General features: G+C 44.1%; 13 protein-coding genes, 2 long non-coding RNA genes, 1 other non-coding gene and 2 pseudogenes across 24 annotated transcripts; 10 read left to right on the forward strand and 8 right to left on the reverse strand.

Annotated features, from left to right (window-relative positions):
• The first annotated feature begins 815 nt into the window (after positions 1-815).
• LOC133929473 (peroxisomal membrane protein PEX14-like) lies at positions 816-7,032 on the forward strand. 3 transcript variants are annotated; one of them, XM_062376237.1, is made up of 9 exons: positions 817-987; positions 4,503-4,774; positions 4,906-4,951; positions 5,167-5,198; positions 5,313-5,346; positions 5,433-5,500; positions 6,208-6,252; positions 6,345-6,413; positions 6,612-7,032. In XM_062376237.1, the coding sequence occupies exons 1-9, from the start codon at positions 924-926 to the stop codon at positions 6,819-6,821; spliced, it is 840 nt and encodes a 279-aa protein (XP_062232221.1). In that variant the 5' UTR covers positions 817-923; the 3' UTR covers positions 6,822-7,032. The 3 variants fall into 3 exon arrangements, with proteins under 3 accessions (XP_062232223.1, XP_062232221.1, XP_062232222.1); XM_062376238.1 differs by having other exon boundaries at positions 820-987; positions 4,533-4,774; XM_062376239.1 differs by lacking the exons at positions 4,906-4,951; positions 5,167-5,198 and having other exon boundaries at positions 816-987.
• A 2,473-nt stretch (positions 7,033-9,505) lies between these two features.
• LOC133929475 (uncharacterized) lies at positions 9,506-10,842 on the reverse strand. Its single transcript, XM_062376240.1, has one exon. It carries the CDS (start codon positions 10,702-10,704, stop codon positions 9,868-9,870), a length of 837 nt encoding a protein of 278 aa, XP_062232224.1. The 5' UTR covers positions 10,705-10,842; the 3' UTR covers positions 9,506-9,867.
• A 7,732-nt stretch (positions 10,843-18,574) lies between these two features.
• On the reverse strand, positions 18,575-19,743 carry LOC133927924 (GATA transcription factor 15-like). The gene is made up of 2 exons (XM_062374252.1): positions 19,224-19,743; positions 18,575-18,877 (listed from the first exon to the last, which is right to left on the reverse strand). Exons 1-2 carry the CDS (start codon positions 19,671-19,673, stop codon positions 18,575-18,577), a joined length of 753 nt encoding a protein of 250 aa, XP_062230236.1. The 5' UTR covers positions 19,674-19,743.
• Positions 19,744-28,121: 8,378 nt separating this feature from the next.
• Positions 28,122-33,428, reverse strand: LOC133929476 (sugar transporter ERD6-like 4). Of its 2 annotated transcripts, none has more exons than XM_062376241.1 (18): positions 33,229-33,428; positions 32,729-33,091; positions 32,530-32,619; positions 32,247-32,306; positions 32,073-32,138; positions 31,174-31,239; positions 30,996-31,071; positions 30,795-30,859; positions 30,630-30,722; positions 30,346-30,426; positions 30,185-30,269; positions 29,861-29,907; positions 29,699-29,761; positions 29,556-29,615; positions 29,350-29,415; positions 29,203-29,262; positions 28,714-28,828; positions 28,122-28,623 (listed from the first exon to the last, which is right to left on the reverse strand). In XM_062376241.1, exons 2-18 carry the CDS (start codon positions 33,038-33,040, stop codon positions 28,511-28,513), a joined length of 1,518 nt encoding a protein of 505 aa, XP_062232225.1. In that variant the 5' UTR covers positions 33,041-33,091; positions 33,229-33,428; the 3' UTR covers positions 28,122-28,510. The 2 variants fall into 2 exon arrangements, with proteins under 2 accessions (XP_062232225.1, XP_062232226.1); XM_062376242.1 differs by having other exon boundaries at positions 32,729-33,114.
• A 2,287-nt stretch (positions 33,429-35,715) lies between these two features.
• Positions 35,716-38,343, forward strand: LOC133929477 (DNA-3-methyladenine glycosylase 1-like). Of its 3 annotated transcripts, XR_009911600.1 has the most exons (3): positions 35,716-36,724; positions 37,249-37,401; positions 37,898-38,343. XR_009911600.1 is itself a non-coding variant. In XM_062376244.1 (2 exons), the coding sequence occupies exon 1, from the start codon at positions 35,775-35,777 to the stop codon at positions 36,717-36,719; it is 945 nt and encodes a 314-aa protein (XP_062232228.1). In that variant the 5' UTR covers positions 35,716-35,774; the 3' UTR covers positions 36,720-36,724; positions 37,898-38,343. The 3 variants fall into 3 exon arrangements, 2 of the variants coding, with proteins under 2 accessions (XP_062232228.1, XP_062232229.1); XM_062376244.1 differs by lacking the exon at positions 37,249-37,401; XM_062376245.1 differs by lacking the exon at positions 37,249-37,401 and having other exon boundaries at positions 37,952-38,343.
• An 874-nt stretch (positions 38,344-39,217) lies between these two features.
• LOC133928204 (uncharacterized) lies at positions 39,218-41,065 on the forward strand (annotated as a pseudogene).
• A 3,663-nt stretch (positions 41,066-44,728) lies between these two features.
• LOC133929478 (zinc-finger homeodomain protein 6-like) lies at positions 44,729-48,310 on the forward strand. Its single transcript, XM_062376246.1, has 3 exons — positions 44,729-45,871; positions 46,535-46,942; positions 48,091-48,310. Exon 1 carries the CDS (start codon positions 45,005-45,007, stop codon positions 45,764-45,766), a length of 762 nt encoding a protein of 253 aa, XP_062232230.1. The 5' UTR covers positions 44,729-45,004; the 3' UTR covers positions 45,767-45,871; positions 46,535-46,942; positions 48,091-48,310.
• Positions 47,328-48,227, reverse strand: LOC133929480 (uncharacterized). Its single transcript, XR_009911603.1, has 3 exons — positions 48,089-48,227; positions 47,917-47,977; positions 47,328-47,833 (listed from the first exon to the last, which is right to left on the reverse strand). It is a non-coding gene; the product is annotated as an uncharacterized LOC133929480 (long non-coding RNA).
• Positions 48,311-50,871: 2,561 nt separating the features above from the next.
• LOC133929479 (uncharacterized) lies at positions 50,872-57,276 on the reverse strand. Of its 2 annotated transcripts, XR_009911602.1 has the most exons (5): positions 56,749-57,276; positions 56,455-56,670; positions 56,206-56,322; positions 54,574-54,714; positions 50,872-53,514 (listed from the first exon to the last, which is right to left on the reverse strand). It is a non-coding gene; the product is annotated as an uncharacterized LOC133929479 (long non-coding RNA). The 2 variants fall into 2 exon arrangements; XR_009911601.1 differs by lacking the exon at positions 54,574-54,714.
• Positions 57,277-57,633: 357 nt separating this feature from the next.
• Positions 57,634-58,474, reverse strand: LOC133929481 (protein RADIALIS-like 3). Its single transcript, XM_062376247.1, has 2 exons — positions 58,070-58,474; positions 57,634-57,950 (listed from the first exon to the last, which is right to left on the reverse strand). Exons 1-2 carry the CDS (start codon positions 58,360-58,362, stop codon positions 57,929-57,931), a joined length of 315 nt encoding a protein of 104 aa, XP_062232231.1. The 5' UTR covers positions 58,363-58,474; the 3' UTR covers positions 57,634-57,928.
• Positions 58,475-62,261: 3,787 nt separating this feature from the next.
• On the reverse strand, positions 62,262-63,216 carry LOC133929920 (protein RADIALIS-like 3; annotated as a pseudogene).
• An 8,082-nt stretch (positions 63,217-71,298) lies between these two features.
• On the forward strand, positions 71,299-73,738 carry LOC133929482 (anaphase-promoting complex subunit 10-like). Its single transcript, XM_062376248.1, has 6 exons — positions 71,299-71,576; positions 71,673-71,733; positions 71,820-71,912; positions 72,406-72,476; positions 73,076-73,180; positions 73,399-73,738. The coding sequence occupies exons 1-6, from the start codon at positions 71,371-71,373 to the stop codon at positions 73,466-73,468; spliced, it is 606 nt and encodes a 201-aa protein (XP_062232232.1). The 5' UTR covers positions 71,299-71,370; the 3' UTR covers positions 73,469-73,738.
• Positions 73,739-78,593: 4,855 nt separating this feature from the next.
• LOC133929483 (uncharacterized) lies at positions 78,594-86,589 on the forward strand. Of its 2 annotated transcripts, none has more exons than XM_062376250.1 (8): positions 78,594-79,488; positions 81,625-84,994; positions 85,118-85,193; positions 85,330-85,403; positions 85,492-85,557; positions 85,640-85,729; positions 85,827-86,003; positions 86,347-86,589. In XM_062376250.1, the coding sequence occupies exons 1-8, from the start codon at positions 79,055-79,057 to the stop codon at positions 86,380-86,382; spliced, it is 4,323 nt and encodes a 1,440-aa protein (XP_062232234.1). In that variant the 5' UTR covers positions 78,594-79,054; the 3' UTR covers positions 86,383-86,589. The 2 variants fall into 2 exon arrangements, with proteins under 2 accessions (XP_062232234.1, XP_062232235.1); XM_062376251.1 differs by having other exon boundaries at positions 78,595-79,488; positions 85,333-85,403.
• Positions 86,590-97,119: 10,530 nt separating this feature from the next.
• Positions 97,120-104,693, forward strand: LOC133929922 (sister chromatid cohesion 1 protein 1-like). 2 transcript variants are annotated; one of them, XM_062376676.1, is made up of 20 exons: positions 97,120-97,251; positions 97,448-97,516; positions 97,609-97,667; positions 97,754-97,798; positions 97,894-97,913; positions 98,030-98,106; positions 100,200-100,296; positions 100,458-100,539; positions 100,621-100,699; positions 100,822-100,985; positions 101,682-101,719; positions 101,833-101,985; positions 102,080-102,248; positions 102,357-102,424; positions 102,532-102,679; positions 102,746-102,842; positions 103,131-103,261; positions 103,364-103,448; positions 103,560-103,672; positions 104,168-104,693. In XM_062376676.1, exons 1-20 carry the CDS (start codon positions 97,199-97,201, stop codon positions 104,248-104,250), a joined length of 1,830 nt encoding a protein of 609 aa, XP_062232660.1. In that variant the 5' UTR covers positions 97,120-97,198; the 3' UTR covers positions 104,251-104,693. The 2 variants fall into 2 exon arrangements, with proteins under 2 accessions (XP_062232660.1, XP_062232661.1); XM_062376677.1 differs by having other exon boundaries at positions 102,749-102,842.
• Positions 104,694-110,002: 5,309 nt separating this feature from the next.
• Positions 110,003-113,168, forward strand: LOC133929484 (putative pentatricopeptide repeat-containing protein At3g47840). Its single transcript, XM_062376252.1, has 2 exons — positions 110,003-112,619; positions 112,710-113,168. Exon 1 carries the CDS (start codon positions 110,209-110,211, stop codon positions 112,369-112,371), a length of 2,163 nt encoding a protein of 720 aa, XP_062232236.1. The 5' UTR covers positions 110,003-110,208; the 3' UTR covers positions 112,372-112,619; positions 112,710-113,168.
• A 1,452-nt stretch (positions 113,169-114,620) lies between these two features.
• On the forward strand, positions 114,621-114,693 carry TRNAR-CCU (transfer RNA arginine (anticodon CCU)). The gene has a single exon. It is a non-coding gene; the product is annotated as a tRNA-Arg (tRNA).
• Positions 114,694-121,243: 6,550 nt separating this feature from the next.
• On the forward strand, positions 121,244-122,356 carry LOC133929485 (uncharacterized). Its single transcript, XM_062376253.1, has one exon. The coding sequence runs from the start codon at positions 121,400-121,402 to the stop codon at positions 122,204-122,206; it is 807 nt and encodes a 268-aa protein (XP_062232237.1). The 5' UTR covers positions 121,244-121,399; the 3' UTR covers positions 122,207-122,356.
• A 7,852-nt stretch (positions 122,357-130,208) lies between these two features.
• Positions 130,209-133,767, reverse strand: LOC133929486 (nucleotide pyrophosphatase/phosphodiesterase-like). Its single transcript, XM_062376254.1, has 10 exons — positions 133,471-133,767; positions 133,196-133,287; positions 133,045-133,111; positions 132,827-132,946; positions 132,622-132,714; positions 131,997-132,132; positions 131,814-131,895; positions 131,553-131,685; positions 131,235-131,440; positions 130,209-131,130 (listed from the first exon to the last, which is right to left on the reverse strand). The coding sequence occupies exons 1-10, from the start codon at positions 133,657-133,659 to the stop codon at positions 130,389-130,391; spliced, it is 1,860 nt and encodes a 619-aa protein (XP_062232238.1). The 5' UTR covers positions 133,660-133,767; the 3' UTR covers positions 130,209-130,388.
• Between the last annotated feature and the right edge of the window lie 5,963 nt (positions 133,768-139,730).

The raw sequence follows: 139,730 nt of genomic DNA on the forward strand, positions 1-139,730 counted from the left end.
CACCACGCTGGATTTTCGGATATGCCACTGATCTAGCTTCAGGGTGGGCGTAACAGTAATATACTGCAACCCGAGGGTCATCCTGTAAAACATTGTAACCGATTCGGCCGCTTCGATCCATTTTCGAGTTATCAGCTCATCCCCAAACATCTTAACCCGAGGGTAATTTTAACTTGGACCCACTACGATAGAAAAGCTAGGTCTTCATTACACTTAATAGATCGGATATTATAATTATGTTGTTTATATTTTAAAATAGGTTAAGTCTAGATGTTTAAATGTGATACATATTTTATCATGTATAGTATCCCATTAAAAATATTGTGTTCAACCTTTCATTTTTTGTTAACTTTTAGATATCTAAAATATCGTACAAACATCTAACGTCTATTGTACCGTAAATAAAATCCGAACACAATAAGATGTCTCATATTCATTAGATGAAACTTGCTGCCGCCTTATGATTAAGCGAGATGAGACATCACGTAATCACCGGAAGAGAGCAATGTGCTACTTATGAATAGATGACACATTCGATACCATGTCAGCAACTAGATGTGCTGGCCTGCCACGTTAAGGTGTCGTCTGTTTATAGGATAAGATCTTGCTCTCATCCAATAAACGGACGATAGACTATTTTTACTTAATTTTAAAATGGACATATAGTTTTACAAATATTAAAAATATAAAAAATCCAAAAAATGTAACTTGGGCCCACTGTGATAGAAAAGCTGGGGCCAGGAGAACTCGGGTTGCCTTTGGGCTAACACGGCCCATCAGGCTAACGATTGCTCGCTTTACGGAAGGAACTTGGAGCCCACGCGTCAGTAGCACCGGCACGCGTTCGTCCTCCTCCGGCCCCCGATCTTATCCCCCCACTCGCCGCCCGCCCGCCCGGGAGCTGGAGGTCGCCGACGACAGCAATGGCGGATGTGTCGACGTCTTCGGACGCAGAGGTAGCTGAAGAAGCGAGGCAGCAGGAAGCAGGTTCGATTTCGAAAAGATTTCTTCCCTCGTTTTTAGCTTGGTTGCTACTTGCCTGCTATTGATGTTATTGTTAGCGTTGAGAGCTAGTAATTGCTGTGGGTGGAAACTCACCTGACCCTTCCCGTGCCGTCACACAAGCTCTCTAATGTAGAACCATCTCCCTCCCTCAAGAATCAAAACCCACCATCTGCCCTTTCACCGTGGCCGGCTAAGGGCAGGGGTTCCCCGTCTCTTGTTAGTGTTACACAGAGTGCTTCAGCCAGGTAGTCGTAGACGGACTAGAACCAGGGGATAAGACGCACTCGATGAATACGTTACCAGCGCATAAACACGCTGAAGACATAGGAGTCTTTTGTTATACAGTGGTTGTATTACTTCTGTGTATTTGGGGTGGACACTCCATGCAATGAGAAACATAAACTTTTCCCCTTTCTAGTCTTCTTCCTGCTGAAGCTATCTAAGTGAGAGTGTCGAGTTCCTCACGTCCCGGTCTTCACCGCTGGCGGCTACGGGTGTGACAGCTGGTATCAGAGCCATGTTCGATCGCTGGATTCCATCGGCTTGGAGCTGTAAAATTTCGGAGGGTGGTTGGTTGAGATTGAGTTCGTCCGACTCATTCGTTGCAAACTCGATATCCTGGAAATCCCAATTTCAGTTGGCTCAGCTTGTGGTGTGGTCACGACATTGCCCTCGAAACCTTCGGCTCATACCCAGTTTGTCTTGGACGCGATGGAGGAGGAGGAAAAAAGAAGATGAACAGTGGAGTAGGGTGTTTGAGTCACTGGATTTGTTGTTCGCGCGTGTGGGTACAATTGACGTCACAAAACAACAACTCTTGGCACAGGTCGATCTCGAGTCGCGTGCGGTGGATCAAGTAACATGCGAGCAACTGCTGTTGGCCAGACAAATGGAGGTGACAAGGCACGCGGTAGCCAAGTTAACATCGGCGCAACCTGCGGGGGAGATGGAGCAAGGTGACGGACGATCTGCTGAGAACGTCTGTTGCCTACTGAAGCTTCATCACTGCAGCAACAGTTGGGGTCTGGACTAGCGAGTGGCATCCTACCTGTACCGGGTGACAGGCATGCATGGTGTTCAACGGATGATCCCAATCAGGAAGATGGTGATCTTTTAGGTGCGCATCGTCACACACTACCAAAGCTGTCCTTTCCAAAGTTTGGTGGGGACAATCCTAGGATTTGGAAGGATAAATGCTTAGATTTCTTTAGATTGTACAATATCAGTGGGGCTATGTGGGTTACAGCAGCTTCCTTGCATATGGAAGGGAACGCTGCACGATGGCTGCAACTTTACAAGATTCAAGATGGATTGGGCACATGGAATCAATTCATGGCAGCAGTTGAGCAGAAATTTGGAGCTTACGACTATCGCAAAGCCATGAATGTGCTGCTGAGTCTCCAGCAGAAAGGATCGGTGGAGGACTATGCAAAGTCTTTTGAAGAAATGAGGTATCAAATCGCTATGCACAATACATGATTGGATGAACTGTTCTTTGTATCTCATTTTGTAAAAGGGCTCAAGGATGAAGTCAGGGGTGCCGTACAATCTCAAATACCTGAATCAGTTGACCGAGCGGTCTTGCTAGCCCAAGTGCAGCAAGAGGTGCTAGAGAAGAGTAAAGTTCGTTGGGCCAAGGGATTTACCAGCACCAAATTTCTAAATTCAGTCAGTAAATCTGACAGCAAATCATCCCTTCCAGTGGGCGATCTGTGGAAAGAACGACAATTAAGGGATTATCGTTGTTTACATGGGTTGTGTTTTCATTGCGGAGACAAATATGACCCATCCCACCCAGATAAATGTCCCAAACGAGCCAAACAGCAAGTGTATGCTCTCACATCACAAGACTTAGACATGGAACTACCAGACAAGGTGTTGGACCAGGTACAAAAGGAGGACGCTATTAGAGCTGAGCTATGCCAATTATCTCTGAATGCTATCGCTAGGATTCAAGAAGGTGACACAATACAGGTGAGAGCTTTGGTGCAGAACAAAGTGATGTTGATTCTCATTGATTCAGGGAGTTCCCGTTTTTTCAATGGTGCTTTTCTGTCGAAAGTTGGAATTACACCACAACCCACAAAACCAGTTCTGGTGAAGGTAGCAAATGGAGAATCCTTGATCAGTGACAAGTCTGTTTCAGAGTTGGAATGGTGGGCACAGGGGTCTACTTTCAGAACTGCCATGAGAGTATTAGATTTAGGCGCTTATGATGCCATCCTTGGTATGGATTGGCTCAAACCACGCAGTCCTATGGTGTGTCATTGAGAAAACAAGACAATTCAGTTTGAGGAAGGAGGAAAGACAGTAAAACTTCAAGGTGTCTTACCAGGTCAAATAGTGGTAACAGAAATGCCAGCTCAACAATTGATCAAATGGGATCATGGTATTGACATTTGGGCGTTAGCAGTGGTAGAATGTCCAGCTGCACCTGTTACAAGCAACATGCCACAAACAGTAATAGATTTATTAGCTGAATTTTCTGATGTCTTTGGAGAACCACACCATTTGCCACCAGCTAGAGAATATGACCATACAATACCTCTGATCCCAGGGGCTATTCCAGTAAATTCTGGACCATATTGATATTCACCATTGCATAAAGATGAAATCAAGCACCAAGTCAAGGAGTTACTGGCAGCAGAACTTATCATTCCTAGTTCCAGCCCCTTTGCATCACCGGTTTTACTAGTCCAAAAAAAGGATGGCTCATGGCGTTTTTGCGTTGATTTTCGCAAATTGAACGACCTGACTATCAAGAACCGTTTTCCGATGCCATTCATCGATGAAATTCTGGATGAATTGGCAGGCACCAAGTTCTTCACCAAATTCGACATACGTGCAGGGTACTCGTGATGGACACTATGCAATGAGAAACATAAACTTTTCCCCTTTCTAGTCTTCTTCCTGCTGAAGCTATCTAGTGAGAGCGTCGAGTTCCTCACGTCCCGGTCTTCACCGCCGGTGGCCACGGGGTGTGACAGTTAGCTTGTTGCTATAGGCTAGATTCCAGTGGTATTAAGCTAGACGCTAGACCTATGTCTGGGTTTCTTCCAGTTTCTCTTTGGTGGCGCCTTTCTCGTCCTCTGCTGCCAGCTGATGGCCACACAATGGAGTCACTGCCACTGTCGAAGGCAAGTATCCAAGCAAAACGTGGAATTCCCCTCATCCTTCACTTCATTTAGGCTATTGACGAGGCTAAACTCCTCCAGATCAGCTAGCCTGGCCGTCGAAGTGTGTACTGTTTGTGTGAATCTCTATCATGCCTTGTCCTGCATGTGCTTTGGGAATCTCAAGATCAACTTTTGTATTGTCATATTGTGATGAATGAAACCCTTTAGGATCCAGATGCTTTCAGGAAAAAAATAGTAATTTGATAGCTTGTACTATAATACACCACTCGAGTCTCAAGCTTGGATCATAGAATTGCCCAATCACCCACTATTTTTCGTTCTTCCTAAAATAGTATGCCTGTTTCGTGATTGTTTGTATAGAAGTCAAACTTTGTGCTGAACTGCATATAGGCCAAGGAAGCTCTGAAGGTATCCATACTACTACTTTGCAAGACACAAAGGAGCAGGAAATAAGGAAAGGAAAGGCGGCTCTTGCATCCTTCGAACTGATGAGGGAGGAACTGGTTCAGAGTGCTGTTGGTTTTCTGAAACACCCTAAAGTTGTAGCCTCTTCTGATGTCCAGAGGCTATCTTTCCTTGAAAATAAAGGACTCACTGTTGATGAAATCAATGAAGCATTTCGACGTTTACAAGTATGCTCTGTTTCCTCACTTTTACTTGACTCTGATTTTCTTTCTCGTAAGTTATACTACCACAGAGTAGTTCCCTGACTATTCTGACTTCTTTGATTTCTTTAACTCTCCTTTTTTGGGGGGAATTCAAGAGCCCATCGTCGAATTCTGTGAGCTCAAATATGTGCACATCTCTAGGTATGTAAGTAGATTCCACTTACTGATGATTTTGAGCTGGTCTTCAAGCTTAATGCTAGTTTGATATCGTCGTGGATCCTATCATGATGATTGATTCTTTTTGTTTGTTTCTCTGTAAGCAATGATCGTTCAAGATGAACTTACCTGTCAGTCCTAAATGGCTTGATCTTGATACATCTGACTTCATTGCCTTACCTTTTGTCTGCATTTATTAGGGGTATCTGATCGTTCTTGCAGAATTACTCAGGTCGGCTATGAACTACAAATAATAGTTATTTAAATCCCCAATGAAGTCTTGGTCGGGCATGACTGGTATTTATGCTGCAAATTTTAAACTACTGCATTTTCTTTACCGCGGCAGGAAACTAAAGTTGTCCCAAAGTGTATGGATGGAGGTTTGCCAATGCTGCCCTTCTTCTAAATCAAGTTTTGACGATCTTCCTTGATTTATTTTTTCTAACATTCCCAATTTCTTTCATAGAGAAGCTTGAACCTGAAACTGAACCTGTGGCCCCTGTGGTGCCCCATCATCCAAAATCATATATGGAGGTCAGCTACCTTTCTAGCATAAGCATAAAATGGCTGCAAGTTAATCCTTGCTCCGCTGTTTAATACTGCATACATGATATCTAAAGCTGTCTGTGATGTGTTCCTTTCCTGAATAGCTTCAATACAATTAAATTGAACTTCAGAAAATAAAGTTGTTCCTAACTGCTGAGTATTGCACAATCCATGATTTCACCATCCTTCTGTTTAGCATAATATTGGTCATTCAAGATTACCTTACCTTACCTTACCTGAAACTGGGCTACCTGAAACTGGGCTTGGATATTAGTAATAGATCTAAAAAAAAAGAATAATCTTGTGTTCAGTTTAATTGCTAAATCTGAAAGAAGTGAAAACAGCTAGTTGCAGCTTCAAGGCCTTTTGAACATGCATCAGTTAGAGGTTTCGTCCTTCGTCTAATGTTGTACTGTATGTTAGGACATGGGATGGTGGGAGGTTTATTCAATATTTGCTGCACATTCAAACATGCTTGTTTGGGTTAGCTATTGCATCATGGGAGTTATGCTACCTAGTTCGTTCATCTTATTATGTACTTCCCTTATTAAGCTAACAGCAACTTAATTCAGTCTGGAAATTTTGGTACTTGTGAATTTCATGTTCCGAATACGAGGGAAACATTAAGCTAATTAGAGTTCTTATATTGAACCAGAATTTGGCTTTTAAATGTCGTACTGTATTTGACTTGGCAGATCATGGAAATGATACAAAGGGGAGAGCGGCCAGATGATATCCAGGTATGGATTTCATTTTGTCTTCAAGTATTGCTGCAGCAAGAGAACTCTGTAGTTTACTTTTGAACCCTTTATTTTTATGTTGTGTGATATAGGATATTAATGATAACCCTCCAAACCCTGATCAACCAATCTCGGAACCCCGTATGGCACCCAAGCCCAAGGTTTGCACTTGAAACATGACTGGCTAACGGAATCTTTCACAACATAGATTTGCTTCTTGCATAGTTATGACTCATTATCGCTGGGAAAGTAGCATACATATGCAGGAGCTGCAAGCAGCATAATTAGAGTATTTTCATTATATCAGTTAGACTTGTTTAACAGATGTTGGCTCACATTTAGTTCCGTGGTAAAAACAGCCATGGGAAAAGCAAGATCAAGAAAATTCCACCTGGGATTTGAAATCTCTATTAAGTGACTCCAGCGAATTGAGACCAGAAGTTGGAAACGATAGCACTCACCCGGCTACGGAGTCAGCCAACGGCTCCAACCAAGGGGACTCACTGCTGCAAACAATAGTAGTTGTGGGCTCTGAATCTCCCACAACTGATGCTGCCTCATCGAAGTAGTAACTGCAAAAAAAACACATGATACAAAAAAAAATTTCTCTGCCTAAAGATGCTCCAGATCCCAGTACCACTTCACTGTTCTGCTTTCTGAGACCTTCTGCAATTCTCAGACGCAATTTGAGTTGATTTTACTAAGCAGTGTATTTGTGATTGGATAAACGTTCTTGTTGCTGGAATCAAATGAGCAAGTACAAAACTTCTCCCACTTTCAGTTTGATTGGATGGTTGGTTGGTACAAGCTGTACTTGGCTGCCGTTCAAATGTACAATCTGTGCTTGGCTTATGACCTGCAGATCATCATCTGAAACGTGACGAAGACCAAAAGCTTGATCCAATGCAGTGGTGCGTGCCAGTTTAGTAAACCTGTTACACAGACAACGTGAAATTCCTTCTGAAAACCTCAGGCCGATCTGTGATCCTGCAACACAAGTTCAGTCCATGTCTGAACCAACATCTCACATCTTTGCTTGGTCGAAGCTCGCAAGCAAAAAAAAAAAAGAAGTTTGCTTGGCCAGATGAACTCGTACGCAGTGTAAATGCATCAGCTTTTGAAGGCATGGAATATGCTCCGTGCGTGTCGTTAGCAGCGCGCAGTAGCTGAAGGAACGCATTGCGTTTCGGCAGGCATGTGGTGATGATGGCAGCTCAAGAGTCTGTAGCCTTCAGACCTTCAGTCCCTTTCACCTTTTCTTCAGTTTCTAATGCCAACCACCTCGAGCAATAACCAACCTAACCTACACCATACAAGAGACAATCTAGACCAACGCAGCAGGCCTAACCGGTCGAAAATACGACCACTCTTTCTTGCTCGGCTTGTTTGCCAAATTCACGAAATGTTTGGAGCTTTTTTGGTCGGCATTGACTTGACTAGTTTTGTTTCAGACTTCAGTGTTGCGTTTGACTCGCATCATGCTTTCTTTCTTCTTTTTTTAACACGGGGAAACCCCATTTCTGTTACATAGTAGCGGAATTAAGTCTGATACAGCCAAGTCTTACAACAAAACAGAACTGATAAACGACGAACCGAAAGTAGCAGAACAAAAGGGTACTACCGAGGAGAGAGTTTTTAGATCCCTACACGCGAGAACGAAAACAAACACCAACATCACCATGACACGGCAAGATGCCATTTTGCAATCGCAGCAATGATTCAGATGTTCTAGTATTAGCATCCAGTGGATCATGCACGGCAAAATTACGATATGGCTGTCTGGTTAGGTGCAACAGTTACAAGCCAACGACATCATGGAATTCCAGAAGAGAGGAGTGTAGAATACCAACACTTCAACGCGCACCAAGATCGTAGAGCTTCAAAATGGTAGCCTAATGTTTGGTATTAGGCAGGCTCAAATCGGCACGATGTCAACGACTTGACACCACGAGAAATCAGAAATTCTAACATACATATATCTCTGAATGACAACACATGCATGGATCCTAGTTTCTCCGCTGAATTATAATCAAGGATGGCATTTTATTGTTATCCCCCCCCCCCCCCCCCCCATTATCCCATCATATGTGTAGCCATGGCTGATGCAGATGGCACCGGTGTGGGCTATCTGACGAGCCAATCCACAGAGCAAGCTGGTGGCAACTGATCAGCGAGCGGTGGCGCCCTTTCGCCGGCGCCGGATTCCCCTGTCAGGTGCTCGGCCAAGTGCTCAGATACGCATGCAGCGTCTCTTTTACCGCTTTGAATAGGAGTATAAGATGGACTGCGACACGCCCATTTCATCTCGTTTAATTTCTGAAAAGAACAGCACAAGGAACTTGCAGGGAGAATGCGACGCAAAAGGCTTGAGTCCGATCGTGGATTGGGCATGTTCCACAAGCAAAATGCTCACCTTTTTCACTGATTCCAGCTATGACCTGAAAGCAGCTTACAGTGAAAAGGCCCAAAGAAAATCTGAACTGGAAGGGGCACAGTAAAAAATACTTGCGAGTACGTAGAAAATAAACATGCGTTTCGTTTTTTTTTTAGAAAAAAAGCATGCACCACAAGGAAAATAACGCTACTGCCTTCAAAGAAATAACATGGAGGGGAAGATCGATCACGGGATCTACCCCTACCAGGTTGCAGAGAAAGCGAGGAGTTGATGGCTGACCTGCACTAATCCATCGGCACTATACATCTTACCCAAAAAAAAAATATCGGAACACTTGCAAATCTCGTGAAGTAGCTAGAAATCATGGACGCCATATTTGCAGACAAGATTGAAATCACCAGGCTAAAAACGAACAGCAAAGCAAAGCCTACGGACGGCATCGTGATGTCCAGCTGATGAGCTAATCAAACCAGCGTCGGAGATACAGTGACCGAGCAGTCTCGTAACTAAAAGAGAGCTCAGCTCAGGTGACCGAACAGCTAAGCAAAGCCTATGTTTCGTCCAAGTGAAGAAGATGCAGCTGATGCACCGCCCTGCGCACGAGCCCGACCACATGGCGTCGCCGTCGCCGGCCGCGGTGGCGGCGCACGCACGGCACCTGGGACGCCCCGGGAGGCTCACCGCCATCGGACGCGTCGCGCTTGGTTCCTCGTAAAGCAGGAGGTGCACGTTGGTCGCCGGTATGATTCATGTGTGCCGGATCGGGTTGATCTGTCCAGATTGAGATGCAGTGACCGAACAATCTCGTAACTTAAAGAGCTCAGCTCAGGTGTGTGGTACACAAACAAAAGCAGTTGATTGCACGAAAACCACTTCTGGATGATATTTTTTTGCGAAAAGAGAGTGCTTTATTGATTACCCAGAAATATGAGTACGTTTATTTTTGAGTAACTCTAAAACACAAATAGATGCTTTGCGCTCGCCACGTAGCACAATATACTGTACACTTAGCTAGCTGAACAAGGTCATGAAGAAGGCCACGCCGCATCTCCCAGCTCCACACTGTCCTACTCATTCTGCATCGCGAGCTTAATCAATCACTAAGCTCGTCATTACCCTACCCAATGAAGCGCTAACCACACACGAGTAGAATTTGATCGCAAATGCAAGCATCAAATTTCAAATTAGGATAGCTGATTAATTTGCACGCGCCTCGGGAGTCAGAACGGGTGGTGGTGGCTCCGGCTGATGCCGTTCACGTTGGCGAAGAAGCCCACGAGCTCCTCCCGGTACGGCAAGAACGTGCGCCGCGGCGTGCCGCCGCCGCCGCCCTTCGCGATGTATGCGATCCGGCGGGCGGCGGTCACCGTGTCGACCTCTGAGGCCGCGGAGGAGGAAGCCTTCCTGCCGCACGCTGGCTTCGGCTTGTTCTTGGGCCTGGGCGCCTCGTGGGGCGGCGTGGGGAGGAACAGGAACTTCTCCTTGCCGTCGCTGTGGCTGCGGCCGACGACGAGCTCGCTAATTCGGCGCCACCGCGCCATGGACCCCGTGGAGCCGCTCTTCCTGGGCGGCCGTGGGGAGGACGACGCCGACGCCGGCGCGGAGGAGACGGAGCCGGGCGTCCACAGGCAGTAGCTCTCCGGCGGCGCCCCCTCCAGGCCGTCCTCGCCATCTTCCGACGCCGTGGACGTCGACGAGCTGCGCGCGCGCGACTCCTCGAGGAAGAGCCGTCCCAGTTGTCCCCTTATCCGCGGCGCCCCCGGAGCGGACTCTCCCGTGCCGTCGCGGCCATGGACAGCGCCGCGTCTGAACACCGGGTAGAACGGCCTGATGCGCCCATCGGCGAACAGCTCGTCGGCCGGGGCGGCGGTGCCCGCTGGGGAGTCCCTGCTGACGAACGGGAACTCGAACTCGAACTCGAGCTCCCCCTCGTCGGTCTCGTCCCCCGAGTAAAGCGCGGGGGCGTCGTCGGAGAAGGGCACTTGCGGCGGCGAGGGCGCCTCTATGGAGGTGGTGGGGCCTTCCTGTTGGTTGGTTTGGAGGGTTCTCTCCTCCATGGTTACGAGTTCTTTTTGTGGCGCGGGGAGAATCGATCGGCAGCGGCGGGGGATAAGAAGCCGGCCGGCGTTTATAAAGGTGGCGCGGGTGCTTGAATGGTCGTCATGGCGCGGTGGGGCAGGGCTTCCAGAAGGTTTAGTCTTTGTTTTGTCTTTGACTCAAGGCAGGTGGATTATCTTGCGGAAATTTGATTATATGTAACTTAATAATATATCTAAGGTTGATCATTCTTCTATCAAATATCTTCTTTTCATGTTGCGTCACTCTCTATATCTTCAAGTACTTCACTCGATAATATATGAACCCGACTATGGAGTCAATAAGAGATGTTAATATCATGTCACAGACCTCACGTTAAAGATCACTGTTGAATCACAATTCTTCCATACTGTTAAAGATCACGCCTTTCCAAATTTCCTCCTTCTCACTGTTGATTTACCGTATCTTGGGCTATGCATCCCTCGGCAGCCGCCGTGTCCACACCTGCCTCAAGCACCGATCGGAGACTGCGAGTCTACGGTGGCGTGACCACCATTAGCAACCAGTACACGCAGAAACGGATTAATCAACGACTCGCATGATTTTGCGCGCCCCACTGCAAGACTTTGGCTCTATTTGTTATAGTTTGTGTTTTGGCATAATTCGTTTTTTAAAGAATTCTATAAAAAATAGATTTTACTTTTTTAATTATGCAGTTCATTTTTAAAATTCGTTTCCTGGTAGTTTACTGTAGAATTCTCAGAATCTAAAAATAGAAGTTGTGTCAAACAGAATCTTTGTATATATAGAATTTCCTTATACTCGAAAGGTATGTTTAGTTGCACGTATGAATTTTTATAGAGCTGTAGTGTATATCCTAAACAAGTAAAATTGGATTAAGTAGATATAATAACTCAAAAAAAAGAGTGTTTGATTATCTACATTGGTTAATGTAATGACCCTGCACTTATGGATACAGTGAATATATGAATGTGTTTGGTTGTTTGAATGAGCAGATATAGTGGTCCTGCATTTAAGACTAACGAGTGAAGCCGCTGTAACACTGTAGCAGATTCAATATATCTATTGAGTTATGCTTTATAGAAAAATCGATTCGGACGTATCCACGAGTCAAACTCGAACTATATAATTACAACTATGAATATAGAGAAGAACCATATATATAGACAACCAAATGATATTTATTATAAAAATATAAATACGAACTCAACCAAAATATCTCTGACGCGGACAACCAAATACGTCCCAAATCTCTCCCTTTATGCTGCTGGAAAAAGGAGAATAGGCTGCTAATAGTTTTGCCAATATAACGCAAAATGCTTGCAGAGCCTGCATATTCTACGACGGATGGTGATGTACTACTGGTCTACCAGTAGAGTGTATACTGTTTGAAAAGGCTCGATCTCGTGCGGTCGCCATCTCCCCTGCATTCCCACGCCCACAGCATCGCCTTGGCTGCGGCGGTGCGCTCCCTGGAACGGCCAACGTTGCACGCGTTACGCGCGCGTTCCCACGCAGGACGGCAGCGGAGGTCGAGCTGAGCGCTCTCGGACGCAACGAACAAGACGACGGACACCACACACGATGCTTACACCTTTCTCGTCAGCTGATCTGGGTCTCTCTCGGTTAGAGATGTGCATGGATCGGTGTATGCGTTTATTCATTTTAGTTCAACTTAGCTAGCCAAGTGATAATTTTTTAGCTCATACTCCTATCGTTTAGTTAGTTGATTGTGTTGAATTAGGTGTGATCCATGCCCATCTCTAGTTCTGCCCGATTATGCAGCGCAACACTGTAGTGTTCTCTTCTGCTGCCGATTAACTCCGTTCATTCCACTGTTGCTTGGTTGGTCGAATGTTAGCCGTGCAACTGCGTGTCTGCTCAGCTGTCCGTGTGTCGGCGGTGCGTTGGGCAGGGTGGAAATGGCCGTGGTGCAATTGGGTTCCAGCCCTCAGGTCAGGTCAGGTGGGGTTTTATTATTATTATTTGAGACGGTATAAAGAACGCACACTAAGTACATATATTATATGCGTACGTGTTCACACAATTGAAAGATTTGAGATCGCTAATATATAAGAACACGTAGTACCATTAAATATGTACTTATATATATACTAATCTTAATCATATGTAATTGTTTCTCATGGTACAGAATCCGTTTACGAGAAGATTTTTTCTCTTTAACATTACAACGGTTTTTATTTACGGTTTTCGTTACAGTAATTTCAAAGTTCACTCTTTTTAGTATCAGATTCTCTTTTTTCTTCACAAATTACTTCGAAAGTAAGCTGTTAAAGATTAGAGAAAAAAATATATAAATGAGGAGAAGAATCGGAAATAAAATAAATATAGTGAGAGATGGTCGGCGAGCCCCGTGCCATGTCGGGAGTTGTGGCGCACCGGCGAGCGAACCATCGCGATAAGAGCGCGTTCGCGTCAGGTCAGGTGGGTGGATCGGTGGACGCGAGCAGTGAGCGAATTTCTTCAGGCCGAGGCGATGCGGCTCCAGTTGGGCTGTTGGCCTCAGCAAGTTTCCGGCCCAGGAGATACGGCCATACGGGCTCGGTGCAGCTGCCCCGGGGAGGGACTGAGACCTGACGCTCGCATATATCTGGGCCGATCACCAAATCTGGGCTGTACAGACTGGGCTGGTGCAGTTACTACACTGTAGTGTAGGTTGCACTCATGAACCGAACCACTGCCCCATGATTCTTCCCCATTTCCATGTCCAGGAATTTCTTTAGACCGAACTCTGAAAGCGTCGACGACTGAAGCTCTGAAGAAGCGGTTTCTATTACTGAAACTAGATACTCAAGTACGACTGCATCAAGAAGCTTCAGGTCAACCTCTGATAAGAAAGGGGCACCTGATCTGCAAAAATAATAATAATAATAACGTTGGAATACTTCCGTCAGACAAATCTGTTTCCCCTAATTCCACGGCTTGATCTGGTCGGTAATCTAGTCCACAAAACCTTTCCGATAAAGCGGGTCCCAGCAGTTCCCACAGAAAATTCAGAATACGGGGGCCGCCGCTGCGCATGCAGAAATGGGTGGAAGCCGGCCGGCCGGTCGAGTCGAGCCGAACACGTACCCGTGCGAATGGAGCCGAGCGGACGCAGCAATCATCCTGGCCCTGAATCTCGAAAAAAAAATGTTTGGTCCGTATTCACTGTGTTGGCCTGAAGCAAATATATAGCCTTATTATGGCTCAGGAACGATCGAGTTTCATTTTATAGGCTGATTCCACAGATACAGTACAGGTTATGTATCTGTTTCATGTAGATAGACTAATTTGTCAATATTATAAAATTATCTTTACACAAATAATTAATTATAATCTTAGACTCTTGTATCTGTTTATACGATATCAAATTCAATCAACTAAATATAAACTTAGCTAGATCCATCCAAATAAATATAACTAATAAAATATTTTTCTTCAATCAACAAATATAACTACATTAAATCATCCTACCTACGACCTGCTTATACTATACGAATCTATGAAACCCGTTGTTACAACCAAACACACCCCAATTATCGCGTTTCGGTTCAAAAAAGCCGATGTGTGCCAAGGAAGTGGCAACCACAACCTTTGCAGGCCACACCATTATAAAATAGGAAATTTTGCTACATGACACACTTGAAGTATGGTCTTTGCTGTAAGACATGATTTTTTTTATTTAGCTGGTGGATATCATTCCTCTGTGTTAATTTGCTGCAAGATACTACACCTATTATAATAGTATTATTGGGCCTGAGAGGAGATAGAATCCTTATGAAAAGACGAGAATGTCCTTATTTGCTGGCTCAATCAGTCGGATCGTTCACAGTTCGATTCCACCTAATACTTTCTAGCCACATCATTGTCATCCCCTCTCCCATACCTCCCCACCTCGACCAGCGACGACGAGAGTGGAAGATGGTGATGAGTAGACAAAGGTTGTGCCTGATCAGCTTGGCTCTGTTGTGTGGGTAACACCAATGTTAGCTATGAGCTTGTAATTTCCTCATTGCTACCGACATCCACAATGTTGGTTTCATCCATACAAGAGCTAACAATGGTAGAGGCTTGTGTAACTGAACCTTCACTCACAAGAATATATAATAGGAGCTTCATAATTTCTTAGTACCGCTCAAATGCATCAAGTAAGATATTGCCAGATTTTATCTCGACATACATATTATTTCGTTTGCCCAAGAATGTAACAGCTAGGTCTTGATTGCCACCATGTTTGACCTCCTTATCAAGTTCATTCATCAGATCTATAAAGCAAACCATATCTTTGTCTAAAACCTAATTAATGTTGCTTGTCACATGATAATCCTGTTGACCATCACTCATATACTCTACATAAATTACGATTCTAAGAGCAACTTTGCATGCAAAGTTCGAATTCATCCTAATAAATATGCATTATATCATAGAAAAGAAAGGTAAAAAAAAATAGATTCTACATATTACACTTCCGAATCTAAAGAAGGAGGAAGATGAGGAGGAGGGATTTGCAGACCCGATAGGCACCTATTTGAGGCTCAACAGCTTGGAAGGCAAGTCCATACTCTGCAATCGACGAGGACCGAGCGGGACCATCCTCCTTGCACGTTCTCACTGAGACATCCTGATAGTTGCGGGGGAAGAAGACGTCTTTTTTGGTTACAATGGCGAGGAGAGAGCAGCTGTGAGTCTGATTTGGGGGTTAGGGATTCAAGACCAAGATAATAAAGTCAGTTCAGCCTGCTTGCTATCCGACTTGGTCAGACATGGATCTAACTCGAACTTAGTTAAGAAACACCGAGTGTCAATTTCACAACAATTCTCTCTCATCTCAGCCAACAATACTATTATAATAAATACGATGTCATGTAGCAAATTACCATACAAGAACAATATCCATTAGCTAAATAAAAAATTATATCCTACAACAAAGATCACACTTCAAGCGTCGACTGGCTCCTCCGGCACGGCTACAACGTCCGCCTCACCCTCGAGAGGCAAGGTTGGTCTCTTGAGAAATTGAGGCTTTAACAAATGGTGGATTGTTGGATGCAATTCTCTCTCATTTCATGCTGGAACGTCGGCGGGACTTGGTTGCAGTCCCTACTTCTGGATTTTTTTTTGATTGATTGGAAATCTGAACTGCTCCTTCCTGCCTGCAATGCAGGTCTCTTACTATTCAGATGTGATATGAATAGGCTAAATTTTAGTACGATTCCCTTTCCCAGCAAAAGAGGTTCAGTGATTCTGTTAAATTTCGTAGTTTACAAGTTTTAATTTCGGGTGGGAAGTACCAAGTACAAAGATTTGGTTGGATAGTAAGGGTTAGTTTAGAACGTGGCGTGTGTTTGACTTTCGTTTGTTTTGTCCTAATCCTAGGTTTTTTTTTAAAAAAAAAATCGCATATTGTTGTAGGCTTGTAGCTGGGCCATCGTTGTCATTTTGTTCATCTCCTATTTTCTTTCGCACGGTTCCTATATTTCAATCAACTGAAAATGAAAATACTAGATACCGACTCTACTTATAGGGTTTGCCATTACAATTATGTAGTATTGGTTGAATGTTGCATCACAGTTGGTCCCCAGTATATGACCACATCACTGTAGTTGATAATTTGATATTTCACCTACGAAGATTTCTTTGGACCACTGCAAAGTTTGCATTGCCCTTATGATCAAACCGAACAGTTCACTCTCTTTGGAAGGCAAGAGTCTTCCAAGTCATGCATAAGGTATGTCCCACTTTTCTCTCCAACCATTTCATACCTTTCCCCTGATCGGTTGCTTGAAAAGCATACGTTGTTATACCTCTCATCCATTTGTGCGGCATATAGCCAGCGAATGAAGCACAAACAAACAGCAATATCCACGTCATCACCATGTTTCTTTAGGCTGCAATAGATTTATTTGTTCCCAGTGGTATATAACTATATACCAGTCAACTTTACTCAAGCCTGTATCAGGCACATCAGTTAACGATTTATTGGTCTACTATTGTAGGCTCCCATAAACCAAATTATCTTCCCAAATTTTGTTCACTTGCAATAAAGTTACATACAATTCTGCAATCTCCTTTTTGGCAAATACGTACAACCTTTTCTTGGGAAAATTGGGGAGTATAGGAATTTTTTTGGAGATGGAATTTTGCATTGCTGATAAGGTTGTCTTCTATTTTAGTAGTGTACTGATAGGTTTACCTCATCTTACCACCTCACTGAAGCGACCATTAAGGCAATTAATTTGATACCAAAAGATAGCTGATACATCATGTCTTGTTCCTTAGCACCTTGTCATTTCTAAAAGCATGTTGTTTCCCAATTAGGTTGAATGCAAACCATGGAATAAGTTATATACAACTATTAGGAATAGCAACTTATATTCGCTAGAGGCTCTGTGCCGGTATATAGAGTCCAACTGACACCACACGGCTCAGATATGAGCATAGAACATATCAATTGTGGCATCACCTTGTTGAAGAGATTGTTTCTGACGAATAATAGATAGATAGAGAGTATCAGTAGATGGCTCATAGATCTGACGAAGATGAATTCATATCTGAAAGACAATAAAAAAATCAACAATCTTATAAGTCCACAATATAATACTATGCATGAGGAGTAGCCTACTAGAATCAATGCATCTCTCCGATAACTTTCAATACTATGCATTAGTATTGGGAGACAGACTCTGTAAAACAACACAGTAAAGTCAGTATGAATTTGATTAAACTAAGCACTATAGCTCACAGTCTGAACACTGAACTAGTATTAATGAAATGCAAATACTAGAGGGCTAAAATGAACATAGAAGTTGAATTTAATGAAGAGGAGCATGGATCATGGATAGACAGATGCATGCCAGTCAATTGGAGACTCGAGCTTACTGTCTCAAATCTGAATTATGTCTCAAGTCACGATCTAGCTCACTGTCTCAAGACTGAATTCTTAAATCTGAACTACTATCTACTGAATCGATGGCTGAAATGCACGAAGAACTTGAATGGAAGGGAGCGATCAATGTTATTGAGATCGGTGTGGTATCATTATTCATTTTTCTGAAATTGAAACGTGCCTGGCATGCAAGAAGATGTGCATATTGGATCACCCCAATTGATCTACGGTACTTGTTACTACCAGCTAGAGCTCGTTTCTGTTGTTACTGACTTGGTGTGATTCAGGCGGCTCGTTCACAACCTTGCAAGTACTCGCTAAGCAAATTTGCGCAAGTTATTTATTTTCAGTGGAAACCAAATTTGCACGAGTTTTGCAGCTACATGGAAGTTTAGCTCAAGTGATACGGCCGGCATTGAATCCAATCTAGGGGCCTGTTTGATTCTGGCCTTAAGAAGCCAAGCCAAATAAGCCATGTAAAAACAAAGGTTATGTCAAGTAGTGTTTTGTTTGAGATCAAACTAAAATTTTAGCCCGTTAAAATTAGTCACACAATTATACATTAACTAAATAAAAAAATTCGATATAATTACATCGAATCAGTATTAGAAAAAAATAAACAACTCTGTAACACCGTTTAAACAATTCTTTGAACAGCAAAGATTTTCAGCCGTTCAATAAGGGCATGCACCATTGCCACAACAACCTAAATCAAAACCAAACAGCCTCTAGAAGGGGGCCAAGGGCCAAATCAACGGCTTTTCGCATCGCACCAAATCGCAACTTGAAATTTGAATCTCCACTTGATACCAGAGATTAGTGGAATCATGGAGTACGGCATGTTAATTCGATCAGCTAAGTTTTGTGATGTTTCAAAATACATACCACTGTGCTACACAAGCCTAGTTTGGACGCGTGCAACCGTACAACAAAATCCCCCAAAAAAACGTTGCACCACCGAAGCAGCCCCTACCACCAAGCTAGTGGAAGTGGAACAAGCTCGTCCGCTCCGGCCAAACCGCGAACGCCGGCGCCGGTGCCGGCGCAACGACGTTCAGCCGCCATGCATGGAACGCATCGCCGTCCGCGTCGCCGTTGCCGCACGGGAACGCCCCCTCGACGTACGACACGGCGCCGTGCGAAGCCTTCGCGGCTGACAGCCCGTACCGCGCCCGCTGCGCGCTGTAGCCGCACCCGGCGGTGGCGCCGCTCTCCATCGCTGCCGTCGCCGCCGCGCGCCGCTCCTCCTTCTTGAACCTGATGCCGCAGGCGTTGCACAGGGACTGCAAGCACGGACGCACACGGGCAGAGCCACGCATGAGACGACCAGAGTGTACTACTGGTATATTTGGTCAATATGGAAGACTGAACTAGTTGACGTAAAAAAATGTCAGCGATAGACACGACGCTATAGCATGTCGTTCTCACGTGACAAGTGACGTTGCGATGCGATTGAGTATGTCACGTTGACACTGACCTGTTCTCCCTTACCTTTGGCAGGCAACGTGCTAATCAAAATCTATGACAGCTACTAGTGTTTAAGCGGGAATATCTAAAACATTATAGCAAAGCTTCAATGCAAGAACACGATCAAGCAAGGAACAACTGACTGGTAGTGCGGATTCATACCTTGGGCCCGCGAGGGCCGTTCCTCCAGAGCGGCGTCGACGTGGTGCCGCAGTTGGCGCAGCGGCGGTCCATGAACAGCGGGTCGTGCCCGGCGGCCTTGGCCGCACCGGTGGCGGGCTTGCTGCCCTGGCAGTAGGAGGAATGATCAGCAGCGTCTGCAGCGACGCCCCACGGCACGGACGGATACGCCTGCGGCGCGCCGTGCTTGGTCAGCTTCGCCGGCTCAGCGGCGCGGCGCGATGACGGCGTCCCGAGCGAGAGTGTGCAGTCGACCGAGCCCGTGGACGAGGAGGAGGGGGAGGAGGGGGAGGTGGTGATGGAGCTGTTGTCGTCGCAGGCGGCCTCAGGCCACTGGCCCTTGGGCAGCGGGAAGAACAGGGATAAGGTGGACGCCATGGTTGGGGCAGCGGCGATGCTCTGCTGCCTTCCGCTGCTGCAACGGTGAAGCATGGTGTGCGCAGCGAGGCCACAGTACGTGTATTAAAAGCGAGGCGTCGAGGAGGATCTGTCCATCTGAACTGCTATGCTACGGGCACAGCTAAGCGAGCCGGGGCAGGGCTAAGGATTTATAGTATCAGATTCACTGTGCAAAGGTTGATTTCATTTGCCTGAGAGATTATTTGGGCCAGTGCCAATGCCAATGCCAATGCCAATGCCGGGAAACGGAGAGCCTTGTTTGCTTTCAATACTCGTGCCTCGGTTTGGATGCACTAGCTTAGCTAGGTGAAAGAAGCAAACGGCACAGGGGAAGTGCCCAATGAGTGCGCGGCGGAACCGAATCGCGGTGGATGCGGTGATGCGACCAGTGGTCAGGCTCGACGGATGGACTGGTCGAAGCAGACCGCTAGCAGCTGCTGCAATCGATCTGCCACCTATCGCACTTATCCCGGAGCACGCGCTCACCTCTCTCTTCTCTCTCTCTCTCTCCAAATCTAGTGCTAGGACGTCGTGGTAGGAAAGGAATCCGTAGGGAGAATCAAGAGAGGCAGGCTAGGCAGCAATGAGATGAGCAAGAAAGCACAGGACGATACCGGGGTCCTTCAGTCCTTGGAACTGGCAACGATAACGATCGAGCGAACCAGACCCTGGCGAGCGACTGTCCCTGCCTTTTACATCACAAAAACAAGACCGGGGATCGAGCGGAAGAGCTGGCGCCGCTCCAGGCGTGGCAGAGCTCAAGCTGTGCAGGGCAGGCGCGTCTCTGAACCAAGGCATGCCTCGTACGGCCCTTGACGCCATTGCCACCCATCCCCGGCGTCGCCCCCATCACCGCCGCGGCCACGAATGCTACTCCTGCGTCGCGTCGGACAGCAGGCGGGATGACGGGACGGTCAAAAGCCGGGGCGGGCATGTGACCGTGGAACAGTCTCCCAGGCGGGCGCGCGCGGGCACGCATGACGCATCGACGCGCCGGCCAGCGGCAGGGCGGCGCGGATCACGAGGGCGCAGCGGTAGTGGATGCGTTGTTGGCATGCCACCGGAATACGTACCCCGCGCCAGCGCTGGTCTGGTCGCATCGAGGGGCGTGTAGGTTGCTGATGCGTGCTGCCGCGCCGCACCGTGGTCGTACGCCGGCGGCTCGCGGGCACGGGGCCAAGCGCTGCGGCTGATCCGGTGATGTAACGTCATGGACGCGTACGTGCTTGCGGCGTCGTGTCGTGCGGCCGTGCGGGTGAGAGGCAGCGAGGTTTGTTAGCCCCGGCACAGGGCCCCCGGTGACTGCACATCGTTGGCAGCCAGCCAGCCAGCCGGCGATCGACCGATCAATGCTCGGCGTCCGGATCGTGCACCCGAGGAACGTACACCCATGACAAGTCGCAATGGACTCACGTACATGGTACGAGTTGTGAATTGTGATTCACCAAGACGATGCTGTACTGAACGCGCACGAATGCCGATGCGCATGCTGCATTCCGTATGTGCAGGGATGGCAACGGTACATTATCCACTGTATATATCCCTAAGCTAATTTAAATCCGCGTCCACATCTCACCATAGATAAAAACTGAAACAAACACCTATCACTCGCTGACATCATATATCCATAGGCACGTCCGTATACCAACCAATAAAAAATTTCAACTCAGCACTATGACAACATCACCAACCTTTTTCTATTTTCTACCATCAGTGGTCCTGATAGGCTAATACACCCACATCTAATGTTTTCCATTTTGCAAATTATCTTGCCATAATCACAAATGTTTCTCTTGAAATTGCTGCCAGCTTGGTTTTGCCTCTGGTTAGGTACTTAGGGCCATGCCAAATAGAACAACAGAAGCTAAAAAAGTTCAAATATAAAGAATTTGCCCTTGCAATCTAAGCAATAGCACTTTCGAGACCAGTTTTCGGTGAGTAATTAAAAAAAACACTTTCAGGACCGCTATAAATCTGCCCTGTGAATATATGATTTGAGATCACTCCACATCCTAATTAAGGGTGAGTTTGTGACTTAATTCAATTTGCTTTGATCATAGTTATGTGAGATGCAGCATCTCACCGGGACTAAAGTAATGATAACGAAAATAGTCACTCCGCCACATTGTTTACAATTATCTTTTAACTAGCGCATCAACTTGTGCGACTGCACATGCTAGAAATTTAACTTATAATTAAATTGTAGATATTTATGTTAATAATGGTTGTATGCTAAGATACATCAACTATTTATATTTAAATATTAAGAATGTAAAATATAAATATAATTTTTGTCCATAATATTGGAATCATGTTTATTATTTGTGAATTGATCTAATTTATAATTTTCATTTTATGTGTTATGCAAATTGATTTTTATTTGTTTCTTGATTTTTTGAAATTATTATTATTATTAATGTCGTCACGGTATCTCATATTATTTTTTTAAATACATTATAAACTCTTTGATATTATTTTTGTGTCATAATCTGTAATATATTTGCGTTCTGTTGTTTTAATTTTGTAATATTTGATTATAATTAATTTGGAAAAATGTGTTGATTGCTAACGTAACTAAGTTGGAGTTTGCTAACGTAAACTTGTTGGACAAATGGTATCTACAACAAAAAAAGGAAGGAAAGACAAGGCAAGAAGTAGTCTTGAGGTTGGACTCTATGATTTATTTTTTAATCTTCTATGTTGTTTCGTCCGGTTATAGATCTATTGTTACAGTTAGTCAATCAATTAATTCGACGATAGGATGTTTTGCTTTTTTATAAGAATTTCTAAGATTTTCTTAGGATTAACATGGATGCATCAAAAGAAACCTCCAATTAGTAAATATAAGATAAGATAGTACATTAATGTTGTGCATCTAGACTCCAATTGCCTTGTGTAGAGCGGGTACACGGACGAAAAGCAGGCACAAATACATCAATTTCAAACAAATCTTTTTATACCCGTCTTTCATACCTGTTGGGTTCAACTTTAAACCCATATTTATACTTATAGTAAAAATTGAAACTCAAACTCATATCCAGTAGGGTTTTTTACCCAAACACGTCGATAAAATATGCCCATTGACGTTCTTATATATGTGGTACTGCCAGCACAGCTGCCAGTCCGAGTCCGGTGTACTCCGATGAAAGCCATCAGGGATTAGTCACGGCCCAACTACCTCTATTTTCCAGTCTTTACACTAGAGCACAGTTCTTTCCCCATTCCAAGCACCTCTATTGCCCATTGCAACCTGTTAGGAGGCTCTAAGATTGTACTCCTACTATGATTAAAAGCCAAAGGTAGCAAGGGAATAAATCAAAGGAGCAATGCCAAAGCAGCACGGGCGAAAGGATGGATGAAGAGATCGGAAACAGAATTGCTAAATAGGGAAATACGAATCCACATATACTTATGGATATATGACTTATCTCAATCATCCATCTATATTATCTGATATTTATTCACTTATTAATTCTTCTTACTCACGCTTTAAAAATTTGTTACCTGATTTTTCGACACAAATCTAAATATAAATAAACGATTATAATAAGTCATGTGTATTTAGGAACTAGTGAAAATTTTCCTAAAGCACATCGGTCGGCCTAAGTTCCCTTCTCTGTTTTACATGGTAACGGATCGATCAGTTTTTTCTTTTGGTACGTAAGCACGGATCTCAGCGTCCCAAATCGATCGTAAATCATGCACGCACGCATGCATGCGTCCCACGTAGCGACGGATATGAATCGACCGATGCTTCCTTCTTCCGATCGATCTCCTCGAGTCAAAGAAGAGAAAGAGAGCACAGTTCAGATTCACGAGGAAAAGGGCTGTCGCTTAGCCTGGGACGATGCATACACCCACTGCATGGGAACACTCGCAAACTTTTTCATGGCCTTGGAGCTCTTCTGAAACTTGCAGAGATTTCCAAATTTCCTCAAGCAGAGATTAATCAACTCGATGATATTCCCTCGTAATTTCCACACTGCATGCCGAGTCAGGAGTCACTCAAATTTGCAGAGATTTCCAAATTTCATTTCAAAACAGTTTTGTCGCTGTGATCAGTGGACCCAGTAACTACTGGAGTAGTTTAGTGAACTCTAGCTTGACAACCACAAGGGTTTGCACGTGTGATGGCCAAAACATTCAGCTAATCAACGGATTGATTATAGAGACAGATGAATACAAGTACACATTGTTTATTCCTACCTGTTGCAGCGCAGGCAGCATCAGAGAGAACAATGAACTATTGCTTCGCCCAAGGAGATTATACTAGCAACGTTGAAAAGGCTGTCGCCTAAAAAGGCCTCGAGATTGCTTTAAGAATGCTTTCGCTCGCTAAGCACGAGAGATTTATGGAGAGCATCTTTTGAGATGGTTTCAGCAACATGCAGTCGCAGTATCCCCTTTGTACCCTAGCTGGGTAACCTCCCGAGTCCGGAGGGCAACATGCATCTCGCCGAAATGTAGCAACATACTCCATCCAGTACGAGCTAAAGAATGGCCTTGATGAGAACAGTTTGATACGACAAACGTACGTACCATATCACATTTCTCCTCATTTTTCAGTTTGCAGCAATGTGCATATCAGTGCTTGAGTAGAGTAGTTGAAAACTGTTGTTATGCTTTCTTTTTTCCGAAGGTTCTGCAACTTGAGGCTGAATTCATACGAAACTTACGAAGGAATGGGGAAATCATTCCTTGGCAGTGATTACGAGTAGTTCTGAACTTTGGCATTCAGAATCCAGTGATTAGTGGTAGCATTACAATTTACAAAGCTGTAGGCAGAGTCAGAAGATCCGGCTGGGCGGGGTCTGCAAGTCACCTTGAGAACTGAGTCATGCTGATTCTCCCTTTCCTTGACCATGGTGTCTGTCGGCACCACCCTCCAATACACTGATGCGCAGGGCTGCTGCATCCCTAGGTATGAAAATATATGTGTCCCGTCTATGACACTGTATGAAGTTATTATCTGTAAAGGTTGTTTTATCTTAGAATTCTTTTGATAAAACTTTGAGCACTTTTTTCATACATGGGTATTTTAATTTTTTTTTCATGCATCATATGTTCAGATATAAGACTATACCTAATGGATTCCCGTTATGAGCGAAAATCTTATTGTGAAAGGATTTTCGTTCCCTTCAACGCTTCAATGATTTTTCTTCGTGGTTCCCGTCACGAAGGGATTCCCAGGCTCATTCCCTTCAGGACGGGATTATCTCTCCTTTCTATTCATGATTCCCATCGAAGGGAAGCTGTTGTATATGAGAGAAAATAAAGGAAATGGAACGGGAAAGAGAACGAAATGAAGGGAATATGGTTGGAAATAGTCTAAGTATATATCCTAAAGGATCTATGGTAGGATCAGGTATCTCACTAGATATCTAGGTATCGATAATCTATGTGGTTATTTCAATTCCTTCTTTATCTAACCAAACTAAAATATGCACATGAGGTAGTCCTCGTTTTTGAAACTCTATGTAGTATTGCTTGCATAGGACCAAAGATTACTCCTAATCTTATATCATTCAATAATTCTTGTAGTTTCATATGAAATACACGCACTATAATATCGGCTCTATCGTTAGGTTATTGACCTTCTAAGACTGTTAGTGTTATTTTAGGCTATTTTGGATTATAAGTGAATGTTATGAAAAGATCAAGTGGTCCGTAGACATGGTATATCACTATTCCATCATGATAATTTTGAAGCATGTAGTGTCTACATCTAGTGTGGCTAGAAGGAAGGAGTACTCTTTTTTCTATTTGATTTCATTCAGTTAATCCTTTTTCTATTGCATAAAAAATCCTTGAATATATTCAACTCTTCATTTCACATTGCACGTGCATCTACGATTGCCTGTTTTGATAGTCGGCCATAGCACAAATAAGGATTTGGCTAATTCTTCCTATAGTGCATATGGTATTTGAAAAAAAATCATGAACTGTTTGTTACCTTTGTTCTTTTATTGTATCTGTATTGTTTTTATTTTTTTTCATGGTAATGTATGCCAAGTTGATATCCTCTTTCTCCATATGGAAATAATAAAGAGTATTGCAATGCCATGTATGCATGATGAAATATTGATATTCGTTGTAGCTATTTGTTATGAGCGGTAACGACAATATCTCTCTTGTAGTTCTCTGATGAGATGTCACCAATAATTAAAATTGCTAATTCTTCTTTGTTTGGCATTTCATATTGTATAGGATCACCTTTGTTACCACCAACTATTCAAATACTGATATCAATGCCCTTATGTTGTTCAAATAGGTCACATGTATGTCGAAATGGTTTTACTAATGGGTTGTATTGATCAAGCATTCTCTTAGACCTTCAGCTATGGTAAAATCAATATTGGTTTCTTTGGGTCTTCTTTGTTTAATGCTCGTATTCTATTTTCAATTTCATTTTGAGTGTCAAAGTTATACAGTTCAACAAATTTTGGAATTGTGCTAGTTTGGGTAATAGTGAACCTATACGGTTATGTATTTGACCATTTACACAGAAAACATAAGGGCCTTTACCTTTATTTATTGATTTATCGATATTACCTCCCATGGATGTAAAAGCAAATATGTTGTTGTATTGTCGTATCTTTCGTAGAAAATATTTGGAACGACTATCTCCATTATAGTCCAGTAATTTAGCTAGGAATTCCGGTGGTTCTTGGAACGGAGGTATACGTATCTTACCATATTTGCAGCAATTAGAATATAGTATATCTTTATTACCTCGTTTGCTCTCCCATTTATTACGTTCTTCAAACCAAAATATAGCATCACAATATTTACATATATAGTCTAGTGTACCGAAGTATGATCTTGTGATGTATGTTTCTTTCAGGTATTGAATGTACTCAGATGGGAAATGTATCATTCTACAAGATAAGGATAGATATGCAAGTTTTTTTTTCTAAGTCTAAGCACTGTTGTTTCAAAGATATTTGAAGGTTGCCGATATCGTGAGGATCTAATTACTCGTGTTTCTTTTCAATTGATATTTTCTGATGTTTTAGTCTATTTTATTTCAATATACTGATATTGTACTTATTATTTAAAATAACATTATCTACTACTTGTATAGACCTTCGTTTTCTTTGTACATTTGATTTGTGGTTTTTTGTTTGGTTGTCTTTTTTCTGTACTATTACTATTGTCATCTTGCACCTGATTAGCTCGATATTTTCTTTTGGTCATTTTTGGTGCTATTTCTTTACATTTGTATATAAGTATATGCAAACCAAAAGATTGTACAATCAGCTTAAAGAGATAATAAGCAAACAAATAATGTATATTCAAAGAATTTTCAACCAACGTGAAAAGTTGGCGAACTCAGATAGAAAAGGACCAGTATTTGTGCATATCAACATAGTTGTCACTACATATTAGTTTTTTACTAAAATTTAGAGCATCAGTTGCTATCATTTGGAGCATTTGTACTGTCTCCAATGCTATATGTTTTTTTTACAACATGGTTGCTACTTGTATTTCTCCATAGGAAGATGATTTTTTCTAGAGGGATAGTAATCAACCTAAGGATATATTAACAGGCTATCGTTTTCCATATATTTAGTTAGGAATGATGCAAATTCTATTCCATTTGATTTCAATATTCTTTGCAGCAGATCAGTGATTAATTAATACTATGATAGTTGAATAAATAGTGACAACAATGTAATCCAATACGTCATTCATGCATACTTTTTATTTCCAAGAGTTTGTTGCTTCTTCCTTTTCTTTATCTGTAATAAAAAAATCAGAAATTAATGAAATAAGTGTACAAGAGTAGAAGATATATTACTGCTATCTCAATAGAGATGATAACATTTTAGACTAATTGTAATAAGTGTACAAGAGTACAAGACATCATCCAAATCTTTTGTAGATGGATTCACGCGTTTATTGAAAGTGATACCAAAGAAAAAATAAAGTAATACATAAGCCATTATATAAAGACACATAATAGAACCATGATTATTCTTTATGGATGAAAAATGTACCACCACACAGGAATAGCAGATAAATAGAACTATCAATACTATACAGTCCATACTATCATTATCATACTAGTACAGAGTGTACACTAACACATAAGATAGAATCATAATTTATAGAACTATGATCAGTATTAATTCTTCATAACTTGTAAATTTGAAGACTAGGTAAATAGTTTCATGAGGATAAGAACCATAAATAAAATAGAAACAAATATAATGTAGCTTAGAGGGGCTAGACAAAATCCTATAGAGCGCTCCACCGCTCTGCTGCCCTCAACCGAGCTCTGCAAGCCCACGTGCTCTCAGCCCACGCGTCCTAGTCCTGGCCGCCCAAGGGCCTCACGCACACCAGACAGCCACAACCGCCAGCACAGCTCCTTTGCTGTCATACGCTCCAAGATCCGTACTGTATATGATCTAACGGCTCTAGTCAAGCAGGCGACGTGGCCCATCATGGTTTGAGTTTTGGGTTCAGGATTCGGTATTAGAGATTTGCTAAAATTTTATTATTCCGAATGCATCAACATTATCCCACTGTTCACCGGACATAGCTGTTCAATGCAATCAACAAATTGCTCTCCCGGGCACTACCACTCAAGGGTTCAGTGCCTTTTGCTACTATTACACCATATCGTACATACATAACCACACTTGCCTATAGCTACAACATCATATGGTACATATATAAACATAGCATGATACATACAAAAAAAATATGGCTGCAAGATTACAGCGGAATTCATGGATTTAACGTCCCAGAGGTGCGACTCGATAGCACATGGAACAATCTGTTGCCGTTGGAGCTCAAACGAGCGTCGAAATGGTTCCCAGAATTTGATCCTGATGCCTACCGTTTGACCTGAACCTGTGGCCTCAGCGGAAGGAAAATGCGATTTCCTCGAGGGTTCTTCCCTTGGTCTCCGGCACCCACAAGCACACAAAAATGAGGGTCATGGTACTCACCGCAGCATAGAATGCGAAGGTTCCTGATCAAAAGAAGATATTATGATTTATGAGATACAACGTTGCAAGAAAAAAAAGGGCATGCTTTGGAGGGGAGGGAGAAATAGAGCGACCTCCATTGCTCCAGTTCAGCATCAAGCTCGCGGTCATAGTAACGATCCATGCTGTCAACCAGTTTGCGAGGGTTGCAACACTTCCAGCAAGGCTCTTAATATTAACAGGAAGAATCTGAAGGAACAAAAGGTAAATACATACCGGTAAAGTAAATGAGGTAATTGCAGTAATTAGAGTTAGGTATAGTTATGAATAGAGTCATCAGGCTAGAATGAATAATGCAGCTTCCTGTGCAATTTAAAGCACAACTAGTTGACGAATAACAAGGGTGATTGCATTATTTTAATTAATTTTGAAAAGAAACGGCGTCTGGAAGAGGTTGTTGACTTGGGGTTGCAGAATCTTTGATAAACAGAAAGGATGTAAGAAATTCACAACCGGTAACAGTAGTGTCAAGTGACAGTCATAACAATTGATAAGATAAAACAGAGGCAACAATTGAATTAAAGCGCTGTTTAATATTAGAAGTGAGGAAGAGCAAACTATACCTCAGACATTATGATCCAGGGAATGGCTCCCAAGCCAAGAGAAAATGAAATCACAAATGCCTGGAGAGCAAAAGATAATGCCTTAAACAAGCTTCTCTCAAAAGTCAACAAGATGAAAAAGAAATACATATATATACTGCAACTAACCACAAGTCCAGCCAGCGAAAGCATACTCATTACAGAGTATAAATGAGAACCATTAGTTACGTTGTCCTGATTCAGAATTGAAGCAAAAATATTTCAGAAAGGAATGATAACATCATAGAAACTAAGTAATACTGATTGATTAATTAGATATTAGAGTGCACAACAAGCCATAGCATGCTACTATTAGGCTTTTTAAGTGATATTACCTTCACAAAAAATGACACAGAAACAACAGCAAGAGTAATGGTCATCCCTGTAGTAGAGATCTGAAAAGAACAGCTCGGTTAACCATTAACGTAACTGGGTAAGCATGCCCATTAAAAATTGTGATGAAAATTTGGAAACTAACAATGAGAAGAAGCCGTCGACCAGCTTTGTCTGTTAACCAGGTTGTAACTCCAGTAGCAACTACCTAAAATTATTAGATTCCATTAAATATGCAATAACAAGCCCACATCTGCTCAAAGTTTATCTGAGCAACATGGATGTAACTTAGATAAGATAAAGGTACCTGAACAACCCCCAAACCAAATGTTGCTAGATTACTGTTTGTGATACCTGTTCAGGTAGAGAAATGTGTAAAATATCAGACTTGATGAGGTCTACGTTCTAGTGAATTGTTATTGTTTTTTAGGTAGTAAATGCAGTCTTGAGATAGGTCTCCATACAAACATAAATCACACAGAAACAAGGTAGTTTTTCATTTTCTGACCGAGTTTCAAAATATGCAAAGCAACAATATAGATGAGCATGCGTAAATTGAAGACGAATTTAGCATCGGAGTTCTGAAATGCAAACTAGTAACACAAAGATTGATCATGTCCTGCGAATATACCAGCAGCTTTGAAGATACTTCCAGCGTAAAATAGAATACCATTGACACCACTTAGTTGCTGCAGTACGAGTAGACCGATTCCTATCTAAAAAATCAAGCCAATAAGCAAAACATTGAACATTAATTTGTAGACACAAAGTAGTTAACAGCAAGCTACTAACCATAAGAGGAACACTATATCTCTTATGCTTGATATCTGCGAACCGTATTGTTGTCCTCCTCCTTGATGATGCTACTGATCTCTGCGTAAACAAGGTGGAGAATTATGTATTCAGATCTCCTATTGCTACACTATGCTGCAAAATAAGTGAAAATCCCCAGGAGCCCATACTACTTGGGAGCAATCCATTGACAACTTGACCAGTGTGACATAAAGCACAAAATTAACAACAACACAAATGTAGATCTTGATTGCAATAAAACTGAAGAATGCGCTATTGATTACCTTAATTTCATTTACTTCTGCTGTGATGTCAGTCTGAAATCCTCGCAGGACTTGCAGTGAATATTCAAAATCTTCTGTCTTCCCCATTTTTGCCTGAAATAATAATCTATTTTATTTAGGTCCTGCTATTAACTTCAAGAAAAGATACTACCATGGAACACTTACCAGCCACCTTGGAGATTCGGGGACAAAAAATAATCCAGGTATCAGGATTGAACAAGGTAATATGCCTAAAGATGTCGAATTAACGGAAATAGTTAGGAATATTATTTTATCAACTGATCATGAAATTTGACCAATTGATTGGTTCCATGTAGCATATTATTGTTTCAAACTAAACCAGTGGACCAGAATTGCCTGTCATACCGAAAACAGCGAGAACTCTCCAGGGAACAAACATGCCAAACAAGTATGCCAGCAATATACCAATTGTTACAGAGAGCTGCAAAAGAAATTATGGATTGGTTTGAACTTGGCAAAAACATTGACAGACCAGAAGACATCCTATGTATATATAATGTTATTGTTCACTATTGAAAGCTACCTGATTGACAGCACCAAGAGCTCCCCTCATGTCCTGCGGAGCAATTTCTGCTATATAAACAGGTACCTGAGACCATGAAACAAAATTTTCAATCAGATAAATAGCATTGGACACAGAAACACCAAAGCATATGCAAATGCAACGAAGCTAGTAACATGTGGCATTTTAAAAAAAAGTAGTATTGAATGCCCTATCTAAAAAAACTTGCACCTGCAACTCTGCAAGTGGTATGCACGAATTGAAATTCTACCTGTCTATGTTATTGTTATGCAAGGAAAAAACACCGAAGTTCAATATCATTCAGGTTAAATGAAGGTCTGAACTTCACTATCCAACATGTGAGAAAAATATACATAAAAAATCAGCTCAGCAGCCACAAGTAGTTATAGAATTTCAGTTATTTGTATAGGCTAGTTTAGTCACTTTTAACATTGAATAAGCATGTTATATTTATTCCGAACAAGGAGTCAGAGCTTGTTTCCCTTGTCTATCTCATAAACAGTGTTGAATTATGTAGCCTAAGGAAATATCTTAATTTCACGAGTAAATCTTCACCGATTTATATATTTTAAGTTTGACTTGTTATTAAGTTTTGTTTCGTCATATCAGGTTATGTGGCTCAGTGTGTTCCCAATACAGTAGAATGCTTTATATCCAATTAGTTGGAGCTTGTGATTGTCCTGTGTATGAATTTCTAAATATTATTTCTTTATGAAAAACAGGCTTTTCCCATTTGAAAAAATATCAATGCACCTTAATATTTTACATTGTTTTCTCCCTAGGTACCAATTTTGCATTTCATTAATGACAAGTCGGAAGATGGCAGAACATCAAGAATGCCACTATTTATGTATAGAGTAAATTTGTTTAGTAAGAGGGAGGAGAAAAAGGCTGCATACTGTGTAGGATATTACACCAACTCCAAATCCTTCAAGCAACCGGCCCATAAACAAAAAGGAGGAGTCCTGGATAAACCAATTCAGAAGTAAATAAAGCATTTAATGTTACTACCACATTGGAAAAAGTAAACCAAATGCAAGAGCATGAAAAAAAGCATGGTAACTAAACCTTACTTTTGCAAATGATATCGCTAGCCACCCAATAATGTTTGGAACTGCGGCAATCATGAGAGACTACAAGAGAACCAAAGAAAGAACATCGATTAGTGCAGTAGTGAATCTCACTTCAGCAGAAAATGATCACAAGCAAAACCGTCCAGGTTCTTAGGAGCGAAGCTGTCACCTTTTCACTCTCCTACAGGCCTATGGGCAATCAAAAACATGACTAGTTTTCTCTTGCATTACATACGCACAACTGTAGTGATCTAGAATAGAAGAAGCGGGAGGAAAGTCTCACCCCCTTGCGGCCGATGTACTCCGCGATCTGGCCGCTGGCGATGGCGCCCACCATGGCCCCGACATTCGACAAAGACCCAAACAAGGAGAACTGCAGCCACGCGAGATGAGAAACCCAAACACAAGTTAAGCTAAGCATTGCAGAGGCATCAACGAGGACTGAGAAACGGTGAGATAATTAATTGAAGGGGACACTTCACCTCGGAGAGGGATAGCCCGAGGTCGGAGATGATGGCATCTTGGGTGGGCGAAGAATAGCCACAGGTGAAGCCGAATTGGATGGGGCCGAGCGCCACGATGAGCGTGCAGAGCACGGCGGAAACCGAGGCGTCGCGGAGCGAGTAAGCGGAGGAGCCTAGCCGCTCCATCAGACTAGATTGCCGCGAGCCCATGCCCCCCGCCACTGGCATCCGGTACCAGCTACCGGTGTTGATGAGCGGCTTCCGCAAATCCGACGCCGAGGACGACCGTGCCCCATCCTCCCCGCCGCTCTCCTGATCCCGGAAGCTCATCCTAAACCGGAAATGCTTTTGGAACGCACCTTAATTGGGTACCAAGAAGTCCTGTGGTCAAGGAGAAGAAGAACCTAATCAAACCAAGGATGAATGGATTCGGATTAGTAGAGCGCTACCATGCAGCACACAAATCCACGGCAAACTGAATGGAGGCAAGGGAATCCATCCAAGGAACATAGCATTACTTCGACAAAAGAATCGATCAATCCACGGATTGAGGAGCGGCGGGAGAGATCCCGCGGGGGGAGAGAGACCGGGTTGATTGGAGGGGGAAGGAAGACGGACGGGGGAAGACCGCAGGGGAGGAGAGGGGTATTTTCTTCGTCGTGTCTTGTTTTGCTCGGCTTTCTCTTGGCCGTCTTGTGTGCGGTGAGCTGGCCACGCTACCACTTTTGGTGCTACTCTCCCTCTCTCTCTCTAGGATTATTCATTCAAACACGTGAATGAAAGATCTTGTTTCTCATACAGTAGAATTATAGGTTGGTCCAACAGAGCTATAGGCTGCCATGGGCCCTGATAGATCAGTTCAACAGGATATGTTTGGGCAGAGGATGAGGTTAGATAGAATAATTTCATCTCTATTTTTTAATAGAATAATCTAATATTTTTGTTTGATTTGAATGAATGAGGTGATAAGTTTTTGTTTGGTTTGTAGGATTATAGCGGATAGGATGAGACGATTTTCTGTTTGGTTGGATAGATGTATTGAATAAGCTAAGTTGGTTATGATAATCTTTTGATGATCTTACCTTTTATTGTGCATCATTTGAATAAATTTATGCATATTTAAATTTATTTGAATTCAAATTTAATTAAAAAAGAATATCATATAAAATGAAACAAATGCATATAATAGAGTATTATAAAGAAACTATTTTTTTTCACCAAATAACTTAGGGTTAGAAACATTTTAAAAAAATAGTACATCACCTGAGAAGAATATTAGTGAATTTTCCATGATTTTTAAAAATTTATTTGAGGCATTAAAAATCGCTACAAGTTATAAAAGTAGATTTATTTGAAAAAAATTAATAAAATATTGGCTTAGATTTTTTGATCAAACCAAATAAAATAGGTTGCTAGAGACCTCTAAGTTACTCATAAAAAATTTAAGAAATTTTAGATCACTTATGTACTTTTAAATAAAATCAAGAGTTAAATTAAAAAACACGAATGCACTTACAACAAGCACCAAATGACCACCAACATGACGGCTCGGTCTGGCCGATTTTTCCAAATCTCCCCATCCAGCCTCCTCACGGTATATTTCTTTTTCTTGCCCACCACATCCGCCCATCCCACCAAACAAATATCTAAAAACTGAGATAACCCTCTTCTATTCACCCTCGTACATTCAATTAAACACATCTAGAAGGCCTCAAACCCAAATGGCCTATATTCATCCGTAATAATTTTGTAACTCACAACAAACACCTCTATATGTTCTAGGTGTTGGCAAACTTACTGACAAATTTATTCCAATCATTGCTTCTTTATAATTACACATCACCTTAAACGACATGACAGATCTTGTGAGTACGCACTATAATTACATTTTTAAAATCTCCATATAAAAAATACACGAAAAAGCTTAGCACCTATTACACATGTGGTAACTCTTAGCCGCACCTTCCTGTCATCATTAACACCACCTTATATACAACTAAGAAACATCATAACGAATTGTCTGTATATACTACATACTATAGATACATGTTTAAAGTCTTCGTGTCCAACTCATATCAAAAGAAACTTAGCACCTATTACACGCAAGTATAGCCTGTATTGACACCTTTCCACTGTGGAGTGCACACCATCTCAGATCCAATTAAGAAACAACGCAACAAACCATAAAACTTGCATACTAAAAATGCGTACCAAAAATAATATTGCCTCCCTCGTAAATAAAGGATATATCATATACAATCACCTTTTATTTCTTACTACACTTATAGCTACATGAGCGGAGAGTCTACAAAGTGCCAAAGACATCTCAATTTTCATCGGGTTACTCTTGTAGTGTAGTCCGGATAAGCCAACAAGTTAAGAGGCCACCTTCCCACCTCTGTGGGTGAGCAATACCGTTTCTATATCTTTGTCGCTCCTATAGCGTCATCCACATCTGCCGCCACAATTGCCATCATTATGTTCCGATTTCACGGCACCTTGATTCGAGCTAAGAAAAGTCATCTTCCAATTCTGATCTTTCATAAACAATGTATGATACGTAAACTCTTCTATTATACATTATACTAAGACATATATTTGATTTACCCGCTTTTATCACTTATCAACAGACTCAAATCCAGCTAGATAAAACTATAACTAACAATAATGGATAGTTGTTCACAATCTTGTCTACATCCAACTAGGAGCGGATCCACGTTGGAGCTCGGGGTGCACAGGATATCAAGTAAATTTTTATTTTCTAATGATCAGCTATATATACCATGTTTATTAGATATTTTTTTAACCCAACAAGTAAGGCATGTAAATCTTTAGTCTAATAAAAAAATATTAAATATTTTTTTTCTTGAATTCGTCGCTACATGCCCCTATGGAGAAGCAAAACAAATCACTCGAAGCATAGCGGCAATGTCAACCCGTCCCTCTCCAGTTGGCCTAACCGCACCACCACCACCTCACTCCCAGACCCAGCTCCAAAATACCACAAACACCCCCACCCCCCATCGGAAGTCAAGAGGCCATCTCCTCCTCCTCCTCCTCCCCCATGGGAGAGCAATCCCTCTCCCAGCTCAAGCCCCAGCCTCCCTCCCCATCGCCGCCCGCCCCCGCCGCCGCATCGCGTACCAAGAAGGCCCACCTCTCCTCCGACCCCTCCGCCTCCAACCCGCCCAAGAAGCCCCGCCCGGCGCTGTCGCTCCCGGGCCGCCCCCTGTCCGCCGACGGCGAGGTGGCCGCGGCCATCCGCCACCTGCGCGCGGCCGACCCCACCCTCGCCGCCGTCATCGACGCCCACGAGCCCCCGGCGTTCCACTGCCCGCACCGCCCGTTCCACTCCCTCGCCCGATCCATCCTCTACCAGCAGCTCGCCTTCAAGGCCGCCGCCTCCGTCTACTCCCGATTCCTCGCGCTCCTCGGCGGCGAGGCCAGCGTGGTCCCCGACGCCGTCCTCGCGCTCACCCCGCACCAGCTCCGCCAGATCGGGGTCTCCCCGCGCAAGGCGTCCTACCTCCACGACCTCGCCCGCAAGTATGTCTCCGGGATCCTGTCCGATGCCTCCATCGTCAACATGGACGATCGGTCCCTCGCCGCCATGCTCACCATGGTCAAGGGCATCGGCGCCTGGAGCGTCCACATGTTCATGATCTTTTCCCTTGCGCGCCCCGATGTGCTCCCCTCCGCCGACCTCGGTGTGCGCAAGGGCGTGCAGATGCTCTACAGACTCGAGGACGTGCCCCGGCCGTCGCAGATGGAGAAGCTGTGCGAAAGGTGGCGCCCGTTCCGCTCCGTGGGGGCATGGTACATGTGGCGGCTCATTGAGTCCAAGGCCCCGCAGCCGGCGCCGGCCTTCCCTGTCGGACCTATTGCACTCCCGGCGCCTAATGGGCAGCTTATGCTACAGCAGCATCAGCATCAACAGCAGCAACAGCAACAGCAACAGACTGGCCTCCAAATGATCGACCCCCTTCAGATGCTTCCAGGGATGGGGTGAATCTGGTATCACTTCTGCTTACTTACTTGGTCTTAGATGGATGGTTACACCGTGAATCCGTTGTTGCTTTGCACATTATTGTTCTGTATCTGCGAAGAAGACAGAAGTGTAGCATTGTAAATGAGTTCCTTGGTGGGAACTATCTAAGTTATCAATTTGGTTTGTGTTGTTTATCTGCCTTAAGAGTTTGTGAAGATCGTGGCTAGCCGTTCTTTACATTGTATTTCGTTGGTAGGATTTAAGAACCCCCCTGGATTTGCGCCATCCTTGTAGTTTACCTATAATAAATTTGTTAAGAGCATGCTAAACACAAGAATCTGTCTTCTAATGGCTAACGCAGATAAAAATGCTCTGTTCAGCTGTAGTTTACCTGTAATAAATGTGTTAAGAGCATGCTAAACACAAGAATCCAGTCTTCTAAGGGCGTTCACTGGCATTCTGGTGTTCATTACTTAGTGAGAAAAAATTGTTCTCACTGCATGCGTATACGTGATTTGCCTGTTGAAGCATTTTCAGAATTGTTTTGCAGTTGAAATGAACTAGCAACGTATGGTGTGGTTGAATCTTTAAACTTGGAAGATATGGAGTATGTTTCTATTTGGAAACCATAATATCCCAGTGGGATTTGTTCTTGAGAGCTTTAATAAGAGATACTATTGCAATCCACCAATTGAAGTTGCAGGTTAGGAACACGACCACACTTGCTCTGAGTTAACTACTTGAGTAAATTTCACAAAACTACAACTATTTGCACCTAACTATCACAAAACTATAACAACGAGTTTCACAAAACTACATTTTGTATGATCAGCCGGAAGAACATGACATCTTTGTTCCGAAAGAGAGTGCATTATGAGAATTGAAATATTTGTTTTTATTTGGGGGGTGGGGGTCTCTTCTCGACTTTTTCTTTGCCGAGTGCATCCTGATAAGATCTGAGGTGGAAGGTAGCGAAAGAGTCCATGATATAATGAGTCAGAGGGAAAAAAAAAGCATAGTAGTATTGACTGTCGAATACCACATTTTATTCAGTGAACCCTTGTCGTGGTCAAGATTATTGATGTTGTAATCTCTATTGCATGACATTTTGTGAGAGTAAGCTATATGTGTTGTGCTATCAAGATAGAATCATAAAATATTATGCCTGTTAATGATTAGGACAATGTTTGTTTCTACAGTACATGGAGTAGAAAGAACAACATTTCCATGCACTGTGTGATGCAGCATGACAGGTGACAATGGTGAATATGTGCCAGGAAATGTTCAATTTCTTTTATCTGCGTCGACAAATAACATACGACAACTGACCTTTTGTCTGACGTTTGTTCTGGATCATAGTTTGCAAGTAAAGTGGAGTATGTATTGCCCGAAGTTCCTGAATCCTGATTGAGCCCTTCAGTATTCTTGTGCCCTGTTGTTGAACTCCAGCTCAGTGACAGCGGTTCTGGTACATCAGAGATCCAAGTACGGGCTGTATCAGCTGGAATTAGTTATTTTGTTGGAAACATGAAAATTTTGGATCTGGGCTACTCTGTGATTTTTACATGTAGAGATTCAAGCGTACTGTAAAAGCACTCGTCAATGTTTCTGCAGTGCTCACTTGCAGCAAGTTTGTTTTGTGTTACATCTCTCGTGCGGCTTGGCATGGTCTGCTGGTGCTCGTTGGGGTCAGAATTCTGAATTCCTGTGTGCAGATTCACCGAAATGCAGAAATTTCCCAGCTCAAATTTCCATGGCATCGCCTGGATCTTTGTGGTTGTCTTCTCCTTGCTGGGCTCCTTATCCGCCATTGCTGCCGTTGTAGTAATCTTCTTTTAGGTGGTCGTTGTAGTAATAATCAGTTAATCCGTAATGCCATTGCAAGCCAACGCAGCACGGCGGCGTCGACATCTCAGGTGGCCCTGGACGGCCGGAACCTACCGGCTGCGCCAACAACGGATAAACACCAGCAGCAGGCCAGGACACGCTGTACCTGGTCATTTTATTATTTATATTAATACTTGTGCCTAACTCTAAAACGTCATCTATTAAAAAACGGAGAGAGTGTTTTTGACATGAGCATAGATTGACATGCATAACTTAAACTGGCAGGGGGTATGCTCTCAGATATTCATCACTGATTGGTTACGCCCAAGGAGAAAAGAACAAGCACATTTTGCCTCATCCAATCTGCATGCATGTCGGCAATCTGCACTTTGCATTCATCCACGTCACCAACATGTATATAGTTTGCAGAAAACTAGTCATGAATAATGCAATGTCGCGATGCTAACTTGTCAGACTGGGATTGCACGAATTGCATTGTTATTTTTTAGATGGAAGGGAGGCAACTTCCATTGTCATTGTTTTAATTTGAAGGAAAGGAGACAAACACAGCATTGCCATTTTTTTAAGGAAGGGAGACAAATTTTATTGCCATCGATCACCTCTCCTCCGATATAAATAGAGGAATACTCCATGTCGCACAGGCGTCATCTCATGCGCAGCGCCTCCATTCCATGCACTACCTAGCTCGGGAGGAAGACGAGCAACGCGGCCATGTGCAGCGAGAATTAATTACGACCCCGTGCTACCCCGACCAGCCGGTGGTGGACCGGTACCTCGCCGTATGGCCAAGCTTCCAGCGTTCGCCGCCAAACCAGCCTTCATCTGGGCCGACGACAACGAGGCCGCCGGTGGTGAGACGTCATTGCAAGCACGCACTGACATACTCCCAGCTCGACTCCGCCGTCGAATGCATGGCGCGCAACCTCCTTGGCACCCTCCGCAGTGGCGACACCATCCTCGTGCTCGCCTCACCGGGCCTCCACCCCGTCAAGCTCATCTTTGCGTGTCAGCGCGCGGGGCTCATGGCGGTGCCCGTCATACCGCGTCACCCGGCCAGGTTCGGCCCCGCGCACCTACTGCGCGCCGTGTCGCAGACGAGGCCGGCGGCAGCCTTCGCCGACGCCCTCTTCATAGACTCCGTCATGAAGCCGGCTGCTTCCGTTGCCGAAGCGCCCGGCCGGCTGGCTACCATGTTGAGGAGCATGCACTGGCTGGCCGTCGACGACCTGGAGCGGGAAGGCGGTGATGGGACGGGAGCCGCGGTGGGGTACGTGGGCCGTGGGCCGGAGGACATCTACCTGATCCAGTACACCTCCGGCGCGACGGGCGTCTCGAAGCCCATAATGGTCACGCGGGCTCGGTGGTCCATAACGTGCGGACAGCTAGGAAGGCCGAAGGCCTACGACTTGCCCCCCGGCAGCGTCGTCGTGTCGTGTCTGCCGCAGTACCACGACTGCGGCCTCATGTTCCTGCTCCTCACCGTCGTCGCCGGCGCCACGTGCGTGCTCACCGCCCCCTACGCCTTTGTCCGGAAGCCACCCTCTGGATCGAGCTCATCATTGAGTTTAGGGCGACATGCACGCCCGTACCGTCGTTCGCGCTGCCGCTGGTGCTCAGGCGAGGCCGCTCGGCGCACGGACGGCGGCTGCAGTCACTTCAGCTCGGGAGCCTGCGAAACCTGATCCTGATCAATGAACCGATCTACAAGTCGTGCGCCGACGAGTTTGTGGATGCCTTCCGTTGCGATGGGCTCGCGCGCCACGTCCATTTCGCCGTCCTACGGCCTCGCGGAGAACTGCACCTTCGTGTCCACCGCGTGGCGGAGCACGTGCTCTGACCTCCCGTCTTACAAGAAGCTTCTGCCGTCGGCGAGGCTTTTTCCACCGTCATCTGCGGTAAACGAGGGGACGGAGATCGAGATCGCCGTCGTGGATGAGGAGACCGGCGAGCCGGTGGAGGACGGTGTGGAGGGGGAGATATGGGTGTCCTCGCCGAGCAACGCGTCGGGGTACCTCGGCCACCCGTCGGTGAGCCGCGAGGTGTTCTGCGCGAGGCTGCCTGGGAGAGCCGGCGCGTGCTTCGTGAGCACGGGCGACCGTGGCGTGGTCAAGGTGCCAGAGCGGTACCTGTGCGTCGTCAGCCGGAGCACCGACGTCATCGCGCTCGACGGCGGGCAGCGCTGCGTTCACGCGCACTACGTCGAGACGGCGGCCTACGGCAGCGAACCGAGCCGATTGAGGGGGGCGTCGCTGCTTTCACAACGTCGACGCCGTCGTCACCTTTGCACGTACGCCGACGTGGCCGTAATCGCAGAGCGACAGAAGGGAAGTGAAGGCGGTCACAAGGGTCTCTGCGACGGCATAAGAGCTGCAGTGTGGCAAGTAGAAGGTGTCAGGGTATTGGTCGCCCTGGTCGACGGCGGCGCGGTGCCGAAGACAACTTCGGGGAAGCTGCGCCGAGAGGGGGGGGGGGGGGGGGGAGGGGGAGGGAGATGCTTCTCGCCGGAAAGCTTCGAGTGATCTTCGAAGCACGGTACGACGGCGCCGCTGACAGCTTGGCGCCTGAGACAGGAGACGAAGAGAAGGGGATGGTGGAGGAGTCTGCGGCGAGCTGGATGGCTGGAGAGAGCGGGGAGACTGCTGGCATGGCTCCCGCCTTCGGGAGCGCAAGCCGCCGTCTTCGCTTGAGGTCATTTCTTTGAGAAAAGTTTGGTTGTTGCATGGCATCACAGACGTGGCAAAGCAAAGCCATCGATTGTCATATTATTAAGTATGAATTTTTAATAACAGTAGAGAGTGGAAAGGAGGTTCAATTTTGATTTCTCATTGATTGAGATGTATTTATATACATAATGATATATGATGAAAGGGTGTCCGTTCATGAGCTCGAATGAACGTCTGTTGCTTAACGGATAAGAACAATCGTTGGATAGTTGCTCAATGAGCAACTGTCGGACGGTTGTTGGCTTAGATTACTTCTATTTCTAACATTTATTATTCACAAATGTGAAACTTACACAATGTTACATAGTTAATCCAATGTGATCTTTTTCACTTGTACAAGTAGCCATTTGTACCATCCATACCGTGGAATTAGCTTTAAAATTTGTGCTAGAGTAAGCAAGCCCTAAGAGCAAGGGCGATTTATCTTGTCCAAATCGATATTAGCAGTGGAACCCAGAATCAGATGATGATAGTTATGATAGATAATATAATATTTGTATATACAGTATTACGAGTGTGATCTAGAGTCAGATGATAATAGCATTGCAGAGATAATATATTTTATTAGCTTACTACTTATAGCAGCTGAAGCTTTTGTTAAGATATGCTTCCACAATGATTGCTAGCAGGTAGGAAGATTTTTTATCACACTGTGATTGCTCTCATGATCTGTTGCTAAGCAATGTAAACACGTGTCCTTGGATCTCCCCCCTTTATGATTCCTTCCAACCTCTATCCAATCATAAGAGTTTTGGGTGAACGGCCAATTTGGTCCACAAGGTTTTTGCAAACTTTCAAGACGTGTGCGCTTCAACCGTAGGATGTTCATCCATTCCCCGCAAAGAAAAAAAAAATCAGGTGATTGACTTGTAAACACCAGTATTCCTACTTTTTTTCTGCGAGGAAAAAATCAGGTGTTTGACTTAATTCAATCAGAGCTTCCAATCAGAGCTTAGCTTGATTGAAAATGGAAATTTGTAACCTGTGACTCTAGCACCTCTATGTTCCAAGAACATTACTAAACTAACTAGCTCGTGCACAGAAAGTTGTTACCGCGTAAACTTGTATAAAACATCCCCAGCTAGCCCTTGACTACCTTGGGTAATAATTGGTTAGAGGATAAGATAGGATGGAAATATTTCATCCATGTAATAATGATAATATGATTTAAAATGTTTGTTCGAAACGAGCCTATTATAGTACTTTAGACATACTATTATTCTCACATCTCGAGTAAAGATAGCTACATTCAGAAAATTTTATAAGAACTTTTCATATAAGTATCTAAAGAAATATTTATTTATAGGAATCATCATATCCCTCGTCCTCTAACTAAATATATATATATAAAATCTTATCTAAAAACATCCCACTACCCAAACACGTATCCACTCCATGCTGAGGTCGCTCTAGACAAATATGAGCAGCTGACGTAGCTGGAACTATGATGTGTTGTACTCCGCACGAGCTAGCAAATACATCTGGTATTGTAAGTACCTGTCCATCTCATTGCAGACCTTATCTCTACTATATAAAATATGAATTAGTTCTCAGATTACCTCTTCTTTTTACTATTCTCTTATCTAATAGAAATATCTAAATTCAAATAATTTATTCACATTTGCTATCTACTCTCTTTCTCTAGCTTTCCCGTCTCATTACCGGCTACAAATGTAGAACTCGTTTTACTAATAAAAATAAATAATAAATTAGGAGAGAAATTAGTATATAATATACTCCTCATTTTTTTAGATCCCATATAAAATCAAACTATAGCATGACTCCTGACGTATTCGTTCAGCAACGCTGTCATAGCGTATCCACATTTTTATATATTAAAGATGTGTTTAATGTTACCATGTTTAATATTTTTGTTACAACATACAAATACTTTGCTAGTGTCACATAATAATGGAGATGAAGGGATGTAACAATAATTTTTCACATACTATTCCAAATCAGCAATGAGCATACGCGGCCTAGTCGTTGTTCCCTGCCTGGTCAGCTGACGTCAGCCAAGGTTCACAAATGCGAGGTCAAGTCAAAATGCGAGGGTGGTCGCACGGGCAAATATCACGAATATCTAGAAACACGACTTAAAATTCAAAAAATTTGAACGAATTCATGCAATTAAACTTGATTGACCGAGGCAAAATCCACTCGAATCGAGCTCACAAAACGTGATCGGTTTCATCAATAATTTGACCGGTATACTTGATATTCGACCGAAATATTCTAAATGCGATGAAACTGAAAACTGACTTTGTAGAATCGAAATGTGACCAAATTTGGTGAAAACCCGCTTGGTAAAACCGGAATGCAAGGAATTTTGAAAATAAGGAAAGATATGGGAGATATGTGAAAAAAAAAATCAGAAAAAAGGCATGACCTTTGCTATATTTTAGACATTGATAAGAAAAAAAGATATTAATAGTAATATGACTGTCATCTACTATTATCTCATCAAATATGTCCATATATTATATTATTGGCACCATACACTATCAAATATGTTAAATTATTCATACATAACATAAAACACAATCATGACACACAAGCTCACTTTATACTAGCATACTCCCATCCACACATAGATTACCACATATGTTGAATTATACGCTCAGGAATTGAGTTTCTATACAATTATAAGCACCTATGTATTCAGATGCACCACCACTGTTTACGAAACACAACATATGTTATATGAGCAAACATGACCATTAGCTCAAAAAGAGTATTTGCATCAAGTGAGATAGACTTCTGTCGTGAGGAATATCGACCGCAATGGAATGAATATCGACTGCATTCCTCAGCTAATTGACAGGGTTCATCCATAAATCGAGTGCTTACCTTGATATTCGGTTGCTACACTGAACCTGACGGTGCCCACTCTACACGCTTGATATTCGATATGATTTGATTGAATATCGATCTATTTGCCCAGTTTTTGTGTCGACGATGATGAATCCACTGGCCAACACTTCGTCGCTGCTCGGGGAGGAGAGGAAAGGGGTCTCCACTGTGCTGAGAGCGTGCTTAGAGCCTCAAATGCAGCTTTGCCTTATCCACTCTAGCTAGGCCGAAATGGTCTCAATGTACTGTGCATTCGGCCCATTTCAACACTTCTTCTTCTTCTTCTTATTTTTTAATTTTCAAACCTCTCGCCCACAAATTTTAATGCAGATGGTATTTTTCTAAATTTTTTATAGAAGGTCTTAGAATTGTCATTAGTGTTTTAAGATTTTTTTATATTTTCTATTCCGATTTGAAAATTTTAAATTCAAATTTCAAAATTTGCTCGGTTTAAGATTTCAATGCGGCCCGAAATGGTCGCATTTCGACCGGTATTCCTCGCATACGTAAACCCTGACGTCAGCCCGTGCAGCGCTGATCCAGTCTCGCCGAGTGAACAATTAAAGCTGGGTCCGGGCTGCAGAGCATCGTGGGAGGGCTGTGTCGGTCGCTCTCGCTCCCTCCACTGACCTGCCCTGCCCTGCCCCGTCCCGCCGGTGGGAAACAAAAGCGCCATTCCGAACCGATGGAGGCGTTCCCCCAGAGCCCGCCCACTCGCTGGTGCTACTCAGAGAGTCAGAGTCCTCGCCTCCTCAGCCGTCCCCCACCACCACGGCCGGGGCCGGGGCCGGCCACCATCACAAAAGCACAAAAGCCAACCACACCCACACCCACACCCACACTCACGGACTCGGCCGTCCGGTTCCCGGCAGGCATGTGCTGATGGAATTTAGGGGTCAGGAACCCGTCCACGAGACGGGCACCAGCTCCACGCCGCCGCTCGCGCACGCCGCCCTGCCCGGGGCCTCCTCGGGGAACCACGCCCCGGCGGCGGTACCCGAGGTGAGGTACCACGAGTGCCTGCGCAACCACGCGGCAGCGCTGGGCGGGCACGTCGTGGACGGATGCGGGGAGTTCATGCCCGGCGCCGGCGCCGGGGACGACGCGCTCAAGTGCGCGGCCTGCGGCTGCCACCGCAGCTTCCACCGCAAGGACGACGGGCAGCGCCGCCAGCTCATGCTCCCGGCCCCCGCGCCTCCGCCGCCGGCGACCCCGCGCGTCCCGCTGCTCCTGCCGCCGCCGCCCCACCCCTACGCCGCCGCTGGCCACTACGCGCCGCCGTTCCCGTACCACGCCACGCCCAGCGGCAGCGGCGGCACGACGACCGAGTCGTCCAGCGAGGAGCGGGGGCCACCGGCCGCGCACGGCGCGGCAGCGCAGGGGCACTTGCGGCGCAAGCGGTTCCGGACTAAGTTCACGCCGGAGCAGAAGGAGCAGATGCTGGCGTTCGCGGAGCGGGTGGGGTGGCGGATGCAGAAGCAGGACGAGGCGCTCGTGGAGCAGTTCTGCGCGCAGGTCGGCGTGCGGCGGCAGGTGTTCAAGGTGTGGATGCACAACAACAAGCACAGCGGCAGCGGCAGCGGCAGCAGGAGGCAGCCGCAGCTGCCGCCGCAGGAGCAACAATCCCAGCAGCAGCAGCAGTAGCCATGGTGGGAGACAAGGCTCAACACCACGAGCATTTGCTTAATCCCCACCTCAATATTTTTATGCGTCCGACAGAGGTGGGATTAAACAAGGAAGGGAAATGAGGTCTCTCTCCAATCTTTCAATCTTTATCCTTTCTTCTTTCCTTCCATTTTTGCTTTCACCTTATCCTTCATTTTTTGTGGTCACTTCATCTTCTTTGCTTCATGATTCTTGCTTGCTTATCTTTTATTTCTTCTTCTGTTCCTAGTTGGGGGATCAATTGAGAGGAGCATGTACTGTGCATGCTTCGTAGCTACATTTTATCTTATCATTTGACCTCTCGCGCAACCAGATTAACCACTCCAATTTTTCTCAACTTTGCTGAAGATTGTATTTTGATCTTCACTTAATCACTAGCGAATTAGCTGATGGCCTCTCCTTCCTTCTAATGCAGCATTTTCGTATAGTTCGAGTTTAAAACCCAGCATAAATTAATGGCCTAATGACACGAAAATGTTGAGCTTTCTTTAGGTGATTGCTAATTAGCTAGAGAGAAGCAAGCAATATTAATGGCTAGAATATTCTGGAGAAGAAAGACTGGATTAACTTTTAATGGCCAGAATATACTGCAAAAGAATGCTTGCATGCAAGTTTAATTATCTGTGATACTACCAGTAAACAAACTCGAGGTTGCATCAAAAGTTCATCCTTTTGTGTTTGTTTGCCATTCAATTGGAGGTGTACTTGCCTGTTGTGGCTTCTAAGCTAAGTTGTACTTGGCTCTAGATGCATCTAATTGCTGCCATGCATGGAGTTAGGAGTCTTCTTCCAAACCTGATCCCTTTGCTGGAGTACTGGTGCTTCAAGTCTAGAGTCTTTGGTTATGGCTGGTCACACTGTCCCATCTCCAATCCAGAAGTGAGAGACTACGAGGATTTCGTGTCATGAAATTGTGAGGCCCATGCTGCGAGAGATGAGACTATGAGACGCAGATAAGGATGTATTGAATTCCCTCCAAGAAAATTGCAGAACACAAAAGAAGGTGGGGATAATGAGAAACTTTGCATCACAAGTTTTTTTGGTGCAGCAAATTTGGTTTCTTTTGGTGCAGTTCTCTTCGACGGTAAACTGCTAAATTTGGAGAGTTTTGTCAAACCAGATGAAAAGGACATGAGGAACACGCGTCACCTCTAGGTATATATCGTATATCGAGATGTTCTAAAGATATTGAGTACTTGCAATTTTCTTCACGAGCTAATCAGGACAGTACCTATACAGCGGCTTCGTAGCCTTAAATCCATGTGCAGTTTTTTTTAATTGACGTACAATTGTTACAACCAAATACTAGGAGCAAGCAACCGCCAACCAGTAACAACTCTAGCATAGAAAGTTCATGCAGTGAACAGTAGAAGAGAATTAACTATCTGTGACTTGTGAGCAGTGTGACTTACCAGCTGCAATGTTGGAAAGCAGGTCAAGACGCTCCCTTGGCCCTTGGGCGACCCCGACTGACGCACGATAGAAACTGAGGTCAAGTATTTGTACTGAAAATAGTTGCAATAAACAACCACGCAGCAACAAGTGAACCCTCATGTTTTTTGTTCATTTGTTCCCCTTCAATTCTACTACATACATATCAATTCTCGCGATAACAACGCGATTAGCGAGATGGCTTTGACCGGGGCTTCATTTCTACTACGTAGGAGTACCATAAAGAAAAATCCACCACATGTGACTGATACAGCCAGATGATAAAAAATCCTCACAAGAAGGATTTGCAACATGACTAAGCTAGATTTACGACTAATGTGCCAATCGGAGTAACTAACCTCCTTTTTCACATGCCAATTATGCTTGAAGGCATGCATTTGTTGACTTGATTTGGACGGCTTTGGCCACGTTTAGAGCATGTCAGGCAGCCTCCCAGCTGTGCAATAAACGTGTTATTATCGCAAAAATCTAGGGTCATGACTTCGTAAGCATTGGTTTAGGATATGTTTGTCTTAATCTTCCTGAAGAATATCAACAACATGATTTGAGAGCGGCCAAGATATCTCGTTGGCCTCTCCCTCCCCCACCGGGCCCCTGACAGTAATACAAGTCACAACAGACAAGACGGTGCATTTATAAATATAAAAAAACATGAAAGTGCAACGTCCAAAAATTACCATAATTACGTAAAAAACAGGTTTGGCTTGCATGTTACACCAATTCAGCTCAATTTGCCACCTACGGTTTCAGTTGCACAAATTTAGTTTCCATCAGAAAAATATAGAAATTAATTAAAAGATCATCCTTTCTGTCATAGATGAGAAGTTAAAATCTTTTGACTTCACTTACAGAATCAGGTGCAGCTGAGATAATTCCTCCCCAGAGAAAACCAGTTCAGGTGAATGACACAGCAATGAGTGATCCTGGACTTCTGCAACAATTGTTAGAACTTTAGCCCATCATGGTGCTACTGAATGGTCAGTCTTATCAGTTCTGATCGTTTTGTCTTTTCATATGCATTTCTGACATGTCTTATTAATAATCCAAGAGACGGAACTATTCAAGAATCAAGACTGCTGCCGTGGTCTGTGCTTGCGTGTCTAAACCTAATACAGAACTGTTAGTGGCGAATCCAGAAATAAAATAATCAGTATCCTATATATATATATATATATATATATATATGTATATTTGATTCGTCCAGATATCCTATTTATTTATACGGTAGATATCATTTAGGTCTAATGTATATAATATATGTCTGAAAAATAAAAGTTATCCGGTGTCCTGTACACCTATACCTCCATGTGATCCGCCCCTGAGTACTGAGATGTTTCACAGCTGTTTGTTTTGCTGCCTAGGCGGGTAAGTCAGGTTCTCTTCCATCAGTTTAAGGTAACCTTGCTTTTTAAGGGATGTAGCTAAGGCCCATTTAATTAGATATTTTAAAAATTTATTTTTTATAATATTATTATAATATTATCTAATACTATTATATTTTTTTATTTTTTTATCTTCAGTAGCTATAATATTTTGTGCCTTTTATTACTCTCCTCTTTTCTTAAGATCTATAGTCATGCACTATGAATAGTGATATGAGAGCTCTATTCATTCATAAATAGAGCTCCAGAAATAGGCTCTGCTAGAGGGGCAATATGGCCAGCAGAGGTGGCATCCGCATCGGCATAATGATACGACTGGCGTTTGCTGTCTCTGTTAGAGCTGGTCTAAGGTCATCTCTAATAGATACTTTAATTTTTTTATAATATTATTATAGTATCTTTTAACACTATTACAGAATGTAGGATCGAGAGCGACGATTAGAGGAGGGTGAATAGACACCTCAACAAATTTCTTACGAAATTGATGGTCTTTTCTTAATTGATCACCCAACGCACCTCTAAAAGAAAATCACAACAGAACGCAATACAAACATATAACAGAAAAACTGTACCTACCTAGAAAGTCCGAAGACTCTGGAGATGAGATCGGGGAGTCTGGAGTTTCCAAGAAAAACCAAAAACCAAACTTGAAACACTAGGTTCTATAGCAACCCAATTCATGACTCATCTCTACACAAAAATTGAATCTTAAGAAAAGATCACTCAAGGATCACAAGATGAACACCGGATGAAGAAGATCTTCAAGATGATAATTTAAAAGCAAGAGAATTTAAGACCATATCATATATGCATGTGTATGTGAATTTTATATCTTTAACATAAAAAAATTCCCAATGTGTTAAAATTTCAGTTAAAAAGAAAAACAAAAATCAGCACAAAAGAAAAAATTTATACACAAGGCAAGAGAACCAAGAGAGAAACTAGAAATAGAGGAATTCAAGCATATGTAACAAAATAAACTTTATTACTGAAAGAAATCAACCCTATTATAAACGGATTGCAAATATTTTACTCTAAAAACTCTCACCTATGATATAGACTAAGCACTCATCCTGCTCTCTTTTAAAATCCTAGCATAATACTCTCATATGTGTAGAATAAGGGGCTCAAATAGTTGTTTTATCCTCTCTCATAGCTATATCCCGTTATTTATAGGCTAGAAAACTTTACTCCTGAGTTTTCTAGCCTTTTCTTAAAATACATCAATCTTGTAGTATACTTCTATTTATCATTGAGGGTATTTTGGTTCATTTTCTTCTCTATTCATCGGATGGTCTCAACACCTTCACGACTTGATTTCGCCTCGACGTAAGTTTTACGATGGTACTACGTACTCCTCTAGTTCTCCCACGATTTTGAGACCAAACCGCGAAATCCTAGCATGTTTCTCAAAACGTGACTAGCCACCACTTGCTTTCACTTGAAGCAAGCGCTCTGATAATGACACGTGTCCTCTGACTTGCGATCTTGATCGTCAGTAAGTCTCTCCCACTCTCGATCCATCGAGCCATCTTGTCACTTGTACCGGCATCCCCTTCGCTTGACTTTATCAATACGCCGTGTTCAGCATCCGTTTCATACTTTGCAGAAAATGTGAACCCGGATGTTCCGGTGTGTTCAACTCCTGAACACCGGACCATCCGGTGAGTGTAGCACTATCTGTTTCAGAAATTTTTTGCTCTCTATAAAAAAAGGTCTGGTAGAATCTTTGGGTGATCTCATGTTCATCACATGATAATCCGACGTGTGCCAATCCACCGAACCACCTTCTGTAACCTCTCTGCAACAAAAGATCCGGTACATTCTCCGGTGTTCACAAACTCTACACCGAACCATCTGGCGTACATATTCAAACTTGACGTCAAAAATCTTCTCTCTACATAAAATATTCTGGTGCTCTCTGAGTCCATTGCCGAACCATCCGGTGTTTGCTTCTATTTCTGCTTCAGCACTGAAAATACTTCGATGATTACTTCCCGGTAACACTGGACTATCCGGTATAGTCAAAAACCTACACACCGAATGTTTCGATGAGATATAATTTTGTAGACTCTAAAACAGTTCGCTCTAATTAAAACTTTGGTTAGTCATAAATAAGATCACATACCAACAAACTTATACCAACCAAAATTATTTCAAATCTAATGTTATCAATGACTTATCACATACAAATAAAAATAAGACACATTTCAACTTTCTCACGATACTCTCTATTTTTATCTCTAATAGCTAACACATTTACTTACATTTTATTACTTTCTTTGTTCCTTTAAACCCACGATCATCATCTATTAACAGTATTGTAGAAGCTACATTCCTTCCGCAAATTTGGCGTTTCTCCCTATGTCGTGATTCGAGCCTGCATCACTTCAGTGGAAGCCGACTCTGCTCGAGCGTTTTTGCGAGCGCACGGAGTCACGGAGACCGTATCAGTTACCGCAGCACTCGAAAACGACTCCGCTCTAGATGGCGTAAGAGGCTGACGACGATAATGCAGACCGAATCGACTATTCGACTGGCACCATGAAGCCAAAGAGGTACTGTTAAACGTGTAGCCAAATATCTAGCAGCACACCCTGTTGATTCCAAGCTAATACCTCTCATTATACTCCTAATAAAAGCAACATTAGAAGTTGAGTCACTTCCACTCACACTCTTCTACTAATTCGAAAACAAAATAATTTCGCTTAAGAAAGAAAACAGGACAGAGATTTTTGCTAGTTATCTTTTCAGGGGAAAGGCACTAGAACAACCAATAGCAGCAAAAGAAAAATGGAGTACCTTGGAGATCCTTGTGTAGATATGATCTGAATAATTTGTCGAAACAAAAGATAAGATCTAGATAATAATTTTTTTTGAAAGGTTTAACAATGAAGAAACCCCTACCGTGAATAATAAATTAAAAAAGATAAAACTGTACAAAGCCAACAGCTCAAAAAGTAGAAAAGATCCCAAGCTATACAAGGAAGCAAAAACTAAAAAAAGAAAAGAAAGAAGATAGAGAGAGCAGAAAAGCTAGCTAAAAGATCTAGACAATATTCCCAGCAGTAATTAAAGACCAAAGATCGGCTATCAGCTCGAATCAAGTTAGTTGGCATTAGACAAGACTGATAAAACCATGCCCACCAATCCTTGTGGCTCCAAGTAATCAAACCCAGCTTCAAATACTTTTAGTAGTTGCTGATCTCATCCTTTCCAAACTTAAACTAATACTATCTGACTACATTTGACAACACTAACCCATGCTTCTTTGCTTAAACAAATCGTAATCTCTATGGGTAAAAGATAATAATTTAGTTGGGATTTAGCGAGTTTGGGAAGGGGAGACGAATTAAAGAATTCACACCCGTGCACCCGAATCGTGCATGATGAGCAGCACAAGCAACTAACCGCTCAACAAACCAAGTTTAAACAACTAATAAATGGATCAAAGCATTCTGGTACCAGGCTTTTGATGAGAGTACTTAACAAATCGTTAAGCCAATCGTGGGACATTTGCTTCCCTGAGCACCAACACTAAGGGCATGAATTGCCCAGAAAAGCTTTCGTACTACAGTGGCAGACCATGTGGTTAAACCCTAGCCAAAAACAGCAGCTTTGTTAATTGCAACCAGTGATGTACTGCACTTACATATTTATGGTTCGATTTGCTGTAGCTGGTGTCGAATGCGTAAGTCTGGATGATTAAATTTTCGTGAACAGGAGATCGTGTATGTCCCGTTTCAGAATGGAACATGGCTGACAGGTTCTGGTGATGTTTGCATTCATATTTGCGCCTCTCAACAGGTCATGTCAGAGAGGAAGTTGGACCGGGGCCGACATGTTGGCTATATTGTGCAGGTTTGTGCATTGATTACTCTTTAGTCTCTACCTTAGTCTCAATGAAACTCTTTACCTCCAAAGATATATAACTTCCGCGCTAGGAGGATGTTCATGACAAAGCTCTCAAGTCTCTACTCTAGCTCCTAAGGAGCGGAATTACCACAATCTTGTTCTCCCCTATTAGTTATGCTACATGGGCCCTTTCAAATACTATTATAATGGTGTCATGTGATGGCCGTTTGTTAGAGAATTCATAACTACGTATAACCTTAAAAAGGAATCGCTGATTAGGGTAAGTGAGTTATGCACATGGAAGTCCATCGTAAACTCAAGTTCATATGACAAAAACAAGAAAACAAAAAGAAAACGCCCAACATCCAAAGAAAATGACGACAACATGACATATTAACGATCATATTTGACTGGAAAAAAGGTGCAGACTACAAAGACAGTGCCTCTTTTCTACTTCAACGGAGAACCGAGTGATAACGCATAGCCTCTAGCCGAGGGGGCACCCATCCGGACTCAAACCCGGGTGCTCATAAGTCATGTAGGTACCTTACTAAGAATTGTTTTCAGTGAGTTTTTTGCCAACCAGTAACCCTATCTTTAGAACAAAGCCAGGGTGCGTCTCTCCCTGTGGTCGATTTTTCTTTTCTACTTCAACGCAATCGTTAATCACTAGTCAATCTTCGGTTTGATAAAGATATCTGGATAAACAAGGTAGGTTCAAGCAGCTTGCTTTATATCTAGAAGTAATTATCTTCAATAGTCCAAGCATAAGTATTTTTTTGAACCAAAAGTATAGTGAACTGCCTGGAAAGGTTTATATAGTACATATTCCATACATCAAGCAGAAAGTAATATTCATGCCTTTTTCTTTTCAGAAGAAACTGCTGCAACATAGATCTAAAGCAATTCTAATACACTGAAATGCCTAAGAAACTGAAATGCCTGCACATCATGGAGAAAGATACTCATCTGAGAGATTAAATAGAAGCATTTAATGATCTGCGTCGAATGACAGCACCCTTGCCCAAACTCCGACATCTGCATGGTTAAAACCAGACCTTTTTTTAAGCAAGAAAAAAATGGATATTTGAGAGCTTCATTACATTACAGGTCTTCTGATAAAAAATGATGCATGACAGCTTCTTACACATAAATAAAAATAACTAAGAACATGTAGGTCAAAGGCGCATAAGATGATGTAAAGCTGTACGACTATCATCCTCACAACCAATGCCATATAAGTTCGTCCTTAAACACTTTTTTCACGAAAATGCGAAAGCTTTGCATGTCTTTGTGTTAAAGAGATAACAAGAACAGTTTGAGGTATAACCAAAGCTCAGAAAACCATCGAGAATTCAAGACGGTTGAATCAAATACAGAGAGAAGGAGAAAAATGAAGGAAGAAAAAAACTGCAAGTAATCATTCTTTAACACTGTACTGTTAAGTATGGGTATGAACTTGTGGAAGAAATTATATATACCAGTTCTGTTAGAGCTATGAGATCTTAAGGCGTAGCCTAGGCCCGGAGGAGCTTGAGGACAAACCGGCCGTTGGCGGATAGGCGCCATCACTAGCGCAGATGGCAGGAAGGAGAGCGAGAGAGGTAAGAGAAGACTAACTTTAGTTTATTGCTTTCCTTCTCTCGTACAAGAATAGGCTTGCTTATATAGCAACCTCTGATTACAAGTCTATAATGGATTCTACTTATAATTCAATCTGGACTTTTCTAAAATAACTGAACTTGACTTATTCTTAGACTTCTAATTTGATACGGATTCAATTCCCTGTTGCTGACTTAACCTTCCTTCTCTGATAAGTAATACCGTACATAACAAGTTCAGTATTTAACTTAACGATATTCAAGGGTTTCTTCTTACATGCACCTAAACACCAGCATACAATGAATTCATAAGCACAACTAATATATGCATTAGACCATAGTCACCAGAAACAGGGTCGATCTCGCGTTCCGTGACCCCGGGACACCGTCCCGAATCGAGGGTCAGGGATGGATGGGGTCGACGTCCCCATTCCAACAGGGTCATTGCCCCTTTACGGTATTGTTTTGTCACAGGATGAGAAGCAGATTACTTAACTAATGATTTCCGTCGGTGGAGATGTAGATGGCGGACCATGCCGGCGGAGCATGGATGGCGTGGACATCGTAGACGGCGGACCTTGTCGGCGGAGCGCAGATGGTGAACCTCGCCGGCGGACGGGCCCCTTCTGCTACAGATCTGCATCAACGGATAGTGGTGAACGACAACTCCACCCTCCATCCGTGCTTGTGTAGCTGTGGCAACGCCGCATATCTTCCCGCTCGTGAAAGCCATTGGCACAGCCATGCGTGGAGCTCGAGACGAGGAGCAACGGGGGTTGAGGCTCAGAGCTGGTAGCGAGTCGCTTGGCGCAGTGGTTCCGGCGTCGAGACGTTAGCGGCGCGCCCACTGCCTCCTGCTCAGGGCTGGTGGTGAGCCCTAGGGCGGTGTGGCGAGCGCGGGGCCAATTTGGAGTCCTGGGCGGCGTGCTCTTCTCTCACTCTGTTGTGTACCAATATGTTATTGCGTTGTAGGCTTCATGTAAGTAAAAGAAGCCCTAGTGGGATGGTCAGCTTTAATAGTGGGCTGGATAGACTGGGCTACGGGACCTTTAGATGGAATGTTTGACGATGGGCTGTAAGGTTGCATTGTTGGATAATGCTGATAATAGGCTTTAGTTGAAACATGACTACAATATTCAGTAAAAACATGTCATCAACCCGGCTGTTGACCCGGGGTCTCATCCCACGTCCCAGATAAACGTCCCGAAGAGGTATACCCCGTCGCACTGCAATTTTATCAGGGTCCGTCCCGCGTCCCTCGACCCGTTCCTCGATCCGATCGTCCCGAGTATTGCTGACTATGCATTAGACGGTTTAATGTTCATCATCCAAACATAATTGCATTGTACCTTTTGTCGCGCATAATTTTACTAAGATTAGTGTGAGCCAGATCAAAAACCAACATAAGTGAGACAGATCATAAACCACTATAAGTAATTAATTAAGGAAGAGTGTGTTATCAACCTACGGCTACGTCTACATACCCAAATATCTTAGCCTCTTTTTAGAAGGTTAATGTGTTTTTATCCATGGGTTAATATCTCTTTTCATGTAATATCTTAGCCTCTTTCATAACGCCCTGATTGTCTCGACCATCAAGGCAGTAGTCGTGTATAAAACCATTGCTTTTTTCCCTCTTAATCGAAACAGCAGAACTCGGTTCTGCAAATAATGAAATGGCAGAACACCTGCCCACGGTTTCCTCAAAAAAAAAAAAAAAAACATACCCAAATAATCCTATCCGTGGAGCAGCCAAACTGAAACCTGCTCGTCGATTACACGATAATAATTGATTTATGGGTTTGCCTTTTAAAGAAATTTAGAGGACAACTGGGAGTATTAATATATCTAACTATTAGAATATTAGGTGTCTCCCAAGACAATAAATTTGCTAGGATATTTCTAGATCAAATGAGAAAGCATTTCTAAAGACGACAATGCTGCATGATTGTGAACTTCTGATGCAAATCATATAAGCAGACACTGCACTAGGCTTCTCTATTCCCTAGGTCCTAGGCATGCTGAAGCACGTTATAAGAAATACAATGCTGGCCAAAACAATATGCAGCACACCACTTAACTCTGCAATAATTAGTACAATATTGTCCTTGTTGCAAGTTTGGCTCACCTCAAACTCTTCATCTGATTCACGCTCGGTGCAGACTGCAGTCCAATTGTCGTGGACGGGATTTCACATAGCAATGCCTGATAATCTAGGATGTCTTGATCTGCTTACCACACCATCCTGCAAAACCAACCGTGCGGTCATGCTCCCAATCCTAATTGATTAACGCTTACAGCAAACAAGCCAATCAGTACCCCTGAGTACCATTAAGAAACCAGATGCTGCAAGTCACCAACCCATAACTTAACTCACCTAATTCGGTAGACAGGGGCAATCTGCAAACTAAGGTACCCCCTAAACCGAACACAGGGAATATTGCAGCAGAATTATGACGGATCATGTGAAATCAACCCATGAACTAGGCAACCACCACGATCAGCAGGAAGAGAAATTCTCCGAGCATCAGGCATGCTTCCGTAATCAACAGATTGAACAAATCAACCACACCTCGCATAACGATGCGATGACCTTGCGTGCCGAAACAAATCAATTAATCAAAGGCAGGCTACAGTTTACTGACGACGACGGCGCGGATGCCGAATTCACCTGGTTAGCCGCGGAGAAGAGGCCGCCCACCGACGAGGCGGTTCCCTTGCTTCGACCGGAGATCGCGTCTCCTACTCCGAGCGCCGGCCCGATTTGACCAAATCAGATCACCGAGAGGACCTCGGGATGGGGCGTGTCAGGTCGGGGTTGGTTGCGGCGACGGCGACGTGAAAGCTCGTCGTAGACTCATGTGTGGGAGCAGAGAACGAGGACCGAGGCGGCGAGCGCGACCCCAGTGGGGACGGGGCGACGTTAGAGGGTTGGCCGGCCGACGAGTCGGAGGATGCAGAGCGCGAGGGGAACTGCGAGAGCAAGGCTGGGTTGCCGCGCGAGTTGCCGGCGTCGGTCTCTGACCCCGACTCGACCGGTGGTTGCGTTTCCTCGCGCGATTGGGCCGTAGGTCTTACGGCCTGGCAATGTTTCCAAAGAGACCTTGTACACATACGGGCCACGCCGTTGTAGGCCCAGTTTATCAGAGAGCTCCAAGCATTCTTACAGCAAAGTATTTATAGCTCTAGAAATTCTTAAAGCTCAAGCTGAGCGTATATTAATAGTGTTTATATGAGTTTTCTTACTTACACTTTAAATAAAATTTTATACTTAAATTATTTTACATTCACCTACAAACATTAGATATAAGATGAATCTGTGAGCTAAAACTCTACCTAACAGGATCGTAATTTACTTGCTTTAATAGAGTTCTAGCTTTTAGCTTCACGTCAGATTTTGAGATTGCAGGCTAAAATAAAATAGTTTAATTTTCAGTTTTTAGTCTAAAATAAGAACAAGATGGCTTACACAAATACACTTAATATATCCACAATCTAGCTTCATGAATTTCTAGAATTAGAAATGCCTAGCTTAAAAATTATTGGAGCTAAAGCATCCCAAACAAAGAGAACAAGGTAGAAATGCAGGCAGGCATTAGATAATATCCAGTTCGTTTTCTTGATTGCTATGGTACACGGGTGCAGCTAGGATATAATACATACGAGTACGAGGGACGCATGCAAGGGAGATCGATCGATCTGGCGTAATAAGCTATACTAACTACTTATTAACATGCGTGCATCTGATTCTTGCTTCCATTCCATCCTTGATTAGCATGGACCGTGCATGCCATCCCACGGTATATCCACGTGCGCAGCTTCTTCTCGGCCATCCTCTGTTCACCAACTGGCTAGATCTTCAAATGCTTCAGCCTGCATACAGATATTTTTCACTGATCAGTTAGTTCATCAGGAAAAATCAACTCCAAGCAGCTGGTGTATGAAATGGTACAGATCGAACTCGATGGATGCTAGCTGTTGCTGTCACGAACCTGTCGGACTCGTAACCGAGGGAGCCAGCAGCGGTCCGGGCGCCGGCGCCGGCGCTGGGGCAGCGGTAGGCGGGGAAGGGCACCTTGCCGGACTCGATGTGCTTGATGTCCTCCACCAGGAGCTCGTAGTAGCGCCTGACCTCCTCGGCCGACTTGCCGCCGACGGCGCGGGCGATGTTGTGCCACCGGTCCGGCGTGTCCTTGTCGTACACCGCCAGCGCCTGCTCGAACAGCTTGTTCTGCTTCGGCGTCCACTGCGCCCGCGCCGAGTTCGTCATCGACAGCGACGCCATTTCTTCGATCAGCTACTGACTCTTTGAGCTAGCTGAGCTCCCGGTGAGACTGATCAAGATCACTCGAGAGGAAGCTGCTAGAGAAGAGCTATGAGCTGATGAGAGGAGTGGCTGTGCGAAGGGGTGCTACTTATAGGAGTCATACGCGGAGGTGGAGCTGGGATTCTGAGCACCGGGTGGGGTCAAAACGGAGGGACCTGAGGAAAATCCAGGAGGAATAAGGGCGCTGCGACTGAGGAGGAGGAGCAAGGAGCCAAGGAGCCAAGATTTCTGTCCCCGGGAAGTGGGGATCTAGCTTTCTATCTCCTCCCTCTCCGGTCACGTCGCGATTCGACTTGGCATCTGTTCTCTCTTCTCCTCTTGATCAAAGATTCAGAGCTCCACCCGTGTGGTAAATTCGTGCTCTCCCATGATCCGAGCTAAATCATAGTAGTAGCTTGCATCGTCTGTTCTTATTTCCACTATGGGTGCCGACAGTTTAGCCATTTCAGTTTTTTTCAGACCAAAGGCTTTACAAAGCAAAGTTAAGACATTTTTCCAATTTCACTCAGTCACTTACTGTTCGATTGTTTTTACACACTGGTTTAATTTCTCCATGCATGTTTGCGCTACTGAATATTCAGATGGAGAGCCTGAACCTGAAGAAATAATGATCAGATGATCTGTATATGACCTACAACCATACGTTTGGAACATACATACGGATTTCTTGTAAAAGCAGCTATATAGCTACACAATTATTTGGTCCAGAACATTCAGTCGCTGTCTCCAAATAGCTAGTTGCATGCAAAGATTGGATTCCATCACTAAAAAGAAGGTGTGGTAATAATATCGATGAGCATATATATCTTGCTTTTCCGGGGGAGAATAATATCGAGAAATCTAGCTCCAACCTTTTAGTGCATCACTCTGTCCACGATACTACTTTTTGATTTCAGCAATTTATTTTGAAACCATTGAAAACAAGAACCGCTTTCCGTGGTCCAGTGAAAGGCGATTCCCCCTGTGTGTGCTGCGGCTGATTCGGACCTGTTCCTCCCTTTAGGCGATTCAGGAACGTTTGAAGGTAACGAGAACACCTTTTCACAAGTTATATATTCAAGTGAGTATATACTATCTGCTGCGTAAATTAAACTTATTTCATTCTTCTTGCGAACTTGCTGCATATGAAGTTCTGAAACCTGACATCTTGTTTTCTAAAATACTACCTCCATTTTTATTTACTTGTCATCAGTTTTTTATTATAGCAATTTTAATGTTGCGTTTTTCTACGAAAAGTTTATAGATATCTTAAACTTTTGTATCATTAGATTCTTAGGATTGTATACTTTTAAGTATTTATAAATTTTAAAGTATGCTTCGTTAGTACTGTATACTTTTAAGTATTTGTAAATTTTATATAGCAAAAAATGTAAGATCAAAATTGCTACAGTAAAAAATAAATGAAAATAGAGGTAGTAATGACATTTCAGGTTTCAGAAGAGGAGCAAGTCCAACTTTTGACTCTAAACTTTTCCTAGCTTCAAGTTTCACCTATAACTCGAAACATGCTTGTTTTTCATCACGAACTTACAATACCGGGCTACTTCCAGTGCCGGTCCTAGGGAGGAGGTAATATACTAATACGGGCATCGGGCACTTTTGCAAAGTATGGATCTGGCAGTAATCAGATTACATGCAACCTGTTAGCAAAGTAGCATCATGCACTTTTGTAGTAATGACTTGATCGACTGTACAATTAACACAATAGCACGTCAGCACGTGATGACTTGATCATTGCACTTTTGTAGTAATCAGATTATCATGTCTAATTGTTAAGATTTGCACTTTTATAGTAAGTTGTAACCTATCAATTGACGGTATGGGTTGGGATTTTGGGATACAAATTCTTGGGAGTTTCACGTCACCACGTGTTAATTGGTAAGATTTCTTTAAGTTGATTGGGTGTCTTTATAACTTTGCACTAGTTTTGAACCCTTAATGTATTTTCTTTCAATTTTTAGCACGTTCTTGATATTTCTAGAAAGCATGACGTTTGAGGTGGGCATTGTTTTTTATATACTTTAAGTGATTATCGAAAATATTTTTAATGCAACGAATATTATCTTTACAATTTATATATTAATTATTTTTTGATGTTTCAATTCAATAGCTCTGTTTTTAGTTTCGTCGTGAGCCATCAAAATCTTAGGACCGGCTCTGGCTACTTGACACCCCACTGGTGGTTTTGGCATATGTGTACAGTAGTTTGAATGTTTCTTTTTTTCTTCTTTACTTTTTATTATTTATTAGAAAATTCTCTTTTTGTTACTTTTCATGTGGAAGGAATTTCAATTTCAAATTTGACATCCAACTAATTAATTTCATAAGTATGTGTGCAATATTTTGGATTCTTTTATACTAATTAATAAACTAAAAAATTATGTGCGAGTTAGTTATGCTTAATAGATGGTTATTTATAAATTTCCTAATCTGGGTTTGTATATAAAATTAGTGCAAAAAAGTTAAAAAAAACTTGTCAGTTTTTTATACTGATTTTACATACACACTCAAAGTTGTGCAAATTTTTTTTGAGTTTGAGGGTCAAAAGCAGACTCGTTATTTTAATAAAATTTTAGAGTAAAAGAGGTTGCATGTTTCAGGATATAGAATGAAATAAACTGTTGGCTGTAATTTTTTGTTCACCTTGGATAAAACTTGAGAAATTTATATGTTTAAAACTATCAGACATATTCTCTGAATTGCATGTATGCTCATTTGAAACTCAAACATGTTGATCCGATGATTGCCTAGTGGATAGTGGTAGAGAGAGCGAGTGGCTGAAATCAAAATTCAGGTCCGACTCCTTCAAATCAAAGATATGTAGTAGTTCCTCCTATGTATCCTCGATCAATGCCGACACATGGACCGGAATACGCACCAAGCCAAAACGAAAATTTAGCATACCGAACTTCTTGTTCACACTTGTTGTAGAAAGCCTCGATCTTGGGGCCATGTGACGATCGATGTGGTAAGTCTGATTCGATTCCCCTTCCTTTTTCTTGAAGAAAAGATTCTATTCTTTGGCAAGTTGTAGTGAATCTTTCACTAGGAGATGCATTCGATTTCTAAAAGTAAACGATGTGTGTATAATGTAGTTACGAGCCCGGCAGTAAATATATACGGTGGCCCTAGGATCGCACATTGGATATACAGAGTATGTTTGTTAGAGTTTTAGCTCATGAATTTTTAAAGTCGGAGCTGAAGTACATCAATAATATTTGAGTGAGACATATCTTATTTTTATTTAAAATTAAAAGTGGATATTTAAACTATTTTATTTTAATTTATAAATTTAAGATATGATGTAGAGCTCGGAGCTAGAGCCTGATCAAACGTGAGCATAGTCTACGTCCCATGCATTGAAGTTCCATTAGGGTTCAGGGCAAATATATTTGCCCATCTCACATCAACATCGCGAAGCTGATCAGGCAGCACACCACGTTGATTAGCTGCTAAACATTAATTTCATCAAAGAACACGACACTGATTGTAATATAACGAATATGTAGTACACGATCACTTTAGCAGCTAGCACTGATCTATCGATCAACATCAGTTGCAAAACTCCATAACACGCAGAAGAGAAATCTAATACTTTCTCTGATTGTAAATGTAGGTTATTTTAGCCTCCTTAAATATTCTCTAAATATAAGTTATTTTCAAACTTCTATGCATTTTTTTCTCTTTTGTTCCATTCTTACTTTTGTTTAATAAATGCTATCACTCTTACAAATAAATGAGTTATCTTTTCTAATGCATAATAAATAAGGGGTAACAAGATCATTTGATCTACTTTTTTAATCCTTGTGCATAAGTCTAAAACGACTTATATTTGCAACCGGAGAGAGTATTAGCTAGCTAATTAATTTACAGCATGATTAAGGTGAAGACGAGTCTTCTTCGCTCCTTTTTTTACCCCTTGATCATCCTTATTTGGAGCCGCGCCATTGCACAGTAATAATACCCCAATCAGTTCTAATACTTCGACATATAGCTACGGAGTGGAGTACATATATATTTACTTGCATACATACATACATATAGGCATATAGCCATTGCCGCATTGCGTATAATAATGACATCATCATCCGAGTCATGTAACTACGGAGTATCATCATGGCATCATCGGAGAACTCGGTCGGGACGTGATGTCGCGCGCCGTCATTTGTCTTGATCACTGAAACTTCAGATACTTGGATCTGCATCCAACAGAACACGTAAGAGATGCATGCATGGTGCTCATGCATGTGTGTCAGATAGCAGAGATGCATGATCGGTAGTCGGCAATGCAATCATATCCTAGCTAGCTTGTGGAACGTGTGTACATACATACATACATATATCTTGCCAATAATAAGGATTATCACTGCCATGCATCCCTCTTATAGCAGGAACTATGCTGTATCATCAGTGGTCGGTAATACCACGAGTTGATGCGTAAGATATAAAGTTGATATTACCTGGCGTCGTCGAGGCTGGCGGCTCCGCGCGCGGTGCTAGGCGGCGAGCTGTAGCGGGGAAAGGGGACACCAGCGGCCTCGATCTGCGCGACGTCCTCGACGAGCTGCTCGAAGTGGCGGCGCACCTCCTCGGCGGACTTGCTGCCGCCCATGTAGCAGGCGATGTTGTGCCACCGGGTCCGGTGTCTCCCTGTCGTACACCGCCAGCGCGCACTCGAGCTGCTTGTTCTGCCGCTGCGTCCACGCCGACCCGCGGGACGAGCCCTTCGACGCGCCGGAAGCCATTGTAGCTGGATCGCCGGGTAGTTTACACCTTACAGTCAAGGCAGATCTAGCTAGCAAATGCCGAAACCCAAATAGGAGTAAGTGCATGAGAGAAACTGGCTGGCGGGAGAAGGGTATATAGGGTGTTTGGTTAGGCTGCTCCCATCGGCCTGCATTGGCGGAGCCGTATACGATACAAAAGTCGACTCTTTGGATGCCTGTATGAGCACCTAGCGCACGCACCCGTGAGTGCAACTGCACAAGCGCGTGCAGGATGAGAGGGATACGCGGGATTCGACCGTAGGTGCGATGCAGGTTTGGCGGATGCAGCCGGTTCTGTGTTGAACTCACTTGTCAGCGATAGCAAGTCTCCTTATGCAATCTTAGATTCAGCCTATCAGACACAAACTTAAAATTAGAGGTGGGACTTGGACCGGGTCGGGCCGGCCCGACCCGTCCCCTTCAAGCCTTGTGCCTTCCGGGCCGTGCTAGGATAGCCCGAGGAACTAATCGGGTCAGGTCGGGCTGTCCCAAACCACCTTCAGCTAGGTCTAGACCCGGTACGGATGCACGATGGGCCGGGCTGGCATGAGACCAGCACCGCCACACTCCACCGCACTGGAGGGCACGTGAGGGCGCGGACCCATTTTTTTACCGGGTCGGACTGCCCATTGGGCCCCATATCAAGGTCCAGTCCAACCTATAAATTGGGCCAGATCAGCCTAGCCCATTAGTGCTCGTGTCGGGTCGGGCTTAAGCTGGACCGGGCCGTGCTGGGCTTAGGCCGGCCCAAAAAACACGATCCAAAGTCCCAGCTCTATTTAAAATTAATCTGCATCCACTCATCCAACCAACCAAATATTTTTTTTTTCTAAATTACAACTCCTCCATTCTATTTCCCCTCGTCCAAGATATAAATGCAGCTATACGAGAAACCTCGCACGCAAACAAACACATATAGCGCGGGCGTGCACGAGGATGCTGGCAGCGAGCGCATGCATGCACTGCACGTACGGAGAAAAAAAATACAGAGCTGCTGACAACTAGATGACGTGCGCTCAGGAGATTAGCATTTTCCATCTTGTCGCTGGATTGGTGCCGACAGCTCGTCATTGTGTAAATAGCATGCATGCTGTACTCTGTCAGAAATGTTCAGAGATCTCGATCTTGCGTGCTTGGCATTAGGTACCCTCTCATAGTCTCATCCTCTGGGCTATATTGGCGTATCAAGTTTGAATTGGACTTAATTTTCAGTTGATTATGTGTATGGATTTTCTCGTGGCATCGTATTACCTGCTCAGTTATCGTTTCAATCAGTTTTTCTGTAACAAGACGTGTAAATAATTTATGAACAGTTTCTCATCTGTTCTGTGTAAATTTTTTTTGAGGGGAAGTTTCTGTGTAAGTTTATGCAAGTTACCAGTCTTTGGTAATGAAAAGGAATCTTAACCTCTTGTAAATTATCAAACAATACCTTCAGTGAAGCATATCGACATTATTCTCTATTTTCTTTTGCGAGGAAAAGAGAGCTTTATAAATTTATTCAGAAACATAATTACATTCCCAGGCAATTATCTGCTCAACACACACCGAGCATACCGACATTATTCAGCTGAAAACAGCCTACAGAAAGGAGATGGCACTGTTCTTTTTATCTCTATGAAGAAGAAGGTAGAATATTACCGACTAATCGATATTATTAGTTTTTTCGTGTATTATTTGGGGAGCACCTTGCAAGATACTCTGAAAACCACTTGAGAACAAAGACCACATATATACGGTGATGCTCCCTAGGCGTGTGGAATTCTAAGATCCATCTACTCCACTGAGAGGGAATGATATGAATATGATACGTTGCCCCTCTCGAATCAAATTATCACACAACTTGGGCGCCTCCCCAGGGTGCCAGATTCTGACAACTGCGGTCAGGAATATATACCAAGCTAGCAACCTGCATACAGTTACGCGCGCGGATTCTTTGGCTGCAAATGGAACCCTTATCATTTCTGTAACGGCAACAGCGATGGATCGACCAACTTCCCTTTACTGTGCAGTAGCATGTTGTTCCTCTCTCGGCCAAGGAACCATGGGTGAAGCTATTTGGAACAGAGGGGGTGTGGATGCATGCACACAAAAATAGAAAATCAGTGCTAACCTCTAGATTTTTACCCCTAACACACCCTCATTGTCCGAACTCCTGCACTCACCCTCTTGGCCCAATGTAGTGGCCTAGCTTGCCACGACATTCATCCAAGGAAACCACAGTCGCCAGGCCACCATCCTCTTCGTTTCGCACACGTGAGAGAGAGAGTAATTGACGAGAGGGAGGGAGAAGGGCCATCTGGGAGGGGCCATCCACGTCGGATACCGCCGTCGCCACCCGCGCCTCGCTGCTAGGAGCGTGGCTGCTGCTGGCTTGCTGCTCCCCGCGACGTACACCCGTTACTGTCATCCCTCGGCTGCCTTGGTCTTCCTCAGTGTGTCGGCCGTGGCTTGCTTCCACCGCCAGGTGTTCCTCATCGTGGCGTGTGCTTCGGGACGCTGTTGTACACTACTGTGGACCTACCGTCGCCACCGGCTCGATCTCTCCGCCATTGGACAGAGAGCCACTTGGTAATTGTCATTCTTCCAGGATAATTCCTAAATTGCAGTTTCAATTCAATTGGGTTGTTTGATTTTTCCTAGTGAATATGATTGATGTCTTTTCTATTATGCAATTGATAGGTAATCGATTGAATGATTTTAAAAATGGAAAGCACCAGAGCTAGATAGTACCAACAATGCAAGAAATTCAAGTCTAGATGATATCAATTGGGAAGAGGATATTAAATATAGAGGACTTTTACAGTACATCTAAATGAGTGCATACCGTCTATTTTTCTCATCCGGTGGTTTAGATTGGCCCAATGATACTCTATCGTCCATCAGTATCATGGGTATCATAAGGGTAGGATTGGAAAAAAAACCATGATAAACTTGTAAATTATATGTTTAATTAGGAAAGGTCGAAATATTAGTTTATTCTTCGGATAAGTTTTCACTTATTCTGTTCATTTCATTTATTAGAGTTTCCATCCTCCGTCGATCGGTCGATGATGGGTGGTGAAGGTCCGAAGTCCGGTCAGTCAATGACGTAATTACCCATAAGGGTATCAAGATAATTACAATAATACCTACTAAAATGGACGGTTGGATCACAACAATAATAATCTCCACCATCTAGTATCATGGTGTACTATAAAGGTTCTCTAAATATAATCCAGGCTTGAGAAAATTAATTGATAATTACCATCCTAATCAAAGAGAGTGGGTGAGAAGAAAGTATTTGGAGAATGTGCCATCCCAACCTCGTGCATGCAATTTTTCATTCTCACATATAGGAGAAAACCTAAGAAGATTTATTCAAGAATGGTTCGATGAGTTTGGAAGTTGGCTTGAATACAGTGAATTCAAAGATAAGGCATATTATTTTTGTTGCTTCTTATTTAGAGATAAGAAGGATGCTGGATATGAAGCATTTGTTGTTAATGGTTGGAATGGTTATCGTAGGAAAGAAAGGTTAAAATTGCATGTAGGTGGTGCTGGTAGCCTACAGAATAAAGCAATGATGAAATGTAATGATCCGTTACAACGAAAATAACATATTGATGTTGCATTCCAAATTCAAAGTGAAGCTGGTAAGAAAGCCTATTTAATTCGGCTAAATGGGTCCATTGATGTTGCTAATATATTGTTAAAGCAAGGATTGCCTTTTCGAGGCCATGATGAATCGGATGAGTCCCACAACAAAAAGGAACTTTAGGGAATTTTGTGATTACTTAGCGGAGCAAAATCTTACTTTAGGCAAGGAAACATGTAAAAATGCATCAACTAACAATCTTTTGGTAGCTCCTGAAATCCAAAGGAACATTGTTAAATGTTTTGCAAAGGAAGTGCTACGTTCTATTATAGAAGAAATCAGGCATGCTGTTTTTTGCTTGCTAGTTGATGAGTCTAGAGATATTTCTTGCAAAGAATAAATGGCTATGGTTTTAAGATATGTTGATAAATGTGGAATTATGAAAGAGAGATTTGTCGAAATTGTTCATATAAGAGAAATAACTTCTACCTACCTCAAGTCTTCCATTGATGCTCTATTTGCATAGCTTAAGCTAAGTTTAAAGCAAGTTAGGGACCAAGGCTATGATAGTGCTAGTAATATGAGAGGCAAGTTTAATGGATTGCAATCATTGATCATGAGAGAAAGTCCTACAACTTATTATGTTCATTGTTTTGCTCACCAGTGTCAATTAGTCCTTGTGGCCGTTGTGAGAAAGCATAAAGGTATTAGCGATTTCTTTACTAGGATTTCTAACTTGTTGACTGTTGTAGGTGGATCATCTAAGAGAAGTGACTTGATTGGAGATATCAATCATGAACATGTGAGTAAGGCTATAGGATTTGGGCAACTTGAAATTGGGATAGGATCAAATAAAAAATGGTCTTCAAAGATCTGGATATACTTGTTGGAGTTCCCATTATAAAACTCTCAAAAGTTTAGTTGACATGTTTCCTACAATAGTCAAAGTGCTGGAAATTGTAGAAAATGATGATAAGGATTGGAAACATAGAGATCAAGCATCAAATCTTCTAGAGTACTTCCAATCTTTTGACTTTGTCTTTTATTTGCATCTCATCTTGACTATATTAACAATCACAAACACCTTGTCACTAGCATTGCAACGGAAGGAACAAGACATTGTGAATGTCATTAAATGTGTGAGATCAACTAGATGCCATTTAGATGAAATTAGAAGAAATGGGTGGAAAAAAGTATTAGATGATGCATTTGACTTCTGTGACAAGCATGATATTATCAAGTTGGAAATAGAAGTTGTATATATTAATCTCAAAAAGTGTAGAAAAAACACTGGCATTACAAATAAGCATCACTACGAAGTGGATTGCTTTAATGATGTTCTTGACTGGATACTTCAAGAACCTGATAGCTACTTCAATGAGACTAGCTCTCAATTGCTTGTTTGCTCAGTCGCTTTCAATCCAAGAGACTCATTTCATGATTTCAATGCAGAGAATTTGATGAGCTTAGCAAAATTGTATCCTAATGATTTTAATTATGAGGATTTGAGGGCTTAGCCACCAACTTTGCCTCTACATCGTTGATATACAAGTAGATGACAGATTCTCTAACATACAACAAGAACATTATTTTAGCTTACAAGTGTGTAGGTGTTGTGCCTGCCAAGAAATTTCTTTCTTTGAAGAATTTCGAGATGAGACGAGGAGCTGCTAGCCACACGTCACGCAGGGCCCTGGCTTTGCAGAGCGCCTACTGTCGATGTGCGGGGGCTATAAGCATCTACCGAGTTAGTCGAGATGTCTCCCCGACGATAAGATATCACCAGTCGACTTTTCGAGATACCAGATGATAAAAACAACAGAGGATATCACCATATCAGGGCACATTATCTGCGAAAAAGCTATTCTTACATGCCCTTTGTCTGTTGCCTTTTTTCACTCTTATTTATTAATAACATCTCCCCTCTATTTGGCAATTTGGCACCTCGATGAGTGACGGAAAGGGCAAATTGGGTCTGAAAATATGGAGTTTAGCTGATAACTATAGATACAAGTCATCCTAGAATAGTGTTGCATGTAGCAAGGGTACTATGTGTGGCAGACTTGCAGTGTTCCCATAGTGTGCGAATTAGATTTTTTTCCTCGATTATAAAATCTTTATTAACTCTCATCATCATATCAAGAAAATACAACTAAATAAGAGTTTATACTCGGTCTCTGCATGGCTAGAATGCGCGTAGCCCAAATTCACAAAAATATCAACATGTACAAGCAAACACAATATCAACTGAAAAGAGGAAAATGCAAAAATACTAAGCTGATGGAGCTTGAATCCGCAGCCTAAAATCTCATCCATGACAGGTATAAAAAGCCATGGCCGCTCGCTCTAGTTGCGCGCACACTACCTGCACCATATCTCAAGACTCCACCCACTGAAGTACGGAGCCAACGCATATATGTATAAATAACAAGCATTAAAGAGTAGATATTTCTCTCATTAAAGACCGTATCATTTCTACAGCCATAACGTCCAGCAAAACGTTGCCGCCCCAACTAATATTTTGGCTTTTAATTGTTTACTAAAACCACTAAACCAATTTCCCAACATATGTGGTACACTACAAGACGAGTAAAGATTCGAAACCACCTGGATTATGAACCATGCAGACCGAGCAAGATAGCAATAAAAAAAGAGGTGCTTAATCATTTTATTTTTGTGACAAAAGCAACACTTTTGACTATCTTACCACTTTGTTTTGATGAGATTATCTTTGGTTAGAAGTTCCCTGCACAAAGATACCATAAGAAGATTTTGATTTTTAGAGGCACTTCTATTTTCCACAAACGTCTATTTGTGTTTAGTGCATTATTATACTTAAGAGTAAATTATAAAGAGTTCACTGAGAATTTTCCATTTTGGTTTAAATTCTAATGGATTTTGTCCCACTTTTGTGCTAAATTGATATCGATAAGGCGAGAAAGCAAAGCATTCTACTCTATCAACTTCGGTCCTACCAAAGTTCGTCTAAAAGATACATTCGGTGGGAAAGGCTGTAATACTTCGGTCACAATATTTTGTTTATGTCGCACCACATTGTACATATGTGGATATTGGTCTCGTAAAGGTGATTGACCCAGCCAGCTATCCTCCCAAAACTTGATTTGTGAGTCGTCCTTGATGGTAAAGGTGCCAAAGCGGAACAGATGCTGCTTTCCCCCATCAAATCGGCCTAGAAATATGAATCTCTAGGTTTCCATTGGACTTGGTATAGTGGTTTGGACCTAGATATTTATTCTATAATAATTCTTGCCATGCTCCTTCTTCAATTATTAATTTAAATAGCCATTTGCAGAGTAGAGAGATGTTTTGAACCTTGACATCTCTTATCCTAAGTCTCCTTGCACTTTAGGTTGGCAGAGGACACTCCATTTCACTAAGTAATACTTCTTTTTCTGATAGTCACTTTGCCAGTAAAACCTAGGGTGAAAGTAATCCAGTCTCCGAAGTACCCCTTGCGAAATTCAAAAGAAAGATATCATGTATAAGGGTAGGCTGCTAAGGACTAATTTTAGAAGGACCACTCTGCCTCCCACTATTGGATGCTTGCCCTTTTACCTACTTAGTCTTTTTTTTTCCAAATCTCTCCACTATTCCTTTCCAATCCGCATTCCTCAACTTTCAAAAATGAATTGAGATGCCCAAATATCTTAAGGGGGAGTTCACTCATCGCACACCCAAACAACTGGACATATTGTTCAAAATCCTCTGGGCCGAATCGAAATAGAATATTTCACTCTTATGGAAGTTATTCGTGAGACTAGAAAGCTGCTTGAAGATATATAGTAAGAGTTTTATATTTCTACCTTGTCAAGATTATGATCTATTGTCCGCATACTGAAGAATGAATAATTCATCCTCAATTAAATATGGAACAACACTATTGATTTGCCCGTCTTTTTTTAGCTCTCTCAATAAAAAAAACTGCTAACATATTAACAACTACGCTAAATAGAATCAGAGAGGCGATCTCCTGACGTAATCCTCTTTTGTTTGGAAATATGAACCGGTGTCATGATTGACTTTGATCGCAAGGCCACCTCCCGAAATGAAGTTCTCCAACCAGGAAGGTGTGCAAATTAGATACTGAAAGTGAGATGAGTTTTAGTAATTTAGATGACTTTCAGGTTGCCTAAGATGCCATATTAATCCGAGACACGTAGTACTGTGCATTCAACTCTCAAAGCAACAACAGTCTGAGGATCCGAGTCTGAGCCAGTATGCAATTCGTGGCCATAAAACAAACATTCCTGACAGGCAGATAAGAGTGATGAACACTGCGACATGCTTCTTCATCGATGCTTCCCTAGGTTACCATTGTTTGCGGAGAGGATGAAAGAACAAAACCAAAATAATTGGTAACAAAACCGATCCATTTCATTTCCAACTGAAAATTTTCTGCACATTGTGTTGGTCTGTTTATTTTCAGTGCTCTTTTAAGCAAAGGAACCGGGAATTTCTGGATATGGGCCCGGCCTAGAAAAAACCGGGCTAAGTTGGGCCGGTCCGCTTTGCTTTATTTTCCCCTTTCCCTCTTTGCTTCCCCGCACAAACCGTCAAAAATCCAAACCCTTCCCCAACTTCTTCCCCACTCTCACCGCGCCGATGGAATCCGACGGCGAGGAGGAGGCCGTGGTGACCCCGGCGGCGGGGGCGGCGCCGGCCGCGGGGCGGCTGAAGGGCAGCCCGGAGCTGTCGGTGGACGCGGACATGCGGGAGATGGCGAAGACGGCCGCCTGGAGTGTCAGCTCCTGCAAAGCCGGCAACGGCGTCGCGGCCCTCCGCGACGACAACCTCGACACCTACTGGCAGTCAGTGGCAGTCACCCACCAGTCGAAAATTATAATTTTTTTTTCGTGGGAGTAGTCGGTACTAGAAGCTGATTCGGGTTTGGCGATTTTGGTCAGGTCGGACGGGGCGCAGCCGCACCTGGTGAACATCCAGTTCCAGAAGAAGGTGCAGCTGCAGGTGCTTGCTTGAGTAGGAGAATGCTATTCCCTTTGGCTTGTTTGATTCGCGGATTCGAGATTGATCTGTTCTATGTTGCGCGGCAGCTTGTTGTGCTCTACGTGGATTTCAAGCTCGATGAGAGCTACACGCCAAGCAAGATCTCCATTCGGGCCGGCGATGGCTTCCACAATCTCAAGGTACTCTCTTCGCCACGAGAAATTGTTCCAAGAATGTTCAGAAGCTTGTCGCCTATGGTAGATTTTACATGTTGATTGGTTGGTCGGGCATCGAGCTGATTGTCTGAGAACACATAAATCTGGTGTCTGGAGTAAAGCTGTATCTGTTCTTGATGGTGAGATCACTTCCGAAAGGTTGTTTCTTTTAATTATCTAGTCTGCGGAATTCTCAATGTAAAGATCAACATGTGAAGGTGACTGCTTTGAAAAGCCTGGGTGAGAATCATTTTGTCTTACTTCGCTTTGTGGTTCATCTCATGTTAAACTGAAATTGATGTTCGATTGTAAATAAATTGCTTTTGTATTTGTTACCATATTTAGGGGCTAGGCTGATATGACCTGAAGTTTTCAGGGAAACCTGATCCATTTTTTAACGCTTTTGCATTTTCAGTTCACTGAGTGACAATATTTCCTTGATCTAAATAATGTACCATAATTTTTCTCATGATTCCAGGAAATTAAAACTGTGGAGCTTGCCAAGCCAGTTGGATGGGTGCATATATCATTGTCTGGTGCTGATCCACGGTATGTGTTTTTACTTAAGCTAAATGCTAGTATTCAAAATTGTCTATGTGCAATGCAAGAGTATATTGTGAGTTCTAAGATGGCCTTTGGTCAATCCTGGTAACCCAAATATAACCAACATTACCATATGCTCTCATGCTTAAGCATTTAGGTTATAGAATCTCCATACTGATATAATCCATTTAGAGTTTTAGACATGTGGGAGGACTCAAATTTGTTACGATAGCATCCGTGCAGGATGAAACAGGCATTTCAAGGTTCATTAATATGGTGCTAATGTTCTTGTTCGTATATCTGGATCTTTCTGTTGACCTTGAAAATAATTAGATACTGTGTCAGGTTTATCTGATACTGCAGTTATCAAAACACTTGGTCTGATAATACTACTGTGCTTTGTAGGCATATGATTTGGCTGCGGGTACTCTAATGAAAATATTTTACCTAGTGAAATGTGTATTTTGTCATTTTAATATATCAGGAATTGAAATTATTTCAACAAATTACTGGAAGTAATTAATCTTTTCAAACCCTATACTACTTAATTTTACGACTGTATTGTAGACTGTTACATAACTATCTTTCTTGGCATGTCTGTGCAGAGAAACATTCATTCATACATTCATGCTCCAAATTGCGGTTTTATCTAATCACCTGAATGGGAGGGACACTCATATCCGACAGATAAAGATATATGGTCCACGCCCGTAAGTTGGATACCATACAAGCATCCATCAGTCTATCTATTAATTTCTTTAGTATAGTACATGTTTGACAAGCTCTGGTATTGGCTGGGCGGAAAAGGTAAAAGCCAGACATTGTATAATGTAGCATTCCAATGATGATCCATAGCTTAGAATATGACCTTGATCGAATTTGCTATTACTCTTGAACTCTTCGTTCTTATGATGTCTCTTGTTTTCAGGAACCCTGTTCCCCGCCAACCATTTCATTTTACTTCCAGGGAATTCATAACATACTCCACTGTTAGGTGACAGTCGATGGACATACTCCACTGACTCTCAAGACTGAAGAAAGCTTATGGTTCAGAGTTTAGGTTCCAAGTGGGAGCCCTGATTGTGCTTCATTTCTCCCATAATGGCCACGCAGAATTCAACATTGAAGATTTGAAATATAAACCTGAGTATTGGTGTCGGATTCATCTGTCTGTGCGAGTATACAATTTGTACCCACCCATGTAATGTAACATTATCCACCTTCATGTGCGACATTGTAAAAGAAAAGGTCAATTGGTTTTCATTTCATTTCGTGCTCTATCGACTGTACACTGTCATGCGACTGCATGAGAAGTTTACGCTGTGGGAAATTTGGACTACACTTGGAATACGCTAAGTGGCATCAGTAACTGCAATCAAGTAGGGATGATAATGGGTCAGGTCGGGGCTGGGTGAAGCAAAACCACTTCTGACCTGAAACCTGCGAGATCTAACCAGGCTTGACTCGAAAAAGCCGAACAGGTGGAAAATGAAATCCGAATCTGCACCTATCAGGTGCACGTTAGGTTTCGGGTGCTTGTCGAGTTGGGGTGCCTCACTGACTGGGTGGCGGTGGGAGGTCAGGCGAGGGCGTGAAAGGGGTGACGGGGCCGCTAGGTGGGGCGATGGTGGGGTTGTCGGGCGTCGGGGAAGGGCCGAGGAGGAGCGGTTGTGGCGTGGCCACGCGGAGAGGCGGACTGTTGGAGGGGCGGTGTCGGAGCGGAGAGGGAGGCGACAATGCGAAGCCGTGGAAGGGCAGCGACGGGGAGGTGGCAGGGTCGAGCGGGGAGGCGTGACGGTTGGACGGGGAGTCTGGGGTGAGGAGGTGGACATGCAGGGAGTTCGAGATGGGGAGGAGGATCTGACCCCGATAAATCTGTGAATGAAAAATAAAATATAAATTCGGACTCATCAGATACAAAATCTGCAGGTACCAAACTCACAGATCTAATTGCCATGCCTACAATCAATAGCACGTTTGTGCCAGGCTCCCTTGTCCCCTTCACGCATTGCAACCGGGAGGGACGCAACAGCTGGGTGCTGAGAATTGCATTTGCGGTGGAGGATAAAGGAATTGGAAATGGTCCGATCCTTGTGCCAACCAAAACCGTCTGTCCAGCCGCTCAACATAAATGGAGTCAACTGCCACTGCCAGCAAGTGTCTGTTTGTTGCTTCTGTCTGCTGCTAAGATTCCACTCTATTGCTACAGCAGAGCAGTGGAGGTGGTCAGGTCAATTCCTGAAGGGATTTTTCCATGTTGTTTCCTCCTTGCACTTGCACACTACCGGTATGAATTATGATGATACATCAGCAATCACCACTCACCACTCGCTCTATGTGAAATTGAAATTCTGAAGCACTAGTTTGAGAGGATACGCGTGCTACTTGGCTCAGTTCGTGCCAACTGCCAAGAGTTTCATAAACAGAAGGTCTGTCAGTCGTCAGGCCGTGCATGCAGCCAAGCCATCATCTGACCCATGAATCAACCAAATTCTTGGCGGCAGACAAATTAAAACGTGCACAAGCATGCATGATCAGGAGGATGTCTTGCTTTCTTTCAACGTAATCGTAGTTTATTAACCAAGCAAGTCGTAAACAAATACTACTCCACATGACAGCAGTACAGGGTAGAAAGAATTATACTCCTAGGTCAGCAGGCGACCGGAGATGCTACTAGAATATTGCAGGCATGCATGTAGGACCGGCCTTCAATGATCACAAGAGCTGGTGGCTGGCTCCTTAACCACCTGCAAAATTGTTTTACTGGGCCCCAACACAAAGATCATGTATATCTTAACTAGCATTTGATATCCGTGACATTCTAAAGCATGTTCTGTTACCTAGCATGCTGTAGATTAAACCTTCTTTCAAAAAAGAAATTTGTAAATTAAATCACACTGGTTTTTATTTAGCGATGCGAAGAAAAATAGTTTTTATTGCACTTTCTTTTTTCCTCCAGAGGAATGTTTTTTATTGAACCTATGATGTGTAGTACGGCATGCAAACGTGAAAGCCCAGAATTGTGGTCGTGCCATCGAAAGAACATAGCCGGCTGATGCAAAGGAAGTTGGACAAAAGTGGCCTGAACAGTTTAGAATTCAAAAGTTCAGAATCGCAGCAAAGAAGGGTGCGTTCCAAAGAGCAAAAGAAGAGCAGGCAACATATATGTATCCATTGATTTCACTCAGATTTGTGCCCAGATGATGAATCCCTTTACGTCCTAATTCTCCTTTCTTTCCGCATTCTTTGTATCTAAGGCATAGATTGATTAGATTCCTCTAAAGCAAAGCGATGTATTAAGGGGTTGATGCGCGTCAAGAACCTTAAGCTCTCGATCAAATCCGCGTCTTTACACAATAACTGACAGCATGCAGAAACTGGGGCTGGAGATTTCCAGTATGCATACATACTACTTTATCAGCTCAGCTGTCTAGTTAATTTGGCCAGGACAAAAGGGGATTCAGGTGTGTTCAAGTGGTCGTTTTATTAATGCTTCCTTTTGCACATCTCAGACATGTTTATGCAATTTTTTTCTTTTCAACCGATCATGTTTATGCAAAATATAGATGAACTCGCTGTCAATTGAAAAATATTTGGAGGACTCTAATAGAGACCAGCCGCAAAGATCTTTCAGCATGCCAACCCAACCTTACACAAATGGCGAAGTAACTTCCTTGACTCTGTGTGTTGGTAGCTCCACAAAATAAAGGGTTCTCTTCATGCCTCTCTGTCCCAATATATTAACAACTTTATATAGCTTTACTTCCCTTTCATCTCTCTGAGACTCGCCTATCCCTAGGCCATAGCACAATTTGTGTTGTGCCTTCTCTGAATTTTAATAAAGTTTCGACCACATAATTGTCTTGATGAAGCATCTGTAACTACCGCATACTTTTGGCAATTATTTAGTACCTAAGCCTTTTCTCGTGTCATTTCTTGTCACTTGATTGAAGGATGGACCTAAATGGCACGTAGGAGCACAGATACGCCGACATGGACTATATTATTCACACATGCAGACAAGTTTATGCTAGATCTTCGTGATACAACAGTGACATATGCTCACTGCATAGTAGAGACAAAGGCTATGGTTGTAAGCTGTAGCCCCACAGACATAGAAATGGCAAGAGCCAAGAAGATCTGGCTCCATTTGATCTGTTTGTTACCTCGAGAGAAGATGGAATTGGTTGGTCCAACAGACCCATCGCGCCAATAATTAGACTACCCCCACGTAGCTAGGCACGTCCAAGCTAACTCAAAACAAGAACAAAAACAATTGCGGAATAGGTGCCAACCAACCACAACTGAAGCCAAATTCCTGGTAAGATACTTTCTATTCTGAAGACTGAATCCATGTAAAATATTGATCCAACCAACCACAGCAGTACTGCATGACAAAACTATTGGAGGCTTAGAGCTCCTAGATGACCCAAATTGGCAACCGCACCACACGCAATGACACAAGTGACACCAGCCATGCAGATGCTAAAGTAATAGTCGACCAGACCAAGGTGTTAACGTCATGGTGACTGCATGACATTGCTGTCTAGTTCATAAGTCCTTCGATTGCGATTGTTTGGGGCCATTGATTTGAAGAAAGGGTTGGATGAGGATCGGATTGGATGGGCACCAACTGTTAACAAACACATACTACGAGCTAGTAGAAGTAGCTAGTCCATGTAGGAAAGTCCAGTCCTTTGGTTTGTCTTGATGAAGACGAGCTGGTTAGTTTTTCTTATCCTGGAGGGACAAGAATGATGGGGAAGGGACGCCGGAAAGAGGGCAATGATCCGTGCCGAGGGATGGGAACACCCAATGAGATCGCCCACTCGCCGTGTTTGGGCATAATCCATGCCATGCAAAAGGGTTCATTATGCAAGGGCGCCATGGGGATGATTCACTTCTTTTCCAGGCGAGTAGAAAGCAAGAGCACCGAAAGCAAGATCCCAGGGGTTTCTTCCGGTGACGATCTGGCCGGCAAGGCCTGAACTCGAGCTGTGCCTGCCTGTGCTTTTTCTACAGAAAGGAGGCAGACGGCGCATTGACACATTCTGCCACGCGTGCAAAAGTTCGTCTCTCGCACGCTCGCCCTGGCCGTTCAGCTCTCCCAAGCTGTCAGTCTGTGACAGCTCGCACGCGCAGGGTTTAGCGTGCAAGTAATCCTGTTCAAATATTACTAGAGGAGCACTGTGCTGAATTAGCAGCCATGAAGTAGACATTTCAGGGCCATGAACCAGACATCACCGGTGGAAAAATTTAGAACTCTGTTTGGGCGGCTGCAGGAGACAAGGTTGTTGCTCTCAGCACGTGGAGGCCGATGAACATGGCATCGGTCTATTCGTATGGAATCACCACGGCAACTGCAAGATCATTGGACCAGCTCACGAGCGGCTGTTTTCTGAATTTAGTTTCCACGACGGATCCTCCCCACCCAATGGAGTGGAACCGTGTCTGTTCGGCTGTCCCCTAATTCCATCTCCCCCTCATCGCCCACATCGTTTTCGCCATGAATCGGCCGGAGCGGTCGTGCTCGGGAGGGACACGGTGCCGTCGCATCGCCGGCCGTGTCAACCGGGGCGCGCGCACGGCGGAGGAGATCGTCCATGAGCGGAGATATTGCATGGTCGATCACCGTTTGACTCCCCGACGGCAGCGCCGTGCTGCTGGCGACGTGCTGAGACTTGAGGCTTTGATTCGGTTGGTCCCAGCAATCGTCGGCGTAACGTTCGGCAGATGGGTAGGCCTCACCACACACACAAAATTAGACGGTTGAGGCGTCTGTCTGCATGACGTGGACGATATTGCCATACACGTATACCACAGTCATATACATAGTGTCTAGCATACAATATACTTTACAGCAAAATCAAACACAAGATAATACCGTATAATACTTTATTAAGCTCGTTAGATTGGCTCTTGTACACCTAATAATTCCACCGATAATAGTTAACTTCTTTTAGGACGAAAAATACTAGCATACTTGAATTACCGAGAACACGAATGATTGCTCCTACACAAAATGTAGGATAGACGCATGCCGAGATAATTGATCCCACCACCGCAAACCAAAGCGGTTCACTCGGACGGCACGGTGAAAAATAGCCGTCTTCCCGGTTCTCTCGACGCCCGGAGGCCGCAGCTGGAGCTGGCAGGGCAGGAAGCGACAAGCGCCGAGCGGTTCCGTCCACCCCCTGAGGCCGCTGAGGCAGGGGACAACCCCCCACTCGCCCGCCCGCTTTCCTCCCCCGGGCGGCCGGCCCGCCCGCAAGACTTCACCCCCGCCCACTCGACCCGCGGCCCCACGGCGGCCATTGCCCCACCCGCACAGGCGCAGCGCCCCAAAAAGTCGCCATTTTTTAGTGCCAGACACCGTCCAAAACACCGCGAGTACCGAGTAAAGCCTGCCTGCACCTCCCCCTCCTCGTTCGCCTCCCACTCCCCGACCTCCTCTCGTGACCTCCCTTCGTCGCCTCCCTCTCTTCGTCCCCAAACGCAAACCTCTAGTACGCGCAGAGAGGGTGGGTGGGGTGGGGGGGGGGGGGTAGAGGGGGCGCTGAAACCCTAGCGCGCGCGTGGCGGCCATGGACGCTGCGCGGAGGGAGAGGAGGCACCACCGGAAGGCCGCGGCGGCGGTTGCAGCGGGCGGTGTGGCCGGGGGTGGGGTCGGTGGCGGGAGTGCAGCGGCGGCTGCGCGGGCTGCGTACGGGGACGTGTTCGGCGGGCCGCCGCGCTTCGCGGCGCCGTTCGGAGGGGCGCCGCTGGACTACGCCGAGGTGTTCGGGGGCGTCGCGGCCACCTGCTCCATCCCGTTCCTCGACCTGCCGCCCGCGGCTGCCGTCGGGGGCGATGACGGCTTCTTCTCCTGCGGCAGGAAGGGGGACTACGGGGAGATCTTCGGCCGGTTCGACTTCGCCGACTTCGCGGTGCCCTACGAGGAGCTGTTCGGCGAGCCCGAGCCCGAGCGGGAGAGGGAGCCGGAGACGGAGGAGATCGCCTCGTCGAGCTGGAGTTCGAGGTTTGTACATTCGCTTCCTCCCTTACACTGGTTTTCCGTTTAGGCGAGCAGTGGCTTTTGCTTCTGTTTCGACGGTTTTCGTTCGGATGCATGGGATTTGAAAGATGGAGATTACTGGGATTTAGGATTTCCTTTCTCTATTTGGAAATGTGACTGTGTCATGTCATAGTCGGTGGTAGACGGGCGGAAGGTTTATCTACTTTAGCATTGCATCTTTCGTTCTCGTAAAGTTGGCTCTTTCAATCCTCCTTTTTAAGCTGTACTCTTAGCTTGCTCGCATTCTAGAGTTTTAGGGTTGGAGAAGCTGGTATGCAACAGCATTAAGCATTTCTGGGATAATTTTGGAATCTTTGATTCATAAAGGTGGCTTCTTTGAGGGGAAAGTAGCTCCTTTTATACTCATTATTCGGGTTAGCGTGAAATGGTGCCATCAGGGATCGCCATTTTCCCTTTTTCTTTTTGTGCTCCTAGGGTATTTGGGGTCTCTGTTAAGGATACGCTGTTCGTGAGCTTTTGTTTTTTTGTTTTTGTAGATACAATATGTTAGAATTAAGTTATCTGTGTTAGTTGGGATATCCATGATATCGGTCATGCTAGGTTATAATCTCCTGGTGGAGTAGCATTATTTCTTTGCATGGACTAAAAAATTGAACTTCGAAGAAGAGTGGGATGAATTGAAGAGAAATGTTGCACAGTCGCTGAAGATGAAATTCATAGGATCGGAAGGACTCTCGTGGAGCAAGCTTGGTACAGATAAATAATATTTGATGCTTCTTAAATTAAGAGTAAGCTTTACTTTGGCGACGGTCAACACTAAGTTAAGGTGCAAGGTATCACCCGATTAGGTGTTGGATGTGCAGATATCCATACACAATGTTATAAGTTCTTCTATGGTTAGTCAGATGGTAGTATACAGAAATGGACATTCCTTGATTTGTGTTTCTAGCTCATGTGCGCAGTTTCCCTGTTTCATTCTGTTGTAATTGATCTTTCCTGATAGATAGATAGCACAGAACTGTTGGCTGAGACCAGTTGTGGGCCCCACCACACCTTATAGCGCAAAAGGAGTTGGCTTTCCTCTCTATTATTTTGTGAAAGAGCTGCCAGCGATTGTTCGCAGCCAGGAGTCCCTGCTGCCTCCTGAGGAAGGAGGCACTGCCATGCGAAAATAGGAACCTGTGGAACTCAGCGATGTAGTTGAAGAGGATGTTGTAGTGGTGAAAATCAGCCAGGTCGGTGCAATAGGCAGTGGCACCACACTTTAGTACAACTGGTTGATGTTTCACACTGCCAGAGCATAGAAGCGTTAACGATGGGTGCACTATGACCTTGCTGACCAACAAGCTAGAGGCGAGAAGTTGGTTAGGCCAGCTGGCCAGGGTCATTGCAAGATGAATGAATAGCACCCTGAGGGTAAGATTGGAGATGGGAATCAGGCTGATTTTCCTCTGCATTTGGCAAGGAGACTGCCTTTTTTCTATTATTTCCTTTTTGCCTTTTTTGAGGTCTCACTAATAATGAACAAACACGCTATTTTGGGAGGGAGAGGATTGACTTAGGGTTATTTCTGTTTTGTGGGAAGGATGTGTGGTGAGGCTACATCTGAAATCTCAACTGGCAGAATGTCGCATGATAGGAATCAACGGGGATGGTCGCATTGGGTGGAAAGGGAAACCGTGTCCTACAGTCCTTAGCTTACTTAAGTGACGCTATGCTGTAAGATTGTAGTAATTTGTAACGTATGAACATCTTGTTGTGTTGCAATTATTCTGCAAGTCGGAAACATTGTGTTACCACGTACTGACTGAAGTCGGTGTCTATGTGCTGCAGCACCAATTTTGACAGGATGCTGATAAGGCTAGTGAGTGACGTCAGTATGCTATAGCTGTATTTGTAATATCTACTTCCTGTAGTTACCATCAAATCTATGCATTTATTGTCTTGTGAGGTGCATCTCAGCGAAAATAATATGCATTACATGTGATTCCAACAGAAATTCAGCACCATGTTTGGCGTACCATGATTATGTTTTAGTTTGTTCATGTTTGCTCCTCTGGAATTTGCTTTGGTAGTTAATGTGAGTGTGTGCTTCGTATCTATCACGTAATTTACCATCAATAGTTTCATATTTAACAGATCATCGATCAAAAAAGAATCCAGCCAGTTGGAGGATGAGCCTCCTATACTTCCTCAACATTATCAAAATCTGGATCATCGTCAACACTTCAAAGAGCATAAGTTTTCTCCAATATCCTTCCCTCCAGACACAGATAGTCAGCAGTTTGTCATGTCATATAACAAGATTACTGAGAGGAGACCTGATGATCTAGTTGAGATGACAACCTGCTCAATCGAACCTTCGATGGACTTTGTCATTGATTCTCCCAATTTGTCACATGACCCAGCAACCAATCATCTTTCAAGAATTGACAATGGCATAATGGCCAATGGCGATAATGAGAAGAACCCAAGCTCTGCTAGTGTGAGCATGAGGAGTCCTGAGAGTGATTTTGTCGTTGATCAGAAGCATCAAAGTCCATCATGGCCACATATTTCTGGAAGTGTTTCTGCAAATGAAAACCTCAAGAACTCTGATAGTAATTCAACACGCACTAGTGGAACATTTCCTGATTATGCATTTCTTCGGGTACCTAATGTTGATGCACAAACACAGCCAATCAAAGTACAGCCACCATTGAGGCAGCAACCGAAACTGCTTAACAGGCATGAGAGTGCAGAAAAAGGATATATCAATCTTGTAAATCACAGTGGCACTCCAACTTCTCTTGCACATTCCACTTTAAGTAGCAACATGCCTCAGGTTGACAGGAAAGCTGATGCAGCTCTGTCTAATGCTGATGCCAATCCCACTTCTGCTTCAGCAGCTATGAAGGAGGCAATGGATTTTGCTGAAGCTAGGTTAAAGGCTGCAAAAGAACTGTTAGAGAGAAAAGGTGACAGTTTTAAACTTCGGAAGAAGCCAAGTCATCATAGAAGCACAAGATCCACAGAATTCAAGACTCCTGTACCTGTTGAGGTAGATACTTCCGTTCAAAAGCTATCGCTGAAAAAGCCATCAAAAGAAGAAAAGAACCCTGAAGAGCTGCCACCGTTTCTAGGACCGACCTCGAACAAGCATGAAAAATTAAGTGCAGTCAGATTAGATCATTTTGATGACATTGGAAAAAGGGTACTTCCACTGGAGAAGCCTCAGCAGATGATGCAACACTGCACTGAGTCCTGTCAAACTTCCAGTAAACTAGAGAAATTAGACAATTGGAGGTCAGGTGATGAATTTTATGAGCTGACTGGAGATGATCAGAAATGCAAAACTGATAAAGCCACAGGGGAAGATGATAAATGTGAGCAAACGAATCCCATCACTAGTCTCAGCAATGATAAAAAAAGTGAAACTGAATTTAGCGCAGCAGACACTGACCTGGAAAGGTATGAAAAACTTTGGGAAGTAAATGATGGCAGGGACCTGGGAGTGAAACATGTAAATCTGAGGGAGGACAACACAGCTTCAGTGGACAAAGATAGGGTGTCTGTGACTTTAGAAGCTTCTACAGAAAATACGGCACAGCAAGAAATTCGTAATTCAAATCTTGAGGGATTTGTAACACCAGAAAATGCTAAGGAAAGCCATGATGATGATGATGAGTGTGTTGAGCTTCCTTCTATGAGCGATACCTCCACAAAGCTGGACTTCATCAAGGATATGTCAGGTTCTTTATCAGGGGCCTGCTCATCTGGAAACCGTGCCAGTGATATTAGAGACCTTGGAAATAGTAGCCCAAAGGTAAGTCCAGTAGCAGGAACATCACAAGAGCACACAAACAATAAAGTTGTACTTGAGGTACCATGTGATGGTGAGATGCAACACACTTCTGGGAGTAGTGAAAAATTGCAAGAACCCCCAGAAGTATGTAACGCTGATATTTTCCAGGGAAATAACATTAAATCATTGATTTTAGAAAAACTTGAAGGATCTTATGTATGTGATGCTTTCCCAAGGGGGCAAAGTAGAGTCGAGCAGGAAGATGAAACTTATGGGAGAGAAAAATTCAGTTTTATTGGTGAATCGCTCCGGCATAATGAAGACGCTAAAATAAAGGGAGTACTCTCTGAGGAAGTAAAGGAAGTTGAAATTGAGGAGAAAGTTGATCCATGTCCACATCCTGAAGGGACAGTTGTGGATCTGGATGCTGAGTGTCCTGAAGAGGAGAGTGATATTATTTTACAAAACAATAATTTGGCAGACCGTGAAGAATCAAACATGCTGAATGTATTTGAGGTAGCCAGCAAGTTGATTAAAAGGGACCTGGATCATGAAATGCGCGGGTCATTAGGGCATGGTCAAGTGGAGAGTAGAATGGAAGAAGGAACTGATGAACTCATCTCTGATAGTAAAGGCAAAGAAGCAGAAGAAACCACATTAGAAAATAGTGAGAGGACAGGTACCAAAGAGGGATCAGCTCATAGTAACCAGGAGGACCAGAAGTCATCTGAAAGTACCAACAGAGGACAAAGTGATGTAGATGCAAAATGTAATACAACTGTTGATGAAGTTGGCTCTGAATCCTTTTCAGGAGCTTCAAGTGATAGCACCACCAGAACGACCATTAATTCGAAAGATGATCCGGCTTCGTCTTCAGAAATGTATACTCGCATGCAGCACTCAATGCAAAAAGAGGAATCTGCTACTTCTCAGACATCTGACAGGAGTGTTCCTGGTCTTGAAGAAACTGGAGAGGTTTACAATGGAGGAGAAGGAGAATTACCAACAGAAAGGTCTACACATGAAGAAAAGAAGAGCAGGGCAAACAAAATGGAAGAAGACACTACAGCAAAGATATCAAAGGCAGAACATGGGCCATCTCCCTTGGAGAAGAATCGTAGTCTACCTAAAGCTGCTGAAAGTCCCACCCCAGTTTCTGCTGAGACATTGAAAAAAGAGGCACTTGGAGTTCAGAGGGCCAAAGAGAGGGAGAATATACCAAGAGCAGAAAGTGCAAGTGAAAAGGACAAAGGGTCTTCTCGAAGAACAGAAGAAGCAAAGGAAAGCGAAAGGAGATTGGAGAAAGAAAGAGAACTTGCTGAAGAGAGGGAAAGAAAAAAAATGGAAGAGGAGGAAAGGGAAAGGGAACGGAAAAAGGATAGACTTGCTGTTGAAAGAGCCACAAGAGAAGCGCACGAGAGAGCGTTTGCTGAAGCTCGTGAAAAGGCAGGAAAAATGGCTTTGGAAAGTATTACTGCTGCACGGCAACGGGCATCTGCAGAGGCCCGAGAGAAAGAAGAGAGAGCAAGTGCTGAAGCAGCTGCTGAAAGGGCTACTAGAGAAGCAAGGATAAAAGCAGAACGTGCGGCAGTCGAGCGAGCAACTACAGAAGCTCGGGGGCGGGCAATAGAGAAGGCAAAGGCTGATAAGGCTCTTGCAGAGGCAAGAGAACGGAGGGAACGATACAGATCCTCTTTCAAGGAGAGTTTTAAGTCCACAAATCAGGTAGGTGATGCTTGTTGGATAATACATTGTGTGATGCAGTTTAAGAACTTCAGATGCTACTATGCAACATTTTTTTTTTAAAAAATAATTTTTTGACTAGATTAAATCCTGTTCTGGATGCAGGATATTCGACAGGAGACACAGTTTCAGAGGGAAACTTCTAGTAATTTCATTAGAAATCCCGATTTTGGCAACAAAGGTTCTTATTATGTTCACAAGATTTTTATTGTAATTCATGTTTTTTAAGAAAGTTTTGAATCCATTTTCTAAAAAATGTTTGGTTACTCAACAACAGCTACCAGTCTTATTTTATGCTCTTTGATATTTGTTGGCAGCAGTGTTTGAGGTTGAGTCGGCTTTAAGGCATAAAGCAAGATTAGAGAGGCATCAACGCACAGCTGAGCGTGTGGTATACCTTTCTTTCTGTTTTTCATTTCACTATTTTTTTGGGTCTATTTGTCAGTAGTTTAGTGACGATGCACATTACCTATTTTCAGACAAAAGCGCTTGCTGAGAAGAACATGCGGGACCTGCTGGCTCAAAGGGAGCAAGCAGAGAAACATGTAAGACATTTACATACAAAGAGAACCTTCTCACTGCATCTGCATTTATTCATAGGATCTGGTGTTTATGTTAATATTTCAGAGGTTGTCTGAGTTCCTGGATCCTGAGATCAAGAGATGGTCAAATGGAAAGGAAGGAAATCTGAGGGCCTTGCTGTCCACATTGCAATACGTAAGCCGTCAAATTTCATGCATCTTTAAAACATTATGCGAAACATGTAAAATGCTGAAGAGTAAAATTATCATTTTTGCTTCTTTTTCCCTTGCAGATTCTTGGTGCCGACAGTGGTTGGCAATCAGTGCCACTTACAGACCTCATTACAGCTGCTGCTGTGAAGAAAGCTTACAGGAAGGCAACCCTTTGTGTCCACCCAGATAAATTACAACAAAGAGGTGCTACAATCAGACAGAAATACATCTGTGAGAAGGTTTTTGATCTTCTTAAGGTACGTGCTCTGTCCACATCGTATGTTATTGTTATTTGAAACTCCATTCTAGCCTTCCTTTCTGTTTCTGATTGCATTTCTGGAAACATTTTAGCCTTCCTTTCTGTTTCCGATTGCTTGGTGCTGCACCATTTGCTTTGTTGGAACTGTGGGTGTTTTGAAACTCTGCATTGTTACAAACGAACTTTTAGCTGTGGAACGCTGCTGCATGAACTTCAGGTCTGGACGTGCAGGCGTGCAGCTGTTACCTTTTTTCATTCTTCGTTGTGCCGTGTGATAATTTAACGTCCGTAAATGAAGCGAAAAAGGAAACTTTGCTCACCCGCCTGCACCTATTTTGCAGGATGCCTGGAACAAGTTCACTTCGGAGGAGCGCTAGGATGGAAGCTAAGCAGCCGTTTATTATCGGGACAGGAAATTCGTTAGTATTTATATAGCCATATCGTTAGTTTTTTCATTCAACATTGATGTAAATACGCAGTTGTAGCTCTAGATATCACGTCAGAAACAGCGCGAAATGATGCCCGTTACCTTGGCTCAGATCAGTTCAGTAGGAGAGCTCCATTGCTCCTAGTCTTCTGGAAAATCATTCTCCAGCTCCTGCCAAGTCACCGAGTAGCAGTCGCGGCAGCAACACGTACACGAACCCTAGGAACGGCACGGAAGGTTTGGTTTGGTTTGGTTTGATGCCAAATTTGTCTCACTAAATCTTGCCGCGCGTGTAAGATTTTGTCGTCAGCATGGCAACCTATGGTTTAGCCAAACGTTGGGCAAAAAACGAACTAGAATTTGTTAGCAGAACAAATAATTGTCAAATTCGATCCATGCTGCCAAATTCTGATCAGACGAGTATCGGCAAAGATTGGTATGGAAACCTGGGATTGGCAAAGATTTGTATGGTCTTGTGTGTCCAAGTCGTCTTTGAGTTTGGCAGGCACGCCATCTGGTGCATGTCCGAATCTTAATGGATCAAAAGTTGTCTGAAGTTTTCATGTGAACGAGTGACTAGGCGGGCCTGAACACTGTTGAGTCGCTGAGGTGATACGGGCCCAGCGAGGTTCGACCAAGTAAAGCAAAGCAAAGCAAAGAGTACGGCCCATCATGACGAAACAGGCGTTCTGGGCTTCGTTTCACGGATAGATAGTTTAGGTTTGAGTTTTTTTTTATATATTTTTTCGAGTTTAAATTTAAATAAATAGATTCCCGGCGAAAAGATTTGCAAAAGTAGGCGCCCACCGCCCTCTCAGAGGGCGGGTACGGGTGCTAAACGCCCTCTGAGGGGGCGGTTAGGGGCTTTTTTCATGTAAAATTAATTTTTTTTTCATTTTATCCTATAAAAATGTATTATTTTTTAATTGAAGGAAAAAAAAAGAAGGGGTGTAAGAAAATTAAGAAATTAAATTTGGAGTAGGTTATGTAATAACGGGAGGAAAAAATCAGTAATTAGTAGTTGCAGCATTTTACGTGGGTATGAGGTGCGAATGAGGACAAACATAGTATTGAACACATGGTGAAAACATTACAATACACTGTAACCGCGACGACACGATGAGGAAACAAAGGTGGTATGTACGGTTCGCACTAAGACCTTATTAGTGCGCCGATCCTAATTATAACATGCCTTAGGGAAGGAAAGCATGTCGGGTTACATTAGGTACTCTCTACTGCGTGCATCTAGGATACTTTCCTTTTCGGAGGGCATCGGGACCTGCCGCCTTAGCACGGCGGGCTCTCTCCCGCTTCCTTTCCCTCTCAGCCTCTCGAGCCTGAGCCACGGTACGGTCGTGCGCCGCCTTCCTTATGCGCTCTTCTTCCTCCCGCTTGAGATGAATTTCCTCTTGCTGTTGCTCGTACTCCCGACGTGCGTACGCTTCCCTTCTCCACCTCATGTTCATGTCGACCCACAGCTTCTGTGAGTCATTTTGCTCATTATCGAGCCACTGAATAAAATCACAGAGCGGTGGAGGGGACTGAACAAATGGAACAAGATGAGCGGTTAGTAAAAGAGGGTGCGTAATCGGAAGAGATGAGGCGGACATCTGTTACCGTACCGGTCGATAACCAGTTGTTGCATTGCGAGGCTTGTCATACTCGTAGTTGGCACACATGAAGAAACGTAGTCCATAGGTGTATGAGATGTCCTGCGACTCGCGGAGCTTACAAAGGTCACCACAGAAGCACATTGGTGGTTCGAGACCTTCAGGTACGGTAGTCCCCCAATGTTTCTTTGGTGGGTTTGATGGAGTTGAGGAAGACATTGCACTTGAGATATTTGAGAAATGAGCGATGCTTCTCCGTAAGGAGGTTTGGCTACTTATAGTTGGGGGAGGCAGGAGCATTAGATTCGCTCTTAAAGAAAGGAATTAGGGCATGGGCATAGCTGGCGGGAGGAGCATCGGATTCCATATTGAAGAATAGGACAGTTTTGTCGTTGCCCATGGTCAGAAATTCCACGTTTATTGGTACCCGTGTTGTCATTTACTGATTTGAAAAAGCTGGATAGTATTGTCACATCTTGTTTAAAGCCTGCGGTAGGAGGCATGTGTTGTCAAGTCATGGTTAAAGTTTAGTGGTGTGGTCATTTGTTCATTGAACGTGTCTGAATATGAAATGCACTTACGAAATGCTAAGTCGACCATACAAAGTGAACGTGTCTTAATACATATGAGCACATCACGAAGCGAATACGCATATGTTAGTTACAAAAAATGTAAAATGCTACTCATGCCTCCCTCGTTGCCGTCGTCCGTGCGCCCCATCGTGGTCCCGATGCCGCTGGTTAACCCTCACGTGACCCTTGGAGTAGGTGAGGGGGTCAGGTGGGTTGACGTGTCTGCTAGGCCTAGTAGGGACCACCGGTGTCGAGGGCTCGTCATGCGTGGGCTGGGTCCGAAGCGGTGCACTGGAAACCTGGGACCACTGAAGGACGTCGTAGTCAGGTGTGCCCCCGAAGAAGTCACGGACGATGTCGTATGCGGTGTTGGGGCCAACCTCATCCTCCTGACTAGGGTAGGAGGACTGTGAAGGCTCGGCAGGCGTCCATGTGTACTGGCTGGAGGGGCCTGTGAACAAATAATCACGTTAGATACGAACAATATGGTATTGAAAGTAGTAGTAAAAAATGTATAATTGTACCTGCGTGGTACGACGGTGCAGCAGAAGAAGGCCACGCTGACGTGCCGTAGTACGTTGCGGGGGGGGGGTAGGGTGTGGGGCCGCCGAAGACGGACCGGCCTCGTCACCGAAGTAATCTGAGCAAAGTTGTAACTTATTTTGCTAAAAGTACTAGAAATTAGGAAGAAGGGTTCCCGGAGTACCTGACTGTAGACGTACAGGGCTCAATCTGCGAGGCTGCGTCGAGACTTGTGCAGATCGACCTAATGAATGTTTAATAACAATAAGTAAAGGATATTGATCAATAATTTTCAAAAGTATAATTCGTACCATGTTGCTCGGACCCTCCAAGACGTGATAGAAGGGGTCGTGTGGGTGCCGACACTGAAGAACGTCGGTGCACGTCTGACGGCCGAGACGACTCGGCGTGTGCACCACTCGTCCTGGGAGGCGGCCCTGCTACATCTGTGGTAGATCGGCAGGAGGTGAGTTTCAGGGCGCGCGTCGTCTTGTCGAAAACCCGTCTAATGAAGCTCGCAACATCCGACGCACTTAGGTGATGCCCTTGCTGGACGCGATCCATGGCAGCAGCTGCATCCCTATTTACATCATAAATGATATCTGTCTGCGGATACGAACAATAGTAAACAATTAAAGTATACGTTTATGTTCATTCAATATGTAGTACGGACTTCAAAAAATGACTTACTGCTAAAGCGGCGTCCTCGTCCCAATGCACCGGGTATGTCTCCGTTGTCGATGCGACGTGGCCCCGGACATCATCAGGGGTGTAGGTGATACGAGTCCGCGTACGAGGTACGTACCACCGTAGGTACTCCCTAAAGTTTCCCTCAGTGTGGGGACGCGCCTCATCAACGACGTCATGTAGCGCTTGGGCCCATGTTGCCACGTAAGGGGCCAAGCGGTCCGCCCAGAGGTGGCCAGCTGGCTGGCCTTTCCGCGTGTACCTGCATTGAAACCACGGTAAATGTAAGGAAAACTGAAACGAAGGTTGCTCAAACTAAAATTTATCAAATGTACCTGTAGACGTGCAAGGGGACTGTACGGATGGGGACGAGCGGGAATGCCTGATGACGGCCAAACTGCCGCATGACGCGCTGCGGTGAGTACTCTTCGACGTAGATGTCGAAGACAAGGGGCGCCTTGGTAAGCCAGTACTCCTCGTCACGGGTGCACAAGGGTGACAATCCCGACCCTGCACGTGTATGAACGGCCCGAACGTTGTATGGCTCCCATACCACATCGTTAGGACGTAGCCTGTCAAACTGGGTACAAAAATACTCGTACGCGCTGTGAGGCTGCTCGTGGGCCCAGTGTAGCTGAGTGACAAACATCAATACAGATATTTAGAGAGTAACATAGTACGAACGAAACTGTTAATGTAAATTACGTACCCGTCGACGACACCACAGCGAGGCCATTGTCGGCGCGTCCTCTTCCATCTCGCCGTACCACTCCTCTGGGTACGGGGAGCGATCCACCACCGGCCTACCTATGGCGAAATGCTCGTACGACCATAGCTGAAGAAGAAGTGGACACCCAGCAAAAGTGGCTAGCGCCTCCTTCTTCATGCATGCGTCGCAGAGCGCCCGATACGTCGCAGCAAGAACAGCTGATGCCCAGCCCAAACAACCAAAGGAGGTAGGCCTCCAAATGTCTCGAGACCGCGTATGCGTTGGCTTATGGGTGGATGTACGTCGGCTGCATATATGACTGGTGTCAGAAATAATCATTACGACATAATTTGTTAGAAATCGATAGGTTGCATGTTACCATACCTGGAACTGTAGGATCCACTTCTTCGTTGGCCCTCGTGCATCGGCTAAGAACTCAGGCACGTACGGGGGTGCATCCGCCTTTCGCTCCACCGGCCCAAATCGCTGATGCATGTCGTTCATCCAGTTAGCCTGCATATCGATCACCCCAACCGCAGCTCCCGCGTAAGGAAGGCCTAAGAGGTAGGAGACGTCCTGCAGGGCTGGGGTCATCTCTCCGCACGGTAGGTGGAACGTATGTGTCTCCGGCCTCCAACGGTCGACCAGTGCTGCTATCAGCGACCGATCGAAGTAGAAACGATGGGCCACAACCTCGGGGTCCTCCGTCGTTCGGGCCTCGACCAACCGGCAAAGCGGTAGGAGTCCGGCCGCTCCCAACCTATAAGTATTGCAGTACATCAATAATATGTAACAATAGCAGTGAAATGATATGTAACACCATCAGCTTTTCTAAGTACTTGTGGGTCCAGCGCTCGTCTACCGTCAGCAGCTCTCCAGGGCCTCGTGGGCGAAACACTCCTAGGTCCGTCTGGTGCTCGGCGGATAAGAAGCTGCGATGCTTCTTGTCCACGGCAGGGTCCAAAAGCTCTGGGGTCGAAGGCTGATCCATCTCTGCATTTGAAAGACATGTACATTAGTGCATTGAGAAATAAATACAAGAACAACAAACTTCGAATGCAAATTAACCGTACGCGAAATTAACACATATTAATTCAAAGTACAAAACTAGCTGACCTAGACAACAGGTGCATCACCGCCTGCACTTTTGGGACAATATTTGTAAGTGTGACCTACTTCATTGCATTGACTGCATCGCTGCATCCTAGGGCCAGCCTCGGATTCATCCATATCGTTACGAATCCGCCGAGATTGTCTTCGGCCCGGTGCGTTCTTCATCTTTCCCAAATTAGGCACATATATTCTTGAAGGCCCTGGGTTACTTGTAAATGTGTCAACAATGCCGTAACCATACAGTTCCTGGTTCCAGGTGTTCAGTACTTGATCTTTCATGAAATATTGTGACACATATTGCCTTGGAAGCATATGGTGCTCCGTGCATGCAGCTATGACATGTGTACAAAGTTTGTGGAGTAATTGTGGCTTCTGACAACTACATATGCATGTCCCACTCCTTAGCACATACTCTTGAACATGCCGCTCACGTCTACCCCCCCTCCGACCCTTATCCCGACACAGGACACTGAACCTGTGCTCTGATGTGCCCTCTTGATTTGCGCGATGCATGTGGGCCTTCCTATTTGCCTTCTCCATGTACTCACATAGCATCCGGCCATAAAGCATACGATTGTCCTCCATTACAACCTTAGCAGCTGCAAACCGATCAATGAAGTACTTGCAGGTGCCATGCAAAATGCCTTCTACAATTCCAACTAGTGGTAGGGACCTCATTCCTCGCATGACCCAGTTATAAACCTCTGCAAGGTTTGTAGTCATTACTCCATACCTGGCACCACCACTGTCGTACAGCAGAGCCCATTTTTCATTAGGCTCATTGCGTATCCACTGTGAAAAGCTCCTAATAGATGAGCCAGATCTCCGTACAATCTGCGGAGTATCGGTTGGGAGCCGACCGAGAGCTATTGGTTCCTCACGGTTAGGTGCGGCCTCCGCAGTTTGTTTAAGAGTCAGTTCATCAAGTCTTGCCCATAATGCATTGAACTTACATTGTTGGTTCTGACTGCACAACTTCTTGAAGAGCTTCATTAACTCTTTGTTTTTAAACTGTCTGTAGAAGTTCGCACCCATATGGCGCATGCACCACCTGCTTTTGAGATCTGGCCACTGTACTGGTACACCCCGTCACACGCTACCGTGTTGCATATCCAGCAAAGCCTGCAACAATCCTGCATGTCTATCATGAATGAGACACACAGCTGGTCGGTCAAGAATAATTGCATGCTTCACCCGCTCTAGGAACCAATACCAGCTGTCCCCATTCTCACTCTCCACGAACGCAAACCCTAGTGGCAGCACTTGGTTGTTACCGTCGACCCCTATTGCAGACAATATCTGCCCTTTGTACTTCCCAGTTAGGAATGTTCCATCTAGGCATATGATGGGTCGGCAATATCTAAATGCTTTGATAGTTGCACCGAATGCAAAGAAAGCACGCTGCAACACTCTTTTTCCGTTGTACTCCACATCAGTAGAGGGGTAATGCTTGATATCATAGTAGCTGTCTGGATTTCTTGCACAAATTGTGGCTAATTGACGAGGTAGATTGTGATACGAATCTTCATATGTACCGAACCTAATCTCAATAGTCTTTTGTTTCGCCCTCCATGCCTTCGCATAATTTATTGTGTACTGGAACCTTTGCTCAATAGCACGGATTATTGATCGTGGCTCATACCTTAGGTTGTCCACAATCTCTCCGTACATAACATTTGCAATGAAAGCAGAAGACAGGTTCCGATGGGCGAACTTTATTTCCTCAATATGACAATTATGTTCCTTAACTATTGAGCATTGCCAGTAGTCTGCCCATTTCCCTCTAAATGCGTGCACCCGCCAAGGGCACTCAGGAACCAAGCACTTCACATCGTACTCTCTTTTACTTGATTTAACAACCTTGAATTGCCTACGAAGAGACAACGACCAGAATTTCACAGCATCAATAACTGCCTCTTTTGTAGGGTACATAGAACCATATGACACCTCATTCTCATGGTATGGCCACGGTGTCTGGTCAGCCTCGCTAACCACCAACTTCGAAAATTCTTGATCCCGCCACTCCGCAGGAACTGCAGCATTACCCTCCTCATCAGAAGAATCCCCATCGGCAAGGCCTTCCTCCAACTCTTCATCCTCCAAATCCATATCTTCAATGATGCTAGGGATGTGCTCCCCTTCATCAGCTACACCCATCGGCTCCAGGTCTGGAACATCACCAACCTCCTCTCTGGACCCTACATTAGCCGCCTCTGACTCATCTTCCATTGCCTCACTTGGTCCTGCTACTGCTTCTTCAGAGTTCACCTCATTTTGATCTTTCAGGTACGCCGCAGCTAATAAAACAAGCGGCATGCCACGTTCACAGCATATATCTACATACTGCCTCCAAGTTGATGTGGCTTCGATGGGAACAAGCTCACCAAAGTATCCATGACTAGCACGGCTCAGAACACCTTTCAACTTCAGCTCATATTGCTGCGGATCCAGTTGGAAAAACCGCATGAGCCATTTGCACACCCCCACAATAGTCCTCTCATTAGCCTTACTAAGCCCCTTCATAACATGGCGAAATCCAGAGAGATCTACACCGTTGGGACCGTACATAATTTCATCCTCACCATAATATATCTGAAAAATTAATTTATCTCCCATTCCTGAAAACACCCGCAAACATAACACATGTTAAGACAACAAACTATATTTCTGATTATCGGATAAAATAGTTTTTAAATGCTACCCTAGGTTCGCAAATTATCATCTACTGTTGACTCATACGTCTGCATGTACAAGTAATATACTATAAACTATATACTACAAACAACATACTGAAAATAATATACTACAAATAATATACTACAAGTAACAAATTGAAAATAATGTACTAAAAATAATATTCTATATTCAACTATTATCGTGCAATTTTCTAACTAAATTTTACAATTTTCTAAACCCTAGATCTAACTATCTAAAATCTATGTCATATACTACTACTACACTAATTAACAACAATAAAAAGGATAAAAAGATTGATCTGAAATTTTTTTTCAAATCCGCAGCCCAAATGCAGCAGGACTTTGCCGATCTCTCTTCCTCCCCTCTCCTCTCCTTTCTTCTCCTCTCTCTTCTCAACTTTTCTTTTTTTCCGAATTTTCTGGTTTTTTCTCCAATTTTCGGGGTTTTTATAGACTCAGGGCGCAGGGGGGCCGGCGCGGGGCGGCGGGCGGGAGGAGCCCTTACCGCCCTCTCAGGGGGCGGTAAGGACCTCTACCCACCCCTTGAGGGGGCGGTAAGCAGTGGGGCCCGGGCGGGAAGGCCTACCGCCCTCTCAGGGGGCGGTTAGCACTCGTACCCGCCCTCTGAGAGGGCTGCAGTCCTCTGAGAGGGCGGTGGACGTCTACTTTTACAAATCTTTTCACCGGGAATCTATTTATTTAAATTTAAACTAAAAATATATATAAATAAAAAAACTCGTTTAGGTTTGGGGTTGGCAGCGCGGAAGCTCTGTGGCCCTGTTCAGCACCGGGGATGATCGGTAGCTCAGGGTGGGTTAGGTTGCTTGAATTTGTGTTAGTTTGATTGTATGGATATATATAATTTTTAAAGGGAGTTATATTTAGTAGTTTGTATTTACTGTTCTAGTTTAGTGCATATATATGGCTCAATTTAGTTTTGTGAATACATGCTTATGCATCTGTTTAGGTAGACAGAACAACTTCTCAGTGTCACAAAATCATTTTCGTGCGAGCCAAAATCATTTTTCGTGTGAGCTAAAATTATTTTCGTGCGATCCATTAATCACAATCTTAATTCTTACATTCGCTTATACGGTCTCAGATTTGATCAACAAAAATCAATCAAATATTTTCCTTTTCAATAACCTACTTTTTCTCACTCAGACTATATAAGGCAGCTCTACGAAACCTGATCCGATTTGATCCAATAACCAAACACACTTTTAGACCATTCTAAGGGAGTAACTTTGCAGATAGGAATATCTTCGTAAAAGGATTTTTTTTACTTCAGCATTTTAACTATTTTTTCTACAATTTTTGTTATAAAGGGATTTCTAAAGCTATTCTCTTCAGAGCGGGATTATCGCTTTTTGTTTTATGATTTCTTTCAAATAAAAACTGTTAAAGACTAGAGGAAAAAAAAAGAGAAATAAAAAAAGAACATAGTTAGAGATGCCCTACACGCGCGAACGATTTTCTCCGATCCGGCCCCATTCCATTTCTTCCCCCACAAGAACGACAGAGGAGTCACCAAAACCCTCTCTCTCTCTCTCTCTCTCCCTCTCTCATCACCAAAACCCCACACGCACTCAGGGTTCAAAAAACCGTCGGTAACCGCTCAAAAATCGCGGTTACCGACCTTCCCGGTCCGGTCCGATTTCAAAAACCGCTCGGTAACCGAAATTTGAATTCAAAAAATTCGAAAAAATAAAAAAATTCAAAAAAAATCTTAAAAAAAACTAGACACAATTCTAAGAACTTCTGTGAAAAAAACTTTCAAAAATAATGTCGTTTGCATCATATTCTATAGGGAGAAAGTTTGAAAAAAATGAAAAAAATTGAAGCGTGCGGCTCAATTATTAACTCACGTTAAGGAAAAGTGTAACATTCAAACACATATTTTTCTTGTATAAAACGTATTTTAAGAGAACCTTTAAAATTGATTTCACTTTATTTAGAGTTTTATTAAATTCTCTATGATTTTTACAAAGTTCACAAGCATAAAGTGAATATGTTAAGAAAAATCACTGTAATTAATTTTTTCATGTCTACTATTATTTTTTTCTACGTACATCATAATATAAATAAGCTAATGAAAGTGGTTTCACTAATTTTTAAGGTGTGATGGGTCAGTTATGAATTAATCTAGTCGCAACACATTTACACAATCATTAATGTTACAATAACTAATTCATGAGTTCATATATTTTTAAAAGATATAGGATCATGTAAGAAGACTAACAAAATTAGTTTCATGATTTTTGGATTAGCAAAGAGTAAACTATGCATTTACCTTGGTTTAACAAATAAAATTTCTCACAGAAAATTTTGAACTTTTTTATGAGTATAAATACTTTTATCATGTAGATCATGTTACAAGGAATCCAACAAAATTTGTTTCACTTGATTTGAAGCTCGGATGAATTAGTTATTGATTTTACAAGATTGAACCCTTTTTTAGATTTTTTGTTGAACTGCGCTGAAATTCGATAAAACCGCTCGATAAATCGAGAAAACCGAGCGGTTACCGAGCCAAACCGCTCGGTAACCGATCGAATCAAAAATGCGAGAAAACCGAGCGGTTACCGACCCAAACCGCTCGGTTACCGAGAGGGCAAAAACATGATTTTTTTCGCAAAAATTTAAAATTTGCCGAATAAATTTTCTCCGAATTTTTTTAAATTTTTGACCATAAATCGCGGTTACCGCGGTTTTTCGGTTACCGCCGGAGGTCGGTAACCGACCTCCGGTCGGTAACGCGAACCTTGCACGCACTTCGCCCCTCCCTCTCCTTCTCTCCGCAGCGTAGCGCCCCGTCCTGCTCCTCCTCTCTCTCTCTCTCTCTGCGGGATCGAGAATGTTCTACTCGCACCAGCTCCTCGCGCGGAAGGCTCCGCTCGGCCAGATATGGTGAGCCTACTCCCTCCATCGCGCCTCTTCATCTGCTCGTTGCGTTGCGGCTCTAATTGCGCTCGTTTCGCTTCCTATGCGTCGCAATGCGTTTGGTTCTATGCTTTTTCTCTGACTAGTTGCGCCCAATCCGCTCGTGATGCGTGTTCCCCGGTTGCTTCGGTTGGGCAACTAATTGCGTTCGCTTCCCTCGCAGGATGGCGGCGACGCTCCACTCGAAGATCAACCGAAAGCGGCTCAACAAGCTCGACATCATCAAAATCTGGTGAGCGAATTGGCCCGAGAGATTCGAATTCCGTCCGGTTTTGAGGTGTCTTTTTGGTTGTGGTGATTTTTGTTTGTGCGTTTCTCGTTTAGTGAGGAGATTTTGAACCCATCGGTGCCCATGGCTCTGAGGCTCTCCGGAATCCTCATGGGTGAGTTCAATTTTGTTGGTGTCCCCAAATTTTTCATCGCATTTTTCGGGTGGTTTTTTATGCGCGTGGTTGAATTGCGCGAGCAGGCGGCGTGGTGATCGTGTACGAGAGGAAGGTTAAACTTCTCTATGGTTAGTTGCTTCCTCTCTATTTGCTGGTGATTTTTTTTTCTGAATTGATTATGTTTCTGTCGTCTCAAATTAATTGTGTGTTCTCTTTCTCGCAGATGATGTGTCTCGGCTTTTGGTAAGAATTAGTTCGAGCTTTGCCCAATTTTTTTTTTCTGCGTCCTGCTTGCTTGATCCATTTGATTCTCCTTGCTAATTCGGTCCGGTTTATGCTTGTGCTAACTCCTCACGCAGATTGAGATCAACGAAGCATGGCGGATCAAGCCGGCCGTGGACCCCACCGTCCTCCCAAAGGGTAAAGCCCAAGCCAAGTAAGTGCCCTCTCGGTCTCCATACCCTTCTAGAAGCTTCTAGAAGTTTACGTTCTGGGGTTGGGGCCTCGCGCCTTTCCGTTTGAGGGTGGTTGTGTGTGCGTGCATTCTGGTGATTGTGTTACGGAGGAGAGATGGTATTTGTTTCCCAGCTGTCCGAAAATTGAAATTCCTGTGTGGTTTTAGTCTGTGCTATGTGGTTTTAGTCTGTGCTATGTTCATCTGATTGTGTTGACGCGAAAAGATGTACGCCAAACACTAAGCACCTTGTGTACACATTTCGGCGAGCAACACCTAGGATATCTCAGTCGTGACGCTACGTTGTTGGACCTTCATTGTCACTCATGCTCGGGAAGAACCCCGTCAGAGCTTGGATGGCCGACAGCTTATCCTTGATCGTCAAGATCAAAAACAGATAGCAATGTAGATTGAAAGATAGAATATGACTACAAAAGCTAGGTAAAATAGATAAAAACGAAAGATAGATTGTGTTTTGATCGATTGGTTCTCTTTCAATCGGTCATGACCCTTTCAAGCGGTAGGTCTTAGCTGTTAGAGATCAGAGCTCCTAATTCAAACCGAACAAGACTTACATATATGATTCGGCTATGCCTTTTGATTTTCAAACTTTCTATAACTAACATATCTTTTCTAGTCGACCACGTAAACTCCTATATATCTATCCAAGTATGTTTTATTGTAGCTCGGTCTTTTTAGATTCAACTACATGCTTGGCGTATCCATGTACTTGAATCTGACTAGCTCTTTCACCTGTCTGGAGACCAACAACTGAAACAAACTGTGGTCACTGATTGCCTCACTGGTCGTGACCACTGATCATAGTCACTGTTCGTGATTATGAAGTACTATTTACTGGTCGGAGTACTGTTCATCTGATCATAGTTATTATCCATCTGACTGGGTATTGTTCATCGTGGTCGGAGATACTGTTCATCATGGTCGGAGATATTGTTCACTGGTCGGAGTATTGTTCACCGATCAGCCAGGAAACTTCCAGAACCGAAATTCTTCACAATATGCTAATTTCGGTCATCAACAGATTGTTTGGATTGGCGGCTGTTGCAATCTGGCACCGAAGTTTTTAGGAGATTGATATGTTGCTAGTTTGCTTGGACTGAATAGTGTGTGCTGCAGTGTGTGTAGTGTGGCAAACTGAACTGTGTGGTGTGTGTATTTGGGTCTTGCTGTGCTTGCCGAAGACAATTCCATCCGGTGTCTGACGTGCGGCTACAAATGATATTCTGTCACCTGGCCTAATCTTCCGATTGTTTACTCAAATTCTATCCTGGCACTGCATATTTGAGGTTGAGAGGGACTGTCTGGCCTGGGTGTTCTAGCTGTAGGTACACGAGTCTCGGGCAGGCATTATCTGTCTCTACATTTATTTAAATTCATTGAAGACTTGCCAATCTCAGTTCTGCTTGTAAGCTTGTTTCATGCTACTTTTTCATTTTTTTTTTTCCAATTTTGGAACATGGGAATAGGATATGGAGGGATTTTTATGTAACAGATTTTGAAGTAGCAGTCAATTTTAATCAGCTCCAAGGTGAAAGGTGATTGTCTGTGCGTCTGTTATTGAAGTCCTTTTGCATCTTCTTTCGCCTGTCCATTTTACTGGCTAAACAATTTTAGCAATGGGCTGGCTTAGCAATATTCTACTTGAGAAATCATGCTACCTTCAGAGGGGCTTCCATCACCTTTGAGAACTGGAAATAAACATCTACTATCATGATTAAATTCTTTTGGCAGTACCATTGCCTCTCCAACCCGTTATGACTGTATTATTTCCCTTGGTATTTTGTTCAAGAGTTAATGCAACATTTTCTTGATGTAACACCTTTTCTGGTTATAAATCATATGAATAAATTTGAGCTCGTTGTTAGTAGCTCTTTCATAGCCAAAAGGCCTTCTCAGTTTCCCCCCTCTCTTTCATAGCCAAAAGGCCTTCTCAGTTTTCCCCCTCCTGTAAATAGCATGGAATGGGTATGAACGGGTGATATAGAGAAGATTGTTCTGTGCTAAGAGTAAGAAAGTGTTATGTCATGCTTATCTGACAATGGAACTTCATGCAGGTATGAAGCAGTAACACTACCAGAGAACGTTATGGGTATGGAGGTGGAACAGCCCATGATTTTTTCAGATGCTGATACTGCCAGGTTCCGGGGAATGGTAATCCTTGTCACCTGTGTATTTTGGAAAACTGATTATATGCATACAATATGGTGCTTATTTATAATTATCACCACATGAACATGCTTATATTTTTCTGTTTCCTGACTTTGACCTGATTGACTCCACTCTTCTGACTGAATTCCATCATGCATGTGCAGCGATTGGATGATTTGGATGAACAGTATGTTAATGTCAACCTAGAGGATGATGACTTCTCCCATGCCGAGCATCATCACCAAGGTTTGCCTTTCTGCTCTTATGGACTACTCTTTGTGTTTGCCTGAAGGATAGTATTTTTCTAACTCTAGGATATTATCTCAGCCGAGGCAGTGAATATCACCCTGGTCGATAATTTTGAGTCTGGGCTTGCAGAAACTGATGTGTTCAATCGTTTTGAGAGGTAAAGCAAAGTTACATTCTTATTTTGATTTACAATTCTTCTATCACTGCGGTTGTATGCTCCTTTTTCCTTATTTCGTGTCCAGTACAAATATTCATTGTGCAATAGTACCCTGTCTCCAGATTTGACATAGCAGATGATGATACTACAGTCAATATCACTCCTGATGAACACCCACAGGTTCCAAGTACGCTGGTTCCCTCACCACCTAGGCAGGAAGACCCTCCTCAGCAACAAGAACAGTATTTTGCTGCCCCATCCCCTGTTCAAGAAGAACCTCAACAAGGTTAAATCAAGCACATGATTTTCTCTATGGTACCAAAATTAGAAGACTGAAATGTTGCAAAATTAGAAAGTATTTCGTTTTTCATGCCAAAAGACAATGGTTTTCATGTCAATTGTATACTGACATGTGATTTCCATCAAGGGGAACTTGCATCCAAAATTTGTCTTTTGGATTGACTTGTTTTACTATTAAGCTGGTGATTCACAGCTAATGACACGTTGCTCGCTCTTTTAGGATATTCTGGGAATTTTTCCGTTTAATCAAATATCTAAAAGATCATCTTCACTCATTATCTCTCATGACCTTTGTACATACTCAAACGACTACAGCAGAACTCTATGTTTTGGATTAAGTGGCTAGGTAGTGCACTCTTGATTTCAACTACTGATTCTGTAAAATGCTATATCATATATCTTTTTTTGGCAATGTTATAGCACACTGTGTGTTTGCCTTACCAATAATCAATAAGCACAATTATATTCCTGAAATTCATCTTATATTGTATTTGAACAATTTCTTCTTCACAAAAAACACACACTTGCATCTAGTTTCTTCCTCGCAAAATTTCTTCCTCAGTTGGCTAGTTACCTGATATATTAGAAGTTGCACTGCTGGACATGATTTGACTACATATATTGATGTATTTATCCCATATTGGAAGTATCTTGTTGCAATTATTGACAGTCCTTTCTGCAGGGGGGTCATTAGAGGAGCAAGAGGAACAGAAGATGAAGGTAATTATGATCTATCACGCGTGGTTACATCTAGGTTGTAATACATAGAAGGAAAAGGAGTTAATTGTTTAGTCTGTTCTTGTTTACCTGAGCTAGCACTTTTCCTGACACAGCGACAGCAATCACCTAAACCATCAAAGCGGAAAGCACGTAGGAAACTCCAAGTGATTATGGATAACAACCAGATAATGATCCCAGGAAACATATATCAGACATGGCTGAAGGACGCATCAAGCCTCGTCTCCAAAAGGCGTAAAGTTAGCGATGTATGTTTGCTTTGAACAACCTGTTTTTCTCGAGACTTCTGTACTGATGCATTGTACTAACAGAAAAATGATGTTATCTGAGTAATACTTGCAGAATTTTAACATTATTCGGTCAACCAAGATAAGTGACCTCATGGACATGCCCCCGGTTGCTCTAATATCTTACTCAGACAAGTCACCCTCAGAACTATATTATCCTAAGCAACTTGTGCAGCTCTGGATGGAAAGTACTGAAGTCAAGTCCGCAAAAGTTTCATCTTCAGGTCACTGTGTAATTTGTAATTTTGTGTCACCTTTCTTGACTGGGAAAACTATTTTAACATGGTAAACCCTAACTTAAGAAACCCTCACTGTTTCTTACTTTCTTAAAGGTGGGCAACCTTCATCATCACAAGAACAACAGCCGAGAAACTCTCCACCTCAAGAATTTCCACCTCAGGTTATTCCAGAATCTATTGTTTTCTGGAAAAAATAACCACCTTTCCCTAACAAGCCGATCATCCTTATCATTAGCATTTTTATCCTGAGGAGTGGTTGAATTTGCAGCCTGAAGGAGAATATGAGAGGGAAACTGGAGCTGACCCAATGGGCTTCACAGATGGCATTGAAAAACTTAGAGGAAACATGAATCCAGAGTATGAAAGAGTTTATGATACTGTGCATAGTGACCATAGTGTTACTCCTGGAAGTCCTGGTAAGTAGAAAAGAGAATAAGTTTAAGCCGTGCTTCTCTAGATAGTGGATGACATCGATCCTTCAGCAGGGCTAAGTCGCAGGTCTGCTTCAAGCTCCGGTGGCTCTGGACGGGGATTTATACCATTGGATCCAGAAGTACAATTGCCATCTGTAAGTGGAAGGTGAGTGTTGACTAATAGCAATATGCGGCATTTATTAGTGTTCTGAACTATGACTATGCGGTCTCTTTGTACTGAGAAGGACTCGGACATCTAAAGATATTTTCATCATCACAACGGAACCTCATTCTGTATTATGCTCGTAAGTGTAGAAATTGTAGATTGGAGAGGAGTCCCCTTGATGAAATGTCAGGCAAAAAGGAAAATGACGGGTCATTTATGTTAGCTTCCTATGATCCTTCAGTGTCTTGGTTAGTTTTGTAGTATGACAGTATGAGGGTTATTGAACAGGTCCAAGAGGAGGCAGAATTCATCTGGAAGAAGTTTGGGGAATCTTGATCCAGTTGAGGAAGATTTTCCACTGGAGCAAGAAGTGAGGGACTTCAAGATGAGAAGGCTTTCTGATATTGGACCGACCCCAGGTTGATTTCATTTATGTCCTTTATGCACTCTGTTATTATGTATAAACATGTGAAACTGTTTCCTCAACCAACATAGAATTTAACAGTTAAACTTTGTTTCAGACCTTCTGGAAGAAACTGAACCGATTCAAACCCCATATGAGAAGCAATCTAATCCTATCGACAAGGTCGCACAATCAATTCAATCGTAAGTATCCGGAACGGATTGCGGATAGTCCCTGGGTAGCTTAAGTTTGTTGTTCCATGAAGTACAACAGATGCACATACATTGTCTGATGCTTGATTAAAATTCATGCAGGCACCTCAAACTACATTTCGATACCCCAGGTGCCCCACAATCTGAATCACTAAGTCAGCTTGCTTATGGGATGACCACAGCCAAGGCTGCCCGACTATTATATCAAATGACTGGTATGTACTATTCTACATTGCTAATACCAGAAAAGAAATAGTGTGGTTGCTAGAATAAATAAGAAAGCAAGGGTCCTACTGACATGATGTTACACAGTTACGCTAGCTTTGCTGCTTATTGATAGTTTCTGTAATTACTTCAGCTTACACTTGGGCATGCAGGCATGCTTTCCTGTCAGGACTAGGAAATTTGGCAATCATTCTTCGAATATGTAATATTAGTATCTCATTAAGAGTTTTATCAGTATGATAGAAAATTAATATTCTCGCAATTTCACTTACCCGTGGTGTCAAAGAAGAGAATTAGTTTCATACAATCCTATCCTAGTACAGGTGAATGGGGACCACCGAGTTTGCTTGAAATCTTTGACACGAGAGGAATGGTAGATCAGGTGTTAATGATAGCACTCCATTTAATTGTGCTGCGATATTAAAAAAATTAATTGTGTTGCTAGAATGGAACATATCATTTACCGCGGAATATTTGTTCTGCAGTTTTAGCAACTTTTGATTACATCAAGGTTACTCAGCTGGAACCATACGGAGACATCTTGATCTCCAGAGGAGCAAAGATGTGACTTGGTGCGGTGATGCCCGAAACTGTTTTGCTACTGAGGTTCTTCTTGCACAGATCGTGTTATATACAACGTTTACTTTTTGCACAGGAGGTCTTGTAGGTTATATGATTACATCTGCTGAAGAAAAGGAAGTGAGTTTATTAGGCACTCGTTTTGTGTTAAGTCACAGAAAATTTCTAAGCTATGATGGTTTCAGAGTTCTGATAGATGATGTAGAATTAAAATTACACGACTTATAGCCAGGGGATCTATTGCACTGTACACGCGTTAAATTTGGTTGGTTATCCATACTTCAGATTAAACAGCTGATTTTAACCCCTTACCTTGATAATACTTGTTCCCTTTTTTCCATTTTATCTTTGCAAAATGTGATTTGTGAAAATATTTATGTATCCTGTTGGAAACATGACAATGTGGAACGAATGCATTTTCTTGTTGGCTTCCTTTCTTTCTTCTTCTTTTGTTGGCTTCGACAACCATCCAACCAATGTTTCTGTAGCAATTCTGTTCTGGGCCAAGCAAGTCGGTTCGGATTTTCCGCCGAAGCAGCCAACGGCTCGTTTGTTTGTGCTGGCCCAGGTTGTGAACTCACACAGAAGGCCTTGTGTTTTTTTGGAGGCCTTGATTAATTGATATACTTTGACGGCACCTTGGGAGTACTTGGCACGGACGAAAGCTTGATGGAATACAATACCAATAGGACAGTAAAAACAACCGGGATGGGGTCTGTAAAATTTATTTAAAAAGCGAGTGCATGCAATGTAAATGTCTGTCGACTGACGTAAAATTTTGTCCGAGCTGCGTTTCTATTGTGACCCTTCCGATGAATTATCCCCTGCAATGTAAATTTCTGTCACCGTGTCACGTACAGTCTTGTACATCCAGGAGTTCCAAGTAGTTATCATGTGTCCGTGCTTCTAGAAATCAGGACAGGAACTGGAATACAACTCTGAACTCTTGCATGCGAAGCAATGGTAGTGTTACCGGTTAGTATTACATCTCTTCTAAGCTAGCTTATCATCGTCAATTACCGGCATACTTATGATTACCGGTTACAACTATTCCAATCCATCTTGGTTTAACTACATGCTATATACGGTGGCTCGTCATATATAGCTCCATGCGAACTTATATATCCTCTTTCCTTTTTTTTTGGCCTAATCAATGTACTTGGCGATGGATTCTCAAGCTGATTCGACGGAGGTTGTTGTAGTCGAGAAGCACGAGCTCGTCCGGCAGCTCCAGTTCCCTCCTGGCTTCCGCTTCGTGCCGACGGAGGAGGAGCTCCTCGATGTCTACCTACGCGGCAAGATCGAGGGCCGGAAGCTGCCTCTCGACGTCGTCAACGAGGTCACCATCCTCGAGTGGCAGCCCGGCAGACTCGTCGGTAAGCATCCCCTTCCTCTTCGATCGTATTAGCTAGCAGCTACCTAGATTAATCTTTAAACAAAGCGATATTTAACCTAGAAGGAAGAACTATGCAGTTTTTCATTGAAAAGAAATAGACATATAAATTTGAGTTGAAGAGAACTTAAACCCTGGAAGATGAGGGTTTACACCAACATCTCCGTGAAAATTCTTGATACAAACTCATAAATAGGTACAAATATACCAACAGTGAATGTCGTCTGTCCAATCCTCACTTGCTACAATAGATCTCACATCTCACCAGTGGAGGGATTGATTTGTAGAAAATCCTCACAAAATATTGTGAAATAACTCTCTCCACTGGTGGGATGGTAAGATCAATCGAGGATAGAAGACATTCGCTGTTTACACCTATTTACTTGTTTGCACTAAAGATTTTCCCAATATCTCCCACCATGAGCTAGGCTTAGTTCCTTAGATCGATCCGTTGAATCAGTCAAATCAATTAGTACACGATAATTTTCTGATTGATATCACTACGTAGTGCGTGTTTGCATGTAGAGACGTACAAGGCTTACGGTGAGCACAAGTGGTACTTCTTCACTGCGAGGGAGCCGTCGTCGTCGAACAAGGAGGAGCCCAGCAGGAAGGTGAGAGTGGCGGGCGTCAGCGCGACATGGAAGGCGACGGGGAGAGTGGCAGAGATTCGCCGGAAAGGCAAGGGCGGGAAGCCCCTGCACCTCCAGGAGGTCATCGGGACCAAGAGGGTCCTGACCTACCACTCCAGCGATGCTGATGAGGATGGCAAGTGGAGCATGCGCGAGTACGTCTTGAAAGAGCACGGCGAGGTACATGCATATATATGAATATACGCCAAGGCTTTTATTTGTTCCCTTAAGCCCATATCTGTCAATTAGGTTTTGTGAATCATCCTGGGAGATACATACCCCTCAGATCACGAATAAATGAGCTTTGTATTGCATGAAGTCAACATGTTTAAACTTTGGCCATCGATATCCTTTTGAGCACGAGGATTGAATTTTTAGAAATAGTATACTATATTCATCTTGAAGATTTGTTTCATAATTTGTAGCTTTGCTATATTTAGCATATGTTTTATACTAGAAATTGATGATTAAAATAAAATGTTGGTGACCGTGTCTATGTCCAAAACTTCGGGGTTTTTTTTTTTACTTCTCTCCCTAATGCATGTACATATCTCGGTATTCGCATGAACCAGGGATGAGGGCGCCTATGGTCCAATACGCTTTTCGCTTAGGATATGGACGTGATGAACAATGCACTCCTTTCACTAAATTTGTATCGTAGAGTTTGCTTAGTATACCACTGTTGAAACAATCATGAATCTCAAAGAGTTGGGGCAAAAAAATTACAATCTAAAGAATAAATTAAATTGATGATTAGATGTGCTATATATGTTTGAATAGTAAGTGGAACGAAATAGTTGATTTGATCTTTTTGTAGGCACTGTAGATTACTACCCTAGTATCAACTACTATGTTTTAAGATTTGTGAACTTTTTTAACAGATATGTGCTGGATCAAACCTTTTAAGAAAAAACAAGAAAACAAAAATGACACACTACTACTTTAGATGATCCATCTATTGATATTATTCTCATGTGATAAATCTATTTTTTTTTAAAAAATATAATGTCTCTTATTTAAGATGACATCTATTTTGGATTGGATATGCTTATGACAATCATTAAGTTTGAAAAATAGTTCATGTTTCCGACAACAATTTTAAGTTAAGCCGCACACGATTCGATCTCGTATAACTTGCTTGGTGTCGATTGATTGCCTGATCCATTCTTGCTTAATAGACTGTCTGTTCGTTCTTAATGATTGGTTGCTTTCCATGACATGCATCCATACAGATAGGCCAGTATGCCCTGTGCTCGATACAGAGGAAGCAGCACTCGGAGACCGAGGACGACAATGCCGGCGAAGCCGGTGGAAGCAGCAAGCGCAAGAGGAAAACCACCAACATGGAACCCGGGAAGCCAGCGGAAGGAGCGCAGCAGCAAGAGATAACACCCCATGTGCCCAAGAAGGCTAGGAAGGGAAAGAAGAAGGCTTCAACGCAAGCGAACGGAGGGCAGCAGCAGATAACACCCCAGCATGCACCCGCCGAGCCGCCATTGATGCCGCCCGAGCAAGATCACCAGATGTTGCAGCAAGAGCAGCCGTCCGTGGTGTTCGACGCGACGGGCCTCCCCGCCGTGCCACTGCAGGGATACCAATTAGATGGAAACCTTCAGCTCACAGGTTCCACTGCGCCGACGCATGCAGGACACGCACACGCGCACAGCTTCCAGCAGTGTGGCGACATGGCCCAGTTTCTCATGCAGAACCATCTGGCGTTCTGCAGGCAGGGGGAGCAGCCACCGGGTCTCACATGGGGTCCGTTCATCTCGCCAGACAGCAACGGTGAGCACGATCAGTATCAGCTCTCGCAGCAAGAGAATTACGGCTCGTTTGGAGTCCCGGACCTGCAGCGTCTTTACACAGGGCAGTACTCGCCGCAAAATATTGACTTCTTCTCGGGCAATACCACACAGAACAACAGCAACTGGGATTGTGATCAGTGTCAGCCTTGGCAACAAAGGAATGAAGGTGCCTTGGGAGTACAAGATCAGCATACACACGCTCAATATTATCATTCAGGGCATGAAGGTGCCTTGGGAGTACAAGATCAGCATACACACGCTCAATATTATCATTCAGGGCATGAAGGTGCCTTGGGAGTACAAGACCAGCATACACATGCTCAAGATTATCAGTCAGGGAATGAAGGTGCCTTGGGAGTACAAGACCAGCACACACATGCTCAATATTATCAGTCTTACGAGCAGGTGCATGGCGGTGTATTGGGACAAACAGCTGAGCCAGGTTATGGTGGTTCAGCTGACCAGTTCACCAAGAGTGATGCGGTTGCTTCCAAGGGTGCTGAAAATGTGGCAACTTATTTTGATTCTTTTGTTATGAGCATGTTACTTGGCGATGTTCCTGAGGACAAGGTAGGGACACAGGAGGACAGCAATCCAGCCTTGCAGAGTCAGCATGAGCTCCAGAGGCCGTTGTTGGACAACAGCAGCATAAAAATGCCAACGGCCACGTGTGTGGTGGGCCCTCCACTGGCTGTTTAGTCCGTATCTTTCCCTGTGGGAAAATAGTCTTATATATCTCTAATCTGAATCTAATTTATAGCGTGACGCGTAGTAATTTATTTTTTCTTTAGTTTTTACACATTTTTTTATTTCACTATAAGATTTATAGTAATTTTTGTTATGTGTCACTATGAATTAGGTTAGACCGTAAATACATGAGATCAAATTTTATAGGATTATTTTTCCATGTGCTTGGGGTTTTTTGTTCTAACTACTATTACTATTTGAACTTTTGCTAATAACTATGGACATGATGTGTTGGTTGTTGTGTCTCTGTTGCAAGTTAGCGCTATTTAGTATTTATGGACAACTAGCTGGTGTTACTTACATTGTGCCTTCTATTTATTGAAATAAAAGTAGTAAAGTCTTATGCTATAGATGTTTATGACCTGATAAGATTTTATCTGCTCATTGACGATGTTATCATTATTATTTTATCATTATCTTTTTAATTCGATCTTATAGATTTCATCTCTAGTCTATCTTAACTTGTTTGAAACAAATGTTTTGTTGCTGTTGTTGTTGTAGTAGTAACAGTATTGATGGTGTTAGCTTATCTAAAAAGTTTACATGTAACCATTGTTATTTCCAAGGAGTTCTTACAAATTTCAGGAGTACCTGCTGTTACTATCAAATTGACTCCGCACTTTTGTCATCTGATATACGCATATTTTTTTAACGGATCCCTATAGTAATAAAATCCAAGTTTTGAAATAGATTTTGATTCGCGTGACCCAAAAAAAAGGACCTTACTGAAATTAGCAGGGACTTGCATGGCACAAGAACTGTAAACTAAAGGTAGGTTAGTGATGGGCATAGATGGACTCGTAGGTATGTGTAGATCTACTCTAGTTTAACTTAATAACTAGATCAAACTAAGTTGAACTAGAATGCATTCATAGATGGCTCATATCGATCCCTAGCGTATGTTTAGGGACGGCAATTCCGCCACCCATTTGCTCTTTTACTTATTTTGCCTTGATATCTGGAAAACAAAAGGGTTACTAATTGGGTAACTGGGCATGGGTATAGGCGAGCTTAGCCTGTGCCCGCTCTGCCCGTTTACCCGCTAGCCTGCTGAGATGTGATCATTGAGCCCACTAGCCCAAAGCACACACGAAACCCAGACCACGGCCCGCTAGCCCAACGCACACATGAAGCCCAGACCACGGCCCACTAGCCCAACGCACACACGAAGCCCAGGCCACCACACACGCCAGCAAAGCCACTCGACGGCGCCGGCGCCGGCGCTCGACTTCCATGCCCCATCCAGCCATCGCCGGCCCCTGCAAGTCTTCCTCCTCGGACTCCTTTGCGACGAGGGACGCGTCCATGCCGCCAATTGCCATCCACAAAACCAACGACGAACGCTACTCTCCTCGGCAACACCAATCTGAATGGTCGCGGTGGCCTCCCCTCCCCGCCTAAAACCCTTCCGCCTCATCCGTTTCGGTCGGTCTATCTGGACCGGCCCCGACCCGCCACTGCTCCCCATGCGCGAGCGCGACCTCAACGCGCAGCTGAGACACCTGGTCCGGTCGGGCCAGCTCGCCGACGCGCGGCGCCTGTTCGACGCAATGCCTCACCGTGACGAGGTCGCCTACGCCACGCTCCTCGCAGGCCACGCCGCGGCGGCCGACTTCCCAGGCGCGATGGCACTCTTCGCCCGCCTCCGCGCCTCCGCCCAGCCGATAGCTGCCGCGGACCCGTTCGTCCTCAGCCTCGCGTTCAAGGCGTGTGCCGCGGCCGCGGCTGCCGATGCCGAGCTTCTCCCGCACGCCGCTGTGTTGCACGCCTTCGCTGTGCGCTCGTCGGCCGTCTCCTCCGTCTTCGTCTCCACGGCGCTTGCTGACGCGTACGCCAAGTCTGGCCGCCTCGAGCTGGCACTCAAGGTGTTCGACGAAATGCCGACCAAGAACGTTGTCTCGTGGACCACACTCGTCGCCTCTCTGGCGCGGGCCGGCAGGCGTCACGATGCGCTCCGCCGCTTCGCCGAGATGCGTGCCTCCGGCGTGGCCTGCGACTCCCACGCCTACGCGGCCGCGCTCACGGCGTGCTCTGACGCCGGGCTGCTGTCGCGCGGGCGCGAGATGCACGCGCTCTGCTCCAAGCTTGGCCTCGACGCCACACCCTACGTCGCCAACACGCTCGCTAAGCTGTACTCGCGATGCGGCGATGTGGACCGCGCGCTAGCCGCGGTCAGCCGCATGGGCTCGCGCGACGTGGCTGCGTGGACGACGCTGATCGCCGCCTACGTCCAGACCGGCAGCTCGGAAGAGGCCATTGAAGCGTTTGTCAGAATGCTTCACGACGATTCATCAAATTCTGCGTCACCCAATGAGTACACTTTCTCTGCAGTTATTGCCGCGTGCGCAAATATTGCAAGTGTATGTCTTGGAGAGCAGTTGCACGCGCAAGCTGCACACAGAGGGTTTGCTCATGCTCGCTCTGTGACCAATTCCCTTGTCAAACTCTACGCGCGTGCTGGTCATCTTTCAGCGGCTGATGCTGTGTTCCGGGAGAGTATTGGCAAGGATGTTGTCTCTTGGAGCGCTATTATATCAGGCTATGCACAGGAAGGCCTTGCCGAGGAGGCATTCGCCTTGTTCGCAGAAATGCGGCATCACAGCGGCTGTCCTCGTCCGAATGAGTTTACTCTTGCCAGTCTCCTGAGCGTGTGTGCAAGTGCTGCGGCATTGGATGCTGGACGGCAGCTCCACGCTCTTGCTGTCGCTGCTGGACTTGAACACCATGCTATGGTCAGGAGTGTGCTAATTGACATGTATGGAAAGAGTGGTAGCATGTCAGATGCTGATGTTGTATTTTCCCATCGTATCAAAGATGATGTAATTTCATGGACTGCAATGATCGTTGGATATGCTGCGCATGGCCACAGCAAAGAGGCACTTGAACTGTTTGAGGAAATGTGCCGTGTCGGGCTAAAGCCGGACCACGTTACATTCATTGGTGTGCTTACTGCTTGCTGTCATACTGGGAAAGCTGAGCTTGGATTGAGATACCTTAATGCAATGAGCAAAAACTATGGATTGGAGCCTGCAAAGGAGCACTATGGTTGCATGGTTGATTTGTTGGGCAAAGCCGGTAGAATACATGAGGCTGAGGAGTTGATTGGTAGAATTGCTGCAGATGAAAGAGATGGTGTGGTTTGGACATCTTTGCTTAGGGCATGTGCAGCTCGAGGGGAAGAGGAAACCGGAAAGAAAGCTGCAGAGAGGGCAATGGAGGCAGAGCCATGGGGTGCAGGAGCACATGTGGCAATGGCGAACCTCTATGCCGGCAAGGGCCAGTGGCGTGAGGCAGCTCAAGAACGGCATACGATGAAGCAGAAAGGGGTTGTCAAAGGGGCAGGGTGGTCATCAGTCGAAGTTGGAGGGGAGGACAGGGGAATCGGTGTGTTTGTTGCAGGAGACCGGACACATCCCCAGGACCGTGCCATCTACAGGATGCTTGAGTTGATGTACTGTGGAGCTAGAATGGTTCGCTATATTCCTGATCAATTGGATTTAGGACCTGAAGTGGAGTTGAGAGTTAACAGTTAATTGAGTAATTCGAAAAGAGCCATTGACTCCGTGCGAAGGAAAAAAAAATCTCAGGGGTCCATGTTATGATTAACAACCATTGCAAGACAACTTAAAGTTTTCTCAACTCGTATCTTTTCTTTTTCTGTGCTGTGGTTCTTCTGTATCCTCATGCTGTGCCGATCTGGATACAGGTCTTGATGCGATGGCTGCAGAAAATACATATGATGCAGGATTTTTCTGGTTGAGGATTTAGCATCCATATACAAGTATTTTGCATATATGTCTTCACCGGAGTAATAAATTCCAATCCAATCAAACCACGTGCTGCGGGCTAAATTGTGCCAAGTTCATTTCAGGATATGATTTGTATTGAAGAAGCTCATTCTTTACTCTACCAACCATTGCAAGCATGCAGCATCGCCCAGTGGCTTGGAGCAGACATGAATGTGACTAGCTGCCTGATGCCTTTTTTAAAAAGAAAAGAAAAGAAAAAGGAAATGCATACTTATGCTATAGGTTATGATCTTATTCATCCCTTGTTGTGAAATAGGCATTCTTCAACAGCAACATTTCTGTATTCTGATGTGTCACTAGTCTCTAGTTCATACCACTCGTAATTTGTTTGTAGTCTAGTTCATTGATTATTTAGTCAGGATTCTTGTGAAGGCTGATAATGTAAATCCGCATGCTATAATGATAGAGCTATTACCTTTATCCTTCGTGCCAACTGATCATAGGATATTTTTACAATGTTGACGGTAGGCATGATGTAATGGTTATCCAGGTCTATAATACAGCCTTTTGACTTTTGTCTTTGCGCTGAATGTTTGGTGCTTTCTCATTCTGGAACAATTTGTAATCACTTGATGACAATTTTCTATGCTTGTTCGTCAGTCAGATGCTATTAGGTGTGTGTTTTGTTAATATTGCATATGATACTGGAACTTTTATCCTTGTGGGAGGCAGCAGGTGAGGTCCATGACTAGAACAAGCTAGCTGCACTAACCATCAGCTATGAAAAGAAAAGAGCCCTTAATTATTTGAGCAAGGGTAGGGTAGGACTACTTGACTCAAAAATCTACTGATGGAGTGGTAGCAATGATGCTGCTTTGGTGATGGAGCTTAGGCTCCGGGACGCTTTAACTAATTGGTCCGACTCATTTCTCCATCCACAGCCGTTTGCTCCGAGGCACCAAACCAATCCGGCCCTACTCAGAATCATAAGACATGACTATGTCTCAACTCTCAAAAGCTCCAGAGGTAGCACCACTTCTCTAATCTCTGCAATGATGGAGTCAGAGCCGGCTGATCGATCAACTTCTCCAAATTGCACTAGTGCCTACTGGTAGAAACAAAAGAAATCACTAGACCAAAGCAAATTAAGCTAGTACTCTGCTTCAGTATCTATGCCACCATTGCTACTGGAGTAGCTCTCTTCCTAACCTTCTTCTAGAAGTGGAAAGGAAAAGAAAAGCACCTTCTCCGTGTCCTCCTCTATCATTTCTTCCCTCGTCTGTAGCATCTGAGCTCCATTTCCATCGCTAGAAAATGATAGATGCTAGTCAAGGAGCCGGGCCCCCGGCTACACTGGTACGGAGCATGGAGGACGTGTTGAGCCCAGAATCAACACCTCGAAAAGGCGGGACAGCTCGAATAAACAGCGTCCATTCCAAGTCTGAACTCTAGGTTGCCTGAAGGACAGAATCAACGATAATTGCAGAACAATGGCGAATAATCTGAGACGAAACCAAGCGTTTCCTGTCGTGGCAATGAAACCGTGACAGTTGACAAGCCGGGGGATGCAATGCGAACGCATGGACGAACATGAAGGGAAGGAGTTAGGTTAGGAGGATAAAGATCGGCTGTTTGGGGGAGATTTTGGGATCGGAAAGGTGCTTTGGGGCAGCAAGTGGCGCAGTAAAGCGGAGCAAATAAGAGAGGGGGGAAGGTGATACTATTCTTGGCTGCGGCATCGGATTCTATTCTTTGCTCTCGAAAGGTATATATCCGTTTCTTAACACGGTTGTCGTCGTCGAATTGAGACTATTTGATTCCAGAAGCTACTTACCAAGTACTGGAGCACCACAGTGGAGAATTGTAGGGTGAAATAAATCGGTGTTCTCAAAGGGGAAAACAGAATAATCGATGTTTGTCGGTATGCTTCTCCAGAGGAGTTCTTGTCACTTCGTCGGGGTGTCGTCGTCTCGGGGGTCGGGGATCGGGGAGGAAGTTTCTTTAGAGGAATGTTTCTCTGATAGCACAACAAGGCGCCTGTAGCTCAGTGGATAGAGCGTCTGTTTCCTAAGCAGAAGGCCGTAGGTTCGACCCCTACCTGGCGCGTGTTTTTTTCCTTAAACTTTTTTTTTACCAATTTAAAATTTTACTACCACGTTGCATCTAAAGAACGAAGGTCAGACTGACTGGCAGATGCAGCATGTTCAACAGGATACGGGAAAAAAAACAAGTGCAGAACTAGTATTTCAACATGATTACTGTAATCTAACACGATCCCAATAGTCAATCATTGCCTTGCACTGTTGTAACTACAGCAGCAACTAATTTAACCAGAAGGAGCTTTATCTGCATCGCAGCAAAGGCCCAAGCCACAAATATGTGCCTTGACGCAGGGTTGGCACTAGTGAGTGACACGATCCAATCACTAGCGCCGTCCAGCTTTGTTTAGCGATACCAAATCCTCTCTTTTTGTTAACATATGCCTCTGCTCTCTCTCTCTCTCTCTCTTGCTCTCGCTGTCTCGTTTTCCGTGTGAGTGAGCGAGCCAAAAGTTGCTGGTAACTTTGCATCTGCAACACATAAACTTTGCCGCCGATCCGCGCTCACAAACAGGCACCTCACATGCGCATGAAGGCGACGACCGGTCGACCTGTGCTCTGCTGCATATTTAACAGCCTCCTATGTGAACTAGCGAGCGGCTAGTGAGGGCACCAGCCACCAGCTGTCCTTAGGCTTTTTGGCAAAATCAAATTGTTCGATGCCTGCGCTTTTGTTCTGTACTCAAAGGAAATGGAGGGGAAAAGGGGGCACTTTCGATCATCTTCTGTAAATAATGGAGGTTTTTATGCCAATGAATAATGGCACGCATGTGCTGCCAAATCAGATGTTACGTGCTCTATGTGTTTTTCCAATGTGGTGAGTGGTGACCGGATTTTTACTCTGTTTATTTTAGTAATTAGCATTAGCACCCTACGTAGGTGGGCGAAGAATATGATTATATATATCATTATTTAATTGTTAAAAAGAGTTATCATGTTTATTTTAAGGTCATAAAATTATCATATTAATCAGAAAAAAGAAAAAGATCTAGACAGCTTATTATTGTAAATATCTAACGGTCTAAATTAAATCAAAATGTCCATATCAGATATAATTAATAAATACCTAAATTCGAATTAAAAATTATAAAAAATTAGTAGTTCGGTTTTTATACCGTTCTGAGAATAAAAATATCTAAATAAAAAATCAAAATAAAGTAAAATGATTAATAAAAGACTAATATTTATTTAAAAATTAATATAATAAAATATTACAGCAAGACAATAACAGAGTCCTCGCTTCAGAGTTGGTTCCTTCTAGTGGAGAAGTAGTCCATGCGGCGCTTGCTTACACGTAACCCGGCCGGGCGCCGACGGCATCGGCTGCGGTTGTCTCGACGTGCCTCGTCGAGTCGTCGGCTGCTGCGGCGAAGAGCAAAACCACCGGGAAAGCGAGAAACAAAAGGCACCGCACGTGTGCACAGCGCCCCCCGTCCTGTCCTGTCCTGCCCTGTCCCGTCCGTCGTCTCCTCGGCGCTGCGCCTGCGCCTGCCCGTCCGGCTCACGCGGCGGAAAGCGGCCAAGCATTAGCTGCGAGTAGCTCGGAAGGAAAGCGCGCGGGATGAGGAAGGGTTCCAGGGACGGTCGCGGACGGACGGCCATGCACGCCCGTGTCAGCTGGCTTCGGAGCCATGGGCGTCATGGCTCCGCAACTTGCGAGACCAGCGACTGATCTGGCCAGTCTGGTGGAGAACAACCACTGGTGCTGGTTCTGCACTCCCATCCAAATCCAATTCATCCCAGTTTGATGTTTCGCCCCAAATTTCATGCTTGCACAAGCGTGGGCTAGCAGTTTGAATTTTGAAACGCCCCAAATTTGCCGTCGAATTTCATCGGAATACAGCGGCTGGCTCTCGCCCTGCCCGCACGGTCACTCTGTTCTACGTACTAGACAGTAGGACCTTCCGGGGCGCCTGGAAACCCGTGGACGTACACAAAAACAGGCAGGTCCACGGCCCGTTGGTACGAGAAAATGGCCTGAGCCGAGCGCAGGATCAGCAGAGTACTTTTGGCAGGGTTGCGACGATCCCTTCGCTGCAGCCTCGGAGGGAGGCAGGCAGCAGGAACAACAAAATTTCTTTAGGATACTAGGTATATCTTATTAGAATTATTTATTTATATTAAAATTCATATTAGATGGATGGTTAAAAAATATATAAAATAGATGAGTGAATTAATAGATAGATACGTATCAGTAGAAATGATAAATGATATAGATAAACTTTACGTACTAAAAGCATGTTTAGATCTCTTCCCAGTCTTACGTAACCTTGCTGGGCAAGTATATATATTTGGTAGTAGCACTGAAAGGTTGCTTGTTAAAGCAAGAAAATCCTTGCCGAGCCGGCTCTTCCGCTAGAGCAAAGGGAGCGCGTGCAAAACAACCAAACAGCGCCACCCCTCCTTGCCTCGTTTTGCTAGCAAGGTTAGGTAATCCTTGCCCAGTTAGCCTGTGCACTCAAAGGAACCAAATAACCTCTAAGGTTGGGGCATTTGATTTTTTTTATCACTCTGATATTTAGCAAAGTAGCAAATTTGTCACCTAATTTACGGCTCATATATTCAGATCATATTTGTCAGTCTCAACAGGAAATTAAATATTTGTCACCTAAATTACCATTTCAGTAGAGTGATAAAAAATTAAATATTCCTCTAAGGTCATGCGAAGTTGCATTTGCCGAGTAGCAAGGACGAACGCAGCTACCTGCGCATCGACATGACCAGCAGAGATAAACGTGAAGCCATCTAGACATCTAGTCCACTCTGGTTCAATTTATATATGATTAATTAAGTTCAACCAAAATGAATGTATAAATATTCAATGGTGCTCCATTCCATCCACCAGGACACTGCACTGCACGCTGAGACTACTACAGTCAACCAGAGAAGACATCCAAATCGATGATGGAGGTCGGCATCGATGGCCCCGCCCCGCGCACGAATCTCCGAGCCGGGCCAAACCAATTGCCACCCAGGGTCCCCAGCTCCGACACCTTGCTACTCATGTTTCCTTTTTTCTTTTTTGTTTGCGAAGGAAGAGAGCTTTACTGGATATTAACTAATGTCATTACTACCTCTATTTCGTAATGTTTGTCTACGCCTAACATTATGTACAAACTAAGTAATACTGAAATAGAGTGAAAAAATACAGTGAGATAACCATACTAGCCCTAATCAATACAAAAATGAAAGCAAATAACTCACCAACGTTGGAGTAAATACATACATACACTTAAGGGAATAGTAGAAAAATAGACAATAAAGCATCCTTGATTATCGCAATGACAATTTGAGACAAATACTTCCGAGACTATGAACAAATATTACGAAACAGAGGGAGTACAAACCAAATTCTTGATTGACTCTGGCACACTAATAAAAGAGACACAACTAGAACTCGATCTAATAGCTAAATGGAAGTAACAGTGAACAGATGAGGCGACTGATTCAAATCTTGGCCAGCAGCCCCCGTGTCGCCCCCCTTTGGAGACTCGAGGGTGACTTCCTCTCATCGCCAAACTTCTCCCAAATCTCGTCAAGAGTCCAGCCGCCGCCGTCGACCAGCGGGCGTCAGCGGCGGCGGCCAGCAGCTGCCTCAAAGTTGGGGCGTCGCGACCTCCCTTTCCCCTCTTCCCCGATCTCTTCTCCTGGTGTTTGCTATTCTTGTTTCGGTTGGTTGTCGGGAGCTCGTCGCCGGCTATTGCGTGGACTGGGTGGCCTATCCTTGGTGTCGTGGCTAGATCCGCTCATGCGCTGTTGGATCTGCGCAACTCCAGGGTGAGCTGAGCGCGTTTAGACCGGATTCCGTGCTCGTGTGGCCTTTTCCGTGTGGGAACGGGGCTGTAGTGGCAGAGGCCAATCGTGCGGCTACTCTGGCTCCCTTCGGGCAGCTCGGTGAGGCGGTGGCCGAGACAGCCTGCCGTTTTTCGCACTCGCATAGCCAACCCGAGCAGTTACAGGGTGGTGGTGGTGGCGCCCGGCCTATGCGGCATCTCAGGCTCCCTTAGGGCGGCTTGGTGGTCCGGTGGCTCGCTGTTGTTCGGTGTTGCGCGCCTAGTGCAGGTCGGGTCCGCGCGGGTTTGCTAGGCCGTTTGCGTTGTGGTTCTAGCCATCGCCTACTGGTGGTTGCGTTGCTGGTGTGTGTCTGCTTGCTGCCAGCTGGTGTTGCACGCCTAGCGAATGCTGGGTCTGCTGATGCTGTTGGCGTGGGTTGGCTCAATCGTTTACGCCATTGATGCTGGCTACCACCGCTGGTTGCTTTGTTGTTGTTGGTGGTGCGACTTTCAGGCTGGCCACCGATGTTGTGTTGGTTCTCGGCCTTGTTGCCCCTGTTGGCCGGGTGAAGTCATCCTCGGTGGGGGTGGTCGGCTGCAGCGGCCCATCGGTGGCATTGCTCTTGCATTGTCCCTGTGTCCGGGCACTGTTGGGCCCTCCCCTTGCTGATATGTCTCTTCCCACCAGATCTGGCCCATGGGGAGCCAGGTGGCTACCGATCGCGAGCGGTGCATGCACAGTATCAGAGTGGCGTGTTCTCGTGAAGGCAGCGGTTCACGGCTAAGGCGTGGCTTCTTTGCATGTGTTTTGGGTTGGGGAGACGTGAGCAAAAGCTCAATCCAGCTTTCTGCTGGTACCAATGTTGATGGCATCCGTGGGCGTCATTTCCTCCTTGGAGGAGACGTTGTAGCGTATCTCCCGTCCCGGGGGTTTCTCCGGGTGAAAATCTTGCCCCGGTTTCTTGTCGAGTGACAACGGCATTGTAGTCGCTTCCGGAAGCCCACCTGCACTCATCGACGGCTCCAGCTTCTTTTGTGGGCTGGCCCCTATGACTCCTCTCGGCGTGGTGGTGTTTTCATTCCATATGGCTTTCCCAACACTAGTTGATGCCTGATGCACACTCCTCCGAAGCGACATGTCTGCTGACTTTCTGGGATCTTGTTTCGACGTGGGAGCAGGGCTCTGCCAACCAAGCTGTTGATGGCGCGATAGCAGGGCTCTGCCGATTTGTTACTCAGAATGTTAGTTTGATGCGTGAGTTGAGTTAGGTTGGTCGTGATTGTTTGTTGGTGGCATTATGTGTTGTGGGCATCGTGGTATTGTTCGGGGTCGTTTTCACCGGCTCCTTATGTTGGTTCACCCTTACATCCGGGCTTCATGGCGGCTTTTCTTTTAACTTGGTGTTTCTCGATAGAGTTCTGGTTTGATGTGCGCTCCTCCGAAACGACGTGCTACCTTCCTGTGTGATAGAGTGGTTCGGTGTGGGAGCGGGGCTCTACCGATCGAGTTGTATGTGTGTCAGTTGTTTAGTTGGTTATCACACGAGTTGAATTGGGTTGGTTCGGTCTGTTATCGGGTTTGTGTCTCTGATGTGAACGTCGTCTGTGGAGTCGTGGTCATTTTATCGTCATTGGGTTATGAGGTTTTTGGACCTAGCTTTCTTTATAAATTAGGTTAATTCTCTTCCTTAAAAAAATCAACAATGCTATTACCGTTCTTTAAAAAAAAAATCTAATAGCTAAATGCGCAAGCTCGTGTGCGACTTTGTTTTGCTCTCCTTCAATCTTCACAAGATCGATGCTATGCAGGTGCTGGCATTCTTTCAGTGCTTCACAAAATCGATGCTATGCAGGTGCTGGCATAAGCAAGGACCGGTCTTTATGATTTTCCCCTAGAGCATCACCACAGATAAACAGACGAACTCAAGAATCATTGTTTGGTTAGGCCAGCCAAATTCCTTCTAGGCACGCGGCTGCTTCCGCCTCCATCCCTGCAAAGAAATAGTACGCGCGAAGATGTTACTCATGTTTCTTATTATACCTTGAACTTATTTTTAAAAGAAAAATATTTAAAAAATAAGTTTAAGTATAGTAAGAAACATGAATACCTCATCTGAAAGTAAATTTGGTGTGAACATTGAACAATGAATTGCAAATCGAAGTAAAAAAAAAACTTAGCTGTATACTCATTTCTTTCTCTCATTTACGTGCTATTTCTCTGGAGTAAAAAACTTGTTATTCTAGGAACAACATCTAGAGTCTATTTGGAGTGATCTCGCAAGAAAAATATTCATGTTAATCGTCCACCATGAACAGTCCCTTAGCTTAATATCCGTTTTAAAACTATAGATATATTTGGTAGAGCTTTCAGACTAGCTTCAAAGTAAAATTAGTGCGAGTTCTGTCAAATAACAGTTTATAATTTTCAGCTGAAGAGTAATTCCGTGAGAATAATTCGATGAAATAAACTAGATGTTAGGAGGTGAAAAAATCAATTTCTTGTAATTCACTTTTTCCATAAAATCACTTATTGTATATAATTTACTATAGAAAATTAGATTAGAAAGAATTCTAACATACATGCCCTATGTGAGAGCTTTATATCCATTCATCAACGGCACCAATTCTCCTGCCAATTAAAAAAAAAACAGTATGCCCATACAAAATACACAGAGAGGAAAACCAATATTTAGACAGACAGAGAGAGATATACCCATATATTAAACACACATAAAAGATCACGAATGAATCCTATATAAACCCACACGCACCTCATCCCAACCAATAGAGAATTCCAATCGGCGGCAGCTCTCACACTCCCTTCTCTCTCCTCATCACGCTCTCCAGCAGCACAGCTTCCCTTCCAAAACCCAAGCAAAGCCAAAGCCCCGGAACACCACCAGGTGCTAACCGGCCGGGAGCTACACGTACCACAATACCATGGCGGCGGCCGCAGCAGCGTTGAGACTGCGCCTCCTGTACCGGATGCTGCGCGTTGGCGAGCTGCTCGCGCTCGTGGTCTTCCTCTCCTGGTCGTCTTCCCGCGTGCCGTCCGCCGCCGCCGCCGTGCTGCGGCTCGCGGGCTCCCTCCTCCTTAACGCCCGGTTCGTCTTTGTCCTCGGCAACGCCATCGTGCTCCTCCTCCTCGCGCTGTCCAGACACGACCTCTCCGTCTCCTCCAGCCAACCGACCACGGCCAACGCGACTGCCACCCTGCCACCGCCGCAAGCTGCACCGGCCGCCGCAGATAGCAGCTTCCCTTCCATCACCACGCCAATTGCACCGCCGTCCAACACCATGGAAGCTGCCTCCTTCACCACGCTAAATTCACCGCCTCCCGCCATGGAAGCGCTGGAGGCGGCCCCGGGGTCCGAGCCCGAGCCGGTCCCCCGCGCTGTGGCGGTGTTCGAGGACAAGCAGCCGGTGCGCGTCAACAAGGCGCGCACCCCGAGGCGGAGCAGGTCCGAGAAAATGGGCCCGCGCTTGGCGAGGCGCGCGGCATCCCCGGAGCTGCGGCGCTGCGAGTCGGAGAACGGGCGGAGGCGGCGATCGTCCGTGACGGCGCGCGACGCGGAGGCGTGCTGGGGCCTGGACGACGCGGAGGAGTTCCGGCGCACGGTGGAGGCGTTCATCGCCAAGCAGACGCGATTCCACCGCGAGGAGTCCATGGGCGTGGGCGTGGTGGCCGGCGCCGGACAGTGCGAGGCGGCCCCGGCCATCACCGGCGCTCTCGCCGTTGTTGAATAAGTTGAGCTGGTGACAAGACTGCAAAGTACATAAAGAAGAAGCTCTCGTTGCCGAACTTGTTTCTTTCGTGCTCATATTTTTGCCTTGACTCCTGTTCTTCAGATCTGCTCGATCGATCCTTTTTCAGAAAAAAATTTTGTGGCGCTTTTCTTCGCCCATAGAAGGTAGCGTTCGTGGACGTGATGATGTCCACCTACGAACGAACGAGTAGACGGCGGGGTTTTCAGCCGTTGGATCGTGGATCCAACAGTCTGAATCACATTTGTTCTTACGAATTCAGAGTCTCCGGGCGAGTTGGAGGTACGCAAACCGTGCGTGCGATCAAGAACTCGGCGTGCGACGACGAACAAACAATTTGGATGTTTCGCTTCTGATCTGAATGTCTCCGGACAGGATGAACGGCGAACAAGCGCGGCGCCCGTATGGAACATCGACACGACGCGTCAGAAAATTCAGAATCGGATGCAAAGAGGGCAAAAAAGGCTTCGTTTATCAAAAAAAAAAAAAAGAAGAAGAATTGCCGAATCGACACAGTGAAGTAGATACAATTAAAATGCACGATCGTAGTAATTAGTACTACGAGATTAACTACTACGAGATCGCAGCGCCACACCACTGATCAGTCGAAACATAGTAGTGCCACATCGACAGTAACACTCATGCAAGAAGTTGTTCCGTTCGCAGCCGCTGGCTGCCACTTGAGTACAGCGCTAAATCCGAGTGAGGCTGACGTGACACGGGGGCGGCTGGTACAAACTGGCAAACGTTTGCTTGCTGGAAATGTCCCGCTCCATTGGTTTCCTCGGAAAAGATCGATCTTGCGTGGAGTGTGGGAGTTCGCCCGCCCGCCCGCCGTGCGATTTCACTATTCCCCCAGGGCCTACGGGGGCTCGCCGGAGCACGGAGAGAACGGAAAGGAGACGGACGGAACAAATTCCCTGTTCCCTCTCTCCCCACCCGCCGCCGGCGTTGTGACTGTTCAGCAGCCCGTGCCCTGATGATTCGCCATTAGCCCTTCACCGCACCACCACTTGGCTCTTGCCGGCTCGGTGCGGCGCTGCTGTCCCGGGCGTCATCGCGGAATTCGGCGTGGAGGGAGGCGTCGTCGGAAACTCGGAATGTTTCGTGAGGTGACATCATGGTTTGCAAATTCATGGAAAACCGCTCTAAATTTATGGTTTTCAACGAATTCGGTCGGCACCGCATTCCGCATTTAGATCCAGTTCAAATTCAAAATTAAAGAAATCAAAATTTTAATAAAATTAATTCAGTTTCTACTGAATTCATACCAATATTCACAAATTTCGGAGAATTCGCCGGCCACCGCATTTCAGTGGCCGAACGAATTCGTGAACCCGGGTGAGATGCGATGAGGTCCAAATCTTCCTGGTTTGATCGCTGGCTCGCTCGCTCGGCGTTGGGTGGTCGCTGGATCCACCAAGACCACGGCTGTCTACGTTCTGTGGTCTGTTGGTGCGTTACACCAAGGGGGGTCTGGGTCGTTTTCAGCATGTCTTTGTTCGACGCGCCGTCTGCTTTGCTTGCTTGTCCAATGGAAGCTGCTGCCGTTTTCGTCTAGTGTTAGTCTCCAACAGCGATGTCTTGCATAACTGAACTCAACTGACTGCTCGAGTGCATCATCCACGGAAGCTGATGAACTTGATCAGCAGTGCTGAATGTTTTTATTGATGCTGTGATTAAACACTTCTGTTTCATTTCTGCATGCCTGCTTACGTTCTCGGCTGATAAGTTTCTAATAGCCAGATCTGAACTGGGATTCCCTCGACCTGCCAGGCATCGATCTCCAACGGCTTGCCAACCCATTCACTGAGAACGGGATTCACCATGTCATCAGCCAAATGCCGTCAGATAAGGCCCAGGGCCTGACGCTTTATCGGGCTTTTCTTCGAGAAGTGTTCGAGTATCATCAAGCCGGACGTCACGAAAGTTGTCGTGGCTTTCTATGACCTACGGGACCCTGGTTTTCACCTGTTAAACATGGCTAACATAGTTCTCTTGCCAAAGAAGAAAGGCGTGGATAAAATCACACTCCCTTCCTCTCTCCATCCCATTGTCGCACCGGGCCCACCCGTCAGCCTCTTTCTCCATCTCCAGCCGCGTGCGCAACCGCCCGCCCGAAACCGTCAGCGCATGCCTCCACCCTCGCACCCCACGTCTCCACAACGGGTTGCTCCCTCTCCATGCTATAAAATAGTTTTCGCAGCACCCTGCCACCCTCTCTTTTAGTAAATTTTAATAGTGCTTTGCTACTGTTTGTAGTACTATTTTTAGATGTTTGTGCTTGCTTGTTTTTGGTTGTCGTGACTACATTAGGAGACGAGTAGTTCGTGAATCTGTAGGATCAGATTTTTGAGGAGTTCGAGTAACCCGTTATTGAAGGCAAGTATCCTTGATCACATTGACCTATTACAGAAAAGTGTGTCTTTTACTTTCTAATTGCATGCATTATCAATATGAATCCCATGTTTAAAGTTTATTAGTACTTTCCATGTTATCCTTGTTGCTGGTGTTGTAATTTAAGTATCAAGGGTAGAAATGCTTAGTTGTGCTATCAAGTCAGGTGAGATAAATATTAATTTAATTAATGGTCTATGCAACATGAACCGATTTGGGTAATCTTTTGTAGCAACATAGACCATACAGATATAAGCAAGTTGGTTTGGTTGCTATAACTCCCGTGTGTGCATTAGGTGATGTGCAAGTGACTGTTTTAGATCCTAAGAACCGATTTGTGAGCATTAACTCGGCTAAACAACGCAACAAAGAGGCTTATATGGGTATGGCCTAGCCAATTAATTAGATGTACTCCTTATTATGTACGCATCATTTGACTATTGAGTGACACAAGAGGGGGTCTCTGTAGTGGATGAAATCTCTTTTAACGGTGAAACCTTAGTGGATGCATATGGATTTAGAGGCGCTTTGTAAAGACCTTAGTGAGACCCTGACTCTACACTCCGGAAGTGTGAAGCAAAACGAGAATCAAGACTCGTGGGTAAAGTATGCAACCTCTGTAGAGTATAAAACCAATTGATCAGCCGTGCTCACGTTCAAGAGCGGGCATGAATTTCTTCATGATTAGTGAGGATCTTGGATGGTTGGTTTTGCGTAGTCGAGTGGTAGTACCCCGATGAGTTGGTAGCTGTATATGGAATATCTGGTGAGTCTGTTAGTCGGATGGAATCCGATGAACTGTTCCTTTAATGTTGGTATCGTCACACATAGATGCAGTAAACCCGAGTCAAGTCTTTCTTGCCTTAAGGCTTCATGCTATGTTTTCCACACTTGCTGAGTACTTAAGGTACTCACGGTTGCTTTCTTCTAACATCTTGTTGTTGCTCAATAGGAGAAGTCTTTGATGATCTACCGGATGATAGAGCTAAGTTCTAGGTGGATGAAGACTTCAACCCGGTGACGGTGTTCTAGGCTGGTGTTCTCTCGGATAACGCGTGAGGATGAATAGAAGATATGTTACCGCTAGAAATAATCTTAGTGTTTTCTTTAAGACCTACAAGTCCTTTATAATGAATTCTCTCGTTACGTAATGACATTATAATAATTTCACTTATAACATCACCGTACCTATAGAAATTTATCTTAACATACATGTGAGATATATCTAGTTTGTTCTTTAAAATCGGGTGTGACAATACTATTTCTTCTCATTAATATTTGCCGATTTCGTTTGAAAAAACTTTCCAATAGCCTGGTAATAATCAGATCAGACAGCAGACCACTTCCTAATTGATACAGGGACAGACAGTTGTTCTTGTCACAATCTAACATGCGCCCTTTTTAACTAAATGAAATCACCGTCTCAAATGCAAATTTTGCATGCTTCTCATGATAGCAATAAGCAATTTCGGTGACACTGGGAACTGACCAATCACCACTCAACCACCGATACCTGTGGAAGAAAAACGACGCCTTTATTTACCGGCTAAACTAAAATGCTCCTCTGCAAGTTTCTTTACGCTTTGGCCCTTGCTTTTAGTTGCTTTGCTCCAGCCTGCATATAGTTTTTATCTCCACTACCGAGAATATTAATATCAATATTATCCACTAATAGTTTTGATTGCCGGTTCCCTCCAAATCCATTATCAACGAAATGATTCTCCTGGCGTGGCAGCAGAGACAAAAGCAGGCTCAACACCTTTCCAAGCCCATATTCCAACACATAATTTAGGGTCATTGCTGCGTTGTTTATCACGGATGGACCCCTGTGTCAGAGCAGACGCAGGAACTGTTTATGCACCCGTGTCCTTCGTTTTCAGTGGATAGTGGATGCTGTTGCCAACAGAAATGGCTTTTGGAATCTGTTATGTATGCTACACCAAACCTGACCCTACTTGTTCTTTTGTGTTCGTTCGTTCGCACCAGATGGAGCACACATTTGGTAGTCTTGTACGAAAGATGTTGCTGTTTTGTTGGATATCAAGCCGTGGCATGATTGAACAAATTTTAAAGCCCTTCAGAAACGTGTCCCTGTACAGTCCAGAGAAACAAAGTGGAACTATGTCTTAATTTATATGTGATAAGTGATTGACAAATATGTTGATTTGGTTTGATAATTTTTGGATTACATAAGTGTATATATACTGTAATTATGATCATGACTAACTAGAGTTAAGAAAAAATAGAATTGATATTTTGTGACCTAGTATAGGAAAATTATACACGTAAGATGATTCAGCGCTGACGAAAATGAACTCGTCGGATGATCCGTCGTTCATATACAATACACGTCGGAGCATTTGAAAGAAGAAGCAAAAATTGAAGTATACACCGAATGGTCCGGCGTTGGGCATCAGTGAACGCCGGAGCTTTTCTTGCGGAGAGATTGCAAATTGGCTCTGATGGACTTGTACTCACCAGATGGTCCAACGCTCAAAGGGATGAACGTCAGATGCTTTGTCAGATAAATTCTTGTAGAGAGGTTGCAAACTGGGCTAACTGATGAGTTGAACACGCCGGATGGTCTGATGCTAAGAAGGAGTTTACATCGGATCATTCGATGCTCACGTTTTCATTGAGATGTGCTTTCAATTGAGAATTTTGAGCTTAACTAATCTATAATAGGGTTGGAAATGCATGTGTGCTTGTCTCATAGTGTGTAGGTGATGGACGCAACTTGGCGGCCGACGGCGATATGATTGGAGCCAAACGGGGTGTTTAATGCCAGACGATCGAGGAGATCGTATGATCGGGACCAACTTGGCGGCCTTCACAGGGAAGAAGGCCTCTATAGACTAAGGGGAATGTGGCCGGATTAGGATTGGAGATATAAAACCAAAGTTTTTTCTAATCTCTCGACCATGAGAAAATTATGGGAATTGGGATGTAGGAATTCTTCATTCTGTTTCTCAGTTGAAAACCACATCCTCCAACACTTTTATTCACCTTAAACCTTTTCATCTGGTAAAAGTACAGAAACAAATTCAAACTTGGCTCAATACCGAGGAAGGCTTCGTAGAGATGAACAAAAACACTAAGCATTGTGATAGAGTTCTAGTTTAGGTGGTGAAGCTTGATTTGGCACCAATCAAGTACGTTCAAGAAAAACTTAGAAGGAGGGACGTTGAACCCACAACGGAAAAACGATTCAAAAACTATGAATTCATGATCAATTTTGTAGGTTGGGAACTCCTCACCGGATGTAGGCCTTCATTCAACCAGATCGCGAAGGGGCACTATTCCTTCAGCCTTGAGCTCCTTCAACCTTGATTCTTGCATCAGGGAGGCTGACCAAGTCTTAGTCAGGAGCTCTGGGGCTGACCATGTCTTAGTCAGGAGCTCTGTCTCGTCAAACTGCTTGGACGAGGCATCGATGGACTTCACGTCGGACTCCTCCTCCAATAAGGAGAGAGTGGGGGATCTTCAAAGGAGAATCAGAACCCATGATTTCTTGGCGGCGGTGAACGTATGGGGGAAGAAAGATGGAGGCTTATGCCAAAAGGCTGGCGATGAGGACAAGGAATGACCGCTACAGTTCCGGCTAGTATGGGTAAATAGCCCAAAATTTATTATCTTTCATTAACTACTCCCGTCTCTGTCACGCCTCAATCGGCGTGAAAGGCGGAGTTGCGATATCGTGCAAATCTCTGCACGCCTGTCCAACTTCTGCAAGGCATTAAATGCACATATACCCATTGGTTCAAATTTTGAAAGGCTTCTTTTTTAACTCTACTCGAAATCGGGTGTCGAATAATGGAACATTTAGTCATTTCTTGAGCTTCGAGTGTGGTCAACAACAGGGCGCTCGACCCAATTATGTTTTCACTTGATACTCGGAATATGATCTATTCTTACTCGATTCTCTCGACTGCAAGTCTGAATCACCTTACTCGACCAAGCTTAGATTTGGTGGTACTCAAGTGGGAAATTGCAGAAACACTTCCTCCTGAGCAGAGTTAGGGGGCTACTGTTAAATATCTAACTGTAGGTATATACGCATAAATAGTATACCATATACAGATAAGGTATATCGTATGCATGTTTAAAAACTATAAATATTATGGAATCGGATCTACGGTATCTGATACTCCTAGAAATCTAGTAGATGTATACTAAGAAAGTCTCTATTGTTTATCCAACTCGAGAATAACTAGTATCCTATTCGGATTTATCTAATCTTTCTTGGTAGACAAGATAAAGGATTTTTTATCAACTACGGCGAGACAGGAGGTGGTACAAGACCCATATATATAAGGCGGGAATCTAGACCCCCGAGGGAGACTCTCTTTTTTTTCGGAGGAGGATAACTCATCTGCAACTCGATGTAAGCACTAGGATCATAGGAGATACTCGACGACTTCCTTGTTAGTCTAGTTTAGATCCTATCTACTTTTTATAATAGATCTAGACATCTTGCTTGTACTTAAGTGAATACAGATACATCATCGACTATACAGGACGTAGGGTATTACTCTAATTGAAGGTCCAAATATGTATACATCGCGTGTATCTCGTTTCTTGTTCGATTCCTGAATCATGAAGACAACCCTGTTATTCTTAAAGACATATTATCAGAGAAAAACTCTCGACAATACCCACATTTGCTTTTACCCACATTTTTGCAGTATGTAAAAGATGGACTAATTTAGGTGGGAAGGAGAATGGCCAGGAGTTACAATCTACTTTGGTTTAAATATATGTATTTCACTGATGTGTAGAATGTTTTGAAAATATAAATAAAGAAGATAAATAGTTGTGATTCGCTTCTAGTCTCTGTTTAGGTTTAGCCTTACACAATTACAAGTTAATTCTTGTAACTATGTGGTAGCTATCGCGCATCTAGGCCTTGTTTGGGGCGTGACATTACTAGTGCTCGAAGGTGACGAGCTAGATTTGCAATTTTCATCTACTGTTTTCACGGCAAACATACGAACCATGGTCCGCAGTCGGAAACAAAACTACACGTCTCCCATGCACACTCTGCAAAACCAAAACGTATCTGCTGTCTAGACCTGTAGGCGGTCGTTTAAACTCAGACCATTATCATTAGCAGGCTAGCAGCTCCATTGAATTCGGTCGTCATGTATATTAAACAAATACAAATTATTTAACCGTATTAGAACGGCCCATTCCACTACGAACGAAAGCTATTCAAAGGAGCGTACAAAGAAATGAAGTCATGTGTTCCTCCTCCTGCTTCCTCTACTCTGTTCTAGAGGCCTCTTTATCGGTTCCAAGAAAAGATTCGATAAAACAACCCTGGATCAGGCCATCTTAGGGCCAAATCAGCTTCTATTGAGTGCTGGTGATACACCACCGACCAACAAATGGTCACTTGTTGTTTGTGGAGCTTCTAAACGCTTGTAAGTTGGCCTTAATGCTCTGATTTGACATGCAATCGTCCCCAGCTTTCACTAAGAAGACCAGCCCTGATTTCCCATGGCCTTCTCAGTGAAAGGTTGGGGACGAAGCGTGATGGGTGAGGTTGTGGATTTAGACCATCTGACGGTGAGTAGACCGCTGAAGATTTCTTGAGCAGAAGCTGAGCAATTTTATTGCGCAATGCATGAAAAATGCTGGAACAACTAAGTGCGTAGGTGAGCAATTTTATTGCACAAGGACACAGCCGATTGCTCACTCGTGACCGCACTTGACCAAACACAAGTTCCGCAACTGCTCCATGCCGGCATCGCATCCTACTAATTAATTAGGTGGCCAGCGTGGTCGGGAAGCAGCTGTCGTGCACGCAGCTGAGCACGTCGCGGTAGTCCCTGTCGATGGTGAAGGAGTCGTAGACCTTGCCGTTGCTGCTCTTCTTGTACTCGAACATCAGCGACGAGTGGTTGAACGCCGTGAGCTTGACGAACCCGAAGTCACGGTCGCGGAAGATGCTCCAGGTGGGGATCGCCGTCGTGTAGTCCGACAGGTGGCTGCCGCCGCCTCCGGCCACAACGAAGATGGTGCCGTTCATCGTCCCGGAGTAGTGGCTCCTCTCCTTGGTCACGCACTGGCTCTGGTAGAGCGGACAGGTCCGCTCGTAGTTGTGGACGTGGCCGAAGAAGGCGATGTCGACGCGGTACTTCTGCCACAGCTTCTGGAGGCTCTCGCGGCCCTCTGGCTCCTCGAAAGAGCCCTCCATGGCGTACCACGAGTTGGACGAGTAGCCGAGCACGCGGTGCGCCGCGAAGATGAGCCACGGCTGGTGCTTCCGGTCCACCGTCGACAGGCAGTGCTCAATGAACTTGTACTGCGCCGTGCCCTCCCGCCAGTCGTGCTCAGAATCCGCGATGCAGAACCGGAACATGCCGTAGTCCACCTTGTACCAGAAGTTGGCCCTGTTCTCCGCCGGGTAGTAGTAGTAGGTCTCGGCCGGCACGCCGCACTCGCCGCCGGAGTCCTTGACGTCGAAGAACCCGCCGGTGTTGGGCCAGTCCCTCTCATGGTTGCCGCTGCATGCATGATATTGCTTTACATTACAAGATCAAGTTGCAGAAATCAGAAATGCCGATCGTGGCAGATGGCCACTGCTTCTGCATGGCTGCAGGTATAGTACCTGGCGATCATGTAGGGCTTCTTTGCGGTGATGTCCGCGACCTGGGCCGTGAACTGATCCCACTGGGAAATGTAGCCGTTGGCGTAGGGCAGGTCGCCGATGTGGAAAACGATGTCGTAGTTGCCCAGATCCTCGACCAACCTATCGGTCGTGTTGAGCGATCCCGGCTGGTAGTTGGCGAATTCGTTGGATCCGTCCCTCTCAGCCTGAGAAGGATTGATTGATTTATTTATTTATTTCACACGAGATAATCTCTTTCGGTTTTCCTTGGCACAATTAGAATTAGCACTGAACATTCATTCATGTACAGGAACTAGCCTTTCCCATGTCACCGAAGACGATGATGCGCTGCAGCGAGTTCTGCCCTGGGAACGGTGGAGCACGGAACGAGTAGGGCTTGCCCCATACGACGGACCCATCCTGGAGCTCGTGTCCAATCTTGTAGTAGTACCTGAATCACAATTCCAACAGAGTAGAGCACTCTTGTTACATCTATATATCTGAACCTGAAAAGCTGACATTTCCAGCAACAAACAACTAGCATGGCAATGAACAAGCATGCAGCAGCCTAGTCTTTACTCTTTGTTGGGCCACAGGTCCCTCATGAACGCCGTGTGGATGAAACCGGGGTCTCTCCACCCAATCGTGCGTGCCGGCTCACCTGGAACAACCACATGATCGATCAGTAAATGTCTGCCATCGCGTTGCTGTACGTAGTCCAACAACCTTGCGCGGAAAATGGACGGGATCCATGGACCATACCGCACATGCTGCCGCGGTTGAACGTGAGAGTCCCGGCGGCCGTGCGCGTGGGCTTGGCGCCGGCGACGACCATGCCCCACTCCACGAACGGGTACGCCTCGCTGATGTCGTAGCCGCTTGTCCATGTCACGGTCATCTGCCGGGAAATGCAGCCCATTTCCATCAGATCCAGATGAATCCAAATCCTTTGACTTCACATAAGGATGCCATGAATAGCGGCCATCCTCTTTAATTAGTGCCCATAGGTTGGGGCTGCAACTAGTATATACTCGTTGACACCACAATTAAGAGCTTGTTTACATAGACTGTGGTTTCGAAGTTTCTGGTTGGTTGAGGAAGTGGTTATAACTGTTGAATTTTAGTTGATGTTTTTTATAATAATTGTTTAGCTTTTTAGCACACTCAAAAGCTAAAAAAACTAGTTAGAATCTGTTTCTCAGCTTTTTAGTTTATTTCATCCATAATCGCTTTCTCAGCCTGTCCAAAAAAAAAACACTAGAAGTTAAGAGAGAGAAACAGCCGTTTAGATAATGTTTAGCTTTTTTGGGAAAAAAACTAAAAAATAAGCTATCCAAACAGGGTAAGTGCCGGATACCAAGTGCTCTTCTCGTTTGGGTCACCTCACCTCATCGTGGGACTTGCCCTGCGCGAGCCGCGGGAACACCGGCGCCTTGGGGTTGTTGAACGAGATGGGCTCCGACACCGAGATCAGCTTAGGCTGCATGGATGCAATGCAACGGCGTAACAATTAATCAAGCTGGAGCTGGAGCTCCCTCCATGGTTTCCATAAGCATGCATGTAGCAGATGCAGGGTGCTGGAGCTCACGTACATTCGCGAGGCCGCCGGTGAAGAGGGCGAAGGAGAAGTCCTGCCGCTGGTTGATGAGTTGGAACCTGATCGTTCCCTTGCCCCAGTAGATGTAGTTCGCCGAGTAGTTGGCGTATTGATACTGCATGCATGCGACAACTCAGATTATGTCAGCTTGATAATGCTTAAGCAAGTGCAAACACGAATGGATTAAGATTAATGTCGTGTTGGCGAGTTAACCTTGATAGGTGCCGTGCAGAGCAGCGGTTCTCCGGGATACCTCGAAGGGTTAGGACACACGCCCGAGCTGCCACAGGATGACCAAGATCTTAATCTGTGCGGTCGAAATGTCTGAGAAACGAAAAAGAACAGTCCATCGATGAAGCTTTACTTGAAATCAGCTGGAGAGAAAACGGCAATCCAGTCGTCGACGGACGGGTTTGTCCGGCCGTACTTCACGGTCACCCATTCAGTGTCTTCTCCCTGTCAGAGGCTCAAAATTGCGAGAAGCAGGTCAACAGTCTAACACATGCATATATCTCAGGTCAACACTCATTTCTACTCCCAATGTCAAACCAGCGGAGATGATATAGATCTCTACTAGACTAAATGGTTTACACCCCAAGCTTAGTCAAATTAACGAGTGCCGGCCGGTTATTACTGCACCTGCTCGCCGAGCAACAATGGCGTCGCCTGCACGTATGCCGACGGCTGCAGTTCGACCGTGGCCTTGTGGATGGCGATCTTGGACAGCGGCTGCAATCCTTCCGCCGGCGACGCGCTCGCCGCCTCCGGCAGCGTGGCCGCCGCCGCGACCAGCACCAGCAGAGCAACCGCCGCGCCTCTCCTCCCCATAGAATTAGAACACGCGCGCGTGCGCTCTCTCGCGCTACCACTCGGAGCTAGCTGTGCTGGCGGCCGGCTTGAGGAGGCACGGCGCCATGGCCTGGCCTTTTATCCAAGTGGCAGGAGGCAGGAGGCAGGAGGCAGGGAGAGGACAGCGCAAAATAGTCGCGCGCGTGTTGCACGCGGCCCTTTTTGTGGCCAGGAACGTTTCTTTCGTTCCTTGTCAGCTCTTGTGACGCACTGGTCCAGTCCGACAACAACGCGGCAATGGCTGGTGCGGCTGGCGCGGGACAGAGCGCCGCGCGCGGAAGGCTTGGCCAGGCTGGCGCAAGGTAATTGGCGTGAGTGTGTGCGGCCCACTGGCAGTGGGGAACTATCTCTCTCTCTCGATTTGCTCTATGATCTTGCGATTAGTGTGATTGATCGATCAGAAGGTCCGTGACATCTGGTATCAGATCCTCTCACCACCAGCAGAAGGCGTAGACAATGGAGGAATAATTTGTCGTGTTCATCAAGGCCTACAACGAGGATCGAGTGCAATAGCATCAGGTTAATTATGTAGGACCGAGAAAAACGTTTAAAAGGGTTGAATAGGAGTTTTACTAATTTCTTAAATAATCTATCCCAAATTTTCACCCAACGCACTTAAAACAAACTCACATAAGCTAAAGCACGAGAGACATAATCCACATCAAACATCTTCATGAAAACTCTAGCTCCACTTGATGGATCTGAACGCTAGGTTCCATTAAAAACCAGTCCAAGTATCGTCGCTCACAAAAGTTTACAACTTGAGAAAGAAACACTTAGATAAAAAAGATCTAGATACCGGGTGAAGAAATTCTCTAAGTTGATGGATCTAGAGGTGAGAGATAGTTCAAAACCAACTCATAGATGATTCTTATTCCTCTAGTGACAAAAATAACAACTCCAAACCGGTGAAAAATTGCAGCTCTTCAACAAAAACAAAAATCACCAAAAAACCGAAAAACTTGCAGACTTGCAAGAGAATCAAGAGAGGAAAACTAGAATAAGATAAACACAAATATAAAAATAAACATAAACTTTATTACTTGCAGAGAAACACCCTAATTTTAGGGGATTACAAAGTATTTTTCATACAAAACTCTCACATAATACAAAGGATAAACACTCATCTCTATCACTTTTAAAACCCTAGCACACACTCTCAAATAGCTAGCTCAAGAAGCTCGCGACCCTTCTCCTCTATTTATAGGCATCGGGAGCTTCCTTACCCTTTAATTTTTCTTGTTACTTTCTTACCCTATCTTTCAATGCACTCCTACTTATCACTGATGGTATTTTCATCTAACTTTTTTATCCGTACATCGAATGATCGTAATACCTACATGACTTAGTTTCATCTCGATACAAGCTTCACGATGATGCCACGTGCACTCCTCCTTTCCACTGTTTTTAGGCCAAATCGCAAAAACATCTTTCACGTTTATCAAAGCATAACTCACCACCACTTGCTTACACCTTAAGCAAGCTTCTTGATGTTGACACATGTACTCAATCTTGCAATCTTAATCGCCGACAAGTCTCTCTCGCTCCTAATTTCTCGGACCGCCTTATCACTTGCATAGACATCCCTTTCGCTCGACTTTGTCAACACTTCGTCTTCATCCATCTTTATCTCCATGTGCACAACTCGAATCACCACTGACTCAACCCGGCCTCCTTGATCGTCAGGCAATAAGCACCTTACTTAGCCTCGATCATTCTATCGTCAACCACCAAGTTGTATATATCACCTTCACATCATGAGACAATCACACACGTTTCTCCAATTCCATCTCCAATTAGTCAAACTCAAGAATTCTCTATTGAAAAACCTATCACGTAGAAAACGTAAACACCGGATGATTCGGTGTACACTCCTTCTGAGCACCAGACCATCTAGCGTATGGAAATTTTTTCACTAAGCACAGAGACAATCTCCTGGGAAAAAAACTCTAGTGACACCTCTGGTGTACACAAATGCCCATCATCGGACCATTCGATGTTAAACTTCATTTTGCCACCAAGAAACACATCTCTAGGAAAATGTTCCGGTGAATCCTTTGGTGTACACAAACGTCCATCACCAGACCATTCAGTATTCAACTACATTTTGGCATCAAGAAACACATCTCCTGAAAAATAGTCTGGTGTACATTCACTTGAACACCGGATCATCTGGTAAACGCATCGATGTTTGCCTTTGGATTGAAATGCTCTGGCGTGGACTCCATTTGAACACCGGGACATTCGCCAAGATTAACTTTTCTTACACCGGACCATCTAGTGAGTGCATTTTTCCTAGCACAGAGACAAAATACTCTAATTCCATTTTTCTCTCAAACTTTGGTTAGTCTTAAACATAGACAAGCACAACTAAGCTTATGTGATATCAAAAATCATCAAATCAAATTTATAACCTTGCCAATCACGTGATGCAAGAACACGTGGAGATCATGTAGAAATCATTTGAAGAGTGGGTGGCCTAGAAGCTCGGGTAGTTGATCTCCATCAGGCGGTGGACACGCTGAAGCATTAGGTAGAGCAGATCGAGAAGCGACCAGTGGAGCCATCCGCATCTGTGCTGGTAGTGCACTCATTAGAGTTGCAGTTCGGGCAATTTAACCATGGTAAGCAACACAACCACTAGGGAGCAATGCTCGGGGGTGTGATGACCTCGATGCTAAAAGGTCGAGATGTCGTTTAGAGGGGGTGAATAGACATTTCTATAAATTAAAATTTTACAACAGATTAACATAATATGAAACTTTCAGGTTCAATTCAGAACTTCCAGGTTCCAAAAGTTTCGATCTCAACCTGGAGTATCAATGCACAGAACACAAATTCGAAATTAAAGTGCACCGAAGTAAGTCTAATTGATTCTAATGGTTACCACATGATCCAAATGATGTCTAAAGACTTTTCTACGGTTCTCCTACAGTCACAAGCTCACAATCAAGTAGAACGAGCAAATCATCCAAAAGTCAACTGGAATAAATATGAACTCAAGTAATTAAGGAGAAAGAGATTTATTTCCCGAAGTTCGAACATCTCTACTTGAGGTTCATATGTCTACAGTAATACGAGCTTGTGCGAAGAGGAGAATAGGCTGAAACTCATGTTCGAACCGAACTGAACTGAAAGGAAGAACTCGGACGACGCTTCACCGCTTTGACGAACTATCTATCTTTTGAATTGATCTGTGATTTTGTGATTGGTGTGATTGATCGATCGGAAGGTCCGTGACAACTTTAGAGGCTCCTTGTGGGGTCGTGACTGGATGCTAATCTTACCTATAGTGATAAAAATAAGCATGTGCACACAAGGGCGGACCCAGTCCAAAATCGAGCATGGGACTACTAGCTATTGAGCTTTTATAGTTACAGTAAAGGATCTACAATCCACTAAATCAATAAATGAGTGGGGCCATGCCCTCACTTATTATATGCTAGATCCGCCCTTGCGTGCACGAGCAAAACCTACACTGACCAAAATTGAGTAATGTTTCGCGAGTTGCAACCACAATTTACGTTTTCTTTATCTTTCTTTCTGCGTTAAATACTAGCTTCTCCACTCTAAGCTTAGCGTGCGTTTGGTTAGCGGATAAATCCATCCAGAAGATAGCCATCTATTTTTTTAGCTGTTTGGTTCAATGGATCATGTGAATGGGGGCTAACAGGCATCGAGCATATTCCCTCATATGTTGGATGGCACGGTCCGAGCGAAATCAACTAGATGGAGCATATTCCCTCACGCTCGTATGTTGCCTTGTTGGCTGTCGTTCATGTTTTTATTTAAATCTTGATTATATTTAGAGTACAAAAGTGATTCAAAAATTGTAAATATTTTTATAAGTAAACTAGAACTCACTAGCAACTTATTTTAATTGGTTTGATTAAAAAATATGGATCAATATTTAATTAAAATTCTTCAAAAAACCTATTTTTAGTTCATCACATCCACTCAAATCCTATCAACTAAATAGAAAATTAGCTCATCCTATTCACTATAATCCTACCAACTAAATAAAAAAATAGTTTATCTCATCCATCCTAATAAAAAAAAATCATCTAATTAAAATACATAAATAATTATGTCCTATCCAACCTAATTCTGCAACCAAACACGTACTTAATTAATGCCCACATCATGTGTGTCTTTGAGGGAAAAAGAAGAAGGACGACGTATTGGACGCCAAACCGAGACAAGCCGGTGCACTGCACGCGGCTACAGCTACAGTATGACAAGCACCCTCGCCGGAGACAAGATTAGCCCTTGAACCTGCACAAGCACCCTCGCCGGGCGACGGCCGGAGCCTGGGCTTCGCTGGACGTTGCGGCCATTCCTTTGCCCTTCCAGTCCCAATGATGTGAATCAAGTTGTCGTGGTTTCTTCAGGCTCCGCTACGGCCGAGTTGGTTTAGCCCCGCGCGGCAGACAGGGAGGGAGCCCTGCACGTGTCAACAGACAAGGCACGATCGATATTCGGGTACGTGAGAAGTCAGAATCACAACACGCGACTCGCGCGCGCGCGTACTGTACCTGCAGTGGCACTGGCACCACCCACTTTGTCTGGATCCCAGTGGCACCACCCGCTAGATCTAGATCCCAGTAGCAGTAATCAGCTGCTGATCTTTGTGTTGCAGATTAGACACATGAATTAGGTGTTCATGCTTAACCTAATCGCTAAGCAACGAATTTATCACTATATACAGTAAACTTTGTATTCTTTTCAAATCAAATTGCTAGCTTCTACTCTTCTCGTCCGATTAATTTGCAATAATCTATCTATTATCTTAATATTTGAAAACAAAAATGCAACAATGAGTCACCACGTATGTCACTAAATTACCACATTAATTAAAAAAAAAAAATCTAGATCACTCATTGTTATGATAATTTAACGGTTTAGATTTAAAAAAAGTCAATATCAAATGAGATTAATAAATAGCTAAATTCGGATTTAAAAATTATAGAAGATTAGCAATTCGATTTCTATATGATTTGGGAAGCAAAATATCTAAATAAATAGTTCAAATAAAATAAAATTAATAATAATTAAAATCAGGGTTGGAATAAAAAAATCCACATCATATATAGTCTTAAAAAATAAATTATTATAAAATCAAATAAATAAATAAAAAGTTCACGTAAAATAAAATTAATGAAAGACTATCGTGATATTGCAACGAGTAATGTGCCACTTTTGCTAGTTCTATTTTAAAATCGGTCATAACTCCATCCAACGGACGACGGTCAGCGGAATAGCATTCTATACGGCCCACTCAGCCCCAATGGCCTTAAGCAACGAGATAAATTTTGGGCCATACTAGTCTAGTGGATGGACCAGATCGGCCCATTCCACTCCAAAAGAAAGCTTAGAAAGAAAATAAGAGAGCTTGGGCCGTAACTGTCCGAAAGCCTATTGGGCCGTAACTGTCCGAAAGCCCATCCCATCCTCAAAAGAATCTAGATGACACGACCAGCCCCAGATACTATCGTACGGTACTCTGGACCGACAGGCCCAGTTCGGCCCAGACTGTCATAATTTCTACTATAAAATACGAGGGTTTCGCTCTTTTCCCTACCCATCTTATCTAATAAAATACAAAAATACAAATAATTTATACTTTTGCTATCCATCCTATTTATCTAGTCTCATCGTATCTTACTGGCTACGGATATAAAATACGTTTTACTAATAAAAATACATAAAGGAATTAAAAGAGAAATTAGAGTATAATCTCCTCTTAATTTTTAATTTTGTCTAAAATTAAATATAGCATCGTGCCTAACGTATTCATTCGATGGCATTCTTACAACACATCCACATATTTCTAACTTTAGTTTGTAATTAACGTAACCGTACACAATATTTAAAGGAATTATATCATCTACAAAGTCAGAGGATAAATAATATTGTGACATTCGCATTTCTGAACTGTCAGGCTATCTCCAATAGCTACCTTAAATTTTTATCTCAAAAACACTATTACAGCATCACCTATCACTATTACAGTACCCCTTATTTTTTCATCTCTAACACCTATTTTATTT

Source organism: Phragmites australis, chromosome 9, assembly GCF_958298935.1.
Source record: "Phragmites australis chromosome 9, lpPhrAust1.1, whole genome shotgun sequence".
In the NCBI taxonomy this organism is placed as follows: domain Eukaryota; kingdom Viridiplantae; phylum Streptophyta; class Magnoliopsida; order Poales; family Poaceae; genus Phragmites; species Phragmites australis.

Excerpts from the sequence above, each read along its gene's own strand:
- LOC133929473 (XM_062376237.1), top strand. The coding sequence starts at position 924 with ATGGCGGATGTGTCGACGTCTTCGGACGCAGAGGTAGCTGAAGAAGCG. Across the intron at positions 5,501-6,207 it reads ATCCAAAATCATATATGGAG|ATCATGGAAATGATACAAAG; the intron begins GTCAGCTACCTT and ends TTGACTTGGCAG. Across the intron at positions 6,414-6,611 it reads GTATGGCACCCAAGCCCAAG|CCATGGGAAAAGCAAGATCA; the intron begins GTTTGCACTTGA and ends TGGTAAAAACAG.
- LOC133929475 (XM_062376240.1), bottom strand. The coding sequence starts at position 10,704 with ATGGAGGAGAGAACCCTCCAAACCAACCAACAGGAAGGCCCCACCACC.
- LOC133927924 (XM_062374252.1), bottom strand. The coding sequence starts at position 19,673 with ATGCTTCACCGTTGCAGCAGCGGAAGGCAGCAGAGCATCGCCGCTGCC. Across the intron at positions 18,878-19,223 it reads ACGGCCCTCGCGGGCCCAAG|TCCCTGTGCAACGCCTGCGG; the intron begins GTATGAATCCGC and ends CCGTGCTTGCAG.
- LOC133929476 (XM_062376241.1), bottom strand. The coding sequence starts at position 33,040 with ATGAGCTTCCGGGATCAGGAGAGCGGCGGGGAGGATGGGGCACGGTCG. Across the intron at positions 30,723-30,794 it reads CCGAATCTCCAAGGTGGCTG|GCAAAAATGGGGAAGACAGA; the intron begins GTAAGTGTTCCA and ends TTATTATTTCAG. Across the intron at positions 29,263-29,349 it reads TTTCGCTGGCTGGACTTGTG|GCATTTGTGATTTCATTTTC; the intron begins GTTAGTTGCAGT and ends TTTGCTCTCCAG.
- LOC133929477 (XM_062376244.1), top strand. The coding sequence starts at position 35,775 with ATGGGAGAGCAATCCCTCTCCCAGCTCAAGCCCCAGCCTCCCTCCCCA.
- LOC133929478 (XM_062376246.1), top strand. The coding sequence starts at position 45,005 with ATGGAATTTAGGGGTCAGGAACCCGTCCACGAGACGGGCACCAGCTCC.
- LOC133929481 (XM_062376247.1), bottom strand. The coding sequence starts at position 58,362 with ATGGCGTCGCTGTCGATGACGAACTCGGCGCGGGCGCAGTGGACGCCG. Across the intron at positions 57,951-58,069 it reads CTCGGTTACGAGTCCGACAG|GCTGAAGCATTTGAAGATCT; the intron begins GTTCGTGACAGC and ends ATCTGTATGCAG.
- LOC133929482 (XM_062376248.1), top strand. The coding sequence starts at position 71,371 with ATGGAATCCGACGGCGAGGAGGAGGCCGTGGTGACCCCGGCGGCGGGG. Across the intron at positions 71,577-71,672 it reads AACCTCGACACCTACTGGCA|GTCGGACGGGGCGCAGCCGC; the intron begins GTCAGTGGCAGT and ends GATTTTGGTCAG. Across the intron at positions 71,913-72,405 it reads ATGGCTTCCACAATCTCAAG|GAAATTAAAACTGTGGAGCT; the intron begins GTACTCTCTTCG and ends TCATGATTCCAG.
- LOC133929483 (XM_062376250.1), top strand. The coding sequence starts at position 79,055 with ATGGACGCTGCGCGGAGGGAGAGGAGGCACCACCGGAAGGCCGCGGCG. Across the intron at positions 79,489-81,624 it reads TCGTCGAGCTGGAGTTCGAG|ATCATCGATCAAAAAAGAAT; the intron begins GTTTGTACATTC and ends CATATTTAACAG. Across the intron at positions 85,558-85,639 it reads GGGAGCAAGCAGAGAAACAT|AGGTTGTCTGAGTTCCTGGA; the intron begins GTAAGACATTTA and ends TTAATATTTCAG.
- LOC133929922 (XM_062376676.1), top strand. The coding sequence starts at position 97,199 with ATGTTCTACTCGCACCAGCTCCTCGCGCGGAAGGCTCCGCTCGGCCAG. Across the intron at positions 101,986-102,079 it reads AAAGGCGTAAAGTTAGCGAT|AATTTTAACATTATTCGGTC; the intron begins GTATGTTTGCTT and ends TAATACTTGCAG. Across the intron at positions 102,249-102,356 it reads CGCAAAAGTTTCATCTTCAG|GTGGGCAACCTTCATCATCA; the intron begins GTCACTGTGTAA and ends ACTTTCTTAAAG.
- LOC133929484 (XM_062376252.1), top strand. The coding sequence starts at position 110,209 with ATGGTCGCGGTGGCCTCCCCTCCCCGCCTAAAACCCTTCCGCCTCATC.
- LOC133929485 (XM_062376253.1), top strand. The coding sequence starts at position 121,400 with ATGGCGGCGGCCGCAGCAGCGTTGAGACTGCGCCTCCTGTACCGGATG.
- LOC133929486 (XM_062376254.1), bottom strand. The coding sequence starts at position 133,659 with ATGGGGAGGAGAGGCGCGGCGGTTGCTCTGCTGGTGCTGGTCGCGGCG. Across the intron at positions 132,947-133,044 it reads TCTGCACGGCACCTATCAAG|TATCAATACGCCAACTACTC; the intron begins GTTAACTCGCCA and ends GCATGCATGCAG. Across the intron at positions 131,896-131,996 it reads CAACCGCGGCAGCATGTGCG|GTGAGCCGGCACGCACGATT; the intron begins GTATGGTCCATG and ends TGGTTGTTCCAG.